The 144,179-nt window shown below is 43.9% G+C and overlaps 1 protein-coding gene across 23 annotated transcripts; it reads right to left on the reverse strand.

The window, feature by feature from the left end:
- Positions 1–2,113: 2,113 nt before the first annotated feature.
- Positions 2,114–102,268, reverse strand: BCL11A (BCL11 transcription factor A). Of its 23 annotated transcripts, none has more exons than XM_012477242.3 (5): positions 101,756–102,268; positions 94,528–94,857; positions 17,916–18,017; positions 10,950–12,692; positions 2,114–2,956 (listed from the first exon to the last, which is right to left on the reverse strand). In XM_012477242.3, the coding sequence occupies exons 1-5, from the start codon at positions 101,808–101,810 to the stop codon at positions 2,865–2,867; spliced, it is 2,322 nt and encodes a 773-aa protein (XP_012332665.1). In that variant the 5' UTR covers positions 101,811–102,268; the 3' UTR covers positions 2,114–2,864. The 23 variants fall into 23 exon arrangements, with proteins under 23 accessions (XP_012332665.1, XP_012332660.1, XP_012332659.1 ...); XM_012477237.3 differs by having other exon boundaries at positions 10,798–12,692; XM_012477236.3 differs by having other exon boundaries at positions 10,670–12,692.
- Between the last annotated feature and the right edge of the window lie 41,911 nt (positions 102,269–144,179).

Below are 144,179 nucleotides of genomic sequence, written 5' to 3' on the forward strand. Positions count from 1 at the left end.
TAGCTGGGCATGGTGGTGCATACCTGTAATCCCAGCTACTCAGGAGGCTGAGGCAGGAGAATCGCTTGAACCCAGAAGGCGGAGGTTGCAGTGAGCCGAGATCAAACCACCGCACTCCAGCCAGGGCAACAGAGTGAGACTCCATCTCAAATAATACTGATAATAATCTGTGGTCTGAACAGAGCACAGAAGGCTTGGGAGAGTGAAAACAATGCCCTGTATTTGGTCTCCGCCATGTGAGTGGCTGGGTCTCTGTCCTCTAGTCTGTGCTCAGTGCATGTCCAGCAAGCGATTTATCTCTCTGCAATCTGAAGTTTCACTCTGCAGAGAGGGCACAATGAGGACCCCAGGCAGATTCGCGAGCCCCTTCCCTGCTTCCACCATTCGTGGATAACCATGACCTTGACTCATCACACAGAAAGATGTCTTCCCAAATTATCAATCCTGTGTGGGGTTTCAAAAGTCTAGCCCTAATACAATGCCATTTCTAAATAAATTCCATAAATAAATTTTTATTGTCCTTCAACTTAAAAAGCCATGGAAAAAGACTATCTTTTTGTTTTGTTTGTTTTGGTGTGGGGGGGTTCTCCTCCAAAGTGGGGAGGAAAAAAATGTATCCTTTATCCACTTCCATTATCCTCGTTCCCCCCTAAAAATTCCACTTTTAGAGATGTCCACTTATTTACAAACTGACTCTGAGAAGAAATAAGAAGTGGGGCAAAAACACAGACCAGAAATGAAAGTGTAGTGGCTACGAAGTGCAGTTACAAAGGCTGAAGTTTTCTCAAGACCCAGGATTGTTCTTTTTCAATTCTGGTCCCCCTTTGGAAGTGGTGTCACTCTAGGCATCAGCAAGGAGCTTAGCACATTGAGGGAGGATGCCGTTACAGGATCCCTGATGGTCTTATGTTTTAGCAACACATAGGCAGAGTATGGGGCAGGAAGAGGGTTTCTTTATGAAATAACTTCTTGTCTGGAAGTCCCATCCTCACCTAGGTGAGAGGAAGTCACAAAAACCAGGCCACTTGTGCAATCAGGGTTATTCGTCATGGAAAAGCCACAGGGAAAAGGTGATGGCAAGGAGGTTGCAACCTCCCTTTCTTGGTGCACACAGCTGTTGGTAGGAAGAGGCAATTCTGCAATGCCTTTATCGAAGGCCATCCTGGATCTGTGTGTGTAAGCCACACGTGTGTGTCTGTGAACATTTATGGCTTATGTGCTAACACAGGAACAGATACCCCCTTTGATCAGTTAAACAGAGTTTGGTGGAATTAGCTCTGGACTAGAAACTAGAAAACCTGGTTTCTCTGCTTTCTCTCTTACTGATGTGGCCTCTGGCAAGCCCTTAACCTTGGTAAGCCTCAGTCCCCAATTCCATAAAGTGGAAGTCATGAGATCTGTCCTGGAGAGCAGGTGAAGTGAGGCACAAGACAACACTGTAGAAAGTAGAAGGTAGTTCACTACTGTAGAGTCATTATTTATTATGAATAAGCAGGAAAGAATCCAGATGCCAATTATTTGGCTGTCTTTTCACTAAGCTAGGTAATCTAGCCAGAGGGTGAGTGGGTAAGATTTTCCCCACTTAGGTTCACTGCCTGTATGTGAATCTACAGCACACAGGTGTCTGAGCTTTATTATTGACAAATCTATCTTAATAGGCGGTATTGTTTCTAATTCTCTTCCAGATCTCCAAGCAGTCAAAAATAGCAAACTGAGAAATGTTCTGTGCAAATTAACTGGGCCAGAAAGAATTTTTACCACCTGTTTGTAGAAGTAACTTGTTTGTGGCACTAAGTTCTAAGGAATGGAGCATTACTATGATGTGAACCTCGTTCCTCCGATAATCTCCCCCCTATAAATTCTGCCCCAAATTTCCTGATGTAAGTAGTAAAGAAGTTTTATGTTTGTTTGTTTGTCTGCATTAAGATATATTTCCTGAAGGGTTAGGAACCTAAAATTAGAATATTTAATAAGCAACTACTGACATTTATCACCTTCTTTAGGATTTACCACTCACCCAGTGACGTTATCTTTCCTAAGCTAAATTAAAAGACAAATTCAAATCCTGCATGGTAGCCACCAAAAGCATATATTTGAAAAACAGGATTCGGAATGCCATATTATGCATTATTTAATGGTATGCAAATTATAAGTCAGACAGTTAGGAAAACCACACTTCAGCATTAATAAACAGCAACACTACTACTACATTAATTATGATATTGCTATGATCTATTCCCAAGTTTTGCATTTTGATTCTCCTTGAAAATTTATGCCATCTGATAAGCAGTAACCTATTTCCCCTCCTACGTCTCCTGCCCATTCCTCAAATCTGTTCCTCCTACCCACCCAATGGGTGTCTGTAGGAAACGGGTACAGAAATACAAAGTCCTAAGCAGGCGCGTTGTCTTATAAGCATCAAAAATTAAAGAACAAACAAACACTACCTAAAGCTCCAACATTTATTGTGTCAATGTTAAGCACACTTTTTAAAAGACAACATAGAATGTATAGAAACAAGGGGTTGGGGACTCATGCGCATTTCCACAATACGGGTAATTAGGTTGGCTGGTTTCAGAAGGGCCAGGGCATCACTCACGACAGCGATGGTCCTCGGGCCCTCTCTATGGGACTGATTCACTGTTCCAAGGTGGGTCTGTTTTTTTGTTTTTACGTTTTATTAAAAAATATAAATAAAATGGCACTGCAGGCCCAGGCTGGAAGGACTCTGCAGGACTCTGTCTTCGCACAACGGCTTCTTGGAGGCTACTGTCAGAAAACATCACAAACTAGCAGGATGACAGACCACGCTGACGTCGGCCGGGCAGACGCGTCCACCCCACCCCTGGGGGCTTCAAATTTTCTCAGAATTTAAGGGCTCTCGAGCTTCCATCCGAAAACTGCCACACATCTTGAGCTCTCTGGGTACTACGCCGAATGGGGGTGTGTGAAGAACCTAGAAAGAGGTTGGAGACAGAGGAGGGGAAAAAAAAGTACAGGTGTGACTTGGCCCAATGATTTTCTGTTCTCTAACTAGCTTTTAAAAATTAGAACTTAAACCAACCACAGGTCGAGCCACTGGCATCTTAAGCACGATTTCAAACTCAGTCTCCCCTCCCCAAGTATCTCTGACCTCTGAGTGGCCTTCCCATGCCTCCCTCCTTTCCATAACCCCTAGGAGGACCCAGGTCCGCCCACCCCTGCCCAATTGTATGATCGTCCTAATAAACTTGGGACACACCTGGAAGGAAACACCTGCCCTTATGACTGGGAAAACTTAGTAAGAAACAGTCCTTTGGTTGAGGAGCGGGAGAGGGAGGAGGGACAGGGGACACCTTCTCAAAATAATAATAAAATTATAAAGAAACAAAAAATCAAAACTGATGTAAAAGCAGCACAACAAAAACATGAAATGTCATCAAGTTCAACGTCAAAGCAGCCAATGATTTACGAGAGGCGAACAAATCTCTGAAGAGAAAACCAGAACCCAAAATAGTTGCTCTCAAATTGCACCAAAAACTGCCTGTAGTTTCTTTCAAACATGCAGTTTTCTTTTCTTTTTTGGAAGGGGGAAGGCAATGGTGAAGGGAAGAAGGGAGTGGTTATTTTCCTCCGGGGTTCCTCCCTTGCTGTGGACATTGACTTGAAGCAGCAGAACTGGGAGTCCGGATGTGCCGAGGAAGAGGGCTACCACTGTGGCATTCCAGGCCTCGTTGCCATGGCGACCCGAAGCAGGGGCCTGGGGCCTCCTCTCCCCTGACTTGGCGCCGCAGGAGGCCCGGGGTCTGGAGCTCAGCTGCTCTCACGCATCCCACCCCTGAGCAGAGCAGCAGAGACCTGGGCTGAGGGGCATGCTGTGTCCAGGTGGGTTCTGGGGAATCCCATTCCCAGTCCAGCGCTAAGTCACTGTCGTCGAGGCCCCTTTAGCTGATACCCCAATCAAACCCCTTCGTCCAACCTGCTACCAATAATTAAAGCCCTAATAGGCAAAGTATATTATGGGCATGAACTACGTTCACAGCTATTTAAAAGCACAGTCCCCTAAGGGTTTAGGGGCTCCCACTTTAAAGGATACTTGGGGAAATGGCTAATTTACCTTTTCTACAATCCCTATGCAAGATCTGATATACGTGCTCCCTTGAAATAGTTTTTGCCACTTTACAGAAAGGAAAAACAGTATTTGGATCAACCATTGAGCTGTGTTCAGCCAAGTTTAGGTTCTTAAGTACAATGACCCGTGTGAACTGGATTGGCCTCCTTTCCCACTTGGAAGGGAGGAATTAATGGTATCCCATGACTGTAGATGACGCTGGGAAATAGAGAGAGAGAGAGAGAAACAGTCCCATCCCCCTAAAGGCTGAGTCACTGGCCATGTGCTATATGTAGTAAATGAAACAGCGGGCTAATGAGATAACAAGATGCCAGCAAGCAAAAGTGTGGACCTGACTATGTCCACAGTTTATAGCTATAGCAGCCCTAGAATAAATACACATCATCCCAATTCCCTCTATGTGTTCTGATGTCCATTTCTCTAAAAATGGGTTCATTTATTCTCAACTGGGAGAGATGTAGGGCTTTAGGAGACAGCTAGGAAAATCTGCTAGATGGCTCATAACTTTTATAAGTTAGCGGTCTTTTAAGAAACATTTATCCAAGCAGATTGAGCGAACTCTGCCAATCCCATCCTCATACCGGCAAAGTCCCCACAAGTTTTTTTTTCACAGGAAGTTGTCTGAAAAAAGAGAATGGGATGGGTACATTCCTGAACACACCAGGCCCAGGGACAATGGAGTCACAGAATCGTAATGAGGAACACACAGTTACAACACAGTCATAAGAAATCGTGTTCGTGTGTGTACGGAGGGGGAAAAGAGGCTTAAAACGAGAAAACACTGTATTTCCTCCCTCAGTCTCTGTGAGTAAAATGCTACAAGCAGAAGAGGATGGGGCCTGAGGCTTCTCAATTCCTTTTCAGGAAGGCCCGAAATAATCCCAGTACCTTTCAGCAAACTGTTAGTGTCTGTGAATAAACCACCTCATTTCCTTACTTCTCCAATTGGAATTATATCTAAGCCACCTCCTGCCACTTCCTTTCAAATTCTCACTCCCAGCATTATGAATATATACAATACATACTTATTGCATATACAAAAATGGTATTCAAATAAACAGATCTATATCCACAGAATGCCCTGGGAAAAACTCAACTACTTCACACTTCCTGCTATGGCCGGTGCAAATGAAGAGCTGTGTTCACCTCACTTCTTAGCAACCTTTGTAATGTGTTGGTTCCAGCCCTTTTGTAGGTCCTAAACAGAGAGAGGATAGCAAATGGGTTCAAGAAGGAGGGAGTATAGGCACTGGAAGAGCTTCTGGTTTAAAATCTGTGAGAAACAGAATTTGCTGTATGCCTGTTTATTAACTTGTTCTCAAATGAAGATTAAAAAGAACATTTTAAGTATCAGGAGTTCAGGTATGTAGAGAACATTTCATCAGCATGTCAAGCCTGTTAGAAAAACTTACTTGAGGATTTTGAGAGACATTAAGGTTCTTAGTAGTTCCTCATTTAAAAAAACAGATCACAAATTCATCTTACTGCTGGAAATTTTCATTATTTTATATTAAGATTTTAAATTTTAGAGTTCTGGATATGAAATATCATTTATAAGTGATATTCACGTTGGCTAGGTTTTCATGCTTCTATTGTTCATCAGCTTCAGAAATAATATTTTATCAGAAGGCTTCAATAAGTCAGGAGACTAAGTAACCTGAAGAACCTGTCTCCCAATAAATTTATTTAACTTTGGGACCATGTAAATCAAACATAATCTGTGATTTATCACCAGATGTTTGCACTCCTCCCCAGTCTCCATTTGATTTAAGAAATTTGAACAGACAGTATTCACCATTAATTCTGTCTGTCAGGATGCAAAACCTAATTACACTAAGAGCATCATATACTGAGAAATTAAAATGAATACTGTATTTAAAATCTACACAGCTGCACTCATAGCTCCTAATAAAAGAGTAATAGGGACACACAGAGGTTTTATGGACATTTAATATGGTGGAGCCAAAGTCACCACATCTAAAGCCAGTATGGCACTGGGGAAATATTTCTGTCTTGAGCAGCATTTTGGACTCAGTTTTGGAGAAACCAAATCCAAAACACATACAGTATATCTTTTCTAAGTTCAGTGACAAACATCAAGTTCTCAAGGTACCACACCCCCACCCTGCCCCAGCTCCTATGTCATGTTCTCCAACATTCTCTCTCAGTGGATTCCTCTAGCCCCACTCTCTCCTTCCCACCCAAACTGGCTTTTCAGAAGACATAGACTATCTATCTACTTTAGAAAGATGAAAGTATTCTTGCCTAAGATAAAAGGCATGACATGAAAAGTCCACCTCACAGGCACTAGGGAATAAGAACTGAGCAACAAAAAATGCTACCACAAGAAGACAACAGAACAGCTTTTGTTTTGTTTTTTTACAAAAATAAGAACACTGTCGTATTCATTCATCTACACTGGGTACAGGGAGACGTTATCACAGAGGTATGTTTTAGTAAAGCAAATAGATGCTGCAACATGCAGTATTTGTAAAACTGACAACACAGATTTCTAAGGAATGTTTTTTTAAATAGACCTAACTGGCTGGTCAAAAGGTAACGGAAGGGTATTCCCGCCCTTATTTGCAGTCAGCCAGGAAGACCCTATCAAAACACCTGAAGTAATCTGTAGCATCTAGGGTCCCTGGGATCTCAGAACCACAAGGCAAACCACTATACATCTCAGGAAATCAGTGGCTGATTCCAAAGATTTCACTATGTCTGGCTTGTCTGGCTGAACCCCTAGTGGCGCTTTTTTCTCTTTCTTTCTCCCTCTCTCTCTCTCTTTTTCTCCCTCTTTTTTTATTTTTATTTTTGTAAACTGATGCCTTTGCTTCCAGATTTTTAGATTTGAAAAGTGGGGTTATTTTGTTACAAGGAAAGAGTCTTACATGGAAACTAAACAGCTGATTTTTTTTAAAAAATCATTTTTACATTATAGTATAAGGCAAGGATGGGAGAATAGAAAAGAACTTTTAGACAACAAGAACAGCAAAAAATCCAAAGGAAATAAAAGTTTAAGATGCTATTACCAGCAAGTTTTTTCACTTATATTTGAATGGATTTCTGCTAAGAGATGGAGTAAGTTTTTAACATCAGACTGAAAACACTTTCCATATCTTGAAAATTATTCTAGAACTGCAAAGCCCTAAAACTATTTCCATGGGTTGAGATATGTCTATTTCAATATAGTAAGTACTTTATGTTCCTTTAGGGTATAATACACGCATCAGAATGCCCATAGAAATAATCCTGAAAAAGACTGACTGGCCTTCTCTTAAAACCTGTTATTTTCTTGAAAGTAATTTACAGAGTGTGTCAAATGAGGACACAAGAAGCTTACAATGTGTACTTTAATTTTTTTTTATTTTTTTCAATAAAGGGACAAAATGGGTGTATGAACAGGTTAATGCAGACAACTGCCAAAAAAACACAGACAGTGGTTTTTCCAATAGAACTTAACAAAGACCAGAAACAAATACAATAAAAAGCCAGGTTGTAATGACCTTTGGTCATCTAAATAAAAAAATAAAAATAAAAACAAAGAAAAATAAAAGATCAAATTAAGTGCCTCTGTTTTGAACAGGGCACATAAGCAATAATAAATAGTGACTCCCATAGTAAAAGATAAAATTTCAAGTTACGACAAACAGCTTTCATTACAGGAATAGAAAAGGCCAATAACAAAATATTCTGCATTGCCATTTACAAAAAAGTATTGACTAAAGCGGGCTTTCTCTTTAATATGCTTTGCATATGAAATTCTTTCCAATCTAAATATAAAGCACCATTTAGTTTTTGGCAATGAAAAAAACTGCAAAACATTGGTTTTTTTTTTTCCTTTTTTTTTCTTTCTTTCTTTTACTGCATATGAAGGTAAGATGCTGGAATGTAGGGTGATAGAAGGAAAGGGACAAAAAGCACACTACATAACAAACCAACGTTATTAGCTTGCAGTACTGCATACAGTATGGCAGCAGGAAAAAGGAACAAAAAAGGATATGTACAACCCCTATGACAGCCATCCATGTGACATTCTAGCAGGCTCCCCCAAACCGCCATTATATGGCTTCTCATCTGTAATGTCACACTTTTTTGTTTCTCTCTTTTTTTTTTTTTGAAGCATACAAATAATTTGCACTATATTATCCTGCCAAATTAAAAAAATATACTGTGGCAGCCTGTCTTTTTTTTTTCCACTACCAAAAAAGGTACATTGATACCTTTTAAGAGAACAAGCAACAGTTAAAAATACAAGCTTCAATATAAATACTATAGTGCCTAACACTAGATGAACATTTAATTCAAATACCATTCTAGAAATACAGAAAAAAGACCATAAATGTATTTTAGCATAGGAATCAACATGAAGTGTGCATTTTCCTATATTTAAGTACTATATAATCTTAAACCTTTCCCCAATGTATGTTTTTTTTTTACAACCTGAAGAGCGGTGTATATCCAAGGCATAGAATTTCCACTACCATTTTTAAATGGATAACAAGTCTTGTAACACCACCAAGACAATGGAACCCTAAAATGCAGTTCCCCCCTAAACATAATGAAGTGTTTTTTTAAAAAAATTTTTTCTTAACATTTATATTTAAAAAAGTTTTGTACAAAAAAATCCTTGCACTGTAGAAGCGAAAGCAATCATTCATTTCTATGTTAAGTGTATTCTGTTTCCATTCACAGCGCTTGCAATGTTGCGTCCAAGTAAGTAAGCTCAATAGTCAAGTAAATGGCTGGCAAAGTTTTTTTTTTTTAGTTTTTAAAAAATGCTCATCAATGAGATTGTGTTCAATTTTTTTTTCAGCATTCTTGCAACTTTTCCCTTAAGTATAGACCTGTAAACTGGGAAAATTGTACAGTGCACTTAATTGTCCTATCTGAGCAGGTTTATTTTATACTCAACCTCTGTATCTCTGATTAGAGAAAAGATACAGATATCACAGGCAGAGTCAAGTGCTATTTGAACACCAACTGGGGCAGATGCTAGCTTAATAAAAAATAAAAAAATAAAAAAATAAAATAAAAACAATGAATCCTCTTCCATGTTAACACAAATAGCACACAGTGTATGGAAAAGAAATGAAGTACAACTTTTAGGGAGCACAGACATATATACTGCTACTCTTAAAATTCTTTCTCTTCTTTCTTTAAGAATGTCACATTTAAACGCAAGTCTTAAGAATTCATAGTTAATCATCATTGTATCAATATTAGCTTATATACCTGTTCTAGTTTTAAATGGCAAATAGTACCACATTGTGCTAATAAATCGTATTTTTTTCTTCTGTTCCCCTCTGTCAAATCTTTTTGTCAGCCTCTTCCTTTCAATATGGTATACAAGGTCTTAAAGTTTCTCATTTGATTGTCCACTTGACAACCAAGTAAATCTGGATCTATTTCTTTTGGTGCCAGAATTTTAAAAAAAGACATTATTAAAGCAAATATCTTCACAAAATGAACCCTTACTAATGTATTTAATTGTGTTCCAGGGCTTTTGCGCATTACACATTCAATTTTAATCATTGTTTAAAAAAAATACAACTTTGGGCAAAACAGCCCATTTCTTTTAAGCTCTCACCAGGAGCAAAGTAGCTTTTATACTGGTATAATCAGTTTTGTTTATAAAATTAAACTAAAGGAAAAATGATGATTAACTAGGACATAATGGGTCATATTTTTAGGTAGCCATTGTTGTGAGAAATACAATATAGAATTATATGCTAGTTCCTAAGGTTTATTACCTCACCCAATGCTGAATTAAGCTACAAGTTTATAACAAGTAGAAAGAACCATCAATGTGGTTTTAATAGATCCAAGGCACTCATATTTTAAAACCAAATGATAGAATAAACTTGTTTTTTTGTTGTTGTTAATTTGTCAATTCAAGGCCTTTTTTTTCCTCTCCAATTGATACATTTAACCCTTTAGAGACAGATATTTAGCTCATAGAGTTTTTTTGTTCAATGCTATCTATTCTGTCTATAAAGGGTTAATCCAAAGACTGTTTTTCCTCCTCACGTTATAAAATAAAACTGTACATGATATGTTTTACAGAATGTATGCAGCATGGTCTTTTTCTCTCTCTCTCTCTTTTTCTCTCAGAACGGAACTGGAAACAGCAACATGTTTGCTCAGCAACGAATTAGGGACAATTTAAAATAGCCATAACATACCATACATGCTGTCTAAGTTTAAAAAAAAACATACACAACATGTAAATTATTGCACAAGAGAAAGGCTCAAAGTTTGCGTAAAATGCAATAGTATTGCCCCATACAGATCATGCATTCAAACGGTGAGAACATAAAGGAAAAAAAAAAAAAGGAAAAAGAAAAAAGAAAAAGAAAAAGAAAAAAAACAGGTGTGCTGGTGACAAGCACTCTCATATTCTTAGCTTCGTTACTTCTGTTTGTTTGTTTGTTTGTTTGTTTAAATCACATGGGACTAGAAAAAAATCCTACAGGGAGTGGGGCTGGAGGGCGATGGGGAAGGGGAGTGGTGAAAAAGGGGGTGTCAGGTGGGAGTGAGGGAGGGGTATTAATATACCTCTATTCAGTTTTTATATCATTATTCAACACTCGATCACTGTGCCATTTTTTCATGTGTTTCTCCAGGGTACTGTACACGCTAAAAGGCATCTTACAAATTTCACATTTGTAAACGTCCTTCCCCACCTGGCCATGCGTTTTCATGTGCCTGGTGAGCTTGCTACTCTGGGCACAGGCATAGTTGCACAGCTCGCATTTATAAGGCCTTTCGCCCGTGTGGCTTCTCCTGTGGACAGTGAGATTGCTACAGTTCTTGAAGACTTTCCCACAGTACTCACAAGTGTCGCTGCGTCTGCCCTCTTTTGAGCTGGGCCTGCCCGGGCCCGGACCACTAATATGGGGCGTGCTCCCTCCACTTCCCGTGCCGCTGCGCCCCGAGATCCCTCCGTCCAGCTCCCCGGGCGGCGTGGAGAAGCGCAAGCTCCCGTTCTCCGAGGAGTGCTCCGACGAGGAGGCAAAAGGCGATTGTCTGGAGTCTCCGAAGCTAAGGAAGGGATCTTTGAGCTGCCTGGAGGCCGCGTAGCCGGCGAGCCACTGCGAATACACGTTTTCCGTGTTGGGCATCGCGGCCGGGGGCAGGTCGAACTCCTTCTCGAGCTTGATGCGCTTAGAGAAGGGGCTCAGCGAGCTGGGGCTGCCCAGCAGCAGCTTTTTGGACAGGCCCCCCGAGGCCGACTCGCCCGGGGAGCAGCCGCGGCCGTTAACAGTGCCATCGTCTATGCGGTCCGACTCACCGGCCACCGAGTCTTCGTCGCAAGTGTCCCTGTGGCCCTCGGCCTCGGCCAGGTGGCCGCGCTTATGCTTCTCGCCCAGGACCTGGTGGAAGGCCTCGCTGAAGTGCTGCATGGAGCTGAGCACCATGCCCTGCATGACGTCGGGCAGGGCGCGGCTCTCGTCGCCCACGCCCACCACCGCGCCCCGCGAGCTGTTCTCGTGGTGGCGCGCCGCCTCCAGGCTCAGCCCGAAGCCGTAGTCCACCCTCTCGCTCTCCGTCAGCTCCTCCTCCTCCTCTTCCTCCTCTTCTTCCTCTTCCTCGTCGTCCTCCTCTTCCTCCTCGTCCCCGTTCTCTGGGATCAGGTTGGGGTCGTTCTCGCTCTTGAACTTGGCCACCACGGACTTGAGCGCGCTGCTGGCGCTGCCCACCAGGTCGCTGGTGCCGGGTTCCGGGGAGCTGGCGGTGGAGAGACCGTCGTCGGACTTGACCGTCATGGGGGATGACTTGTGCATGTGCGTCTTCATGTGGCGCTTCAGCTTGCTGGCCTGGGTGCACGCGTGGTCGCACAGGTTGCACTTGTAGGGCTTCTCGCCCGTGTGGCTGCGCCGGTGCACCACCAGGTTGCTCTGAAATTTGAACGTCTTGCCGCAGAACTCGCATGACTTGGACTTGACCGGGGGCTGGGAGGGAGGAGGGGCGGATTGCAGAGGAGGGAGGGGGGGCGTCGCCAGGAAGGGCGGCTTGCTACCTGGCTGGAATGGTTGCAGTAACCTTTGCATAGGGCTGGGCCGGCCTGGGGACAGCGGTGGGCTAGACGTGTTCCCTGCCAGCTCTCTAAGTCTCCTAGAGAAATCCATGGCGGGAGGCTCCATAGCCATTGGATTCAACCGCAGCACCCTGTCAAAGGCACTCGGGTGATGGGTGGCCAGGGCCATCTCTTCCGCCCCCAGGCGCTCTATGCGGTGGGGGTCCAAGTGATGTCTCGGTGGTGGACTAAACAGGGGGGGAGTGGGTGGAAAGCGCCCTTCTGCCAGGCCGGAAGCCTCTCTCGATACTGATCCTGGTATTCTTAGCAGGTTAAAGGGGTTATTGTCTGCAATATGAATCCCATGGAGAGGTGGCTGGGAAGGACATTCTGCACCTAGTCCTGAAGGGATACCAACCCGCGGGGTCAGGGGACTTCCGTGTTCGCTTTCTAAGTAGATTCTTAATCCATGAGTGTTCTGTGCGTGTTGCAAGAGAAACCATGCACTGGTGAATGGCTGTTTGCAAGTTGTACATGTGTAGCTGCTGGGCTCATCTTTACCTGCAAAATAATACAACACCAACATCAATGTTTAATCACTGAGGCGGGTATCAGCAATTGCTTATTTATGTTCCACCTCCAGCCTTCCCTGCCCCCACCCCTCAACCCCAAGGCCTAAGCCCTCACTGGCCTACCCCTGTACCTAAATTGTGCCTGGCACGACTGAGCGTGGGTACCCAGTAAATATTGGCCCAACCAATCTCCCTGCCATTAAACTCAGTTCTAGGAATTTTATATCCAGTCCCCAAAGCAGAAAAATCCTGGCCAGTTCTGGCTTGAGGATGAAGGTCCCTACATTCTAGGCACCTCAACAAGTATCTTCTAAACTTTCCAGTCCCATCAGCCATAGTTTGGGGCAAGTCGTCTCATCTCCATGTGCCTCTATTTCCTTCTCATTAAGTGAGAAACTTGGACAAGGTAACCCAAGGCAACTTTTTGGCTTCCCAAATCCTAGCTTTCTATTCCCCTCTGGGTGGCAGGAGAACTTTCTAAATAGGCAAACGTTTCAGAGAGACATCAAAAAAAGGGGAGGTCAACTCACTACAATGCTCTATGACCCTAGAGATGCTTTCAGTCTTAGCCTGAAACACACTAATTGTTGATATTGTTAAAATGAGAGGGTACTCATAAAATACTTCCATGGAAAAAAGACTAGCAACATTTTCACATCCCAGCCTGTGGGAGGGTCAATGGATCCCAATTTTGGTTCCACAACACCCTATGGGGCCGCCCATTCTTATATCAAAGAATGTTGCAAAAATCAGCAAAGAACTCCATTCAGATTTAACAGGCTGCATCCAATCTTTAGGATTTGTCCCCCAGTCAGACAAATGCAAGTCTAGAAAAGTTAGGAGGAGTGGCTGGTGCCGGCTTAAGTAGACAGCATCCTAGTTTAAGGAACAGTTAAAGCAGCCAGCACCATGACAGGCAGCAGGCTGAGAAATGCTACACTATCCTCCTCCTCATTATTTTGAGAGGCTAACAACGTGAACCAAATTATACAACATCCTGCGCCCTCGGCTGAGACTCAGCTCCAGTTGAGAAAGAAACAGAAAGATACAGTTCAGCTAGTCAACTCTGGCCAGTAGCCAAGCCGTCTGGAGAGGGGCCCTGCTTAAGTCACATTATTTCTCTTGCTGAAAAGAACCCAAGAGTGGTAAATGCCACTTTGGCAAAGAAGGGCCAGCTTGACTTCACGAAATCTTTCATTTGGGGAGATGGCTAAATTAAATATATATATATATATACACACACACACACGTATATATATGGAATAACTAACCAACAGTTTACTAGTCAACTGCAACTTTAAAAAGGGCAGAAGTAATGGTAGCCAAAGGACAAGGATGAGAAAAACAAAAAACTTCCCAGAGATTCTGAAAAAGGGCTTAAAATATAACTGAAAAATAACAAACTTTTCTCCTTCTTTCAAAAGAAGGGCTGCAAGAGTTCCTTAAGGCCACAGCTAGTATCTGTCAGTAACTTTTTAAACAGGGAAAAAAAAAAATCTACCAGAGAGGTTAAGAGTGGGAATGAGGAATTAATCAATTATATGATGCCTCCATTTAGCAAGTCAGAAAGAAAAGCCGGCAGGGTCTTCTCAGGAGCCCCCAAACACTCGTATTCCAAAACAAGCCAGCCTCACTCAAGCACTTGTCTAAATAATGGACTCCTGCCCTGACCTTGTAATTTACTTTACAATGCATTTATAATCCCACTCAATATATCCCACTCCTGGGTAAATCTCTTTAGCAAGATTAGATGGTAAGATACCAAAATTAGGTTTCAAACATTTGTCTAATGTGGAGGTGGGGAAAAAGGCAGAAAGATTTTGAAAGAAAACGCTGACATTAGTATCACATTATCTGCCTATTTTGATTTGCCTCCTCTCTTCAAAGGGAAATAAAGAGCTTCATTGAGAGCATTTTCATAAATGTTTTGTTGTTGTTGAACAATGACTCAGGTCCCAAATAGGCTGGAAAAAAACTATCTGGTTCCAACTACATGACCCTCTGTGGCTTCTCCCTGTCCTCCCTAGGTCTCTGGGTGATTAACATACCCGATTAGCCTGACGGTCTGAGTTGGTTAAGTAAAAAGATTTGTCTGATAATGCAAATCCTTAACATGTTCATTACTCCAAATGCCTTAAAATCATATTTTACCTTATAAAAAATCTATTGAAATCCAGGACCGGATTCATAATTAGTGGTGCTGGTTTCACATGCGCCGTGAATGTAGCCATTGATAAATGCCGAAATCTGTGGCATACAGCACTACATCAAGGATCTCATTTGTATCCTTTCAAACAGGCTTAAATGAGAAAAGTCCATTTTATTTTGCTGCCCTGAGCTTCCTAAATTTTTTTTTCAGAGCCAGTTATACGATCATGCTACAGTATGTTAACACTGTGATGTTATCCTCCCCTCTCTCTCATGCATCAGGTCAGAGAAAATGGCATTTTATCTTATAATGAGCATACAACATACAGTTTTCACTATTGCATTTTAGTATTCCCATCAACTAGATATTCTAGATCATGAGGGCAGCCAGTGTAATCATAATGTCAATGAGAAGGGCTGTTACGATTGAGACTAAAGATTACATGGAGAGAGCTGCTTTGAAACTGGTAATTATTACCAGACCACTAATAGCAAATGATGCATCACAATTTCTCCATATAATCTGTATTTCACTCGGCTCATGCCGGTGTACCATATTATATTACAGTGCTCACAGTTTCTAAATTCCTAAACCACAGTCATCAATAAATGTGTTACTTGCCATAATTTGTGAAATTACTTTGTTCATAACATCTTTGATGATTTAGAAACACCAGAATTGATTTCCTGCGTGGCAAAATTAGGGCTACATTGATTTATTGATGTGTAAAATATAATAATATTCTTCATTTACTCTGATGAAAATCAACTTCTCAATTTGAGAGCCTCATTGGGCATTCACGGGGATTGTTTTGATTTAGAGCAATAAACTGACACCTGGCCCCTAAGAATAGAAACTTGAAGCATCAAAAGGGTTAAAATCAGCTATTAGCCCACCTACTGGCTTTTATTTTATTTTATTTCATTTTACTTTATGGGAAGGAATGATCCCCGTTTCTAGTGTGTCACCAATGTGAAAAAGTCTTGTGAACTCAGCTTCAAGATTCAGAAGAACAAGGAGATCTGAGCCCAGAGCCCTGGCTCTATTATTCACTAGCTTGTAACTCTGGGGTAGTCATTTGATTTCTCTGAGCCTTAGAATTCCTATCTGTAAAATGAGCATAAAAACAGTACCTGTAAAGAATTGTTGGGAGGTTCAAATGACAGATGTGTATAAAAGCCCTCTGTAAACTATCAGGTCTGACATGAATGTGAGTTTTCATTGCTACCAGGGGTGATTAACTACTGAGGGCAATGACTAACCACATTACACACCCGGAAGGGCTTCCAGAGGAAGGTCCGAGTCCAGGCCTTAATCCAGGCCAAAAGGAGGCTCTAGTTAAAGAGCAGGAGTGACTGGCGCATAGCCAAGTGCCCACAGGAAAGTGGTATGAACTCTGGAAGCCAGGGGCAGCAGGTTAATGCCGCCAAGTGGAGTGAGCATCAGGTTTGTTCTAGAGCTTTCTGGACCCCCACAACCCATTTCCACATACCTTGTTCTGGTCACTCCTAAACTGATCCTGCTGGCAGGGGCACCAGCAAACTATGTGCCCTCCCTTTGTGGGAAGGTAGGAGAGGGCAGGGGTTCCCTATCAAGCTCCGACTTTCCTACCAGTCAAATCAAACTCCCTGCCCTCAGGAAAACCAGGCTGAAGATAGAGAACTATGTTTCTCTGGCCAGCAGCGCTTCGCCTCTCAACTCCACCCTTCTCTAACTGCCCAACTCCCTTCTTCCTCTTCCCTCCAAAAATGTCTGTTCCCACAGCCCCATGCAGGCCCCAGATGCCCCCAGCAACAGGAGAGCTCTCCCCACCCAGCCAGCATGCAGGGACTTGAAACCTTGAGTCCAACCCCTTAAACTCTCTGCAATCTGTGACCTAACCCAGGCTTAGGCCCAGCTATGGGGGATGGGTAGATGAGGTGCTTTTAACCCCTGAACCACCCAGCCTTCCAGACCTGAGGGCTTATGAAATTCACACAATAACTCTTTGTTACCTAGGACTACCTAGGAGGTAACAAAAATAAACAACTGGCTTTGAATTTGGTCTTAGGGTGCATGCCCTGCTCTTCAGATACCATGCACAAAATGGGTAAGTGTAGTTTCCTCCCATCGAAAAAACAGTCCCCCTTAGAGCCTTCACTCTGGCATCTTGCTCTTTGTTATTCTCTTTCCATGACTCTTTCCCTTTTTTTTTATTTCCACGGCAGGTTAGTTTTCATTTACTTTCAAATAAAAATTAGATGTCACACTGCTTTTCTTCTTGAACCTGCTTTTTTGTGTTTAGAGTGGAATCACTGCCCACCCCACAGCCTTTTAGCCATGCACGATTCATACCATGTATTTCTACACAGAGAAGCAAACTGTATTATTTTCTAAAACAGTATCTTTCAGAAATATTTGTATAAATGAACAAACTTAAGTTTCATAAAACAGTCCCTACTATAAAAGCTCGCTTGAACAAGTAAATGGTGCTGGTGGTGGTGGTGGTGGTGGTGGTGGTGATGGTGATAGGAGAACTTCCACATTTTAACTACAATGATGTGCATTTTTCTCTGAAACTAGGAGAAAAACAAGTCAAAATTATGTGTATACATGTATATATAAAATATTCTATGTTCAAACACGTATGTAAATGCATAAAGAATATGCATTAGAATAACTCTGGAATAACCCTAAACTGTCTTCTTTTGATTCTGGCCTTGGCTAAAGATGTGTGCCATGGACTACACCCGAAGTCCTAAATGAGGCCACGGGAGTGAATGTCCAATAATAAATGGGCTCTGAAGGCACAGGCATATTCAATCACTAGCCATGGAGCCAGACCTGGGGAGAAGACAGGGATGAGCTCCTATCAGCTCCTGGCCTCCAGTGAGGAAAGAAAAAGAGGAGGGAAGAAGTCCCAGGTGGAGTGGGGCAGTGGGTGCCAAGTGAGTAATGGAATAATACATCTGCCAATCTATTTTGGAAGTAACTCCCTTCAGTACTTAAAAAGTAAGGGCAATTTCCAGAAACTCTCATCTCTATACACATGGACATTTGTAGAAGAAATAAGGCTCAACTTACAAATACCCTGCGGGGCATATTCTGCACTCATCCCGGGCGTGGGGATTAGAGCTCCATGTGCAGAACGAGGGGAGGAGAGGCCCCTCCAGTGCAGAAGTTTATCTGTGAAAGAAACCCAAAATCAAGCACTGCAGCTATAAACAACGTGCATCGTAAACCACAGGATATCACATTTCAATTCCATTAAAATAGATTAACATCATTACAACAGCCTTGCAGATAGTTAACAGGCCCAAGGCCTAAAACAAAAGAACAGTGGTGAGTTATTTCCCACAGTTTCTGTTTTGTTTTCAATTTTGGTCTTTTTGACAAAAGGGAAGGGGTTTGTTTGAGGAATGGGGAGAGGTGGTCTTTGGTTCATTTGCATATATGTTGTTGTTTGATTATTGTCTTGTGGAAAGAGATGTGTAGACAGCAAGGGGAAAACTGGTAATATTATGGGTAGCCTGGAAACATGGGGGGATTTTATCTGCAAGGCTGGTTTACATGCATACATTAACTTTACTTTATAGACAAACCCAAGCGAAAAACAAAATGCTGATAGGAAATGAGTAGATTTGTGAACCATTTTTTATGGGACAGAGTCCCACTCTGGTTTCTCTGTTCCTCTGCTCCCCTCCTCCCATGCTATATTTATGATAGGGCCTTCAGTGATAGGGGAACCTTGGGGATTCTGGACTGGGCTGGACCATACTCTAGAACCCTGTCAACGGGAGACCCTATGTAGACATGGCTTCTCACAATACAAAGCAATAGAAGATAAAGATTAGACTTCTGGGATCCAAATAACTTTGGCCATTAAATGACAAGGAAAGAACCAGCATTCCAATAATAGCAGCACCCAGAAACCCTGGCCCACCTTCACCATTTTACTGCACTTTGTTGCCTCTGGTGAAGACAAGTGACTTCTCATACTAATGAATCTAACAGTCAATGAAGCATTTCTAGCACTGAGATTTTTGAGAAGAAAATTTAATTTGTGAACCTGGGGATTTTATGGTTTCTGTAGTAAGTGCCTAGCTTTTCCAAGTCCACCTCTAGCTAACTAACCACTTAGATGTCCATCTTGAGACAGACTGGAGGAGATGGTGCAGAAGACGCTCTGTGTGTTCTAGAGGTTTGGAGTTTGTGGTGATTGGGGAGGGTGGGAGAGAAGAAAAACAGACTTTGATGGTGAATAAACAGTATGTTTTCCATTAGCTTAATATTAAGAGCACTTAGAAGTGTTGCTGTTATACTCTAGGATAGCAAGTCTCAAGTGTAAAATACATCCTGTTCTCCTTATTTAAAGAACACTGCCAAGTACAGCCAGAGCAGTTGGGACAAGATTTGCTTTTGCAAAGAGGCTGGTAGGTAACAATGGTGTGCTGCTGAGAAGGCTCTTACACGGACAGCATAGGTCTGCTGTCACCAGGCCTGCAGAGGAGGCCCTGGTGGAAGCACCACCTAGCCTGAGACCATCTACAGATGGTCTCATCCTCTCTGACCCAAAACAAAATAAACACCACAAAGTGAACCAACAAAAGCCGGAAGACCAGACTTAACGAACAAGTATGTCTACATTTGACTGTTTATGTCAAGTGAATTGAATGTGGCGTAAAACTACTACAAATTTAGTCATGGTAGTTTTCAATGAGAAATCTGAGAATCCATTTTTGCACTTGTTTTTGCCTCAGCTGTTCAATAAGTTTGCTGCCAAAACAGACATCCTTTTCTCAGGAAACCCACGCAACCCAGGTATCTCTGTGATCCCAGCATAAAAGCAACAGGTACTTGGATCCTTGTATAGGGAGTGTCTAATTTCAAATTCTCTGCCACTTACTCTGGGAAGAGACCCTGAAGTGCTTCAGCAGGCCTCCAGCAAGAAATGGGAGAACTGCTAACCTAATCCATGATTAGCCCCTCGCATGAATCTCCAGTTGCCAAACTTATCTACAAACTCATTAGCCCTAAACAAGCTGACGGCAGGACCAGATCGCTACAGTCTCAGGCCACGTGGCCAAGTAAGGACTCATCTGAGTATCTGGCAGCAGGGTTTGCTTTTGTTTTTGTTTTCTAAATTGTAAAAAACCTTAGCTATCATCAAGTCTATCCCTTCATTTTACAGATGGGGAAACTGAGGCTTTAAGAAATTAAATGACTTGCCCATGGCTACACTGATGGTTCACCACAATGTGAAGGTTAGAATTTGTCTCGTGACTCCTGATCGAGTGGTCTCTTCCCCTCTGCTGTTCCTGCCATGGTCTTCAATGACCAACAGGAAGGTCCCGTTTCTACTGATCCATTAGGCCGTACCTAACAGTCTTGGGGGAGGGTCCAGCCCGGCAGTGTTACAAGGGGCTTTCGAAAGGTGCCAATGAACTGACTCAGTCTCACAATTGGAAAAGAAGGTGCGGGCCTCCTGGCCTCACCTTTGCTGTGTTCACCCTCTACCTCTGCTTCCCCTGCAGAATTAGCCAGCTGAAACCATTTCTATCAGCCTAACAAGCTGTTTACTTCAGAAAAAAAGCACACTGTCTTTGTGAGACTCAGCCTTGCATTTATCTTCCTCCAGGAAGAGGGTCAAAGCAAAGCCAATTGGGGACCCCAGCTGATTCTGATGCTTCTTCCACTAAACACATCCATAATGTACTCCTTGGTAAGTAAAATCGACATTCCCACGTGAACTGGAAATGCTAAATTGTTAATAGCCTCCCTAGGGCTTAACTTCTTGCTATGATGCCTTCAATTATTTCATCACGGCTTAGGCAAAGTAAAGTATCACAATTAATGCTTCTGAGCATCAAACTGGAGGAGCAGCTCTGCCTTCCCAGGCCAAGGCAGGGAAAAAGAGCTGCCCTTGGTTGAGGATCTCTTCTCTGCCCACACTCACTTTCATTCTCCCCAGCCAGAGATGGGCTCTGGTTGCTGGCTAGGAAGTGAGTGATCTAGTTATGTCCTCTTTATTTCTTTGTTGGTGCTCTTAGGCAAGTGATTCTCACAGTGTGGACACAGCCCCACCCCCACATCAGCATCACCTGGGAGTTTGTTGGAAATGCAAATTCTTGATCACCACCTCAGACTTACTGAATCAGAAATTGAGGGCGGGACAGGGAAGCAGCAGTCTACGTTGAATAAATTATCCAGGTGATTCTGATGCACACTCAAGTTGAATCAGCACTGCTGTCTTACGGTAAGGGAAGGTGTGAATGCTGGAAGCTTTGAGATTCCCTGGGCAGAGACCCATGAGCCATGAGGCTGTTCTCCCTCCTGTCCAGGACCCAACTCCTTCAGGACTGGAACAGTCAAAAACAAATTAAGCTTAGGGGATCCCTCAGGGTCCCTCCATTAGAAAATCTAGGCTCCACCCACTGTCTGTCATTGATAAGGACTGGGAACAGGTCCAGGCTCTCCATCAGGTCGAAGGCCTTCTTAGCATAAGACAACACCCAAACCAGCTTATGCCAGACAGACTGTATCCTCACAGCTTCCATAAAAGCTGACATGTTGGAGAACGCAGCTGTGGCAACTGCACGGACAGGGTAGGAAATGGACTCGTTTCCCTTTCTGATCTCTCAAATGGGACACATTTCTCTTTTCTGACTCAATCTTTTTTCAAATGCCTTACACTTTTCTGGTGGAAGGTGTTTCAACCTGTTCTATTTCATAAAAGTCTCTCTAGATCCAGCATTTCCACTTGGGGCCTCAGAAATGCCTTACACATTATTAGGTTGCAAAGTTTCCTTATGGCTGAATAAAAAAATAATGACTCTTATTTTTCACTTCTCATTAAAAAATCTGCAACAAACTGGGAATGGTTTTGATTTAATGTTATACATTTGGTCACTTTATATTTCTGTATATATTGGGTACCAACTTTTGACACAGAGCTCTAAGCCCAGTGGGATGTCCCTGGAATTTAAGGTCATTAAATCAAGTTTTTTGGTTTCCTCAAGAACATCTCAAAGATTCCTTGACTGTTAACATGCTATTTGTTTCTGAAACTAATCACTAGGTGTGTAATACAGCCACATTACTGTCTACTAATCAACAGGTAATAGTGCAGATTTCCAAATGTGCCAAAACAGCTAAGCAAAAAGCATCATTCCAACACATTTAATGACTGCTTTGGGAGCCCAACTTTTATCAGGTACTAAAACCACAGGACTCTCCACAGCAGTACATAGATGTGTGTTATTCACTAAAATGTATGTGTGTGTGTGTGTGTGTGCGTGTGTGTGTGTGCATGCGTGTGTGTATGTGCGTGTGTGTATGTGTGTGTGTGTGTGTGCGTGTGTGTGTATGTGTGTGGGTGTGTGTATATTTCCTAAACATATGTTTTTAGATACTTTCCCTGTGGTTTTTTTTTTTTCAATGAGACAGGCCCAAAACAGTAGAGCTGTCCCACATGGAATGGGCTATCTCATGATGCTGTGACCTCCATTTCTTTCACCCTGGGTCTTCAAAAAGAGAATGGATGACACCATGATGAGGATGGGTATCTATGTTGGTGACAAGCCACAATATAGGACTCCCTACAGTCCTTTCCAGTTCTGTAATCCTCAAGTCCCTCAGCCCCTCCAGGTAACCACCTTCTAGACTACACTTAAAATGCATCGTGAACATCTATAAAGTATGCTGGAGAAACCAATTCCAGTTCTGAATCCAATTACTAGGTTCAAGCCACACAAATAACAACAGTGCAGCTAGTCTGAGCTAGAGGGTTCTTTACCTAACTGCAAAGTAAATGTCCTTTCTATTCAGCCACATCTAGCTCTTGACCCTACGTTTACCATAGATACCAGTTCTTCTCACTTAGATTCTCTGACTTATCAGAGTATTATAGAGCAAACATTAGCTATGCCTGTGTCTTGAGTTGTGTCAATCTGTACTGAAAATGTGCCAGTTTTATCATCACTCACAGACTTCTTAATTAACCTTCTGATATTGTCAAAATCGCATTCTCTTTTGTTCTAGAAATGAGCATTTACATGGCATTTTTTCCTTCGTTGCTTTTTTACTGGCTAAGATTTTACCAAATCCTGATGCTCTTTAAAACATGAATTCTGCAAAAACAAAAGAAAGCAATAATCATAGACATTACAATATTGAATTTCTTCCTTGAAACTCGCTCATGGTCCTTAGACTCCTTAATACTTCACCAGTGACTTTGATTACATCAATCACTCATTTTGAAACTCTTGTCTGATCAATGCTATCCTCTCAAGCCTTGATTATTCAAACAACAGGTTACTAACTTCACCTTTTAAGAGTAGTCATCCTAGGCTTTTTCTCAATAAAGGGAGGAAGTAAAAATGACATTTTGCATGCCCCTTTATCTATAAAAATGCCAGCCACCAATCTGTCAGGCCTAAACAAAATTTTTCTGCAAGCTGTGTCTTTAACATAAGCAAAGCATATAATTCCAAAAAAAAAAAAGAAAAAAAATCTTGCTTTTCTGAAGAATAACTAAGCCGAAGACATTGTGTTCCATCTTTGTGTTGAAATGCAGATTTCCCACTAAAAGGCAAATCCTTCATTTCAAAAGGTTGAATAGGATGGTACTTAAAAAAAGAATTCCAGCTGGTTAAATTTAGGGTGTTAAAAAAAGTTCACTCCAATAATATTCTTTGGCTCTGGGCCCAAAGTATTTTCACTTGATCGTGAATTAGATAAATTTTTATTACACTTTAAGCTTTTGCCTTAGAATGGTGGAACTTATCTAGGAGACTGAGAGGGCAACGGCATAAAAAGACAAGTTGTCTTAAGACAATTTTTTTTTTTGTTTATTTAATCACATACCTCACTATGCAAAATGTGAGTTCCCCAGGATAAATTCCATTCATTCATTCTCTCATGCATTCATTCAACAAATATTTACTGAGTGCCTACAATGCCCAAAGCAATGGGCTAGCCTCTGTGGGCAGTACAAAGAAAACACAGACACAGATTTCTCCCACAGCAGGCTTCATTTAGTAGAAAAGGTAAAGCCTGCACAGAAATTGCTCTACCCCAATGTGGAAAGTGTGTCATGAGAGAGGTACAGATGAGCTGCTATGGAAATTCAAAGGAAGAGAAATTACTTCCATTTGGAAGGGAGGGAGAGAGGCTTTGGGAAAGAGGAAAACTTATAACTTAAACCCAGAGAGCCAAGAAGAAAGACTTCCTAGATAAAAAGAAAAAGCAGGTAAAGATGCTCAGAGAGAAGCAAAGCCCAAGGTGGGTACAGAGTCAATGGGACCCAGTAGGTGGTTACATTCACATCAAAATATTGCACACTGATTCATCCACCTGACGGCAGAGGATACAACCATCTAAATAAATTAAATCCTCTGAAGACTTCTGTGACATCTTCAGTTTTCACAAGTGCATATTTTCCAATTTCACATTTTCTAATAATAAAGGGCACAGCCATGTGGACTCTTCTGACACTCCATGAAGGTTCATCAGTTCTGTTTCCCCCTCACCCCGCCCCCCACCTCAATTGTTTCTTCCCCCAGTGCGTGGTGGGTGGCCAGCTAAGGCAAAATTTACTGTTTTAGTCCTCTGAGTCAGACAAACAAGTGTTGATAGCCATGTTCTTCCTTGCAATACTGCCTCCCTGGCTTAAATAATCTATTTCATATGTCTCATTGCCAGTTTAAGATGGGCTTGTACTTGCTGACACATTTTCAACAAATGACTGCAAAAAATGTTGAGATTTTCCTACACTGCTTTGTCTCTTCAATCATCAACTTGACCTTCCCTCCAAATTTCCCCTCTTTCTTCTCTTCAAAGCCATAGGGAGGATAGGGTACCTTACTCCTGCTCTGAGTCCCCAGTTGAGGATCTTGTTTGTGTGTAGTGGAGGCAAAGGGAGGGGTGTAGCCTTGCCTCTATCTGAAGTATTTATCAGGTTATTTAGGAGCTGCTACTTTTAGAGATCCCTTGTCCTATGTATTCCCACTGCCACCACTCCCAGGATTCTTTTCTTCCTTTAGGAAGCAGGGACTTGTTCCTCTGGAGAGCCTGCTGGAGGGAAGTCAGCAGGAACCTAAGTTCTGCAGCCCCAACTCTGCCACTCACCAGCTGTTTCGTGACTTTGAATAAATGCTTTCTTCTTTCTGGCCCTAAGTGTTTCCAACTTTGAAAAGAGAAGACTGAATTAGATGGGTGGCTTCTCTCTCCTGCCTCCCATGCCAGTCCAGGTCTCCTTCAGACCAGCCAAGAGACCTACTTACTATAGGCCGTGCTAGAAGCTGGCCAGGATAGACCTGTACCTCTTATGACCTTGACAGGGATTAGGAGGGCCCTACAGGAGAGTTCAGGGCTGGGCTCGGTCCCCAGGCTAATCTTTAGGCTCAGAGAGTGAGCCTGATGGCGGATTTCAACCTCCTGGGACACAGTCTTGCAAAGTTCACCTGTCTGAACTTCAAGAAGGAAACCTAGGTGCGTCCTCAGCCAATGAGACTGAAGGTCAGAGAACCAGGAAGAAACTTCTCCAAAGCCAGGCTAAATGTCAAGGGAAAAGGTCTCAGTGGCTGATGCCAAGGCCAGTAGCAAAGCTTGGCCTCATGCCAGAGCCTGGCACCCACTGCTCATGAAAGCACACACAGGACTCTAAGAAAAGGGAGTCCTCTCCCCAGCCACCACAAACCAGGACAGCAAAGCCCAGCACCCTGTGGTCCTTGCACTCCCCCCGCACCCTGTCAGCATGGAGGGTTCTTGGAAAGCCATGTGTAAAATGAATTTCTGTGCAATAAATCACATTTGCTAACCAACATAATTTCAGAGATGTTTCGTCACCCTTCCAGGCTCATTGAAAATTGGCAGGGCTTCTAACATTTTACCTTTTAAGTGTGTCTTCCTTCCCCCCAACCCCCAATATCCTCTCTGTCAAGTAGTTAATGATCTGTAAACAAACACTTTAAATTCAGTGGGGGAGCTCACTATTTAAAGAAACCCTGTGGTGAAACCTTTTGAAAAGTTAACAATCTTTCTGTAATGTGAAAAATCACTCTCTAATTTATCAGTTTCCATTAATGAGATTTTTGTATGTATTGGGCCTTCTGAAAGTGGGGCTCAACTGAAATTGAAGCCTTTGTAGTTCGAAGGGATGATAAAAGATGCTGCCCTGAACATATTTCTGTCACCCGAATTGTCCAGCTTCACATAAATGTATCACAAACACCCCGATGCCTCCTTACCCAACTCAAGAAATGAGAGAATGAATGGAAAATCATCATTTAGACACCTGGAAAGCCTTGCAAACCACACTTGCATTTCTCCTGGGTTAAGTATTAGATACCTGAGGAAGGTGAAATACCCATTTTCAACTGAGCATTTGGGAAGAGGCATGGGGCTGTGAAGATGGATGCGATGAGAATGACGTTTGATTCTGATAACACCTGCCAGGGCAGAGAAGGGCTTGTCTATCAAGGCCAGCAGAACACACAACTCCCAAATTACTCTGAAGAGGCCACCCCTAGCCTTTTTATCTGCATCAACTCACAACAAATGTACTTTATGTTTCTATAGTATCATTTTGATCAGTCTTCAGAAAATACTAGAATAAGTATTTATTCTTATAGGGGCCCCAGGAAGGCTCTGTCAGGCCTTCCCCAAGCCCAGCAAGGCCAGAGGAGGACAAGGCCTCCAAGTCCAAGTCTAGCCCTTCTTAAGGAAGCATGCCTGCCCTGGCCTGTATGAAAAGTGTTTTGGTTTTTTTTTCTTGAGGTGGAGTCTCGCTTTGTCGCCCAGGCTGGAGTGCAATGGCATGATCTCGGCTCACTGCAACCTCTGCCTCCCGGGTTCAAGCAATTCTCTGCCTCAGCCTCCTGAGTAGCTGGCATTACAGGCTCCCGCCAACACGCCTGGCTAATTTTTGTATATATAGTAGAGACGGGATTTCACCATCTTGGCCAGCCTGGTCTTGAACTCCTGACCTTGGGATCCACCCACCTCAGCCTCCCAAAGTGCTGGGATTACAAGTGTGAGCCACCACGGCTGGCTGGAAAGCTTTTTTTTAAATTGAGGCAGGATCTTACTCTGTTGCCCAGGCTGGAGTGCAGTCGTGCCTCCCTGGTTTAAGCAATTCTCCTGCCTCAGCCTCCTAAGTAGCTGGGACTACAGGCACCCACCACCATGCCCGGCCTCACCTCCCAGTGATCTCGGAAGCATCCCGCTGTGAGCAGTGGGGACAGGACTGGGCTTCAGAACCCTGCACACTTTCTGAGGAACCCCCTCCCGCCGCTCACCTCAGGGCCACAGCAGAAACGTGACATCTGGAACCTGGTCTTACAGGCCCTTTCAGGCAATCTCCTCACTTGCCTTTCCGGCACTATGGAGTGAGTGGCGTGTGGACCTGAGGGGAAGCGTGGAAGGCACTTCGCAGGCCTAATACCCTGTGACAGTCTTGGCCAAGAGATTCTGAGAAGCAGAACTGGCCATTCTCCAGAATGAAAACCTATTATGTCCTATGGTTAACACAGAGCTGCTCAGAAATTATGAGAACTAATTTAAGGCTTCAAAGCTCTATTAAAAAAAAATGGTCTAACAGGTCAGGCTCTAACATTTCTTCAGGAACAAAACTAGGCTGCCCTCTCGCCTGAGGTGAGGCTGAATGAAGGAGAGCTCTGGTGCTGCGAGGCCAGGCCTCCTCCCATGACAGCAAGTCCTTCTTTCAGAAACAGGCCTCTGCCCCGGGCACACGGCACCCGTGTTTCCTCAGCCTCTCGGCGCCTTCCCGCCTCCCAGGTGCACAGCAGCCCCGCTCCAGCCTCAGTCCTCAGCACTCAGGCAGAGTCCCGCACAACAAAACACAGGCCTTGGCTTCGTCGCTGTTTTTTTTTTGTGTTTTTTTCTTTTTTCCTCCCTGGCTTTTTACCCAATCTCCTAATCCTTCATTTACACCACTGACCAATCAGGAAAGAGTTCCCTGAACAAATCGGAGATGCCCACAGGTACAACCTGCCATCATTGGAGAAGCCCCAGTCCAGCCACGGGGTGGGACGCTGCTGTCTGTTCTTGGGTCTACGAGTTCTGCTGATTTAATAGGAGCAACACCCAACGTTCCCAGACACCTCCAGGTTCCTCCAACCAACGGTGCACCATCCTTAACTCCTTTCTACCCACTGGGCAGGTCCACCTGAGGACTCAGCCTATGGACACCTGGGCTCTGTGGGTGCAGGGGCCACACACTACGGGGGGGGGGGGGGGCGGCAGGGCGGGGGTCATTTTTTGTTTTGAGTCTAAGACTGCCTGGAAAATGAGGTCTCTCAGGTCTGGCATTTCCATGAAATCCCAACCATGAGGCTGACCAGAGGCCACCAATGTCAAGATCTCTCAGGTCTACGAGGAACACAAAAGAATAACACTCCCTTCACAAGCCCCTCAGGCTGAAATCCTTTTGCTTCCAGGGCCTCAACCTTCGACTGCTGAGTAGAAAGCCCCCTCTGTCACCAGCCCACAGATCGCCGCCGCCATAGTGCTCAAACCCTGTCAGGCGGTGGAGAGTGTGGACGGCAGGCTGACGCGGTTTCAAAGAGGCCGACCAGGCAAGAACCGTCCTGTACTCCTGCCCCGGCTCTAACGCAATAAAACGTCTTTTATCAATGTAATTCAAGGCAAAGAGTCAAGGGTCTGTCACCATTTTAAAGAGGCTTATTACATGGCCACAAAAATTTGCCTCAGGCTCAAACCTGGCATGTAAGGTATCAGCGTGGGACAGCTTCTTTTGATTTGATTTTATTTTCTTACAAAATCTGAAAATGAAACGCTTCTGTCCCTCCCTTCCACCAACCGTTTTTTGATTTATGGGGAGGAGGAAAGAAATCTGAAGTTGACAGGTTGGGACAACTCCACTCCGCTTTCTCACTCAAAAGCTGCTTTTGTTAAATCATACTTTGCATTTATGGCCTGCGGCTCTTGGCTGACTCTGGCGGCTTATCCAAAGTGGAGCAAGCTGTGGACTTCCCAGGAGGAGGCCTCACTGAGATGACTGGCCCCTTCTGCACCAAGGACAGGGCGGCCCTGAAGGCCAGGGGGCTGGGGACATGTAGGCACTGGCTAGATAATGCAAAGGCCTGCAAAGGGTATGTCTTTCTTCTGACCCCGGCTTTCCACTCCATTTCCCCTGGATCCAGGTCTCCCTGTAATCAGCATGCATCTACCACTGGTTCTCCAACTAAAATTCAAGGTGTCTGAGAACCAAGATTCAATGGTCTACCTCTGACTGCCTGGCACCATGCTGGGCAAAGAAGAGCCCCTCAATAAATACTCAGAAAGCAAGCACTGTGCGGTGAACTTTTCTTCCTGTGGGAGAGCTATTCTAAACGACCTGGCTGCAGGGACCAGGCCATGGAGCCAGCAGTGACCAGGGGAAACCTTCCCTGGTAAATGATTCACTAACCAAGGAGCCTCTGGGTCAGCCTTGACCCAGGAGAGGGTTACAGTCCCTTGGAAGTGGCTGCTGGTCCATCACTTTACTGTACTATTTTGGCAATCTGTAATAGTGTATTTATTCAATGGTTGTCATGGACAATCAGGTTAATAATTCACTTTCCAAATGCTACGTAATTACACAGTTAGAAGAGCTACAATGGATGTCAAATTTCCTTAAGTCTTCTGATGAATTGGTCTCAATTACTAGTCCGGGTCCCTTTGTCCTTCGTCTCTCAATTTTTTTAGCAATCCTCCACATTTTCATCTATTCTTATCCCCTATCTGCACCTCCGTCTCTCTGTCCCAAGAGAAAGAATGGTGTGAAGTACATCCGCTGGAATAATCCCTATTTTTGAACCTGAACCCATAGTTCTAAATAGTTTTTGCTCCGCTAAAAGGGCTTAAAAATAAGGCTAGGAAGCTAGCCCTGGGAGGTGCATTACAGGATGGCTGGAAGCCCCCAGCTGCCTCCCTGCCTCAGATGCAGGAGAACACCTGCAGCCGCCCACACCTTGTCACCCAAGTTGCACTAGATCCTGGTATAGCCCAGTGGCAGCCACAGCCCAGGGAAGAAAGAAGGCAAAGCCCAGCTGTGCTCAGGAGACTGGGGCTTCCCAGCCCAAAGACTGGGAAGGGCCCTGGAATGGGATATCCCCTCCCCTCCCAGCGCCCCATTCCCAAACCTAGCCAGCCACCTCTGCTTAAGACAGGCTGGAAGGTGAGAAGAGAGAAACAAGTACACCTTGAAAATAAAACTGAAGCAGGGATCCTAGGAAAAGTAAAAACATTCAGAACCCAGGGCCTTCTCTCTGTCTCCCAGGAGCTAAACCAGGCCCTTCACACCTCTGCTCTGTGGCTTTAACACACTACACCCCACCCACCACAAGCACATACACATGCTCTCAAGAGTCAGAGGGTCACCCAGGGCTGGAACTGAGGCCACCCATGCCACAACCTGGAAGGTGAAGGAGGACAGGAGTCAAGGACGACAGTGCTGTCCACAGCTGGCCCCTGGCTAAGAGCAAGTGCAGCAGAAACAGTGTTTCTTCTCCATTTCCATAGCTTGTGAGTTTTTGTCTTTTTTGTGCTTGTTTGTTTGTTTTTGTGCTCTACCCTCTGCATCTTTCCTTCTTCCCACATGCTCCAGCACATACAACTCAAGGCTCCAGTGTATTCGAGGTGTTTTTTGTTTTGGTTTCAGGTTTTTACCCCACAATTGAGATTAATTTTCTAACAGACCCCCAGTACATTTTATATGATGGTGGGAGAGCCTTTTGACGATCACAGAGTCCTGGAATGAGCTCAACATGCTCTCTGGGAAGTGAATTGGGAAAAGTCTCAACACACAGACAGCCCCACGGAAAATTCTCCAGCTCAGGAAACCACCTAGATACAGAGGCCTTCTCCAGAACCTGAGGTCTGTTCTAGTCCCGGTGTCAAAAGAAGGGGGTTGGACTGATGTTTCCCAGCAGAGGGCTTGGTTGTCACTTTCAGACCTAACATCCAATTCATCAAAGGCACTCCTGACTCCCAGGAAGAGAGGCAGACCTGTTAAGGGGTCAGGTGGAAGGGGTAGTTTTGATACACTTAGGACATTTTGGACCATTCTATCTTGAGAGTTTAGTTTGGTTGGAGTTTAGTTTTTGGGTTGTTTGTTCAGGTTGTGGTTTCTTTTCCTCCATTAAAAAAAAAAAATTGGAGCTGTATTTCTGTTTCCTGTTCATGGAGCGGACAGAAGGAGGGTGTGCAGTGGAGGAGGTGTGTGGGGGGGAGGCTGATACATGGAGCAGAGCCGAGAATATCCGGAACTGGAGAAAAGTGAGAAATGGAGCTTTTTTCTTGGCTTCCAAACAGTTGTAATTTCCACTGCCACTGCTTAGTTCCTGGGCACCAGGCATAGAGAGTGGGAAAGGGGCATGTGACAACTTTGCCACAAATCAGGATTTGGCATTTAAATCCACAGGAAGCAAGAAGAATAGAGGGACTGCTTATTTATAGATTTGCAGATGAATGAGATAACCAAAATGCACTTCTCGTGTATGTGAAGGAGCAATTCCATTTTCAGACTTGGAAAGTTCTCCATAATTAAGTATCGCCCGACCCCGAAAGCACACTGCATCCCAAGGTTAAGATCAGCTTCCTGAAAACAGGGCAGAAGGCTGCTGCTTCGGTGGTAGCTCAAGAATTCTATTTTGAAGGACAGGTTAGTACCACACTACATTTAACTGGATTCAGTTCATGTGATTATACAGTGCCTTGCTTTCTGGAATATGTAATCATCTCTTTCTGATGACATTTTAAATATCCAACTAGACAAATAATTGCAGCAATAATTGATAGCAGAGTCAAGCTGGAAGATCATTGATTGGCAGAGTCCCCACTGAAACAAATCTTTCTTTCAAACATTACAGAAATGATGATGCTTAAGTCTAACTTTTGCTGATAAATGCTCAAAATCTGATTTACTGATAAAGGCACCGCAAGAAAACCTGCATTTCAGCCTGTGATTACTTTGCGAGATGTTTGTGAAGAATCAGGCGGTATGATTTACATTATTTCCCATGAATAATTGCAAGGGTAGTGTAGGTAGTTGGAAGAGAATCAACACAGGCGAGAGAAGTGTTGCTCCTTAATGCTACACTTCCTGAACAATGCTGGCCGACAATCAGGGTTTACAGCCCTTTTCCCCTCTAATACATATCCCACGGTAGAGAAATGGTCTTGACAAGGGGAACAGCAGGAAAAAAAGACACACAAATAATCAGCTCCACTCAGGCCTTGGAAACCTGGTTTAAATCGATGCCTCAAACTGGTATTCAAATTCCCCTGCCCAGTGCAAAGAGTCCTGGCCAAGGTCAGGAGCCTTGGGACCAGGCGAGTCCCAAATGATCTCAGGCAAGTCCCCAAGTATAGCTGCAGTCCCTTCAGCCCTGGTCTATTTCTCTGTCCAAGGCAGAACCCAAATCAACTGCTGTCTCTGTCACATGTTCAACTGTAATATTTAAGTTAGGGCACTGTGTTCAACCATTCAGACCCTGTGGAATGCTGCAATTGTCAGAAATCACTCAAGAGAGGATGCTCATCTCCAGGAAACATCAAATGAATGAGCTGGCATATTAGCAGACGTGAATTACAGTAAGGAAAATCTAAAACAGAAGATGTATCTGGATGCTTCAGCCGCCAACAAAGGAAGAATTCAGGGACTGGGTCTGAGCACTTGCCCAAAACACTAGAAGAAGGGTTTCTTTTTATTTTTCTTGACTATTTTTGTTCCTCTGATTGTTCTTTCTTTCTTCCTTTCCTCCTTTTTTTTAATTTCCTTCTTTTTCTTTCTTGGTTGCTTTTCTTTTCTCCCTTTGAAACTGAACCATTATAAATGAGTTGGTCTCGTAGCTTCTGTTAAAAATCAGAAGCTTGTTAGATGTAATGATTATCTGCATTGTGACACTTACCGCGTATGAGGGGTCTTGTCGAACAGCTTTACTCTAATTTAGAGCTCCTCTGTTAATTAGAAAGCCCTCAGATTTTCTGCAAATGCAGGTCACTATCGACAGCTCATGCTTTTGATGCTTTGTCTGTGACAGTTGTCGGGCTGCCCTTCCAGGAGCTGGCAGGGTTGTCCAGACTCTGACAGTGTCAGAAAATGCAGTCACCACAGCCGCTTCACAGGAAGTTACACGCAAGGTCCACACACAGTTTCCCTGCCGCCCAGAAGCCTGATGAAATCTGCACTCACATTCAGCTGAAAATAGCTCGAATTCCAACCCTCTCTCCCCCTGCCTCCTCTCTTCCCCTTTTCCTCCTTTCTACTTCCCACCCCTCTTTTTCCAACCTGTTTCCAGCATCTTCTTTCTCACCTTTCCTCTCTTTAGTCCCCAACAACTGGGGTCCTTCTGCTGTGAAAAATAGCCACATTCACCAGAAAGGGAAGTAGGTTTTACAGATAAACCAGGTTGCATTTCACTGAAACAGCAGTGATTGTGGAACAGAAACTCTCCCCTCCCTGCCTTTTAAATAATATTTCCTATTTTTCTGCACAGGTCAGCAGTCGCACCTGGTGAGGCTGAGGTCAAGGCCGTACTTCCAGCATAGCTCACGTGTTTTGTCTTAAGAGAAGGGGGACTTTGGAGGGGGGCGAAAAAAGAAGGTGAAAGAGAGGAAAAGTTAACAACTCAAGCAAAAATGCATATGGGCTGAGGTTTCCTGCCCTTATCACCATTCCAGCGTAAACCTCAAAATTATAGGAATTCTTGCTTAGGAATACCTCATTATGGAATATATGTGCTGGGGATCTGGGGATGGGGGAGAAAGGGTGTGTGTTCATGACCATGTGTGTAAACTTGTGTGCTCCAAATTTTATCAAGTTCAAGCCAAAAAATCCTCTGTGGCACTTGTTTAGGACTTGGCAAAAAAAAAAAAAAAAAAAGAGAGAACAGTATTTAAATCAAAATAGGAAATATAAAAACGATTTGTACACCCTCACCACCACCACCAAGGCATAGCCCTGGAAGAAAAAGGCATTCCTTGCAGCCACAGTTTCCCAAGTTGACCTTTTACCCAGCCAATGCCCAATTCCCTAAACAGGCCTCCTTCCTTGAGGTCCTTGCAAACAAATGCAGCAGTCCAGAGAGTAATACAAGTCTGGTCTGGGAGTTACTGACTTATGAAATGCAATGGGATGAGGTGGGGTGAGAGGCCATAGCCCAGACTGAATGGCACAGTGACCAGGCAGGGTGGAGCAAGGCCACCCCAGCAAGAATGCCAAGTACAGCAGCAGCTGCTGCAGTGGGCTACTAGCCCCAGCAGGGCCCATGCCTCCATGGCCATGCTGCTGTCATCTTGGTTCTTGGCTAGCAGACGCCAGCCCCAGGAAGGTCCTCCATGCCTTTAAGCTAACTGCAAAAACAGAATGGTGTAAGCCAGGGCAGACCCCCTACTCTTTTAGATCCTGCCTATAAGGGAAAAATAAACCTAGACCTGGAAAATAATGTGTAAAGTGGCAAAAGCCAATCAACTCATTTAAAAAGAAAAACCCTCCATCTAACGTCACGAAGCTGCTGAATATTAGGTTCCTGGGAAGCTGTCCCAGCAACCTAGATATGAGAAACAACGCTTGCTATTCTGGGGTGAGAAGTGAAGTTGCCTTTCACTCGGGACTGTCAAACACAGTCTATAAATACCAGCAACGCCCCTTGTGAACTACAGGCTGAGCTCAACCCAGAGAAGGCAAGTGTTTCCCAAAGGTCACACAGCAATTCCAGGTCCCCCAGAAGTGGCACTTCACCAGATGGATCCCTTCACCAGATATCTCTTGGAAATACACATTGCTGCAACTGATTCTCATTTTCAACATGAAGGCTGAGGAATGAGATTGCACATTTTAGTTTCCTTCCTCAACTTTCTTTCTCCAACCTTCTGCTCTGGTTCTCCTCTCCCCCACCACACATACAAAAAAATCTTTTTAGTATGTTTAGGGATCTATTTCCATATCTACGCCAAGTCTCCAAGCCCCTTGTTCTATCAGCAGGTCAAGAGTAGAGAACTGTGACAAGCTGTTCTCCATTCTGAAATGGATTTGACTGAACAGCTGCTGAAAGGCAAGACATCCTAGGGAGACTGGTACTGGGGATCTTAGGGTCCTTGTTCTGTGGGTGGACCATGGCTCCTTTCCAAAGAATGACTTGTGATTTGTTCTCTCTCCTACACATCAAAGTGAGACACCAATCACAGCTCTACTGGCCCACCTTGCCCCACCTCCAATTTGGCAACTTTACCTCCTTCTCAAACAATGAGAGAGAATGGGTAGACAAATTCTAAGAGTTCACTTTCTGCACATATGTGTAGTTAAGTACTGAAGTAAGAAATTCAAGAAAACTATACTTAGGCATACACACACACACACACAATTTTGAGAGATAATTTCTAAAGACCTACCAATCTAAGATATTGAGAGAAAATGACTACATCAGACCCAGAAAAGCCTTGAAATTGTCCCTGTCCACAGACCACAGCCCTGTGCTGGACATGAGATCCTCCAGCTTTGAGATAAATAATGCAAAGAAATGAGCAGCATGATGGATTAGCTGGCAGATTATTATCAGACATGTGAACATGCCAACCCAACTTCACGATTGGGCCCGAAACTTCTCTCAGGAAGACCTTGATAGCATTAGATGGCTGGCAGAGTTATCATGGTGTGACAGAGAAGCAGCCCACAGTCCGGGAATGACCACATCCCTTCTTCCCAGGAGACATTCCCACCTAACACCCTGGGAAGGCTACCACCAGTCACTCTGTCTCTCAAACCTGGCCGTGGCTCGGCCCACGCCCATTCATGTATTCGCCTTTCCCCTGCTAACAGAAACGGAATCAGAACAAATTAATATTTAATTTTAAGGTTACTATTCTATCAGAATTAAAGACTCAGGAGATTCAATGCAAAAGCAAATGCCCCTCCTTTAAGTCTAACGTTGCCATTCAGATATTTTGGAGGGCTAGGCACAGTGAGTTTCCCTGTCTCCAACCTGTGATTTGCCACAAGGCAGGAGGGGGAAGGATAGCGTGACACCCCTAAGTGTGTGAAGTTCTAACCTTTTGCCCAAGTAATGATCTACTTAATATAATATTTTGTCTTTAATCAATGAAAGAGTAAGATAATTTGATATCCTATAAAACTCCCTAACCTATATTTTGCAAGTCGATTAGCCGAGCTCTTTGTGCTAATGTCAGCAGAGCCCATGTTACAGCTCCAGTCAGGCTTTCGGGTGTCTGCACCCCACAACGCCACACACTGAAAGTGGAAGAAGAAAATTCACCAGGGGAAGTGGTGTAGTGGGCAGGTTACTTTTTCATCATCTGTATGGAAAGTGGGAAATCATCTTCTCAAATGGAGATTATCTTCCCTTGGGATCCTTCTGGAGAGCTATAAATAATAGAACATACTAATCAATATTAGATATTTTAAAATGAATACAGATTCAGATTAAGGGAAAACTAAATGATGCCTTTATACAAATCCAGAACAAAACAAAACAAAAAGGCATGAAAAAGAAGGCTTAGCGGATCCCCCTTAAGTTAGCCCTATTCTCTGGCAACCAAACCGGCCTTTAATGAGGGTGTTCAAGGTAACCATCTCCCACTCCCTTATGAGCAGCAGAATGTAAAAAGCAAGAGGTTTAATTTTAATGCAGTGATTTTCCCATCAACCATTCTATCTAAGGAAGCTGCAGAAAGGTGAAGACTGGAAATTTATGAACCTTTTATGGGAAATCTGGATACGAATTTGGTCTAAATATATGAAGAGGAACATGGACAGCTGGCACAAACACAAAATCCAAGTATTCCAACTCCAGCTCCCTGATCACATCTCCCACTAAAGGTTTACTGACTTGGTTTTCCCAGCTCTAGAATGGAGCCCCCATCCAAAGCTGGGGAAGCAGTATATGAACAATTAGATATTAAAAGCTTATAGACCCCTCTCTGTGCTATTACTTTTGATCTGGGTTTCAAAAAACACAGTAACACTTATAATGTATTCTCATTATGTAGAAACATTTAAATTATCCTGGAAGAGTTTGTCTCATGGGCTGTTCAAAGAATGTTTCTTCCTTTCCTTCTAGGAACATGAGGAGTGAATTTATTTCATCGAAGCCTGTAAAAGATACCTGAGTCATGATTTTAACTGAACAATTTCTCCAAGAATTCAAACTGTGAGAGGGGGAAGAAGACCGTCTCTTTGGTGGAGTGGGAGACACCATTGTGTCCTCCCTGGTTCCTCTCCTCTGTCCTTGGCAATCCAGTTACAATCTGACAGCATTTAAAGATGACAGTACTTGAGATAATAGGACAACGCCGTAACAGGATTACAGCAAATGTGAAAGAAAGGACACACGTAGGTACTGTCATTTAGGTAATGTCATTTGTGATCAGTTTTTGTTTCATTTTTTGCTGACACAGAAGTCAGTACTACTTATACAATTCACTGGAAACCCTGTTATGGATATAAATAGTTTACTTCCCACAATGAAAGAAAATATGTATTGTACTGCAGGGGAATTAGGTAAAACTGTCTAGTTTTGATTAACATGACAATAATAACAAAAAAATTCAAATCAATATCAATAACCAAAGATCCAAAATCAGCCTAAAGTCACTGCTACCCAAAACAATTTTTTTATTAAGACGGAGTTTTGCTCTTGTTGACCAGGCTGGAGTGCAATGGCATGATCTCGGCTCACCGCAACCTCTACCTCCCAGGTTCAAACAATTCTCCTGCGTCAGCCTCCTGAGTAGCTGGGATTACAGGCATGCACCACCATGCCTGGCTCATTTTTGTATTTTTAGTAGAGATAGGGTTTTGCCATGTTGGCCAGGTTGGTCTCAAACTCCTGACCTAAGGTGATCCACTCACCTCGGCCTCCCAAAGTGCTGGGATTACAGGCCTGGCACTGGCCATATCCAAAACAACTTTATCTTCAGTGAAAAAAATTGCTGAGTGTCCTAAATAATAGGTGGTCAAGAGGTTTCTAAAGGGTATCTTAGACCCCAATGAAACTGTTGCTTTAGAGTTTGAGGAAAATAAAGTGGAAATACCTAACTAAATTGACAGTGTGGAAGCCAGTCAACACTAACCTACCTGCCAATGGGGTCCTTGTTAGTCACTTACACTATTCCTCATTCCATCACTTTGATGTCATTTTGCCCACAACGTATCCAAATTCATACAATAGAAGGGTTTGGAACCCAGTGCTACTCTACTTACTAACTAATTTCTGCCACTGGAAGTTTGTCCCAAAAGCCACCAAGTCTCCTAGAAGCCCTTATTTCTTGACAGTGAACACACAGCTGCCCTGCCTGCCATTAAAATAGCTGCCTCATCGTCCAGGATGACAAAGAGCCACACTGTATGCCAAGTGACCAGCCACAAACAGAAGCTTGTTTGACCAGCACCTGTCTCAAAAGAAAACTCTGGCTAGAAAAGGAAGCACCTGAAGGAGACTGAAAAGAAGGTCTGACATGTGAAATTCTAACAGAGGCTCTAACTAGCGTCTCTCTCTGCTTTCCTTGTTCCCCAGCTCATCTCCTGAGACCCCAGGCCCTTCTTCTTTCCAATTGCCTATTTACTACCACTTTTATCAGCCACCATCTTACCTCATCCAAAAAAGTGTATTCAAATTCAGGCTAGCATAATAACCTCAAAGCAGGAGGACACTATAAAAGGGAGGTCACAGGATATGAATTTTGATGCCTGTCTTGTTTTGTCACATACCATCTCAATGATAAATGCTATCAGGAAACACCATCCATGTCCTGAGCATCCCAACGTGGACGGACTGGAGGAGAGGGACAAGGGACCAATACAGACCCTGATGGGCCCTTGGTTCTGAACTTCATTCCTGCCCACTCCCCATCTGCTGTGGGGGCAAAGGCAAAAGGAAGGCTTTCCAGGATTTCAGCAGTCCTCTATATAAGTAACAGACCCATGTGCTAAGTTCCTATGTTGTCTGGTTCCATTCTGCCTGTGAAATGAAACCCGATAGTCAACCAGTTCCATCCTCTAGAACATATAAGTCAACAGAGGCAAATTCAGCATGAAGGGTATTACAGAGAATTTCAACTCATCCACTCACTTTGCAGAGTCCTCAGTTAACATCCCCTAGCATGCTGCCTTTGTCTTCTGCTCAGAGCATTTCAACAGCCCCCTGTGATCCATAGGATGTGGTCCAACTCCTTATGCCATAATTCCAGAGCTCCACAATCCAACTCCAGATTTCTATTTCAGTCTTAGTTCCCTCTTCCCATCAATGAAAATATTCACCCAAGTAAAGATCTCTTCCGTTCTCATTTCCTTCCTGGCTTTTCTTCTTGTTCTCTTACCTCCTGGAATCCTGCTCATACATCAAGGCCTCACTGAAGGTCCACCTAGTCACCTTAGCAAGAAGAATCAATCTCATCCTTCTCCAATCTCATAGAGCACTCATCCCATGCACCACCCCGACTCGTATCTAGGCCTTACATTGCTGGCCAACCGTCTATGCCTCTAATTAATCCCATGTCTTCCAAACGTCCTCCACTTTCCATGTACAAGGAATTCTTCTGCCTCAGATTCCCAAGTAGCTGGGACTACAGGCGCACCCCACCACACCCAGCTAATTTTTGTATTTTTAGTAGAGATGGGGTTTCACTATATTGGCCAGGCTGGTGTCAAACTCCTGACCTCGTGATCTGCCCCACTCAGCCTCCCAAACTGCTGAGATTACAGGCGTGAGCCACTGCACCCAGCCTCCCAACGTGCTTCTTAAGTACAGGGACTCTTTCTCCTGCTTGCTTCTATTATATTTGGAAGTACCAGCACAGCATGTGACATGATATTCGTATATCCTAGGAATTCAGCAAATAGCATATAAATGACTGATTTACCTTCCTAAAAGGGAAGTTATTTTTCCAAATATCATTTCTGTTCAAAATGGTAATTTTAACCTTCTTAGCACCCACAAACAGTTCCCTTCTGATATCTACTTGAACTTTCAGATAAAAAAAAGCAAGTTGCAGTAACATGTTATGCTACACAAAGATTAGCATGAATATCCACCCTCTTTAAACAGCCACCCCACACCCTGGAGAAGAGCAAATGTGAAGTTCACATGCCAACCAGACTGTGTGCCAGGTGGGTCAAGTCTGACAGAGTTACCAAAAAATAACAACATCTTCTATATGTGAAACCCAACTATGTGGTTGTGCAACTCCATAGCTGACTTTCAACCGTGGTCATCTGCAAACAAGTTAGTCTCAGCCACCTGCACATCCTGAATGCAAAAAGCTAAGTTCTAAAAGCACATTCTTAATGCTCTTTTAAATGCAGCACTACTAAAAAGGACCTCATTTTGATGCCAGAGGGCAGCAAACATGGACATTCTTGGTCCCCTTCAGCTATTAAGTATGGTAAAGGGGAGTCCTAATTATCATTTGAAGTGCTTCCCACGGTTCTCCAGGCTGGGCTGACTGTCCACATCATCAAAATACCCTGGGCATCCTCACTCCGCGTCGAGAGCCAAGACCTGTGGCCAGGTAGGACCCAACACTACAGAGGCACAGACTCTTTCCATGTTAAGAACCTTGGCACCCAGACAGGTTCAGAAAAGGCAGTCCACACAATTCTGCCAAACAAATGAATGCAGTTCAGACATTGCATTTATGCTAACTACCTTGGAAATTGAGAGAGAATCTGGAGAGAAAGATGGATGTAAGAAAAACAAAAACTCTCACTTTACAGGAATTCACTAGTTACACAGTTAGCATCTCCGCTTAAGGAGAAGATAGGCTGATGAATAAGACTGAGTTAGTAGCAGGCATGGTGGCTCTTGCCTGTAATCCCAGCACTTTGGGAGGTCAAGGCTGGAGGATCACTGGAGCCCAGGAGTTCAAGATCAGCCTGGGTAACATGGTGAAACCCCATCTCTCCAAAAAAAAATTTTTAAATTTGCCAGGCACAGTGGCATGCACCATTAGTCCCAGCTACTCGGGAGGCTGGGGCGAGAGGATGGCTTGAGCCTAGGAGAGCAAGGCTGCAGTGAGCTATGAACATGCCACTACACTCCAGCCTAAGCAACACAGCAAGACTCTGTCTCAAAAACAAACAAACAAACAAAAAACAAATAATTGGGCTAATGTTTGGAATAAATTTATTTCTGGGGGAGAAAAGGTTTAATTGGGTGCTCCCTCCCCTTTTTACTTTTTGAAGCCTGCTAGAATTCTAGGAAAATAGATTTCCTCCCCTTACTCTCTCCTTCCTCACACACTCACTCACCAGTGCTCATGCGCTTCTCTGACTCACATGCTCTGCTCATGGTGAACAACCCTACCTCAGTGGGCCTCTCTCTCTCTCTCTGTCTCTCTCTCTCCCCATCATTACCAATTTCTCTAAAATTTCAGAATCCAAAGGGCATTCTCATTTCCTTGAAAGGTACTTTGGTGCTACCCTGAAAGATGGCTAGAGTCTTGAGAAGACCCAAACAGTTAAAGGTGACAGACAGACTTGGTCCCACTCAAGTTGGTGGGTGTTTCGTTTTGTTTTGCTTTAGCTTTATTAAGGTATAATTTACATACAACAAAAGTAATTCATTTTAAGTGTACAGTTAGATTAAATTTGATACTTGTATACAGCTGTGTGACCTCCACCAGAATCAAGATACAGAACACGTCCACCAGTCCAGAAAGCCCCCCGTGCCTGTTTGCTGTCGATCCCCTCCCCTAACCCTCTGACCTCATCCTTATAATCACTGAACCCTCACCTGCCACTATCATTTTGAGAATTCCAAAATTTCATGTAAATGGACTCAGACAGGATGTCGCCTTTTGTGTTTAATTTCTTTCACGGAGCAGAATGATTCTGGGATTCATCCATGGTGTTGGGTGTGTTACTATTTCATGCTTCTACTATTGAGCTGTATTCCACCATACAGCCGTTTATCCATTCACCTGTTGGTTGCCATGTGGGCTGTGACCACTTTTTGACCATTATGAACAGTACTACAATGGACACTGTGTAGGTGTGTTTATAGGACCATATGTCTACATTTCTCTTAGGTAAATATCTAAGGCATTTCGAGAACACAGAAAAGGTTTTGAGTTTGAGAGTCCAGGGAGCCCTCATTTTGTCATCCTCCAGGCTACCCCCTCCTACCCCATTCCCCGGAGAGTTCAACTCCAAAGCCTATATCCCCACCATCTGTTTGGCTCAGCTACCAAATGTCATCCTATTCCAAACAGAAACCTCTCCACTACCCTAAGGAAACAATGGGAAGAGACCCCAAAACATTCTTAAAATGGGCATTCATTTGAACTCAGTCCAAATGAATTGGGTCAGAGATAACCATTAAATACGCTGTTCAGAGTCGTAAGTGCCCCACTAGCCCAGAGACGGGCTTAGTTGACCTCCTCCATGAGCAGCATAGAGTCCAGGAGATGACTTCTACCTTGCCAAAGGCCTTGGGAAGAAAGATAACATCAAGATCTCACACAACACTCCAGGGAGGCAGCTGCTGTCCAGTGCTGTGGACAGCAAAGCATCAGTGCAGGAAATTGAGATTCCCCCTGCCTCCCCTTCCCCCATCCTCATCAGCTGAGCCAGGGCAGGGCTAGGGGACCAGAGGTGAACAGGAAGCAGAAGGACCCCTGGGAGAGCCAGAGCCTCCAGTGGGACCAGAGCTGAGTGGCCCAAGGCAGTGGCAGAAGCTGATTAAAGGAGGACACGCGAAGTGGAGGGGAAGTAGACAAAAGACAGGACAGCCATCTTAGACAACAATGCAAGGGGGAGAAGCTGAAGAAAACCAAACAGAGATCGCTACTGACAATAAACAGAGAGGGAAAGTGAAGCCCATGGGTGAGGCACACCTACATTACTTAAGACACCTGAGCACATTCTTACGCCTGGGGCAATAAATACATCCTTGAGCTGTACTAGCTGAGCTACAGTGAGAGAGAACGATGCTGACAGGCCAGATGGGAGAGTGGGAAGACGTGGGCTGGGTGCTGGGAGTTTGGCTTCTCATCTGTGCATGGCCTCTAAACTGGCCGGTCACCATGGCCTGGTCACCTCCCCACTCTGGACCTGGGTTGCCCCTCTGTAAACAAGGAGGTTGGACTAAATTATCTCTAATACCCTAATGTCTTATAAATCTTGTGCAATTTTTGCCAAGATGGGAGTATGGGGAGAGAAGAGTGGAAACAGCCCAGAGCTCAGTGAGATGAGATATCAAAGGGGAGGAGAAGTGTTCATTTCATCTTCCTAATCTCCAATTGGCAAAGCCAGGCTGGGGGCAATATGGACTGGTTCTGTGATGACAAATAACTCCTAGTTCATTCCTAATGACTCATCACCAAATGTTCTTTCTTCGGCTAGAATTTAAAAAATGGACTCATCCGTAAAATAGGAATAATAATAGTATCTACTTCATAGGGTTGGTATGAAAATAAAATGACTGCATATTTGTAAAGTTCCTAGAGCAGAGTAAGTGCTCTGAGCTTGAGAACTAAAACGCATGCCTCCTGGGATTTATTAGTTACACCTCAGCAGAAACAAGGTTATCAGGCCCTTTCCCAAGTTCCTAGATTGGGTCAGAAGAGAAGGGAAGAGGGAGAGGAAAAAGGAAGAGAATATGATGCGGAGGGAGGCAAGTCAGTCAGGAATATAGACTGTAACTCAGTAGCTGGTACCTGATAGGTGTCTATATGTGATGGATGGGTGGACAGACTGACACATGACAAATGGACAGTGGTGAGGAGGGGAGAGTGCAGACAGGGGACCTTCACCTCCTTTACAATTTTGGGAGTCCACATGGCATGGCATACAAATCCATTTATTCCCATTGAGAAATAACATCCAGTTCTCCACCAGCAAGAGAGCCTTCCGAAAGAGGCCCCTCTGGGTAAACGGCCACTGATGGAGAGGTCTGCCAGTCCTCTTCCACCCCACCCATGCCCCCACCCTAATCAGAGGCCAAACCCTTCCTGGTGCCTGTGATAAAAGCAACTGTTAGCTTGCACTAGACTAGCTTCAAAGTTGTATTGACCCTGGTGTGTTATGTCTAAGAGTGGATGCCCAGTCTCTTTTCTGGCCAATGTTATTACCTGTATGGACTTTGCACTGGAATCAGCTATCTGCTCTTACTTATGCACACCTGGGGCGTAGAGCCAGCCCTGTACCTCTTTTCAGCCGTCTCACTTCAGATAATTCCCAAGTCCTGTCTAGCTGCCTTCCTTATCACAGGGATAGCACCCAAGGTCCATCAGGGCCTCAGAGCAGAACCCCCTACAAATAAGTCTGGTTTGGCCATGGAAGACAGTCAGGCTGTTTTCAGGGTGGCCATGGAAGACAGTCAGGCTGTTTTCGGGGTGGGGTGCAGACATTCTCTGTCTGTTGTGATGCTTACACATAATGTCACCATAGATACATGCATGTGTTGTGATCCCTGTGGTTTGAGAGTTTGGAGCTTCTCTAAAAGTCAAAATGTTCCAATGGGCCCTCAATCTGCACATACACATAAAAGGGACCTGGCAAACCCCAATTCTCTTCCTGCTCAGAGACAAGCAATTTGATACCCCTTCCCCAAATCCAAACCTCTTGCCACCATGGGAGCCTGGGGCAGAGAAGGCACAGTGAAGTCAAACTGTAATTCCAGTCTCTAAATGGTACTGTCATTTTTCTGAGAGTCTCTAAATTACAAGAGCATTTTCATTTTTCTTAGCATATTTTTTTAAAACACCTAAGAAATATACTGCAGATCTGGAAAAGAGAACAAAAAGAAGAAAAGGGGTCCAGAGGTCACCCTCCTATGTGAAAAGTCAATTGATGATGAAGGTTTTTAGGATAACAAGAGGGGAGATGATGGAAAGCAATGCACATGTGAAGGAAATGGATTAGGGAAACAGGGACTTGTTCATGAAAACCGAGAAAACCAGAACCAGGGAAGTCCAGGAAGTCAGAGAAACAAATCATGACTTAAAAAATGGAAGTCCAACACACACCTACAAGGCAAGAATGCCTTGTCCCACAAGGCAACAAGGGCTGCCACAGATGGGGGACAGGGTGGGAGCAGACCATCCCAGTGGTGTTGCTGAGGGGCAAGGGGCTAGCCCTGTGAGGCAAGTGTCCAGGGCAGAACTGGAGCTTTGTGAAACTGTTTCCCAGGCAGAGACAGAGCACTAGGCTGGTGCTGCCAGTCTGACAATAGGTCTGCCATTGTCCTCTGGTCAGCTCTGGACACACGGTAAAAGTGAGTTCAGAGCAGCCTGGAGCAGGAGACAGGGAAGAGAGGAGGATAACACCCATCTTCCACTTTGCTGCAGGTTTGAGACAAGGATTTGAGCCAGTTACGCATTCTGGAAGGGCCTGGTGAGTAAATCTCTCCTGTCTTGTACAACCCTCTCTCCTTACCGACTTTCTCTCCCAGCAGCCATCAGTGGCCTGGGTGATTTCTGGACTGCAAACCCTGACCACACAGACTTACACGCCAGGATGGTCAACAGGTCGGCTTTCCCCTTCTGGGTTCCATTATGATCACTCTTGCTGTCTTGCTCTTGCGCTCTCTCTCTCTCTCTCATTCTGCTCCCAAGAGGAGTCTTAGGTTGACCCTTTCCTCAAATCTCCCTCATTGGATACAATAGTCACAGGCCTGAAAAGCAGCATGCAAACTGAATTTTTGTAAAGCGGAACCCATTTTCCCAACTACAGTTGTAAGAGAGGAGTGAGCACAACTTAGCACTTAATTTCTGTCTTCACAATTACTTCACGATAAATCTGGATTCCAAAGGGACTGTTAGTTCTCACATGGAAGGAAGCAAGCTCTCTACTCCTCCCCCAGTGCTGAGTGGACAGGGAGTACGCCACAGACACCTGTTGGCCAGCCAATTCTAATTCCCTATAGCTAGCACCCCCTAAGCTACAGCTAGAGCTATTTCCTTGCAGCCTTCCTTTTCTCTAGCAAAGTCCTTCCATGCAGTAGTTAATGACCTGCAAACACTTAATGAGCTAGAGAAACATTCCATCAAAAGAAATACCACATGCATCCTTTTGTAAAGTGCGGGAAAAAATCTTTTGTAAAATGAAGCATTGCTTTTAACTGCTCTGTTTGATCAAGTCAGATTTTTCAGAATATGCATAACTAGTATTCAAGCACATAAAAACTGCCTTCAAGTCAATCAATCCCTAGAAACTAGTCCTCAGGTTTGCAGACCAAGGATATATGAGAGTGCTTTGAAGTCTGGACTCAAACCCCAGCTCCTGAATTGAATTAGAATGCTACAGGTGGCCAGATTCCTGGCCCCTAACATCAGGAATCAGTGAGAAACTCCATCAGCGCTCACCAGACACTATGTATCTCAGTGCCATCTCCTATCATGGTGGTGATAATGACCATTATGATGATAATAATCACCATAGCTTCCACTGGATGGCACTTCGCACCTTCCAGAGCAATTTAACACCGTTTACTTTTTTTGGAAGGCCTTCAGGACCAACCTCCTACTCTTCCCTTTCTCTGAACCATCACCTTACTATCAGCACATATTTCCCCCAAAGGACCCAGTGGCCTCTTTTGTCTCATTTCTGGCTTTGCTGATGATCCAGTAGAGGAATGATCAAAAGGATCCTGCACATTGTCCTCAATGAACCAAGCTTCCTCTTCAGGATGGAAGTGACACAGGTGATAGAAGGGCGAGTCTGGACCCACCATTTCATTGACTGAGGACTACCCCATAAAGTCAGGGTGTTGCAGAGATTGCTGTGCACAAGATCCAAGAGGCCCGTGGAGGTGGGGAGATGGGGGACCCACCCAGCAGTCCTTCGAGAGCAGGGGTCTTGTCTTTGGGAAAGGACATCACTCTGAGCAGGGCTGGGAGAAGGGAGTGTGGAGGGGAGAACTGGGCCAGGCTCCAAGCAGGAAGGGCCTCTATGTAGATGGGTGTGTGGCTCCGCAAGGGGACCCAGCAGCCCTGGGCACAGAGGTGGTGAGTGGAGATAGTGCCCAGAGTGATAACCAGGCAGGGCCTGGCAGAAGAGGCCCTGGACACTGAAGGCTGGGCACAGCCTCCAGGACCGCTCACAGGACATGCCTCAGTGTGTGCCGACAGCTCCTCCCCACCGCGACCCCTATCAGTGCCGACCAAGTGCACAAGATGCACACCCCAGCTGGGCTGGACAGAGGGGTCCCACAAGGTCACAGGGTGTGCCCCAAGGAGGTGGGGAGTTCACAGCGTCCAAGCATTGCATCATCCTGGTACCAGGAAGGCAATGGGCTGCCCCATACCCACTTCCCTTCCTAGAATTGGCCTGGGACATTCATCATCTAGCCACCTCTGGCACCTGCATTTGTTTTTCAAATTTTAATAGCAGATAGGTTTAGTGTGCTGAGCAGAGCTGAGCAGAGGTGATCTGACCCCTCCAACTACTTACTTAAGATCAGTCAAGAGAAGGAAGCAGGCAGACAGGTGACATGGGGAGAAGCCAGTGAGGTCATCTGTAAGTCCAAGGTCGTCCAAACCCACCCCATTGTCAGCCAGACTGCTAATTCTCTGAGGAGCTGGAGACTGTGTTGCCTAGAAAAGCCTCTTTGATTGACATACTAATATGTATGTGCCTTATACATACATTTGAATCACCTGTAAATCTTGATGAAACTCAGATGACTGTCCAACTCATCCAGCAACTACATTTCTCTAATAGAACAGGAAGCAGGTGGGGCAGGGGGTGAGAGGCAGGGCCAGTGTTTCTTCCCCATTTTCCCTTCCACTGACTGTCCCCACACAGGCATCCAAAGGGAAGAATGCTACAGCTACCATCCATTTCTCACTGCCTTTTCTAGGAGATGGCCCTACAATGTGTTCCCCAGTATTCAGGTTTCTGGGCTGCTGCTATCACCTCTGGTCTTGGGGCCCAAGCCAAAGAGCTGGAGAACAGTGTCAGGCCACAGAGCCTAGGGCCGGGTAAGCATGACAGCTGTGTGCGGGGTGAATGAACAGCACCCTTCTGCCACCCCCACAGCGTCGCGGGGGTGTGACGCCCCTTCCCCAGCCATACCCTTCTGGGCCACAGTGCTGGAGGCTGAAGTCAAAGCCCATCGTGCCTTATTCCTTCAAGAGCAATACTCCTGGGAAAGGCTGCACATTCTGTAACTCCTCTGAGTGATATTTCCTCCCAGGGGCAGGAAACGAAATTAGCCCCATTTTATAGATAAGGAGGCTGAGGCCTGATGGACTTGATCAACTTGTCCGGGGCCACCCAGCCAGCAGGTGAAAAGACTCAGCCCAAGCTCCTTCAATGTCCCACATTCTCAAGACAGTGTTTGCCACAGGCCAAGGCTAGCAAAGAGACCCCTCCAACCCCTCACACCTCCCCACTGGTCCCATGCAGGTGTCAGTGAGGCCCAGGAAACATGAGGCCCCAGGACCAAAGGGGTGGACAGCACTGAAGGAAACTGCTCAGCCTCGAGTGCAGAGGCTGTTGTGAAACAGCTCTGGGCAGCGCCTGGGCCACAGCATGTGGAAGGAGCCACGTTCCTAAGCTGCCTGGTACTCTGCCATCTCTCTCTTCTTCTCTTCCTCCTAACCCACAAGCACCAGACCTCAAGCCCCAGATGCAGCTCTAGCAGCTGATAGACCTCAAGCACCGACCTGGCTCTCCCAGGCAGGCCAGCCCAGGCGAGCCCCTCCAGCCAGGCACCCACCCCACCACCAGGCTGTTTACTCTTAGCTGGTATTTGTCTTCCATCTGCTCTCCTGTAGCTCCCTCCCTCCTCTCCTCCTTTCAGTCCTCTGCCCGGGCCTGCCTAAGGCTGCCTGCCAGTGAGAATGCATGTCAGGGCTATGCCCTGGGCACTGAAGGCTGGGGTGCCCAGAGGCCTGCGGCTGCACCCTGGATGGAAAACCAGCAGCCTGCAAAGGTGTGAGAGCAGCACAGGAGTTGTGTGTGAGAGGGGCGTCTTGAGAGTGAAACTTACCACGTGTAGCCCAGGCAGAGAGGGGACAGTGGGGTGGGGGGATACTGGGGAGGAGAGGGCAGGTAGGGGGACAGGTCAGGTGAGGTTCTAGAGACCAGTTCCCCCAGGATGCCTGCCTCTGCGCCCCTGTCCCCATGAACCACACCTCTGTGGGCTGAGAGATGTGCCTTCAGAGCAGGGCAGGGAGCAGCTGGGGGCCTGGCCAGAGCAACCATCCTGGCAGGAAGGTACACTAGAGCAGGCAGCCTACCCAAGAGCCAGGGAAGGAAGGAGAGCCCCTGACAAAAAGTCGGGGAAGAATGGAAGGGACTACGTGTATTGAAGGGATAAATCAGACACCCTACATTTTCCAACCCCTCAGGACAGGATTCAGAGCCAGGCTTGGGGCTGCTACATAGAGACAACACCCACCAGCAGTTAAGGTGTAAAGTCAGGCAGTAAGGTTGACAGGCCATAGGCATCAAACTGGGAGCTCAGAGTCGGGGCACATGGCTTCAAGCCTTGGTGGTCGATAAGACGAACACTCAGGTTCCCAAGTTAGATGAGCTGGAATCTTCATCTACCACTGCTTCCTGGCTGTGTACCTCACAGCAGCTCTTTAACCTCTCCAAGCCTCCGTTTCTTCACTGGTAAAATAAGCATGAGGACACTGTATGGCCAGCCTCCTAGAGTTGCTGATGGAACTGGTTCAAAGAAATGTCCGTGGACCAAGCCTAGCTGGGTGGGCTGGCAAGCATTTCCGGGTCGCTGCATTCTCCTCTGTAAATTGGGAAAACCCTGAACTGCTCAGCCGACCTCATGGTTGACTCAACTCAGGAACAGAGGTCTCCACAGGAGCCCTGCCCACATGAGACATCTTTGGCACATCTTCTGAAACAAGACCTGTTTCTGGAAAGTTGTTGGTAAATATCCAGTTTTGCACTTATATTACTGTTTCAGAAAAGCTACCTTCATTCTGCTTTGAGTCAATGGCAGCCAATTTCATTCATTTGGTCCATACCTGTAGTGCTTCTTGCCAGAAGAACACAATGGAATGAGCCTCACTCCCTGCCCTCAAGGAGCACACAGTCTAGTGGCTCTGTCTTTAAGATTTATAAGAGCAGAGGTAAGTGTCACAGGAAGCCATAGTCCTTTGGGGAAATGAAGAACACTCATGTAATATGATTAATCACTTCCAAATAGTCTACCTGGTTTAAAAGTTCTCTTTCAGGTGCTTCCCTGAGTGGCAAGAGGGAAAGGCCTTTCACAAATACTTATACTGCTTTTTTCTTTTCTTTTCTTTTCTTAAGATAGAGTTTCCCTCTTGTTGCCCAGGCTGGAGTGCAATGGTGCGATCTCGGTTCACTGCAACCTCCCTCTTCCAGGTTCAAGCGATTCTCCTGCCTCAGCCTCCCAAGTAGCTGGGATTATAGGTATGTGTCACCACATCCAGCTAATTTTGTATTTATTTTTAGTAAAGACGGGTCATGTTGGTCAGGCTGGTCTCGAACTTCCGACCTCAGGTAATCCGCTTGCCTCGGCCTCCCAAAGTGCCAGGATTACAGGCGTGAACCACCACACCCGGGCTTATACTGCTCTCTTAATTACAGTGATGTGCTCATCTCACATAACAATTTAAGAGGGGAGAACAGGAAGATGAATTCTGAGAAGTTATATCAGACCCTCTGCCTCTCTACATTCCAGAACGGTCTTTTATTCTAATTATTTTACTAGTGAATTATGGAATATAGTAGTATTATGTTTCTTTCTACGCAACTTGTGTTGCAGTAGGTGAAATCTCAGGCTGACAGAGCTTCAGGGAGGAAAGGCCAGACTAAAAATATCCCTTACTCCACAGAGAAGCTGTACCAGCAGAAGTCCTGGAAAACTGACAGCTTTGCATGTTGTAACAATGCAACTCAAGACTATCAGAAGGATATACATATTTGTATAGATACTTATCAAAGCAACAATCAGAGATCAGGTCCCACCAAATGAGCTTACAGTTTATTGTCCTGCTTTGTAAAAGTTGGTGAAACAAAACGATGCACAGCAGATTTGCTGAGCTCCAAAGTCAGGGAGTAGGTAAACTGCGAACATGTCAGCTCCCTCCTGGCTCTCCTCTACAGTCTGTGAGCAAATGGAAAAATAAACCATTGGAAAAAGTCTCAGCCTAATAAAACTGCACAGACAGAATAATTTCTTCATTGGATTCAGAACTAGCACGGGGGGTTCTTGCTAGCACAGATTTGAGCTCTGCCATCACACACTTTGTACATACAATATCTGGATCTCAGATATCGCTCCTGAAGGAAGATCTGGCTTCCTTCTCTTATCTTCCTTCTACATCAAAAAGCAGTGTTCACACCCAATCCCATGCTTTCTTCTATTAAAATATGAATTTAAGAAATACCAGTGAAAGGGGGTTTTTAAAACCAGAAACTCTTTGTGTTGTAATGTTCTTGATATGTTAATAAAACTGTTTTCAATCACCATCAGAAGAAAATAAATTTACCTCTGATCATGGTAGCACAGTAGAGCAGAAAGAGCACTCAAGTGGTGATCAAAAGAAATAAATTCTAGTCCTGTCACTAAGAAACTATGTGACCAGGAGAGGCACTTAATCTCTAAGAGAGTCAAGCTTTGAGTGGGTAAAATGAACTGGGGAAGGGGTGAACCAGTGAGAAAGAACACTGATCTGTCTGGGGCTCCCAGAAGACACAGCCAAACTTCTTGCTTGCTCTTGTCCAAACACCTCCTCGTCTTTGAAGGCCTGGACTGTCTAGGGGGATGGCTACTGGCTTGGAGCAAAACCAATGTGTCTGTCATCTTAATACACATGGAATGTGATGAAATGAAGGTGTCTGCGTGGAAGGGACAGACCCAGATCCACTCTGCATTTGGCAGTGGGAGCAAGGGAGGAGGCCACCTCCAAATCTGGTCACTCCTAGTCCCAAGAGGGAGAAGCCACATCACCCCCGATCATGTTAGCCCCATTCTGCAGCCTCAGCAGGCTATGAGCAGGTGGAAAGTCAGACTGGGGTCCAACCAGAAGACCCAAGACAGGAAAGGCAGGCAGCTGCAAAAGAGCCTCACTTCTCCAGGGATTGTGACTGTTTATTAAAAAACTCTCACCCATGCCACCCACCGCAGCCCAGACAGGCATTCTGGAAGCCAGACTTCTCCCTGGAAGACAGCAGGCTATTGCTTCCTCTGAGCCCTGCAACAATTTTTTCTGGACCCTCTCCTCCATCTGTCCCCAGGATAGAGCATAACCCTCCCTCCTGTCCATCAGACTGCCCAAATCTGGGGAAAGAATTTGTGGCGCTCCGGTCTGAGTGCAGACCAAGCTCTCAATACCAGTGGCTGTTTCAGGCTTACAAAGCCTTGGTGGTTTCCACATCCAGCAGTTCCTACCCAGGACTGAAAAGCCCTCAGCAAACACCCAGATGGCCTTTGTTCACCCTCCTGGAAACCTATAGCTGCCAGGGAAATGTAACATTTTGTGAGGACTAATTTAACCCACCTAGAAGATCAGGGAGCCAAGATGCAACCCTAAAGCCCTTTGCAAGGGATGATATTCTGGACCTTTTTTCAGAGCTTGGTTATTTTATAAAATTTTTATGTTAACGGTAATTCACATTCATCTAAATCTCCTGAAAATTGAGTATCGGCTACTTTGTTGATTCTAGAAAAAAGGAAAGAAAGGCAGGGAGGGAATGAGGGAGCGGGAAGGGAATGAAAGACACTGAGTGTTAAGGCTCAACCCAGTCAAAACCCCACCTGCTAGAAGCCTTCGGGCCTGCGGGAAGCCTACATGGCTTTGAGTGGCACATTCTGAGCATTCTGAAGAGCACATTCAGCCTACACTGCCCCCATACCACAGAGCCCTGGCCTCCTTTTTGACTCACACTTGCCTGGCAGGACTCCCCACACCAAACAGAGATGCTCAGTCGAGCACAAGAAGGCAGGGCCCGGGGCTCACACTGCACAGTGGTTTCCGAAGCAATTCCAGAACTGCTGCAAACTGGCATGCACGCCGGAGCAATGATGGAGATGCAGTACCTTCTGGGTCTGCCTGGGTCCACCCTTCCCTTTCTTAGTCACTGTGGGGTTTCACCCAGTCCAGCCACCCACTGCTAAGGCAGAGAAGCCCACCCATCCAAATGTTAGGATATGACACACTTGCACCTTTCACCTGGCCAGGCTGCTCTCCCAAAGAAGGAATAACAAAACAAAACAGCCAACCTCTGACTACTTGTGGCTTGTAAATGTATACCAATGTTCTTCTTGAAGTGGGAGCTGAGCATTGGGACGCCCAGGAAACATAAAGTCCCAGGCAAAAAATAAATAGAAGAATGAGTCTGCTAAAACAGCCAACTCCATCTCTTGTCTCCCTCAAGCCCTCCTAGTCAGAACCTTCTCTCAGCGTTTCAGCAGGTACTGTTTACCTGAAAATACAGCTGATGTATTTACTGAGAAGCTTCTTCAAGCTTTCTGCTGGTGCTTAGGGACTATAGCAATCAAGTCTTGAAATTATATAGAGAGACAGAATATCAGGTACATTTCTGTCCCCGAAAATGCTTAAAAGATCAAATTGATTCCTATTACATGCCTTCCCTACCAGTGAGCACCCACCACCAGCTTCCTTGCTCCAAACCATTAAAGCAGAGTTTCCCCAAAAAACCAGCCTTCTGCAAGCCGTGCCTTTCCTCCCCGGTGTCCAGGCTGTGGGGCATGGAGAGGAACCAGAGGCGTAAGGAGTTCTGGATCAGAATCCCTAGTCTACCCCTGCACTGCGTGAGACCAGACATGCCATTTAACCTCTCTAACCTTCAACTACCCCTTCTCCTGCCTCTTAACAGGGTTACGCATGAGGTGAGGCTCGATTTGACAATGCTTCTCAAAAGGCTTACTCCAGAAAAAACGTGATTTTATCTCTATTCTCATTATTAACCGCACAATGGACATTTGAAAGGGATGGGCCCAATTTTTCATAAGCCAAAAAAGCTAGAGGATTGGAGAGAAGAGAAGGGACCGATACTCAGAAATGGCTTCAAGAGTGTCCTTTGGCACCCCATTCTTCCAGATTGTTCCAAATGCCTGTTGCAGTAATAACAGCCCCAAAAGAACACACCGCTTTGTCAGGACTTGTAGGTGAAATGTGTTGGAGCAGCTGTCAGCTTGGGGAAAATCACTCATCAGGTAGTCAGCCGAGTGGGGCTGCCTTCAGCTGGACAAACACTGAATCCGCTCGGGGAACAAGCGAGTGCTTTCCTGTCCTCCCCTTCGGGGCCAAACCAGCCCTCTTTTACCTTCTTGTCCAACCCAGTGGGCCTCTTTCCCTCAAATGAGCCCCTCCTTCTCTTCCCTCTAGCTCCCTAAGCTCTCATTCAGGGCACAGACAGCTCTCCAGGCTGCCAGAGCAAGAGAGTTAGGAAATAACGACCCCTCCGCATCCATCCCCACCTTCTGGAGGCAGGGGACACAGCCGGCCATTCTGTGATGAGAATGGGTAACTCCTCTAGCTGGGTCTATCATTTTAGAAGAAGCCATTCATGGCTGATTCTTAAATGGAAAGGGCCTATTACAGAGATCTCCAGAGCAACTCTACCTGAGGGAGAGGAAAACACCCCCCAAAACAATGGTGGGCAGAAAAATTTGCATCCCGTAAATACCCAGAAGCAATAGCAGCCTCACCTGGCTGATCTGCCAGACACTGTGGAGGTGGCATGGTGGCATTTGGTAAATAACCCAAATAGGGCTTTGCAGGGTATGTGATACCACACTAGGCTTTGCAGCCCAGGTGAAACCAGATGGTTCAAGAAGACAGTGAATCACTCATAGGCAAGGGATGTTGTTAGTATACCTAAAAATCCCCTTTCCCAGCCATCCTTTGACACCCACCACAGAAATCACAGACAGGTGGGACAGAACACCTGGGCCCAAAATAGCTTGTCCTATTAGCCAAATGCCAGCGCACCCACTTTGTCTGAGGGCATGGCAGGGAGGCGGCTGGCCATCGGCTAGGGCTCTGGCCTCCTCATTTAATTATCTCTGCATCAGAGGAAGAGTCACCTTCACAGGCCAGCTGTGGTCTGACGTGCCACATCTAACGCCAGGAGGCCCTGCCAGCAGCCTCCATTCTGGTCTGTCAAATTCCTGGAGACCTTGAGACAGTGTTCCTCAGATCCGGGACAGAGCTGGCTCAGGGCACCACCAGGGTCAACCCAAGGACACCAGTCCTCAGACCCTCCAAGATGACAAAGACCTCACTAGACAGTATCTCATTTTTCCAGCCTCAGTGAGTCAGTCCAAGCTGGCATACTGAGTCCCAGGAAAGCCCTGGCTATAACAACCCAGCACCCAGGCTCTTTTGTGCATGGCTGCTTAGAGGGCTAATGATAAAGGCAGCTCACTAAGGAAACGACTGTGCCCAGCAGTCTCCTAAATTGTGAAGGCAGCATTTACCACTGATGAAAGCCCCCCACATGTGTCCTTCTAAACACCTGATATATATCCATTTTTCTGTCAGCAACCTCAAATAATGTCTACAATGCTGAGATTTATACATGGGTGCTTATAAGTGTGATTTCATTATAGCCTCTGCAAAACTACCTTTCCGCCTAAATATTCAATTAATGTAATTAAATTGCTACCTGATGGCATTATCTAATTTAACTTGGGATCCAAACTATTGAAAAGCATGTGCCTTTTAACACCCTGACTGGTAAGGCATGTGATGAACAGAGCTATAAACATGTTGGCGTAACTGAGCTGTTTAAAAATAAATTAGCAAACTATAAAAATAAACAGTAACATACATATGTACTCAATTACGAACTAACTCTAATTTTTCTTCTGAAATACTGTCTTTGACCTTAGTCATAAACAAGCACTATTAAAAAAACATAATATCCCAACAGACAGAGGGCCAAGGATTAAATGCTCTTCCAGCTCAGCAGAATGCAAAACCAGACAAGGAAGGAAGGAAGGAAAGAGTGAGGGAGGGAGGGAAGGAAGGAAGGAAAGGAGGGAGGGAGGAAGGGAGGGAGGAAATGATGGAGGCAGGGAATGGAGGGAGGGAGGGAGGGAAGGAGGGAGGGAGGGAGGGAGGGAAGGGTGGAAGGGAGGGAAGGGAGGAAGGGGAAGCCCTTGCCTTTCTTAAAAAGTTAGAAAACTGTGTCCAAAACCTACAAAGACTGCTGTGCCCTTGTTGACTTGAAGCTGCTTCCGTTCAAGCCAGAAAAGTTAAAACCTGGTGAAGTGCTTTTACATTTTCAGATGTTTTGGAGTCTCTCAAGAAATGAGGGCAGGCAAGGGGAAGAACTATTTCTGCATGCAGCTGTTTCAACAGCTCACTGTCTGCATAACAGAGCCTCTTACACGGGCAGCTCCCCACCTGAACGGAGCTCACTGTCCTTAGTCGGCTACTGCCTCTAAGTCCCCAGCTTTTCTAAGACATATGGCAGAAATGTGGAAATTGTCTTCCAAATAGCACAAGACAGAAAGCGGGTGGGGTCGGGGGCGACGGGTGCGGGAAGAAGGGAAGAGGTAAAATCAAGCTGTTGAAACTGTATACGGGACACGTTTTCACACTAATCCAATGCTCCTGTAACAAAGGACAGCATACTATGGGATAATTACTATGGATTATTATTACAGTTTCTAAAGCAAAAGAACAAAAAAAATTCACAAAAGACATATTACACACGCAGATTTCTAAAGCTTTAAAATCATATGGTCTTCGGTGTTGGTTCCTATGGGGTTATGGATAATGCCCTAACTGAGCACGACAGATGCAAACACAAAAAAGAAATCACAATAAACCTGAAAGTCTCTCATGTCATGGTGCTCACTGCCCTTTCTTTCACAAACAAAAGTAGTTGAGCAACAGCTAAGTAGTTATTCATCTCAAAGAACCAACCTAAAATGCTGACAGTCCCAGCATTGTCTACCCCCACCCCCAAATAACAACAACAAATTACACAAATAAAAGCTAGGAGGAAGCTCAAACCCATCCACACTTGGTTCAGAACGCAGGTAAGGCCTGGTGTGAAAGAGGGACAGAGAAGCTTTTTGGGTATGCAGAATGACACCCCAGGCCACACTCCCTGCAGGGGCCACAGGAGCCGGGTCCCGGGTCTGACTTTTACACAAACGGGGTTGCCAGTTGCTGCGAGACAAATATCCCTAGCACATTACCTGGTTGGCAAAGGAATGCAGCCGGGAGGTTCTGGAATAGCACAGTGTGGAACCGCACTGGACTTTTCCTGTCCTCAGGAGGACTTTGCTTTCATCCGGAATGTAAAGCATTTGATTGGCAGGAGAAGGACAAAACTTACCTCAGGTACTACGGCAAACTGGCCAAAAAGAAGCGTTGCTGGGAGAATGGAGATGGCAGGAAACAGCCTCAGCTTGGCCCAGGAAGAAGCTGGTGCTCAGCTTCGGGGGCCATGGAAATAGCTGGAGGCCTGTGTGTTTCTCTGAGGGTCTCCTTGGCGACAGGGCTGGACCTTTGCACTGGCAGCCTGGACTCTTCTCTGAGCTCCCCCTTGGGTCACCTATGATTCCAGAAGAGTCTGTTCTACATGTGGCAAAGCCTAGAGAGGACAGAGAGGAACCTAAGGCCTACCTTGAAGATGTTAAACTTATTCTGTAACCACTGCTATTTAAGGTGTCAAATTTTGAGTCCTGAGGACCAAGGAGCTCTCCGATGACCATGAACCTGTCACTGGTTCTTCTTGATCGCTAAAGCCTGGAAGATCTCCTCCAAAGAAAAGTAGCTCAGACAGAAACACTGACTTGTTTCTCATCAGACTCCAAAATCACAGGCTTCTGGTCTAAAGATTCAAGCTGAGAAACAAGAAAGCAATTTGTTTGATTCAGGCCCTTGCAAATTACCCCCCAATAATTTACTTTGGTCTCAGCTTTGGCTGGCTTGGATGTAATGAGGATTCCAAGAATTTTTTTACTTTTCCATTAGAGGGCTCTGCACTCTCCTTTCAAGGAAAAAGGCTCTATCTGCCAGCCCACTTCTTTCCAGGAATGGGGAAAGGGAGGAGGAGAACCTGTGGAAAGGACAACGGATTTCCAGAAGAAATTCCAAGCCAGGGCTGACCGTGGACCTGAGCACAGCGGAGCCACAGGGATGTCTTCAGAAAAGGATTCTGTGGAAGCACAAGATGCATGGCAGTGAGAGTCCTGAGAAGTCCAGGAAAAGATGCAGCTTACAGACCCATTCCCAGATGTCATGGATTAACAGCAGCCCTCACGGTCTACCTGAGACTCGAGAAAACAAACTAAGGGAAAGAAATGCAAGAAACAAAGCACATCTTTCTGGATCAAAAGATCAAGTTGTCTTTGGTGGCTAAAGAACAGCAGAGAAGGAAAAAGAACAAAAAGATTAGGAGGAGGAGAAAAACACCTGGCCTTCCCTAAAGAACTACAGTTAGAGTTTGACTTAAATCATCTCAGCTATAGGCAATCAACTGGGGCTCGCGTAACAGCCACAACAGGGGGCTACTCTCTTTCCCCTCCAATCTTCCTGAACAGGACAGTAGTCTAGCACCCACTGAAGACCTGAAGTGGAGAAGGAGCCCCAGACATGCCCATCCTCTGAGCACCTCCACAGCCCTTCCGGCCTATCCCAATAAACAGCAATTCTATTCTCCCAGTCCCCGACCCACATATTTTGGGGTCCATCGTGACTCCTCTCTTCTTTTCATATCCCCCCATCCCATCTGTCAGCAAATCCTGCTACTTTTACCTTCTAAATATGTCCGGAATCCAGCCCCCTCTGACGTCCCCACCACCCTGATCCATGCCACCATAACTTGCCTGGAATTTGCCTTCTGACTGCTTCTGCCTCACTTTCCCATGCTCAAGTCTCAAAACGCAGCCAAAGCGACTCTCTGGAAATCAAGTCATATGACATCACTCCTCCAGTGGCTTCCATCTCCCTTGGAGTCAGAGCCAAAAATCTCTGCTCTGCATCCTTCAAGGAGCCAGCTGGTCCCTCCCCTCCTCCTGTACTCTTTCCACTCTGACCTCAGAGCCTCTTGCTCCTCCTGCAGCAGCCAGGCGTATTACACACAAGGTTTCTGCATTTGCCATTCACTCTGCCTGGAACCATCTTCTCGAAATTCTCTCATGGCCAACTTCCCCACTTCCTTGGAGGCTTTGCTTCTCAGGGGGCCTTCCCTAACCGTCCTATTTAAAAGCATGCCCACCACGCACTCCTTACCCCTCTTCCCACCTTTCTTTCGTGCAAGGCAGTTTGATCTTCTTTTGCCATGCTATGTAATTCACATATTTATTGGGGCATCTTCTGTCTCTCCCGAGATAGAAAGGGGGCACCACAAGAGCAGGGAGTTTTAAGGCTTTGACCGAGGCTCTACACCCAACACCAAGAACCCTTCTCAGCATGTGGCAGGTGTTCAAAATATTTGTTGAAAAATGAATGAGTGAACCTTCACAATTCCAAACTGCCAGGAGGCCACTCAACGGCATATCTATAAAACTGTCAGGCAGCCCAACCTGGGGGCAGGCACTTTGGCTTTGGAGCTTAGGTTTGAGCCAAATTCCATTTTCCCCACAGGCCCTGAAGCCCAGAGGGAAGAGCTTTTGCATGATAATATAAATGGAGGGGTTGAGCTGGTTTGGGGGAACCCTTGACAGGAGCCAGTAAAAACCAAATGGGAGTCTTTTTCCTAAGGCTTAGGTGGAGCCTCTAGAAAGAGAGGGGGCTCAGAGCCTGAGGAAGACCCAACCACCAGCAGCTCCTCAGCACTCTTCCCACTGGGGCTGTGCAGCCAACTGCGTTTCCAGGCACACCGAGATGCCCATACTCATACCCAATGCAGGGGCACTGGCCGGGCACAAATCCCAGCTGCGGCATTACTCTCCCTCCATTCTTGCTTTCAGATCCTCCCTCCTCCTGGCAAGGGCATTGGGAGGGCGGGAGAGAAGGAGGCCATGGTAAAGGGATTAATCCCTTCTACCTGAGAGCCCAGGATGTAGCCAGAAAAGCTAAAATACCCTTTCCCACCCTGGCATACATTTTGACAGGTGAATAAGTACTCCCCAGTAGGCAATAACAAGGAGAAGTCTGAATTAAAAGAACTTGCCAATTTGGGAAGTAATGCCATTCTATGTGACTCCACTCTATTCTGTTACCAATAAAACACTTAAAGATGCTATTCATGCAGACATAAAGTGCTAATGGCCACTTGTTAACATGGTTCATAATGCTAATATTTCCCTCTGATTTCTGACAGTTCTTTTTTTTCTTTCTTCTTTTTTGGGGCTATTTTAAGTTAACAGAGTGCTAATCTGATTCAAAACTGAAGACTCAAAGAACTACACGCTACATAACTGCACTATTAATGACAACCATTGCTTTACATGTTGCACCATTTCATGAAAACAATCATCACTCAGTCAACGTATTTTCCAAGCCACAGAAAAGCTGAAATAAGTTGAAAATGTAGTCAGCAAAGAAGCAGCTAGCAATGTAAGACACTAAGGGGCAGGGCAGGGGGGTCATTAACTCTTCTCCAAGCTTTAAGCACTCTGTTTCTAGGAAGGCAGGGGTTGGGGGAAGCTTTTTTCTTTCAAATAAATCAGTAAAATGATGAGGTGCTTCCTCTGCTATGCCCAGTGGCCCAGGCATACTTACTAAAGTATCCTCCCAGCAACGTAGGTGTTCAAAGGCAAAAGAAAGGGAACCAGCTCATGGCGTGGTACTTACTGGGCCAAAGATATGGTAACGCTCCCCAGGAAATACAAGCAGTCACAGTCACTCCAAAATGAATGTGTGTGTAGCCACACAGGTTAGCAACTTAATTCAAACAACTTGGAAGGCTAAGGAACACCGGAGCTGGGGAGCTGCAGAGGAACCCCTGCGCTCACCATCCCTAGAGAGCTGTCAGAGAGAAAGCCTACTTCCCTCAATCATTTTAAAGGAAGCCACCTAAAGCTCCACCTGTCACTGTGGAGCTGCTCCCGGTGGCTGCCTGATATGCTGATGTGGAACTTGGAATCATTCATTTGGGTTTGTGGCTGAGCTGGGCTAGGTAACTGGGTAGACTGGGCAAGTCAATTCACCTCCCTTGGCCTGTATCCTTGAGCGTTCCTGGCTGCACGTCTTGCTCTCAGGTGTAAAGGATCTGCCCCCTTCTCCCTGTCCCTATGCTGCACACACTCGCCTCCCAAATAAGAAAACTCCCACAGAGGATGCTTGCCTTCCTGGCTCCCCTCCCAGCCCAGCACCTATCACAATGCTCTGCAGAGAGTACATGCTCAACAAGCCCAATGCTAAATTGTGATAAGTGAGAGTAGACGGTATCTGCCTTTCCTCTCAGCTTTTAATTCTTTGGCCTAAAGAAAACCAAGGCCCCCAGCAACTTCATTTTGCATATCTAATTGGTGATAGTTTCAATAATATAATTATCAAAGCATCCCTATGTCACTTGAAGTTGGTTCACAGTCTGGCAATGATTAAGATGCTTATTCTCTTTTAGTGTCTCAACTATGAATCACCTCCGATGACGGGTAGGAGAACAAGCAGGTTTTACTACAATACACACCCAAAGTAAATGAATAAGCCCAACCACTTTGCCCACCCACATGGCATCAATTTGGAGGAGACACCGAGAAAGAAGTTTTACCTCTTAGACGTCTCAGAGATTCGTATTTTCTCAAAAATGAACACAAAGAGCAACAGCTGACAAGTCACACTGGACTATACCACCACCTCCGGTTACCCCCGAGAAGGGCAGAGAAAGGACCCCAGAACAGTCACCATCTGAGGAGATGTTCAGGGATCAAGAGGCCTCACCACCCCACCAAAATCCACGGATGGTTGAGCCTGTGAGGGGTAGGGGTAGTAAATTACTTTCTCTTTCTCATCTTTGAATGGCTCTTTCCTAGAGTCAGGATGACTCTCATTAGCTTCCAGGTACATTCCCATCACGGTCCCCTGCTCTGCAGCTGACCAAGATGCTAAATGTGGGACAAGGAGGGAACAAGGAACTTAGTTCCAAGAGTGGCGCTAGAAGGAGTCCCTGCTCCCTCAGGGGCCATCACTGCCAGGTGCTTCAGGAGATGCTGCCTCCACGCCCTGCTTGAGGCTGTCCACAGCAGAAACCAGCACCCAGATGCCCTCAAGCCAGCCACCCCATGGGAGTCCCTTCACCAGGTGTGGGTGCTGGGTCAGCCTCTAGCCAGAACTTCTGCTGCTTCTCTCTTTTTGGAGCAAATTTTCATGCCCTGTCTGGATCTTCCCAGTCCTGTCCCCTCTCCCCTGAATCTTCCCACCCTTCCAAGGGTGTGCTGTCTAATCCATCTCCTCACTCACACCCATAACAGCACAGATTCATCCCTGATCAGGACTAAAAAAAGAAAAAGCGCCGAGCACAGTGGCTCACACCTGTAATCCTAGCACTTTAGGAAGCTGAGGTGGATGGATCACAAGGTCAGGAGTTTGAGACCAGCCCAAGCAACGTGGTAAAACTCCGTCTCTACTAAAAATAAAAAATTAACCAGGTGTGGTGGCATGCACCTGTAATCCCAGCTACTTAGGAGTCTGAGGCAGGAGAATCACTTGAACCTGGGAGGCAGAGGTGGCAGTGAGCTGATATTGTGCCACTGTACTCCAGCCTGGATGACAGAGTAAGACTCCGTCTCAAAAAATAATAATAAAATAAAGAAAAAAGAAAAAGAAACAGCCTCCCATCATACCACTCTCTGGGAAATTAGAACTGAGTCCTAGCTCTAGCACTAGGCACATCTGGGTCAGCACCTACAAAGGGTCCTACGCAGTGAACACCTTGTGGTCTGAAGGGCAGCCGCTCTCTCTTCTCAACAAGCCAGAGATTCGCTGCCTTCCAGACAGGTACCTCCACGGAAGAGAAGCTGTTCCCTGGTTTGTGGTGAGCAAAATTTCCTGGACTCAGTCAAGAGACCTGGATTCTAGTCCCACGACTTTGAATCCTCTAGGTCCACGGTCCTACATCCCTAGAGAAGGAGAACAGGCTCAAGGGAAGACAAATGCAGGCAGCCTGACATGTGCTGAGGCAGCACACAGGGACTCGGGCCGCACCAGCCATCTCCTTGCGGACTTTCCTGAGAGCACCTGCAGCACTCCAAGGACTCTCTGAGAGGCTTCCAGGCTTGGCCACCTCCAGCCGTGCAGTGGAAACCGATAGCAAAGGAAGGCCAGAAGGGCCACAGCTAAACCAGAAGGCCGCAGCTGAACCAGAAGCCTATGGACCACCCTGGCCACTGGTGGGATCCCAGTGCTGAGCCGCGAGCCCTGCCGGGCAACCCATTTCTGGGCAGCCCCAAGACTTGGAGAACAAGCCATCTAAAAATAGAATTAAATGGTCAGGTGCAGTGGCTCACCCCTGTAATCCCAGCATTTTGGGAGGTCGAGGCATGTGGATTACCTGAGGTCAGGAGTTTGAGACCAGCCTGGCCAATGTGGTGAAACCCCATCTCTACTTAAAAAAAAAAAAAAATACAAAAATCAGCCAGGTGTGGTGACAGCCACCTGTAATCCCAGCTACTTGGGAGGCTGAGGCAGGAGAATCACTTGAACCTGAGAGGCAGAGGTTGCAGTGAGACAAGATTATGCCACTGCACTCCAGCCTGGGCAACAGAGTGAGATGCCATCTCAAAAAAAAAAAGAGAATAAGAATTAAATGGGGTGGGGGAGTTTCTTAGGAAAAAAATTAGAGTTGTGCAAACAAATCTAGTTGGTCTGTCTTTACAGCAAACTGAAAGGGTAAGGCATCATAATAGGCTGTGAATTCCACTGATAAGAGAGGATTTCCCTACTCAAATATCAAAGGTCTTGCATACACATACACCAAAACAGAAAAAAAAGAAAAGAGAGATGGGGGAGGAAATCACCTTTTAAACTCATCCAAGAGCCAGTCAGAGCCACCCAAAGGAAAGCAGGCCCCAGTCCCTTCTGAGCTCGGCCGTCCTCCCTCCAGTAAGACCAGCTCTAGCCTGTTTCCAGGATGCCACTCTCAGCTTCCCACACCTCCAGGGGACCCCTAACTTTAGGGGTCCTAAGGATCCTCCCCAACGTGCTTTTCCTCCAACACTGCTTCCAGGTAAACGAGACAGAAGCTGCAAGTGGAGTTCACTGCTTGGCCATCGGGTGAAGGCCACAAAGACACCACCCACTATCCCAACCCCAACCCTTTCGCTTTTTCACTTTCTCCACAGGGAAGAAGGAGGAAATAAACTTGTCCAGCCTCACAACTTCCCTGGACAGGGAGCCAGGGATCCATTCATTCAAATCCCAGCCTTTCTCTGCTCAATCAAGCAGCCTAAGCAAAGTATAGATTAAATACCACATACGAACCAGCATTATGTGAGGCACCAAGAAAGCACAAAAAATAAAACATGATTTCTGCCCTCCAAAAGGTTATAATTTGAGGAGGAGAAAATATAACCACAAGCCAATGTGAATACCACTGGTACCCTTTTAACTAATCCCTGAGTGACACCTGCTCCAAAGAAAGCCAAGTTGTTGACAGAGTCAGGCCTTCCCAGTTACCTAGAAAAATGGCGTGGAGAGATCTGGCCCACTGGAAGGAGATACGGAAACAAGCACTCCACAAATGTCTATGGGATCAGCTACCTCTCCCAGGCAGGGAGAAAGTGGTGGTGGCTGGTGGACAGAGATGTAAGCAGACTGACACAAACACAGAGGCTTCCGAACCACTCTTGATCACCCAACTTTCCAGCTTCCCCATTTCTGCCCCTAACTTGAGTTCCCCCAGGCCACTCAGCCCACTGTGAGGTCATACTGTGGGGATTACCGAGTCACGGCCAGGCTGGGCAGAACGGGAAATGAACAAGTCAATTCAAGAAAGATCCAATCAGGGATATTCTCTGGGCACCGCTGGGCTGATACCCACAGAGGGGTCCTGGGATACAAATACCCTGGAGTCTGAAGGGCGGTGGTCCCTCTTCTCACCACTTCAATTATGTCTTCATTGAACTAGGGTACAAAAAAGGGAAGCAGGGATTGAAAATCTAGCCTTGTGGCCATAAGCCTGTGATGACTCATGCCACCTTTGTGTGCTTTGAGATGCTTTCCCATGTCTGTAATACTTTTCATATCATCCTACACACTCACTGTCACCTCTCCTCACCCCAGCACACAGAAAAGATGTGCTTATTATGTGCACTTAGGTTTTGTTGTACTATTAAACACAATGACCCACTCCTATTATTATAACACAGGTTTTGCTGGAAACTCAAAAAAGACTTGGCTCTGCTGGCTCACAGGGAATCTGGGCTCTGCTCCTCCAAAACCTTTATTCTCCAGATGTCAGTGTAAAGTTATGAACAGCTCTCCCCCTGAGCTAACTTACCGAGCAGTAAGTGAGGCAAGAAAGGCCACTCACTATATTTCTCAGCCTCCATGAAGTTGTCACTGGGAGAGGAGCCAAGAGGGAGGGGGCACCTTCGGAGACAAAGTCGTAACTCATTGTCATCCGGGGAAGGGGAGAGGAAGTCAGGGAACTTGTGTCAGGAGTGGAGAGCTAAGCTCAATATGGACAAGGGCCGAGAGGGGCACCCGGGATGGGAGAAATGTGGCATCAGGACAACCGGGAGTGAAAGTTTAACTGCCCTCAAAGATGGCTGACAAAGATCTAACATTCCTAGTGGACACCAAGCTGAGCATGAGTCATCAATGAAGCACTGGTTTTTTATAAAGCAAGCAGGATATAAGAGTGCAGACATCAGAGTCAAGAATGTGAAAAATACTAAGATTTCTTGCCATTGGACACTGCAGCAATCAGACTAATGTTTGAGTAAAAAAGCTGGGAAACTAGCAGATTCTAAAGAGAGACACAAAAACAATAAATGGGTTACAGGATAACAGATCCATGAGTTCAGATTCAGAAAAGTGATATCTAGGAAGAAGCAGTGGCAGAGAATGGAGGGAAGAATCTAAAATACGAGACATTTCAGCCCAAAGCTAGTGATGAGATACTTTGTCTTCTCTGGAATGAAGAGGAAATGGGTTTAAACTGAAGCATAAGGGATCGAAGGTAGACAAAAGGAAGGATTTCCTGCTATTGAGAGGTGTCTTTAAAAATAGAACCAGGGTGGTGAGGAAGAGGTTGGGCTGGTCAGTTCTAGAGGCCCATCTGCCCCCTGAGAGGGTACATGTTCCTCTACCACCCCAACTCCATCTACTCCATTATGTCCAATGATCTGGATAAAAAATCCAAGCTATTCCCTGGGCACACCATGTAAACCTCACAAGTGCCACACTTTGGGAGCCCTAGTAGGAAAGGTGGTAGGAAGACCGGCCCCAAAACAGGGCAGAGAAAACAGGGAAAGGAACAAGGCAAGATGAAAGGTCAAAGGAACATCAAAGGAACATGAGCATTCACGACAACAGCACAGGTGGTTGGGTGGTGGTTTTGCTGCTTGGGTTCTACCACGGGCTCCCCAGGTTAGCACTGCCACAGAGCACCAGTTTCTTCATCAACAAAGTTCCAGTTAAGAAAAGCATTCCAGCCGTCACTCATAAAAGTGTGGGTGCAACTTCCTCTGCAAGGCACATGTGGGCCACCTCTGGCTCCTGCTGGCCATGGAGAGGTCATGTGCAATTAATACAGTCAGCCAGGAATGAAAGTAGGAAACCCCAGACTCTGGGCCAAGTCCACCACTACCTAGCAAGTAGCCTCTGGCACTCACTCCCCTCTTAGCCTCAACCTTTCTCATCTGTAAAATGGCAGGGTAAATGATAGGACTTCACAAGTCTATGTCTACATAGGAGATGCTCAATAAGTATTCATTTGCTTTTCCACACTCTTTGAGCGTGGAAACTATGCTCAGAGAGCTGTACTTTCTTCTGTGATTCCTCACATACTCTTCTTGACTAGAGGAACAAGAACCTTACTCTAAAAGACAATTTTAGGGGAAGAGAGAAAATTTTTAAAAGACTAAAATAATTACTGAAGGCCAGGGGCAGTTGTTCATGCCTATAATCCTAGCACTTTGGAAGGCCACAGCAGGAGGACTGCTTAAGGCTAGGGGTTCAAGACCAGCCTGGGCAACATAGCAAGACCCTATCTCAAAAAAAAAAAGCTTAAAAAATAAAATAAAATAATGACTGAGAATTAGCTGTCTTTTTAAAGAAAATATAAAATTTTGCCCAGTTTTTTCTCTAACAAGCCTAGGCCTAAAATCATCTTGTCTCATTCCCTCCGTCAACATCTGCTCAACTCCCATAATCCATGAAACATCATAGATAAAGGAAGCACGGGATTAGACCTACAGTTCCATACTAGTGTGTTACAGCCTGTCATGAAGCAGACCCAGAGAATTTGGCTACTACTTAGTACTAACATTTCATTTACTTTAAAAATGTCTGTGTTAGAGCAGACTCAGAATTATGCCTGTAAGATGACATTCCAACCCACCTGCACTTAAGTATGAATAAAGAGTGAACAGAAGGGACCAGGTAAGAATGGCATATGGGAGGGCATCACACATGTGAATGTTAGTTTCCCACATGCAAAAGCATGGGGGGACAAGGCAGGAAGCATTGCTCTAGATCTGAGAATCACCACACACCAGAGAGTTCATGAGAGGTGACACACAAACCCAGCAGAGAAGGTTGAGAAAGTTAGAGTTTTAAGAGCCTCCTCATCATTACAGAGGTTGCTTAAAAGCCCATCCAGAATCAGTAGGATGAGATGCCATAAGGTATTCCTGGGGATAGGAGGTAGATTTTAAGGACTCATCAATTATGATTCAAGTTCCAGTCAAGCTGGATGAACCCCATCCACATGCTGCTGCTCGATGGGCAGAGATCAAGAGGCAGTCGTTCACAGCCATATTTCCTGGGGCTGCTTGTTACTGACATTCTGTCATTCAAGTTGGGTCCTGAAGCCACAGTACGCACCAAATCTGCTCCCTAGAATCCACAGCAAAAGGAGAGTTCATTCTTTAAAAGAATAATGGCACACATCTCTCAACTCTTGAGAGAAAATGAAGAGAAGTGGGATTTTTCAATCCTGATACCAGCAGGAAACAGGGAGTCTCTGGCACGTAATACCAAACCAAGAAGCTTCTTTTCTCCCAAGTACACCAAGAACCCCTTTTAAATACAGGTGCTATTAAAAAAAGAAGTAGGTGTGAAAGTGGGGCAAGAAACGGAACCTGAGGACTATGTATTCTCTGTCTATGGGTATCAACACCTTTAAGGCATTTTGCGGTCTTTTTGATTCTATAACCTCCATATTGAGAGACATAAAACACAGAACATTACACCTGTCAGGTGCTGGGCCCTGAACTATCTCCAGGCAGCTGAAAGTCAGTACATCAGCCTTTTAACGACGTGAAAGTTAAAGATTAAAAACATGTTGGAACTCTTACTTTATGCAGTGCCAAAAATGTGTCTATAATCTGTAAGGAGAGATGGGTGTGGAGCATCGTAGGAAAAAGGTGACTGCACTCATGCTGCAGAGAGAAAATAAGGTCCTCGCTTGCTTGCCTGCCTGCCTTTCTTCTTTCCTTACAAGGGAAATCGCTCCTGAAATATGACATGCTTTGCAACAGCAATAAGTCGACCACTGGAAAGAGTGAGGCTAGAACCACTGGAATCTTGTAGATTTCTGAGGCCAATTCTGTTCTGACACATGCAGTTGGGAGTCACTGGTTTAGGAATTCACAGGGATATGGGGCTGTGCTTATTCAGAAAGGGCTCCAGGTCACATCCTGTATTCTCTTGATTTACTCCAATCACCATAAAAACCTAGTGAAAACAAAGAGATTGTTTTCATAGGGCACTGCCATTTGCCAATCCATAACTTAGGAATTCATGGCTATGCTTGGACAACTCTCTCTAGACTTGGAGTGTTAAAAGTTTGCACCTAGTTACTCTCCCCTCTCTCTGGCAGGAGAATCATGTCACTGGCAAGCAATTATTGTACCCTCTTCAAATAACTCAGCCTAACTTTTCATATTGTACCCTCTTCAAATAACTCAGCCTAAATTTTCATATGCACGAATGTGTATACGATGTAGGGTTATGGCTCCTTTTTCCAAAAATTGAAAAATTCAGAAAGCCAAAGATAATAGAATATACCTTGAGTGGCACATCCTTTGGGTAGAAATAAAAAAAATTACAAAATTATTTATGCGAGAGCATTAAAATTTTCCTCAAAAGTTCCCAGGCAAATGGGTGCCTCTTTAATTTTCACCCTCACAATATACTCTTCTGCAGGTTTTGTTTATTTTGAGGAAACATTTCACTTTTTTTTTCAAGACATGAGGTGTGAATGATGCAAAACAGTATTTGGATATGTAAACTGAATTATTTGCATAATGCATTACTAATCAGTGAGTATAAATTCTGGAGTCTGAGGAACTGAAATCAAGTGCCACCAAATTTTTTAAAATCTAGATTGTAAAAGTAAAGAGCATCATCCTTCAGTGAAATAACGTACACATTTGCATTCCGTTTCTAAGAAGGAGAAATCATCCTCACAGAGTTTTCTGAGGAAAATTAAGTAAGTGGCCTTTGATGTACACTGCTTTGCTCTGACTCAACATTATGAGGCGTAAGGTCCTAAATTCATAGGCACAACCACAGAGGCACCACAGAGCGTGAAGATATTTGCATCAAAAAGAGCAGACAGTCTCCCGCCCCTACCCCAAGATGGTAGCCTGCGGGACCTACAGGAATCTGAAGGGGCAGCCAGACATTTTGCCTATACCACCCATCAAAACAGCCACCAACTGAACCAAAAGCCACACATGCCCTTCTCCAGTGGGTTCCCACCAGTGTTTTCATGCAAGCTTAGCCCCTTCTTTGCAGAAAAAAGACATTGATGTGCCAACAGCAGTAGAAAGAAGAAAAAATTATTCCAGCTCTATACACAACCTTTGTCAATCCAACATGATAAAACCAAGTCTGGGAAACCATTTGTCTAAACAAACACTTTTTGGAAAAGGATGAAATGGAGAGAAAAGGAAAAGGAAGTATAGCCTAATGGTCAGTACACACACACAGACACACACACACACCCCCTTGAGAATGCCAGATTACATTTCTACAACAGCTGCCTTCCATTGTCTACTGCCAGTGAAGTCAAACCAGCCTAAAATTTAATTTAAACTGCTGTAAACCCAAGTGTCAGGCACTTAGATGGCAGTTAAAAGCGCCACTCTCAGATAACTGAGTGACACTTGCTAATAATAGCCTCTGCGTGAAGCGAGCGGGAGCGGACATTTTGTAAAACCAGAGGAACCTGGGCCTGGGCCTGGGTCTGGGAACGGTATGGTTAGGCCGGTGTCAGCTTCCAGGCAGCAGACACGGCAGAGACCAGGCCCACCATGGCTCCCGTGTGACGGGCTGTGCGAAGCCCACCAGTGACCTAGCTTTCAAGTCATACAGCGACAGTCCTGGCTTTTGCTAAGCAGGAGAACAAAATGCCCCTTTTCAGCCCTGCAATCGCCGCTCTGCTCCCTTTCATCTTCCATCTTGTGCCTCAGTCCTCCCTTAAAGAGAAGACTGCTTAACCCTCGACGCATTCTTTGTCCCCTTCTTTCTGAGAATGTGGTCAGTCTCCTCTCAGGCAAACCATCTTTCTCTAATAGCCAGGGCTCAAGTGGCCAAAGGAAGGTCCCAGAGCCTTGTCTCATCAATACTACCAGCCAAGTGGGCACATCTCAGCCGCTTCTTCCTGACCCCCACCACAATGAACAGAGGCACCTGTGCTGAAACTCAAGCAAACGCCACATCTGACACTTCCTCATGCACTGAAAAAGTCAAGTGATCTCTGTTCTTCCAGGAGAATGGGAGACAAGGCACACCGCAGACCCTGAGATGACCCCTTCACAATGCACTTCCCACACACAAGACTTGAGCTCACAGGGACCTTCTTGCCCACAGGACACTTGTCCCCTAGCTACCTCTGAGCCAAACCCTTGGTGAAGAAACAATACCCACCGCAAGGCCATTTTGCTCTCTACCAGTCAGGCAATACCTTCATTTTCTGGAAAAATCTCAAATACTTACAAAAGTAGAGAGAATGTTATCAATCCGTCCCCAAGTACACATCTTCCAGCTCCCGGCACCACAATGCACAGTCCCTCTTGTCTTCCCTAATCCTATCGCCTCCCTGGCCCCTTTCGTTATTTAAATTGATCCCAGACATCATCATCAGTAAACACCTCTGTATGTGTTTTTTAAAGGTAAAAACGCTTTCCTTCTCTTAAGTACAACCAAGAAACTATTATCACACCTAAAAATAATAAAGTAATAAATAAAGTCCCACATTGTCAAATAGGGAAGTTACTTTAAACTCAGAAATACTTCTTTCCTTCTGGGTCATATTTTGGAGGATCCCTTCCAGTGAGGTTCAAGACTGCAGCTGCCAAGAAAAACGTCAGAGAATCACACTCTCTAAAAAGGGCCTTGTGTAAAGCCAACTTGCAAGTCAGCACAAGCTCTTGGCCCTTGCAGTCCTTTGCCCTATTCAGGGCTGAATGCGCCCTCCGAGAGTCTCTGTGACAGTCTCCCTCCCACATTGACTGCCCCACGGGCCCTGAGTCTCCCTCACTCCCCACCATCTGGCCCATCACATGAAATAAGCAGGTGCACTCCCAGTGTTCAGAACTGGAATTTATTTGTCTTGGAAGAAAGTGTTCTCCTGGATGGTTCTGCACAGAATTCATTCACAGAGCATGTCTTGGATATACAGCTGACTAGATATGTCAGTTATGTTCCAAATGGGTTTTCACAGGTCAAGGTTCTGCAGGCAAGAGCAAATACTATTTTTAGACAGGATAAGGTCACAGTGCTTTTAGAGACAGTGAGGTCTACAATAAAACCTATTGATCAGCCTCTGGAACTAGTGCTCCAGAGAGACACAGAGATTGAAACAAAAATTGCCTGGCCGTTTTCTCTGTAGACTCTGTGGGTAAAAGCTTGTTGGACTTAATATCTTTCAGGATATAAAATAAGAAGTAACTGTGCACAGATTACTAAAGTCCATTTAACCAGATGCAGAGCAGGTCACAGAAAATACACTCATGGCAGAACTGTAAAGAAGGGAGATTTCAAGGCAACACGTGTTGCAACCTAGAGAAAGAATAAACACCAGCCTTCTCAACTCACGGGAGGCAAAAAGGACACCCTGCCATCCAGGATTCCTGCTTGGGACTGTTGTTTCTAAATTTGCAACTATGATTCTCAATCCAGGGCTATGTGAACAACGGACTCCCAGATAAATAATACAAAGATAATTTGCTTAAGTCAGAATTTTGTGAAAAGTGGTATCTACATGGACAGCTTTCAAAAACTTCTATATTGATTTGATGGAATCATGGCAAATTCTAAAGACCTTCCTACTCTCTCTCCCTTTCTGCACATACACATGCATACAACTATATATATAGAGAGAGAGTCATATGTGTATATACATATGTATATATGTAGTATGTACACATGTATGTGTGTATTATAGATGCATATGTACATATGCTTTATCTTATGATGACAGTGTTGATGTGTTTGGGATTTTTTTTTCCAAAAAGAGATAATAAGTCTTTTATAGGTGTACCACACAAGACTCCAGTAAGCAAAATCATTCATTGCCAGGCAAAACTTGAGAAATAAATTTAGAAACCATACGAGCACACAGGAACACAAGTAAATGAATCACCAAGGCACAGAAACTCACTGCAGAGTTATTTAACTAGCCCAAAGGTTCATGAATTGACCAAGGTTTTAGCAGTAAACTCTAAATAATTTATTTAAGCCAAATAGGAGCTTTAAGCACAGACATTAGTGTAATGGACTATCCCATCTTAAACTTCAGCCAGAGATCTAAAACTTTGAAGTCAATTATGTCCTCATAAATACCTCTCTATTATCGGGGGTACTTTATTGTTTTAGAGACTCGGAACTACAGCAACTAGTGTGTAAACTGGAGGGTATCTTCATTTATCATCCGCTCCCATCTCGCAGCCCAGCTCACAAACAAAATATGCCATGGTAAATATAATCCATATATCACATTGTGACACAGCTGACCCCATTAGTGAGCCAAGACTGTCCTAGCGACAGCTTCCTATCATACATTAACAATACAACGGCTGATACATTTGCACAATACAATAAGGGGTCGGGGGAGAAGAGAGAACATCAGCTATGAAATCCTAAACTTCATGTCTGAATACATAATTTTGTCACCTATCTCTGGCATGAATGTTACTATGCTTTTATTTCAGGTAATAAGGGATGGGGAAAGTAGGGCCTCTGGGGGGCCATTCATTCGGCCTGTTATTTGCTTTCTGGTTGGGTTAGGGCTAAACTTCATATTCCTCGTTTTGTTTTGTTTTGTTTTTTCTTTTTTCTTGTTTTTTAAGATTTTATATTTTTACCAGAGATAGAAGAGCATGTAAAATCTGAAACAGCTGATTACCAGTGCCCTTATAGAGCATGCCTATTAAAAATCCCCAAAACATTATAAATTAAAGAGGCAGTAATTTAAATAAATTACTTTTTTATTGAAGCTATAGATCTCAAGAGTACCTGTGTCCTACAAGGAACACATATTTCACAACTTATTCATTTGCCCCTTACCCTGAGCACATGGGATAATAAAAGAAAGTTTTAGATCATCATTATCCAAAGGATAACTTTGAATGCCCTTTTTCAGCCTGCTTCTGAAAACATCATTTCATATCTAATTCAATGCCACATATAAATGGTATTTGCTGGACAGGGTGGAAAACAGAAACATCCGTGCTAAAAGCCAATGGTAAACACCAAGTTTAAAAAATGGATTGCAAAGATCACATGTCCCAGAACAGGCCATATGCTTTTACCTACATGATGAATAAAAAAAGAACATTTTCCCTCAATTTATGCTGCCTTCAACACTAACAGAGGGAGAGTTCTTCTAAACATGTTGCATCGGATGCCTTTAACAAGCAAAAATTCCTAACTCCAGGGACTCAGCATATGTAGGCTATGTCCATACAGAGAAACCAGCTTTTGGGAGGAGGAAGGAGGAAAATATCACTGAATTCAGTCAGTTAATTGAATTTAAAATACCTGGTTGTTTGAATTCAACTATTTCTTTTTCAAAAACGTTCTTCTATTTTGATGTAGTTACATTTGCCCAAAAAAGCAAACTTGGAGAAAATACACATTACATTCTTTGGAGTTTATCAAAAAAACAGCTTGCAACAATTAAACGATGGAGAAATCTTGTCAGGCTGGAAACTTCTGTGAATTATCACCATTCCATTATACTGCACTTGAATTTTGCTTCCAGCAATTTGAAAGATGCCGTTAAGCTTTCTGCTGGGGAATCATGACTCCAAGACTTAATCTCCACCATAGCTTCCATCTTTGAGACAAATCAAGAAAATATTCTGCTGTCTTTGCAGGTGAGCCCCATTCAGCAACTAGATTCCAAAAAATAGCAGGGAGGAAATCAGTCAGTGGTGTTCATACTATGCTAGAACATCATGAGACCCACTCGGTCCAAACTAGATTATCTATTTTACCTACTTTACAAGACAAGGAATCAAATGAGGTGAAGGGAGCCCAAAATCTCACAGCATGACACAATAAGGATCAGAACCCAGGTGTCCTGGTTTTCAGATCAGCATCTCTCTGTTAACACTAAAAGTCAGTTTGGTTCTAGAAAAATCCATAATGCCCAAAAGACCTTAAATGCCCTCCCTTCAAACCAGTCTTGGTAATTTTTCCATTGCTTTCAGAGAAGGGTAACTGTCTAGTTGGAAGGCCTTTACTAATTTTTATGTTATCTTCTTCCTTCATTCATGTTTGGGAATCAAAAATAGTTTATCATAATGCTCTCAATTGGAAAGTCTTCATACTACAGACAGATACTGTTATTTTCTGGTAGAGGATGCCAGCAGGACTGGGAAAAAGAACACAGTTTTTTTCTAACCACAGTAGGTTTTTTCTTTAACAATGATTTCACTTTCTAGATATAAAACAGGCATGGTTTCTCTCACCCTGAACTTCTGCAAAATCTAGATTTGATCAAATTCAGAAACTGGTGATTTGATCAAATTCAGAATCCCATATTTTGAGATGATGTGTTCTAGCAGAAAGCTATTGGTTAGCTATATTTTGCTCTTTCTTCCCTAAAAGATTTTTAAATAGTTTTCATTTTTAAAAGGATTTCAAACTTCAGATTGTGACGATGCCAAAGTCTCTATACATCTAATCAATCAATAAATAAGACAAACAAAGAAGCATATGTTTATCCTTTACCATTTGGGAAGTGTACATTAATTACTGCAGATTGTCTCCTATGCGTCTCCCCCCACCCACTTCACGTCGCAGACAGCAGTGCTCAAAAGGGTCCACAAAATAAAAACGTATGGGGTAATTAAATGGATATTTATAATTAGAACTTAATAATTTGCATCAGGGACAAATGAGTTCTGATTTTAATCTGCAGCGCATTTAGATTAGCCCAAAGATAGTGTAATTTGACGGTTTATAGGCCTCCTCTCGGATTATGAAACAATACCAAGCCTTCAAGTGCAGTGTGTCTGTGTCAGGAGTGTGTTAAAGAAGAAGATGCAATGAAAATGTTTGACAACGTGAAAGCAGCCATAAATTACATGACAACTGTGTAAAAGTCATGATGAAACAAATAAAGGGCTGACCTATAATGCGTCTGATTCATTGTGACACACAACTCCCTGCACTAATCTCTGCCCAGCCAACGCATTCTTAAGCAGGGAACTACTTAGCACCAAGAACGCTGTAAATTATCACTAGTCAACAGCATTGATTTTTAGTCGACATTTCAATCAGGTTGAAGTAGAAATACTACCCAGCTCATCCAACAGCCTCTTAACCAGTCCGCTGCCCCTCTGAGGTCTCCTCGGTTATGGCTTTGTTAAATTTCCATTGCTCTCACCATTCAATATTTATTGTAGCTTTGCCACATCCAGGCACTTGGCCTGAAGGGTCACCAGCCTGCCTCTTGGGACATTAAATTTGGGCTTACCTAACGAAGGCAGAAACAGAAAAAGAAACAAAAGGCCATCATCAGAGATGTGGCCTGATTTTCACTGATTTTCAAGGGAAAGGAAGGAAAACTAGGGGGTGCAAGCAAGGGAAATAGGGAGAGTTCTAAAGCCATGCTATACCTTTTATCATGTCAGCTTTATCACTTCAGTCTAGAAGAATCAGCAAATAAAACTAAGAGCTTCTCTTCCAGGGTGGCAAGGGAGAACCACTACACTCTTGACTCAGGGGTATGTAGAGACAATGAAGAGGGCCAAGAGAAGGGCTGAGGGAGGCACTTGCATGAACCCCATCCAGGGTGTCCATGCCCCTGAACAGAGTGCAAAGTAAAAGTCAAGCTTTGGAGCTCTTGACCCACATGGATTCTCAGCACCCACCTCCATCCCACCTCAAACTCAGAAGACAATCTTGATATGAGTGACAGCTTCTTTGTGATGTATCTGAACAGCCTCGGTTTGAGCAGAAGGACTTACCAGGTGAGCAGAGCTCCCATCCAACACTCGCCAGTGCCGAGGCCAACTCTTCCACTCCTCCATGGGGCCTCCACACGCAGCAGGCGCTTCCCAACTACCACATGATTCTGAAATTGTATAAACGGAGGTCTATGGTGGCCCAGCCAATTTAAAATGATGGAGAATACAGGAATACAGTGACATTTAGTTTTAGAATACACTGTGTAATCCATCTGCAACGAACCTCAGGTCTTGCTTCAGCAAATATTAATAGTGTCAGAGCAGCCTGTGGAGTGACTGGGAGAGGCCACCACGCTGCTGAAAACTTGCCTCCAGGGAAGCCACATGCGGATCATACGGAGTTGTTGACTGCAGTTTCCATTCAAAACTTCCCCCAAGTTTCCAGCATGCCTTCCAGATTTGCCTTACCACAGCGCTCATTCAGCCGGAAATGAAAACGTCCTCGAAGCAGATTATGACCCCCCAGTACCCACCGCCCCCAGAAGCACCCCTGCCACACACATTCACTCACACTCAGTCTCTCCCTCCCAGTATCATTCTGATCCTCCCCACCCTTTGAAGGTACGATATAAGACGTGAATGCCACAGAGACAACACACAGAACTGCTGAAGGCCCAGCCTCACCAATCCTTAAAAGTCCTAGCTTGGTTTCTTGTTCGGCCCACAGCAGTCTCCTAACCAAGCCACACACAAACAGTAAAACTTCCACCCCCTTTTGCTGAGGACCCTCACTCGATTTCAGGCTCACGCTGGGCAGATGGAGAAATGACTACTTGCAAAGCAGGATTCTTTACATTGCAACTTTTCCCAACAGCTCCGCACTCCTTCAATATGCCCAGAACTGGAGGCAAACATTCTTCTCTTTCCCAGAAGATTGAAAAACTTGACCACGGAACCCATGGGAGGGACAACTGTCCAGCACCAGAGCTTCCTGCCCAGTTGGTGTCTGGCGCCGCTGAAGAAAGCTGCACACGTACTGAGGAGGTAGCAGAAGGCGGTGGCCGCAGGCCAAAGGGTGGAACAACTGCGGACCCTCAGGGAAGTCATTTAACCCTGGATGAACCCCAATTTCCTCCTCTACCAAATGAGGCTAATGGGAGTATTTCCTTTCCGGGGCTGCTGTGGGATGGAATATCAATGTGTCAGGCACATGGTAATGACAACCGCCATTCTGGAGGTGCAGCCCCTGGAGCACGTAATGTCTGCGCTTTCCCTCATTTACTTCTCACACGGACCCTGTAAGGTAAGGGAACTTGAGTTGTCTCCATTTCACAGAGAGGTGAAATGATTTCCCCAGACTCTCCCAACCAGTTAGCAGTGACGTAGAAATCTGAACCTAGAGTAACTGTGTCACACACCCAGGCACAAGCCTCCCATGAGGCAGCACACATCTGTGGGGAGAGGGGACTCCAACCCACTCAGGGAGCTCCCATCAGAAACATAATGAGACCCTGAGCTTTACAGAGCCCCACTTGCCCTGCTCTTCTCTCATCCCAACCCGCTCACCCCATATAGGGGAACTACATTGAGACCCCAGGAGCACCCAGTTCCAAGTCATAGAGTCATAACCATAATAGTAACCAGCTTTTGAGACATGTTTTACCATGTGCTCAGCACTGAGCCCAGCACCCCCACGTGTTCTCACAGGATGCTCAAACACCCTATGAGGCGAGCCCCGTGATTCCCCGCACTTTACAGATTGAGGAAACAGAGGCTGAGGGAAAGAAATCTGCCCAAGGTCACACAACTAGAAATGGTATTAATTCTTTACCCTCAGCCTAAACCATTTTGTTTCATGTAATCAAAGGGAAAAGGAAGAGAAAGGAGATAAATCATATTTTAGGGGCATATTTCCCCTCTGTCAGTCCCTCTTCCCTTTCTTACCAGCTCAGGTTACAAAGACGCATAGGGGGAACAGCAGACTGCCCCTAGGGGCTTGGCTGAGTTTGGGGTGGTGTCTATGGGATAAACCCAGAGACCCCCAAAATTTCCCAGTTTTTATTTGCTACGAGAAAAGGAGAAGGAAATCCCGCCTCCCTTATGAGGCCTCAGCCTGGAGAAGTAAATGTGATTTTATCACATTTTATACAGATGTGCACAATGGTGCCTTTTGAAGTCTATGATGGGAAAAATATTTTTTATTGTGTGAATCTCATTTCAGATAGGTCCCCAAACCACTAGGAAGCCCTGGTGTTCCGTAGGTGGAATTCTATGAACCCAACTTTAGCCCCGGCAGCAACTCTGGTGGGAACTAGAACATGCCTCCTGCCAGTCAGTAACAGGAAAATTCAATTACTTTGCCACTTATGGCAGGAGGGCAAAGACTGCACATTAAAAGAGCTAAAAATGTCAGGAAGTTATTGGGATGATAACTCTTGCTTGCCAACACTCATATATGAATGCGTAATGTCACAATAAACTAAAAAACACAGGAAGAGGCCAAGAAGATAAGAAAATAGAGAACAAAACAAGCCCAAACACATGGGTTTGCCATGGGTCCTACCCAGGAAACGCTGCGCCTCTAACGAGAGCACCTTTTCCCCACCCCTGGCTTTTCCTGAGCCTTTCTTGCATAGGATCGTTCTCAGCCACCAACAGCTTAATTCACAGGCCCCTTCCAACAAGTTAAACTTCAGCCATTTAAAAAAAAAGTGAGTTTCCGCTGATTACCTACCTGCACACGCAGGCACGCCAGCCACGCCCCACCCCACTGCACCATGAGCTCCCACACCTGGTCGCCTGAACACAACTAAGCCCTTCCCATCTGGCCCTCAGGTTACTGGCGTTATCACAACTCTTTTTTTCCCAATGGCAAGCCAGGAAAGATGATAGAAACGGTGTGTGTAGCCAAAAGACTGGCCTCAACTGGTTCAGAGGGGGGAAAAACTGAGCTGTGCGTCTCTTCATTTTTTTATTTTTTATTTTTTTGCCTTTAGCCAAAAGACCAGGGAGCATTTGATGTACAGTCAGCAGGTATTTAAAAAAGAAAGAAAGAAAGAAGAAAGAAAAAAAAAAAAAAACACTGAAAAGGCTTGGCTGCACTGGGGCCCTGACACGCTCTCATCTAAAGCCTGGCCCTCGGCCAAGTTCATCTGTTAATGGACAACCACAACCAGGGCCTGCACCTCCCCCACCTCCCTCTACCCCTCCCGAGTCTTCTCTGTTCTCCTACCTCTTTCGAGCTCCTAAAAACTAGACATCGATTATGTCTGCGCTTTTCCCTTTCTATTCAAGATAAACAAAGTGCTTCAAGTTCAGGGCGCACCCTGGGACCCCTGACAAAACAATCTATCATTCTGTCTGCTAAACCAGTCTGGCTACACCACGGCCAGGGAGAGTAACACTCCCAATGTACAATTTTCCCTTTGTGCTCCTTCCTTCTTGCCACTAACCTCTTTTCTTTACCACCTTCTCCGGAGCAGATGGACTTGACCACTTTGCTTAAGCCCCTCCTGGCAACCTCAGAAATTAGAGGAAAAAAAAAAAGAGCTCCTGGTTACCCCTCCTCCAGCCCAGGTTTTCCTCCTCCCCCTGTGTTGCCCCCACAGTCCTGCACACACAGTCACAAATCCTGTTGGACCTACACAATCTTTTAGACCCTCTCACCACGGACACTAACCCAGAAAATAAATTAAATACCAGGATTGCCCCCTCCGTTGCTCCCTGCAATAATATTTTAAGTGAGTTTTGTTTTAAATCATATCCATTAATTTACCCTGACTTGCAATTAAATGCAAGCACACTTTTTACAACCAGTACGGAATGTATTAATTATAACTACAAATGGTCAAATGAGAGCACAGTCCCTCCTAAAAATATTAATAAAATACATAATAAATAATATTAATGAAACGAAAATAGATTCATAAGCCTTGGCCAGGGCTTTTATTATTTCATGCAAGGGGAAAGTCCAGCCAACAAACTTGCTCCATACACTTTGGCAGGACTCAGACCAACCACTACCATTAAACTCAAAAGCGTGTTTTGGCAGTGCCCTGGCAATGGGGGGCCCTGTGCAGACACCACCAGGAGATGTTGACCCCAGTGCCCAAGGCAGGGTCCATAAGGTCTTACTCAGCCTTCCCATGTGGTAGGAAAAGTTACCCACAGGCTGCTTCCCTCTGCCTAAGCTCCCACCCTCCCCCCACACCACCCCCCACCGCCCCGCAGCTGCTCTGTCAGTGTCCACCCTGCCCGTCAAAGGACAAATGAAATCCCCCAGACCCAGTGGGAAATGAGCCCAGCTAAATGAAGGACTCAGGACTAGGGCACCATGAGCATCTGAGTTAAGGCACCGAATCCTGCACCAGCGTTGGAAGCTGCCTTTGTTCCTGCCCCACCGCTGGGCCCCTGCTAACCTGTCTCCACCACACTCAGCCTCACGCCTCACCCCAGCACTCCCTGCCCCCGCCCCTCCCCCCAAATCCAACACACCCACTGCACAATCGAATCTAATTAAGATCAGGAAGAAATTTGCATTTTCTTTTCACTGTACCCCCAGTAATCACAGAAGTTCTTCAAATTTTGAGAATTTTGTTCCTCTGCTAATTATTTCCCTCATTTTGCATTTCAAGGCACAAAGACAGTCTCTCTCACTGGTGGTCTATTAATAGTTTGAAGTTTTGAGCATCAGAAGGTGGTTCCCTCCCCCCTTTTAAAACTATTCTGTCATTTCCAGTTTTGTAAAACGGTTTTTTTGTTTTTGTTTTTGTTTTTTTTGGTGGTGGTGGTGTTAATGTTTCTTCAGAGAGACAGCTTCTGGGCCATTCTGTGTATTATGAGTTCGTCTCCCCCTTACAATAGTTACTCTGCCTGGTTTACTGATTTACAGGACCTTGGTATGTGAATGGCGAAAAAGAAAAAAAAAGAAAGAAAGAAAGAAAGAAAGAAAATTCCTTGGCATAAGTATATGTTTGCTGATCAAATTTCAGATCATGTGTTGTTCATTATTATGACTTTACTTGAAAAACAGTTTGCCACAGTGAGATGGATTCACTTTATATGCTTTCTACCCCTCCACTCCCTTTAAGTACTTTGAAAAACAGTACAATGTTTTTAAAGGTACATTTAAAGCATGAACTGGTTTGGATTAAAACAATGTTCCACCGTCTGCAAATTCCCTGAAAATACATTTTCGAAAGACTTATGCAAAGCCACATGATTTTGAAGGAGCTAATGAGATTGTCCCACCAACAAAATTTAATGGTGACTTAAGAAATTCTAATACTTTTCATTTACTTCCTGTAGAATTATTTGTGTACTTGACATTTATACAGTTTCTCCATTATATAACAATCTACCCTGGGTACAGTAGATTATGCCAATCTATTAGAATGAAATTTGTACTCCATATAAGCAGAAGTTTCCAGTCGCTTTTGACTTACCATTATGTTTCAATGTAAAGTGTTATTATAGCAGAGTATAAAGCACAGCTACTCCATGCTCACGTTTTTAACTCTAATACTGTAATCTTTCTTGCTGCTTCTAGGGCTGTGTCAGTGTTTACATTCCTGGAAGTTAAATAAACCGACATGGCAAAACTCCTGGATAGACTGAATAATAAGGCTTGTGATGACTAAATTGTTTACTTTTTACCTTGTTAGGATCCCTTTCTTGTAAAGTTTGGTGGAGAGAGAGAGGAGAGAAAGAGAGAAGGAATGAAGGGGGTGATGCAAGATAGAAGGAGAGAGATTTATACACTGGCTTCCATATGTCACAAAGACCTTCCTATCCACAGCCAACACGACTGAAGCAGCATGCATAAGTTAGTCTTGCTTGTTTTGTTTTCTTAAATACCAGGTCAGCTGAATACCCCTTTCTCCACTGCCCACTCAGCCCCATATAAAGTATGAAATTTTCTTTTTTTTTGCCCATTTTCAAATAGCAAATTATCCATTAGATTTCATCATATCTTAGTAAAGCAATTACATCAAGAAAATGATAGTGCGTGTGGAATCAATTATGCATGCAGTTGGCCGGAGACCAAAGGCTGTGAAGTCGGAGAGGGCAGAATCGCTCGACACACACAAATAAAAAGCCCCTGGATCTCACAGATGGACCCCATCAGTTCATCTTACTGCCTAAAAAGTTCATGCACTTAATAATTTATTTGTGTTCTGGATACTGTTTCCCAGCTGAATATTAACAACTTTAAACTGAAGCATGCTTTTAGCATGGTATGGATGGAAGTCACAGTAGGGCAGTGCTAGGTCCCTCAGAGGTTAAAATTATAGTTATGTTTCTTACACACTGTTCATTTTCCATCACAATTTATTTTCTTTCATTAAACATTCCTTTTAATCAGAATATCAGTTTCAGTGTTCTGATTCTGCTTGTTAACCAGTGATAAACTCATAAACCAAAGATGAACATCAATAATACAGCACAGGCTATTCAACAGCAAACGCAAACACCAAAATCACAGGCTCTTAAAAATCAGAAACCGTTAGCACCTTGTTTTTGCCTGTACCAAGGGCGCTTGTGTATCTGGAAGGAGACACAGGGAGCCCAGGGAGCACTGGGACCAGGATATACTTTGGTGATGAAGAGAGGACACATTGGAGCTCAGAGCAGCAGCTGAACGGGAAAACTTACTTGATCTAAAAGATCAAAGAGTCAGCCAAACCCAGGCCCAAGTCCTTTACGTGCCAGCCATCTATCTAAAGAAGAAACCCAAAGCATTGTCAGAAAGGTTTGTAGTTCTGTAGCCTTCCCTCTTCCAAAGGAGGAACCTGATGTCTTAATACACTAGAATAGCCAAGGCTTCCTGCCATCAAACTGCTAACAATAAAACTGCCCTACAACATTCGTGGGGAACGGAGACAGGCAATACATATTTCTCTACGTATCTGGAAGTGCCTCAATCATATACTTAAATTTTACAGTCTTCTCCCCAAATGAGAACGATCTCTAGCCAACACGTTCACAAACTGTACTTAACGTTAAAAGAAAACGGATAAAATATATGTAATTACTCAAGGTTAGACTTCTAATTCCTCAATTCACTAAAGGAAACTTGGCAAGAGGATGCATCATTTTGCTCCTTTCTACTGGGGCATCTGAGGAGGAGAGCCACTGAGGCAGCTAATACACAAAACATGATCAAAAGTGATTAACAACAGCTTCATATGCAAATTGCATTAATGAAGGAGTGCAAAGTCATCATGTAAATTAAATATGTCAAATCTCTTGGTGAACTTTCAATCTTGAGAAGAAAAAACACGGCTTTAATTTTTTTACATCATCAATTTTGCAAGATTGAAAATCTAAGAATCTTGGTGCTATAAACAATTTTCACCTTTTTTTTCTCCTTCAGCAGGCTGACAGGCCAGCCTGATGTGCACCGAATGTACATGTTAATAGGCCAATCAAAAATGCAAAACAATTCGCAATTACTGGAAGGACCTAATGGTCATTAGAATTTACAACTAGGTAATGAACTGAAGTCTGCCCACACCATGCATATTCATAAAGCAATTTAGCCTTTGAAGATTAAAGAAGTGCTTAAAATTCAAATGAGCTTTAGCAAATTATCAGTAAGATTCATCCAAAAAGCAAAGGGTTTTTCTTCCTATGATTTCCTCATTTTTTTAATGCAAAATTGTTATATCTTCCAGACTGAGCTTAAACTAAACATAGAGCTTCTAGTCAAGCCAAAGGGGCTAAGAGACAAACAGAGGCTGCAAACATCGTCACGGACTTTGTTCATAAAACTAAGCCCTTAAGAGCCAAACCTATCTCTAAACATGGTAATTTATCAAAAACAGCCCAGAGTCGCTCATAGGCAATACTGCACAGTCCTCCAACAGAACAGATTAACTCAAGTCCCTCCACCCTCCCAAAAAGCCTTTTCCCCCTCAAGTTGTCTCTCCTGTGTAAACATCCACTGTGGTATAAAAACAGCTTTTTCATCGGCTTGGAGTGGCATTAATTTTAGAAGTTTCTGCTTCCAAAGGGAAACCAGCAAGAAAGGAGAGGCACAGGAGGGAGAGGAGCAAGGTCTGGTTTACTTCTGAGGAGTGCAAATCCTGTGGCTTGAGATATGCCTTTCTGATTTCCCCCATCCAGCACTGGCCGCATTTAATCCACGGTGAGCATTTAATCCATGGTAAACGGGTCATGCAGACATCAGCTGACGTTCAGAAAGTTGTGGTGTCCACCCACCACCACCACCCCACCCCAGTTATTACAGAGTATCGTGGGAACCTGGATTTTCAGGCTTTCCAATTACCAGTCTGGAGAAGAATCCTTTCCTTGAATGCTAACTCACACCTTGCTAACCTCCTGACATTTCAAAAATTCTAGTGACAGAATTCCCAATGAACCCCTCTTCTTCCTCCCAACCCCAACCTCCCCAACCCAGGTGAAAGCAAGAAAGTATATGTAAAGTCCTATCTCAGCTGGTGTGCAAGTCAGACTGAGAATAACAGCTTCGAAAGGCCACGTGTCCGAGCTTACCGCTCCACTGCTAGACCCAAAAGCTCTCTGCTGTGGGGATTTCGTTTGAACTGCTATCGAAGAATATTCCAACACTCTCCGCACCTTCTCCCCCTCTATCCCCCGGCCTCAGACTTTCTCCTAGAGTTGATCTTACCAGAAATGTGGATATTATCAAGAAAATGGGAAAGAGAAGGGAGAAACCTCAGGTACTACCCACGATTTCTTAACTCTCTTATCCATGGGCCCTGCTCAGAAATGTACCACATTTTAACATCTATTAGAAAAGATAGGATGCAGAGCTGCCTGGAACCCACATCCACAACCATCTGTATGAGCCACAGGTCCACAGTCCTGACCAATTCCGTTTGACACTAATGTTACTCTACATGAGTAGAGTTCAATGAGGGTTGATATGGGATGTGACAGGGTAAATCAGAATTAGATTAAAAACAAAAGTTTAGAAACCAATGCTACACTGCAGAGCAAATGGGACTTGAAGGCCAAATTTCCCCTAACTGCCTTCAAGTGATTTTCCCTATTAGAGCGTTTGCCTGCCACCCCCCTGCTGGCAACACCGCAGTCACATCAGAAAGTAAAGTGGAATGCATATAGGAAGGCTTGAGATATCCCTCTTTAAATACAATACCTATATACTTAATATATAGCAATTAACTTCTGGTCAGGAGTGTGCAGGCAGCAGGCTGCCCCAAGCAGATAGGAGGGGAGGGGGGCCCAGAGCTGGGACAAGCACAAAAGACAGGTCCAACAACAATGCCTGCTGTCAGCAGCTGAATTATTTTTATACAGGAATTTTTATCTCTATTGTACAAACAAGTACGTGTCTGTGCTGACTTGTTAAGCAATCCACTTGTATGTAGAATAAGAATTTTTTTTCTTTCTCGCTACCAGTCACACAGCTCCAAGATCAGAAGAAATACATAGTCTTTGAAGCTGCTCAAATGTTTTAGTTAAAAGGACAGCAGTTGTTTTCAAAGATCCAAGAGTATCTTTATCAGAATTAAATTTTTCCTTATTGATTTTTTCCCCTTAACATAACAAAAACATAACATGAGAAGGTTACGATTTATTATTAAAATTTTTTTCAGCCTTTAAATCATTCTTCAGTAGCCAATGTTCACTTTTAAATGTAAAGGAATAATTTTTTTAATAAATCTTAGGGTGCGATGGAGTAGGAGAGAGAAACTCACAAGATTTAAGGTTTAACGTTGGTTAAGGCATTGTTTTAACTGGGAACTGAATGGGTCCAGGGCAGGGGGTTAAAATGGGGAGTAAACGGTTCACTGAGGGGTTCCCCTACATGTAAATAAATCATAAAATCATGGTATACCTTGAGTTGGTGAAGGACAATACTTGAGGTTTGGTTTTCTTAGTTTTTTGAGGTTTGTTTTTGTTTGGGGAGTGGGCGGGGGGTGACTAAATATTAAATCTCTATATTCAAAACATACAGGATCAGACTTGGCTTACAGTGCTTTGTGCTCCAACGTAAGAATCCAAGCTATACCTTAATTCCCTAAAAATTAACAGATGTGATTTTCCTCGCAGCTTTTTTATGCATCATTTCATATTAAGAAAATGAACAACTGATGAATATAAATTTAAATGCCCTGATGCTTAGCAAAAAGATTCCTTGTGTTTTTTAGAAAGTTCAAAAAGAAAATAGAAAGGGGAGGTAGGTACACAACAGCACTGGTGTTTTTTTGAAGGCACCCTTGCAGGTTTCACAATAATTCCATTCTTTATTTTAATGGGAGTTTTTAATCAGTGGATTTGCCTCTATCTAAAACTAAAATCAAATTGTAGGTGTAATTGTTCATCAGCAACGCTAACAACAGTGAGAACACAAACAAAAACTCATTGTGAGTGACCAAAGGTCCCCAGGTATCCCCTTCATCAACATACCTGCTCCAGGTTCCCACTGGGAATTCCCTGGCGGAGACCGATTCAGTTCTGAATAACATGCTGCCAGCCCTATCTGGAAAAGGGTGTGCAAGTCACCTTCTCGCCTCTTTTACAGGAAGTTTAAACCTGATCATCTCACCTTTAGGTAGATATAATTTGTTGTTTAGCACTCTGAGAACTTGGTATTTTATCTATCTAAAGAGATCAAAAAGGGAAAAAATAGGGCAGAAGAGGGAGCGAGCTGAGGCCCAGCCTAGCTCTGGTGCACACGTCAATCGTACACTGTGCGTTGCCTTAAAGAAGCAACCTGTGCAGGTAAATCTTCCAGCAGCATTGCATCAGATCCACTCACATCAGTCTCCAGGGTGAACTAAGAGATGACACTCCAGTTCCCTGCCTGCAAACTTCTAATTCGCCAGTTCTTGGCAGCTTATTTTTTCAAGTGTTTTGTTTCAGGAAACATGTATTTTTCTTTATACGTTTTGTGGATCTACCACAACTGCTTCTGACAGCTGTTGATTCTGTTAAACGAACACATTATAAAAATCTTCTTTAAAACCTCAAGCAATATGGACTCAAAATATAATGGTGAAATATTTTAATGGAATTCCTGTTGAAAGTTGTTTTTAAAAAAAAGTACAAATGAAGGTACAGAAGTCCTTTAAATCAGCACTAGATTTAAACTAAGTGTGTGGTGTGTGTGTGTGTGTGTGTGTGTTTAATGGGGAAAGAGGGGTGTTGCAAATCACCACAAATATTTACACTGTACTCCCTTTGTTCAAATCACATACTTTTAACAGGAAAAGCTGGAACTGTGGCTATTTAAAATTTTAAATATTCAAACGCCTGTAATTAACCGTATGAAACTAATTATGTTGCATTTCTCCATACCAGCACATGCAAAAAAATTCTGTTGGTGAATTGGGAGGTGGCAGAGTTGGGGAGACAACTTCAAGAGAAGAAAAGGATGATGTTTTCATTTTGCTACAGATCAAAGGAGAACAAGAATGGAAACTGTGGCATATCCAGCATTTTCCCATTGCCGTCTTTCACACTGGGCTATCTAAGTTTATACAATTCCCCAGACTAGCTGCATATTAAGCTTGCTGTGTACAGCTTTATTATGGTGCGGTGGTGGAAGAAGCATTAATATTCCAGCTCCGCATCTGACAGGGCATTTACATGCGCCCATCTGAGCGGCACCTGAGAGCTCCTCCAAGGTGCAGTAACTGTGTGCCTATTGTAAAGGCAAATGAAGCTCACCTATTCCCTGCTGGGATCAGAAGTGACCTCACCACCCCCCATGCCTCAAATCCTTCCCTTGCCAACCTAACTCAATGCCATTGCAGAATGACGAATGAGCTCAGAAATAGACCCCAAGTTACTAACCCTGCTAAGAACAGCAAAAGCCTTTGCTGAAATGTTTTAAAAATGCATAGGGAGTGCAGCTGGCCAGTAAAAAGCAGGGAGACAAATTCCAGTGAACCCAATATGGAATACGTTACATTCTAAAACTGATTAGAAATACAGCCTGATGTTTACTGGCTTCAAATTGAGTTTGGCATCAAGCATACTGGCTTTAATAATGCTGGCACTTTTTAAATTATTATTATTTTAAATCTGCCTTTGGTCTCTAGGAGCACATGTAGAGAGCTAAAGAATTCTTATTTGTCAGGTTACATTTCCTGGAAATTAAGTTTGTGACAGAAAATGACTCCAGTAGCAATAATATGGTTTGTGCTCAAATTAATTAGGTCATGTTGTAAAAACTACGTGGCAAATTACAAAGGTAAATTTACTGATATTGGCCAGTGCTCTATACCCTGGTCGTAAAGGGGAGAAACTGTTTAAGGATGCTCATTTACCTGGGTGGGAGAAAAGAGCCAAAGAGGGAAGGAGACAATGGTCAATTTCCTATTTATATTACAAATAAAAATAGTAGTCATTATCCATTCAATTATATAGTCTGAACATATTTTATGAACTTTATTAATGTCATCCAAATTGACACATAACATCAAAACCTGCTTGATTTGAAATAATGTTAAAAGTGGGCTCTAAGTTAGAACCTTTTTTTTAATCCTTGAAATAACACTGCTGACATAGCCATGACCCAAATGAAATCTGAACAAGCAGAAAGGTACTAAAGATCCTTGGTGATTAAATCTCATGCTAAAAAAGTGGCAAGGTGCCAGGCTGGGTCCAGCTTGATGCTAAGTGCTTTATATTGCACAAAGCTGGTACTACTGTATGTAAAAACAGACTTTGGGCTTGGGGTAAATTTTGTCAAATGATTTCTTTGTGCAATAAAGGGGTGTGAACGGACCAACCAAAGTAGATTAAATTAACATCCAGTGACGCAATCTCGGTGCATCTCCCTAGCTGTGCTTTCTACTTCAGTTAAATTTAATATTTCCCCCCAAAGGAAAGTCAAACTTTCTTCCTTTCTTACTGGCCAGCATGCAAAGCCACCATTCACCTATTCTCCTTTATTAAACACTTTCATCGAGAAATCACAAAAATCTAAAAAACATTTCCCTAGGATTTGCATGTTTGTTAGGTACTCCAATTTAGAACTCCCACATTAGCCAAACTACATGGAGGCTGCAGTGTGAAATTAATGATTTTCCAGGACTCTAAAAGGTGCCATTAATATGCATCCAACTCGCCTCTTGCCTGAGCTGAAGGTTGCCTGTCCTGACCCTGTCTGCACGTTTCTACACCCAGTTGCATTTTCCAGCCCATATGCAGCTCCACAATTAAATGCCACATTCACTAAGAGAAAGGTGTGCATAACATATTTCAGATCCTTGATAGTAAAGGCACAACTTGCAACACAACAAGGAATGGGGTGATTTAAGAAATTACAGCACTGGTGTTTTTTTTTTTTAAGCTTTTACAGAATAAACATAGAGAATGGGAGGGAAACTTTGTCCCCCTCTGCTCCTGTTCTTGGAGTGAATACATATTTGTGTTTCCAATAAAAGGCCATTTTTACATTAACTGTCTGTAACAGCAGGAGACAGAAAAACTAACACAATCTCCACATCATACACAGGATGATCTTCATATCACGTGGACCTATTCTCAAAACTATTATTTATAAAAGATGACTAGGAAAATGCACAATGCATCTTTTCTGTGTCACCACAAGGGTAATGTCTAAAGAAGTTTGGGATCTTTGGGATCTTGTACATTTTAGATTTTTGTTTTTTCCTTTTGGCTTTCCTTAGTAAATTTAGCAGCCATGCGGGCCACTGTGTTTAATTAAGCTTTCAAAAGTCCTGACAATGCCAACAATTGTAGGACACTTCTGCGGCTCAATCATGCAATCACTGTGACAGTTCTATTTACAATTTGTCTTAGAAAGAGTTTCTCTGACATTGTACTTTGACAAAACATCCAAGCTGCCAGTTCACAACCTTTCTCTGTCTTATTTACAAATACAGCTTGTATATAGGACTCCCAGTTTCATGAACATGGATCTTTGGAGAGTGGCCTCGCACACATAGACTCCCTATGAATATCCTAGGTCTTTATTAGGAAACAATATTCTCTACTCGCTGGATTCTGAAGGTAAATAAAATGTTCACCAGTATATTGTGTTTTGGTAGTGGTGTTTTTTTTTTGTTTTAACTGCCATGCTGAAAAATTCACTTCAGAGGTCAGTCATTTTTATTCAGAATTGAATAAATAAAGAAAAAAGAAAAATAAGTAGTCATAATAGCATACTATAATTTATAGTCTCATTCATAATTACACCATAAGGTACACAAGTACATCCTCCAGTTCACTCTGAGCTAGGAGAGAATCAGAATGGACACAAAAAAAGGTGAGTTGATTTTCTAAATTCTGAAAAGTATATTATATTTGATTTACTTTTAAGTGGCATGCTAATATATTTCCGTTTTGAATTGGTAAATCCTCCTTCTTTAGAGTATCTGTCTGATATATCATTATCTAAATACCAGCTACACTGTCCAGGCAAATAATTTTAAATACCCTGATATAAATGTCTATTTTCATGATTCTAAAGAGAAAAATGTTATATATCAACAGCAGCAGACTTTACTACATTTTATAAGACTTGTCATATTTTTTCTCTCTTCTCTCAAAAAGCTAACTTTATGACAGCCCAAACCTAATTTAAAGATTCCTATGTGCAATAAGCCAAAACCTCAAATCTGACATGATAGGATAATGTTTGGGTCTTTTCTATAATGGAACAGCAGTTTCACATTCAGTAATCTTCGATGAATATTTCCCCTATCATAAAATATGAGACTAAAACAAAACAAAACAAAACCCCTACTGAAAGCTCTGACTGCAAGTCAAAGGCTGCTGATATCTGAGGGTGGATATTTGACACACATATTGATGAACTGGGCCCACACAACACAAACTGTTAATTCCCAGCTAAATTAATACTATTTCAATGATCTCAATGGATCACAATCACACAATATTTTTAATATTTAAATAAAATGAAAAAAGCGACCTGATCAACATCTATGTGTACAGCTCATATGTGTATGTGGATGAGGTAGGGGAGTACATACTCATCTATTCACCAGGTAAAAAGAATCCTCTCTAAAAAATATTCAGCTTGGGCCAGGTGCAGTGGCTCACCCCTGTAATCCCAGCACTTTGGGAGGCCGAGGCAGGTGGATCACCTGGGGTCAGGAGTTCGAGACCAGCTTGGCCAACATGGTGAAACCCTGTCTCTACTAAAAATACAAAAAACTAGTTGGGTATGGTGGGGCATGCCTGTAATCCCAGCTACTTGGGAGGCTGAGGCAGGAGAATCGCTTTAATCCGGAAGGCAGAGGTTACATGAGCCGAGATTGCACCACTGCACTCCAGCCTGGGCAACAAGAGCAAAATTCCGTCTCAAAACAAAAAAAAAAAAAAACCACTCAGCTTAGAAAGGCCTGAGTACAGTTAAAATGCATACCATTTTACTCAAGATTTAAAGAACTCTGCCTTATTCTCCTATCTGAAAGCCTGAATTCTAAGCTTTATTTATCTTAGGAAGAAGATCTGTCACTGTTTTATTCTTGCTTCCTGTCTATAAAATGGTACAGGCTCACAGTGAACTCAAATCCAACTTACATCACTTTAATAAAGCCTTTCCTACCCAGCATGCTTAAATGACTACCTTTTATGTGGTTGCCAAACATATTCTTCTAGAGATTCATCAATATATCTCTTTCCTTAATACAAAGCATTGCTTCTCCTTTCTTTTTGTGACACAATTCAAATATCTACTGAATGATTACTGTTATTGTTTCCTTCCTCATCATAAAAAGAAAAGCAGACTTGGAATTGTGGAGACGTGCTTTAGAGAAATGGGCTGGGGGTACACACACAGCCGTCTTCCAGAACTTCGCTTCAGGGGCACCTGAGGGCCAGAGCATCGGAATTTTTGTGAAATGGTAGAATGTTAATTTCACTATAGGAAACTCTCAATTCATTACTGTGAATTATGAGAAGTCGTGATTCTAGTTGCTGACATCTCACTTTGAGATGTGACCACACTATTTATGTTCAGCCAATTCCAAGGTGGAAACAGGTGATTAAACACAGTGAAAGAAATCAAGACTTTGTAATTATTCATGCATGAAATGTTTACCTCACCTAGGTCACAGCACTTGTTGTGCACCCATTGAATAATCTTAGACATCTTAGAGAGCTTTTCATCCCAGTTAAATGATTGGTTATTAGCTCTATAAAACATATTTTAAATTTGCTTTTGGTTTTGGCTTCTCTAGGCTCTGCTATTGTACTCGTTCTTTTAAAAAACAATAACAGAACCTTCAGACAACCAGGGAGTTCAAGCAAATATCTTTTATTTCCCTACATAGATTCACAACTATAGCAGTAAAAGCCTTAACTATACATAAGTCTTCTCCCCAGCTTTTAGATTCTTCTCTAAATACAAAGGCACAGAATTTTTGAGCTGGTTAATCTGAGACTGAATAACCTATTTGGGACCTCAGTAAGAAGTGTGGTTTTAATTCTTGCTTGACAGACACTGTGTTTTGTCTTTTAAACGAGCAGCTCGATATGTAAATACGATGTTACATCACGCAAGTGTTACTCCATATTTGGTGATTTAGCAAGGCTTTGGATCTCCGAAGACGACAAATCCCCTTCCGCCTGCTCTTGCTTCATTAATCATGCCTTACACTTCTGTTCATTTTCCTTCCAGTCACAAGACAACACATGGAAATGGTCATTCCCATAGCCTACTGGGGGGAAGGGGAGATAAAATCTTAACCTACATGTCACATAAGGTAAATGTGGTGGATTCAAGAAATACACTCTGCAAATGCAGCTTCCCTGGCAGCAGATTTCTCCTTTCACTAAAGGAAAAGTATCTGAGTGCTATTACAGAAAGCATTTTAAAAAGAAAGAAAATGCCACATTTGGTTTTAATGATCAAATTCTAGAGGGGGAGAGGAGAAATGATATGACATTTAATCCCCTCTGGACCACTGACCTATTATGGTTCAACTTTGTGGTCAAACTAGGTCCAAGAGATAAGTTCCAGTGAATCAATTGATGATATGCACTACCTTTCCTAAAACTGAACAAACCTCTTGCCTTTCGGGAGCTGGGTTGGGGGCTGATGGAAGAAAGTGATCCACTAACAGGCATGGCACGTCAGTCATCACAGAATCTGCATTGACTTTGTCTAACGTACTCAATCAAAAAATGTTTTGAGGGTCACTATATAGTGTTTCTGTTTATTACTTAGAGTAGGGAATTTAAGTCCCACTGCTAGCCTTTAATGCCTTTTCCCTTGAGCTGCCGAGAAAGCCACACACCTAGCTATCTCCCTGCTAAAATTAACCGAAGGAGGGAGGGCTGTTGAATACGTGTGTGTGTTTTTCCAAGAAAATTTTTACATTGTGTTATAGCAGAAACAGTGGAGTCTGGACTGGACATTTGTAAGGGTGACATGTGGCTGTGTAAACCACAAACAAAATCAAGATACATCTGTCAAAACCACATCAGAGACAAGAGAGAGCACAGAGAAGCATTTATCATTTAGCTGAGGAGGCAGGCTGCAGGGAGCAGCCGTTCCTGTCAAACCAACCTTTTGAAATTTCCAACATGCCCTTAAACTTTTCGAGTAAGCATGTCTGTGCGCTTCAGCAACTGCCCTCTCTACTCTGGCCTGGCCAGTCGAAAATGGCATCTTAAAGTCAAGGTCACGGTGTCATCCCACCACGGGGCTGTGTTTAATTACAGCCCCATCCGGGCTGACAGCCAATATGGATCCAAGGCTAGCCCTGAAGCTCAGTTAATTCTTTCCACCTCCTCCAACTACTCTGCCAGCCCACCCTACTTCAGGGATGCCTTGAGAACGAGCTGAACCCCTAAGGAGGCCTAACCAGATGTTCTGAGTCAAACAAGTCATTGGCTGAACTGTAAATGCCTATATGACCACTTTGCCTCTGACACGTCACCAAGGCTGGAAATGGACAATGGAAGCTGGACTAGATGTAGTAAAGCCCAATACTTCAAAATGAGAAAGTGGGGACAGGGAAGAAAAGAAATCCAAAATCAACGGACCCAGAGAGAGAGTGTCTGGTGTGTGTACCTATTCTGCCTACATCTGATTTGGTGAGGTGGAAAATATTTATTTTTCCGTGTTCTGGACGTAAGCAATAGAAATTATTGTTTTAACATTACAGGGCTGTCATGGACAGTCACATGGAGAAATAGAGAAAGCACTTCACCACTCCTTACTGCTTGGCTACAGCACCTCTGAAAATGAAAAGAAAACATGCAAACAGCTTTTCTCCTTGCTTCTCATTTACCTGCTATGTGTTCCTGTTTGGGGCAAATTCCTCTAGATGACGTTGATAAACAATCGTCATCCTCTGGCGTGACCTGGATGCCAACCTCCACGGGATTGGATGCTTTTTTCATCTCGATTGGTGAAGGGGAAGGTGGCTTATCCACAGCTTTTTCTAAGCAGAGGCTGCCATTGCATTGTTTCCGTTTGTGCTCGATAAAAATAAGAATGTCCCCCAATGGGAAGTTCATCTGGCACTGCCCACAGGTGAGGAGGTCATGATCCCCTTCTGGAGCTCCCAACGGGCCGTGGTCTGGTTCATCATCTGTAAGAATGGCTTCAAGAGGTTCGGCTGTGATTGGAGAAACAAAAGCAAAATTATTAGAGAGCCAGAGAGGAGAGAAAAGGGGGAAAGCAAATCTCAAACCTATGCCATCCCACCACACCATGTAAAGTGTTTCTAGGTTTCTCTATGTAATACCCAGAAAATGTGAGCATACAAAATGTAAAAGGATGTCAAGGTTATCAACAAGAGAGCAAATTTATCAACAGGCAAATCACCATGTATGTAAAGAAAACAGTCTTACTTGCATAACTCCAGAGAACACACACACACATTTACACATGCACACACACAGCAACAAATGTGTCTGGTTTGTAAGTTTAGAAAGAATGCTACTTAAATAGTTAACACAGGGAACATAAAGAAAGCTTAAATAACAACTACAAGAAAAACTGGTTAAAAAAAAACATGGATAGAAACCAAATTTTTTTCTTTTTTCCTATACACTAAGTTGTCCATTGTGCTAAAGAATGAAAGAAGAGGTGAATAAACACACACACCCTTTGTGTGTGAATGTATATACTCCTAAGTATGTAGACATGGCTTCATAAATTAGAAAGCTACTATGTCACACGAAAAATGTGCCACATTTACACTGCCGTAATACAAAAATGACTGCATGTACCTAGGAAAAGGATCTAAATAATAATCATGTCGCAGCATAATTCACACTGCCAAAAACCTTTCTGCTCTCACTCTCAGCAGTGCCACAAAATCAAAGAAATACCAAATTCACTGGCAATACTTCTCAGACACATTAGCTAAATGGGATACTTTTGAGTACTTAAGAAAATAAGCCAATTAGTCATTTTTTTTTATTCTGAGAAAAGGAATGCCTAAAATATTCTAAACATGTTTGCACTTGGTGCCATCCATGACTAAAAATCAGAATGGTCAAGCAAACACCACATTTTAGAGCAAGGCTGAGAAGTCCTTTCTTTAGACTTGAAATACTTCACCTAATGTTTTCAAAGTTGACTAATTTTCTGAATGAGCTCCAAAATGCTTCATTATGAGACTATTTCTGCACACATAACCAGCGGATGGTATAACAAGGTAGCTATGTCTTTCTTTCCTGTTTGCTTTCTTTTTAACTTTGCACCAAAATACTCCAGCATCTACTTTACCAGCTTCTATCATTTTTTAACCTTCCGAAGGGGAAAAGAGAGTTGGTAAGTCTCTGCTTGTGAAACCTTATGCTTGCTCTATCAAAAAAACACAAAAATATCACAAAATAAAAAACACATCCAGGATGCTGCCAGTTAATAAAACTGAAGCAGAAAATGTACAAGTCTTAAACAGTTAATCAGTCTGACCTTCTTTAGCAAGCTGCCAATTTCACATTTAATGAACTTAAAGCCACAGAGAATCAAAAAATAGATTTTAATTTGAGTGTAGAATATTGGAACAGATTTTGATAAAGTGCAAAAATCCAGTGAACTCAGGTTAAATTTATTTCAACCCTACCCAGGCTGAATATTGAGGGGGAAGATCTGGAGTAACTCCCAGATGTGCTAGGTGAAATAATATTGAGAGAGCCCTGCCTAGCTGCACCTGTGCTCAAGTAGGACATCTCATAATTTCTAGCCTCTGGTACTCCTCCTAATTTAACATAAGGTCACCACAGGAATATGAAGGTTATATTCCTACTAATAAAGACAATAAAGTAAGCACTTATGTTTCTTTTCCCAACATACTGGCCAAAAGATAAATACAGAAAACATATGCATACTTTTCAAATAAAATAAGACAAACGGAAGTGCTTCTGCATTGTGCCTTTATGTCATTTTTCTCTTACATTTGCTTTCATTTTGGCCAAGTGAGGAATAGGGAACTCATTCTCCAAATATTCCTGTTGTCTGAATTAAGGATTTTAAGTACACATCGATAAATATGGCTTTTTTTGTTTAGCATTAGCTACAAGTTCTGAGGTTTACAGACTGAAGGAAGACTCAAGAAAATATTTTATTTTATCAAAGTTAGTAGCACATGGAACCTTTGAAAAAAAATTTTTTTTTAATTCCACCGTTAAGATTCATTTTTTTTAATTCCCAAGGCCTGACACATTTCTAAAAGTGGGAATATTATTTAGGTGCAAAGGGAAATATTCTCCTAGGTATCAAATAGTTAAAGGTAATGTGGTTCAAAACAGACTTGGTTAAAGTCTTCTAAATGTAGTGACTGAACTGATTTACAATCAAAACCGGGAAATGAAGTGGTAATTCAGAGGTTGCTGATTACACCTCCACATTTCACCTAATTAATTTTATAGGAGGCAAAGTTCTTGAAAATAACAAGATGATCAAATGTACAGATATAAAACCTGTAACCTCAACATTTTCTATGCTCTTAACGTAAATTATTGCTAATTAACAAGAATTATATCCTAATGTATGAAATACATTTAACATCGGATTCCTTGCAAAACATTTGGCTAGTCATGTTCAGAGAAATATCAAAATGTGTTTTTATTATTGCTGCTATATTATTAAAAATCAGACAAAGTGGGACACAAAGAAAATATGAAAATACAATTCTCATGGTGTAATCTACTGATTTGCATTGACATCTTTTCTCAGTGGCAATCAACATTTCCTTTCTGGGCATCTGATAATTTCTCTGCATTTTAATGCAAATTCCCTTTCCCTAAAAACCTTCCTAACCTCAGCCATTTACCCCCTCCCTCAATTCAACTCCATCCTCCTTCGCCCCAACAATACCAACGTTTCTAAGCTCCGGCCTAAACTCCGGCTACAAAGCAGGGAGTCCTCGATTGAAGTGGAAGGGAGTGGGCAAATAATCATAATAATTAGCCGCGAATTCTCTCTACGAGGGGAGGAAGAAATAGAAAATAAAATGCTTCTACGTTCAAACAGCAAGACAGCCTGCAACGTCTAAATGTCTCAGTGGCAGACTGAGATCTCTTTCTTCTCTGTGTAGTTGCGAAAGAATAAATTTAAGGAAAAAATAATCCTTATAAGAAAAGTCGGTAAGGAGCGAGGGAAACGAGAGCTGCTGGGGAGCGAAGGGGGAGGGGAAAAGGGAGATGTGTCTTCAAGTTTGCTTTCCAAGTCCTTCCCCTTGATTGTTTTAACCGGGTAAAGAAGCAAACGGAGGCTGAAATTCAGAGAGGAAAAGCAAAGAAACAAAAGCAAAGCCAGGGGCTACGGGCCCGGGGCAGGGGGCCTGGCAGGGGTGGACCTTGCAGAAAGTGAAGTTGGGCGCCGGGACTCAGGCACAAAGCGAGCAGCGTGCAGGCTGCAGGCTCCCGCCGCGCTTGCTACGAACACGTGCAGCAGCGGCCGCGGGGACTTGGGGCCCGGGGGCCCGAGGCGGAGGGCAGCCAGGGGCCCTGACTGCTGCCTCCATGCCCGTCCAGCTCGGCCGCGGGGTGACGGTTCCCTGGGCCCGCCAGTTGGTGAAAAGGGAAGTGAGGTTTGGAAAACCCGGCTGGTTAACCTGATGCAGTCTCAGTATCTCCACGCACACCCCAAGCGCGGGTCCTGAAATTCATTCGGTGTCCACAAGCTTACACATTTTACTTCGGGGTATCTCTGCAAATGCGTTTCACCCGCAATTCTGGGCACTGGGTGTGCGCGCGGCGGCGGCTGCGGTTATTCATTATTAATGACGCTGTTTGCCCGCATCATTATGATGATAACTATTACTATTGTTGTGATTCCGAGCTCCGAGGCGAGAGCCACGGGAGGCGGGGAGGGGGGGTGTCGGGCTGCAGAGCCGCCGAGCAAGCCAGCCGAGGCCACCGAGGTCTGTGCTTTGCGTGGGGGTGAGGGGGTGGAAGAAGTGAGCCCAGAGACCAAGTGCAAACTTGCCAAATCCCCCACTTCGGCCATGCCCCGAAGCCCTAGAGCGCGCACTCCCCGTTCCTCCCTACCAAAAATGCCCGCCCCGAAAGAAAGCGAAAACTGCACCCCGCTCCCAGCCCGGCGCGCGCTGGTCTCAGCTCGCGCACGGGGGTGTCGGCCGCGCGCCCGGTCGCTTCTCCGCCGCCCCGGCCAGAAGCATTTTAAAAGTCAAAATGAAGAACAAAGACATACGGGGTGATGGGGGAGAGAAAGGGAATTCTGCCTAACCGTTCCTTCCCCCCACCCCCACCCTCAGGCTCGTTCCTCCCCGGACGAGAATCGCCTGGCAGGAGGTGGGGGAGGCTCTGGTACAGGTTCAAGTTCGCTGAGCTTTCTTGATCTTGTTCTGCCTCCTAGCGACAGAATGGCTCATTCAGCCCACATAGCAGAGGCGGGGGGTGGGGGGGTGGTCCTGAGGACCGGATGGCTCCTGCCCCCTCTGCGCACCCAGATAATGAGGAGAGAAAGAAGTGGCCCCCTCACCCCCTTCTAAACTGGCCCTTTAACCCATTGCCAGCACCGGGACAGGAGGAGAGGGGACTAACCCTCCCAGCCTTGAGTGTCCCAAGATGGACCCGAGAGGGAGAGGGGTACGAGGCAGCAGCCTGGACTGCGCGCCCCAGTCCGTCCTTTGAGCCCCCACTGCATCCTTCCGAAGAAGGGCCTGGTTTTCCCGAGTCCTGCGAACACTGCCCTTCCTTCCCGCCGATACCTGGCCGGGCTGTAACTTCACACCGCCGCGCGCCGCGTCTGATCAGCATCCGGCGCGGCCGGGGGAGTGGGGGGCGGGGGAGAGAGGCGAGGGAGGGATGCGCGGGGGTGGGAAGAGGGAGGGCCCCGCAACGTGCCGGGGCGGGGGAGCTTCCGAAGTGTGTGACAAGTTCCAGGGCCCAGTGAAAAATTCAATTCCCTGGGCGCACCCACCACCACCACCCCTTTAGAAAACACAAAACCAAGTATAGTTGGTCCTTTAAAACTGCATCCAAAATTTAAGAATCATAAATTGGGTAGCGGGGGGGATGTGGGCCCTCTCACGCCTTTCTTTCCCTTGCTGCCAAACTTTCCTAACTGCCCACCGCCCGCCTTTCCAGGCGCAGTCAGCCAGCGGGAGACAGCCAGCACCACCACCTCTTATATAAACTCACAAGCACCTCAGACCCAGCCAGGCCCTGGGAAGAGGGCAAGACCCAAAGATTGAAGTGCTCGGGGTCCCAGGATCCAGCACCCTCAAAATGCATACTCAAACACACTTCTCCCCTGCCCTCCCCCGGCACCCCCACCACCTGGCCTTGCCGTGCTCGGGCGCAGGGGGACTAGTGGTCAGATTGGGCGGGAGGTGGGGGGGGCAGGGAAAGCACGTGGTGACCTCCCGGCTGTCCGAAGCTGTGGACAAGAGACATCTGAGAGAGTACCCAGGGCAGAGGGGAGGGGAACCGCAGAACGCGCTTTTACAGTTGCTTTGCAAAATAAAAATCCTTTGCAAAGCCGAGTTTCACGCAGCCGATTTCGCAGTCTGGAAGGTCGAGAAGAGGTCTGGGCATTGTGCTGAGGGCGGACTGGGATCGCGGGCCAGGCTGGCGCGGAGTCACTGCGCGGCCTGCCGCCGTGCCTGGCGGGTGGGCGGCGGGCGGCGGGTGGGCGATCCGGGGCTGGGCTGGGGCGCGCCGAGGTCGGGCAAGGCCCGGGCGAGGCCAGGCCGCCACCGCCGCCTGCTCCGGGGCTGCCGCGCCGCGCTCGGTCCTCTGTCTGTTTGTTGGCAGGAGGCTCCCGCACACGCGGTGCTTGTAAACATTCAGACACGAGATTTTTCCCAATCAAAATCCACTTCCACTTTTTTTGAAAATCTTCCAAAAAATAGTAAGAGGAGGGAGTTCCTCTCTCCCTCTCCGTGCCGCCGGCGCCCTAAGTTTGCAACTGAAGGGGTTTTGGGGAACGGGGTGATTGTAAATTTTTTTATAGATTAGAGATTGTGAGATTTTTGCGGGGGGGGTAGTGGGGGAGTCAAAGAGAAGACCGTCACAGAGAAATGTTGGCAGAGCGTTTGGCCTCGGTTTGGGGGCAAGAAATTGTACATTCTCTTGCCTTGTTTTGTTTATTTTATTTTTATGTATGTATTTATTTATGTACCAGTCTTCTCCTTGCTGCCTCTGAGGTTGGGTCGGGAGGGGCGGGCAGTGGCAACCCAGGCGGCAGCAGTCCGGGCTCCCTCCTTCCCTCTCCCGCGTGCCCCCGGCCGCCTCCTCCCAGGGCCCTGGCTCCTGCCCTTCGGCGGCGGCGGCGGCGCGGGAGGGCAAGCGCGAGGAGCCGGCACAAAAGGCAGCGGGACAAACACCCACCTCGGGCCGGAACAAAAGGCGGCAGTGCCGGCCGCGTCTCCCGTCCTTCCCGGTCCCACGGCTCTCCCCGCCGCCACGACCCCTCTCCCGACTCGGCGGACTCGGGAGCGCCGGGGGCCCCTTTCCACAGTCCCACTTTCTCACTATTGTGGGGATGACTACTTTCCTCCCGCTGCACACTTGACCGTGAGCGCGCCGGTGTCCAAAGGCCAGTCTCACCTCTTTTCTCCCCGGGAATCGTTTTTCAGACTTGCACTCATTCACTCCCTCCCCCCATTTTCTTACGGAGAGTGGGAAGCAACCTCCCTTTCCCCACCAGCTCCCACCCCCAGGTTTGCCATTGAGTAGTTCGCATCCTTAGCATTGTTCATTATTTTGCAAAACTAGGGGGGAAATCATTGCATTCCTTTTCGGAAAGAGAAATAAAGCGGCGGAAAAGAGGAAAGAGGAGGAGTCAAATTTTTGTAAAATTAAATAAAATTAAAAGGTGCGTGCTGTCACAAAAGTGCATACATGGCAATGGTTCGAGATGGGATGAGGTTTTTTTTCTCCCTTTAATCTCTTTTACCTCGACTCTTGGAGGTTTTTCTCGTGAAAAATTTAAAAATGTATGCACACACCCCTCTCTCCCCCTCGTTTTTGCTTCTAGTCCTGCGCGCTCTCGTGATTATTAATAATTATTATTACTATTATTGGGTTACTTACGCGAGAATTCCCGTTTGCTTAAGTGCTGGGGTTTGCCTTGCTTGCGGCGAGACATGGTGGGCTGCGGGGCGGGCGGGCGGCGGCGGCGGCGGCGGCGGCGGCGGGCGGACGACGGCTCGGTTCACATCGGGAGAGCCGGGTTAGAAAGAAGGAGACTCCAGAGAAAATATCTTCATCAGTGCCTTTTGACATCCAAAATAAATTAGAAATAATACAAAGATGGCGCAGGGAAGATGAATTGTGGGAGAGCCGTCATGGCTTTTTTTTTTAAGCAAAAAAAAAAAAAAAAAAAAAAAGGAGAGAGAGAGAGAGAAGAGAGATAGAGGGAGAGAGAGAGAGAGAGAGATGAAAAAAATGGCAAAAGCCCCCCTGAGCTGCAAGTTCAAGTGCGGACGTGACGTCCCTGCGAACTTGAACGTCAGGAGTCTGGATGGACAGAGACACACAAAACATGGGCAGGGCGAGCAGGAGAGAAGGGGAGGAGGGAAGGGGAAGCTCACACCAATGGACACACATCAGGGGCTGGACATGAAAAAGAGACCAGGACAAGCCAATGGCCAGTGCGGGGCGGGGGAGGTGCGGGGCGGGGGGCTCCGCGGACGCCAGACGCGGCCCCCGGGGGAGGGGCAGGCGAAGGGGAGGGGGCGCTGGGGCCGCGGGCTCACCAGTGGCCGCAGCGAGCGCCGCCGCGGTGGCGTGGCCGGGAGAGAAGAAAGGGGTGGCAGGGGTGGGAGGAAAGGGTGGGGGGGAGCAAGACGTGCGCCCTGCTCCCCCCCACACACGCGGACCCTAAAATGAAAGATTATTCTAAAAAAAAAAAGAGTGAGAGAGAGTACACGGGGAAGCTGCAGCCCTGGGCTGGGGAAGCGCGGGCGGAGGGAAGCCAGGTAGAGTTGCTCCCGGACACCCTCCTCCGTACGCACACCCACTTCCCCTCCCCGCCGCCGCCGCCGCGCTCGCTCCCCGCGTGCAGACGCCAGGGGCCGAAGTGAAAGCCCCGAGCCCGCGGCTGCGCTCGGGAAACTTTGCCCGAGGAGAGGACAGCAAAGAAAAATCACCCGAAGTTGAGAGCTGAGCCTCCAAGTTACAGCTCCGCAGCGGGCGAGGGGAGGCGGGAGGGAGCGCACGGCAACGCGGAATCCAGCCCAAGTTTGGAGGGTTGCGGGTCCGGAAGGGCAGCGCCCGGGTCTCTAGGAGCCCGGGCGGCCTGGAAAGAGGGGACAGGGGAGAGGGAGGCGGCGCAGGCCGGGGCCCAAAGGCGCCCCCAAGGCAGAGTCAGGGACCAGGGATCTGAGCGCCCCTACAAGCGACTGGGTCTGAATGCAACTGAAAGCGCCGAGTCCCCGGCTCCTAAGGGTCGCAGAAAGAGAGCCCGAGGAATAAAGAACGAGGAGCCAGAGTCTGGCCCCCGGAGGGGCACGCCGGGGGCCTGGGCGAGAGAGGCGCTGAGGCGTCCACCTCTCTGAGCGGCCGAGGACAAAGCGCGGGCAGTCCCGGGAGACCCAGTCCCTGGGAACGTGCTCCTGGCGCCGCGGGAGGTCCCCGAGCCCGGTCCCTGGGAGGGACACACCCCCTCCCACTCCAGAGCAACTGCAAAAGCACAGAGGGATGGAAAGAAAATGTTTCTTACGGGCAGAGCACTACTGTTCCTGTGCTGTTACCCAGGGAAAGAGAAAATGGGGAATGGAGAGAGAGCGACCGGCTCGCAGGAGCAGCGGGGAGGCCACAGTGGTGAGATGACCGCCCCGGGTCAGCGCCGCGCTCCCCAGGCGCCGCCGGCCAAGGCGCACACCCGGGAGCCAGCAGCCCCCTCTCGCCTTTCTGTAGAGGTTCCCTGGAAATTAGGGAAGACCTGTTGGAAAAAAATCCCTGTCTCTTTAATGCACACACGCACACACACGCGCGTGCTGCCGCTGTCAAAAAGCGGGCTTCACTCTGGCGTGGGATACTTTCAGTTTTACGTAAAATGTACAGCAACAGCACCCCCTGCGATTGGAAAGTTTATTCAGAAACGTGCCTGTAAAGTCCCCCGGCGCCTCCCGCCTCCCAGCCTCCCTGCCTGCCAGCACCACTCTGCAGCCGCCGCCGCCGCCGGGCTGATCGCGGTCCGATTCCAAATCGGGAAGGGGCTTGGGGGGAAGAGGAGAATGGACTCAGGTCCAAGGGAGGTGCGGAGGGTGCAGGGTGGAGACGGGTCGCCACGGCCCGCGAGACCCTGAGGTGCAGGTGGATGTGTGTGAGTGTGTCTGTAGAGCGAGGAGCCCTCCTTCCCTCTCCTCGGAGCGGTTCCACAACCCCCGTCTTCTCATCCCCCTCTTCAGTCTGTGGGGTGTCGTTTCCGTAAACTCACCCATCCGGCGGGGGGCTTTATTGTTTTCAGCGAGGGCCCCGGGCTTGCACGCGCTCACCCATCTCTCAGCCCTGCGGGCCAGCGCATGTTTATTCCTGGGTCGTCTTAGTAAAGTTTCAAGTCTACTGTATTAGAAAATGACTGGCTTGCCTAGCTCGGCGGAGCTTCGGACCCCTCTAAGGAAGAAACGGAGGTTTTGATGCTCAACACTGAGAGAGATGTGGGCTGGACTGGGATTGTGTCAGTGTAGTTTGTTGTTTGTTGTTGTTTCCCTCCAGTTTAAGGGTGGGAGGAGACCTCAAATTCTGTTTAAGAAGCGGGAATATTCACTAGCAGTTAAGCTCGGTAGCTTGTGTGTGACACCATTTCCCCTTTTCACTGAGTTCTTCAGAGCAGGTCAGCATGTCCATTCCACCACAGTCTGTTTTTTGTCTTGTTAAACCAGCCTTGGAGTCTCCAAAAGAATGTCTTCGCGGGGGGTAGCGGGGGAGGAAGAAGTGGGGGACGGTTGGAGGGCAGGTGAAGAGAGGGAAGAAGAAACTGCAATTGGGAGGCCTTTGAAAAATAAGTAAATAAAAGAAAAGCCCCTTCAGGTAACAATGGTGAGCCAGATTCTTTCAGAACCAGGCTTTTCAGATTTGAATATTGTTCCCACCCATCCATAAAAGTCCATCTATGGAGAAGATACATAAATGAGCGAGTGAGTGTTGTGGAAATATATATATGTATGATTTATATATAATGGTGTGTATAAAGCTTTTCGGGGTTGGCTGTAGTGTAAAAAGTAATGACTTTATTACCTCTGAAAGGTTCTGTGGTTCACATTTAACAGTCTTCTGAATTACAATTCATTACACAATTGTGTGCGCTCTAACGACGGCACCCTATCAGGGCCGCTATCTGTGGTTATTTCCAATAAATAACTGGCAACATTTTATTGATTTTCCTTTTTAAAAAAAAAATCATAGGAAATTAAGCACTTAGTTACAAGTAGGTCTGCTATGTTATTACACTTGTTTCAGATTCCAGGGGGGTTCCTTCCGAAACCACATCTTAAAACATACATTAAAAAGCCAGTTTTGCAGCTGCTTTCCCTGGGTGCCATTGGAGAGGTAAGCAGCGACCTTTCCTCCATTAACATATATTTAATTTCACCATCATAATATGCCCAGGGTGAAATGGGAACTGCCCTCCGCTCCCGCCCCTCCCCCAGTCAAATTTCACCCAGTCCAGAAAACCAGGGCCGTGTGTCGGCATTTGATCCCTCCTAGTTGTCGACCCCCTCCCCGTCCCTGGTGCTCTCCCCTACAGCGACGCCCCCTCCCTCAGCAATGCTAGATGCTCGCTAAAACGCCCGAAAGTGGGGGAGGGGAGGGTTCGTATGTGTTTAAAGAAAGAAAAATGTGTCGTTTTAAGAGATTTTAAAATATCACATAAGTATTGATTAATGATGCAGGTGGTTTTGTAGAGGGGGTGAAAGGTCACTTTAAACGTGCACACTTGGATACACAATAAGTATATTTACCTTTCCAGAAGTGGCTTTTAGAAAGTAATAAATTATGACAACGTTAAAATTATTTTCTGGCCGTTCAGTTAACTTCGTTTGGGGCTGTAGAGCGGTTGCTGCTCCCATTGAAAGGGTAATTGCGTTCTGTGGGCTCTTTCCCAAACCTTTGGTGACGACATTGCGTGTAAACTCCAGGCCAGCAGACGACCCCTCCCCTTTCCTCCTCCCCCTTTTTATCTTGCCCGCGGAGGAGACGCCCCAGGACTTCCTGCGGTATATATTCTGCCTCTGATCTCCGTACTTAATAGCCTAGTCCTAGTTTATGCTTTATAATGTGTTGACAAGTTTTCTAACAGACTTTCTGAAATAATGCACATATATTCACGTCGGTTAGAAACCCACCGTATTTTTAGAGTCGAGTAGATCTATACCCTAATGCAGTGAGAGAGTGTAAATCATAACAGGATTTCATAGTCCTTTCAGTAGTTTTCGGTATGAAGTATGAGCCGCGTGGCCTCCAGACGTAACCTTTTAGAAAAAAAGACAGTGCTTTTATTTTATGGTGTAAAGTGCTTTTAGCTCCAGGGCTCTGAACGTGAATGTGGTCAACAAACAGCTCGAAAAGGGAGACTTAATACAGTCCCAGCCCTCCGACGGAGGATCGCCTGGCGCAAGGGACTCGGGCTGAGTTGGAAGATGAAGGGTTAAAAGGTCTGTCTGGATGGAAACTACAAGATTAAAATAAAATATTCACTGTCTGCCTTTAGGGGGAAACACCTTCATAGACTTAAAGATAAATAAGTGAATGACTGAATGAAATTAGAAATACCACCAGTCCCTCCTTGATTTTTACTTTAACCTTTTTTCTTTTTATTTATTATTATTTTTTTATTTTTTGTTTTGTTTTTCCTAATCGGCAGATCACAAAATAGAGAACAGGCAGTCAGCCTCATAAAAATAAAACTTAGGTTTGGATTCTATGCTTAGCATAGGTTTTGCATTTTGGGTTCTCAAGGATGGGAGTGCTAGGCTGTTGTTAAGACAGAGGAAAAATAAATTTTAAAATGTTGGGGATGGCCGGGTGCGTTGGCTCACACCTGTAATCCCAGCACTTCGGGACACGGAGCCAGGAGGATCACTTGAGGTCAGGAGTTCGAGACCAGCCTGGCCAACACTGTAAAACCCCATCTCTACAAAAAATACAAAAATTTGCTGGGCATGGTGGATCATGCCTGTAGTCCTAGCTACTTGGGAGGCTGAGGCACAAGAATCGCTTGAACCCCGGTGGGGCAGAGGTTGCAGTCAGTGAAGATCATGTCACTGCACTCCAGTGTGGGTGAGAGACTGAGAACCTGTCTCAAAAAATAATATAAAAAAAAATAGTGGGAAGTTGCTTGAGGAAGAGGGTGAGCTTTTTCCTCCTCTACTCCCAGTGTGACCCAGAGGCTGAGAGGTCCCTGAAGAACAGTATCTATACCTTCTACAAAGGCACAGATGTCCCCCAAGGAGGCTCCTGGGAGAACCATTAGGCTGGCATCTTTCTCTCCAGGCTCCCTAGGCCTTTAGGTGGCTGGCTGACTGTGCTTCAAATACCTGAAAGAACCCATCCAAAGAAAAAGAAAAAGGAAAAGGAAAAGGAAGGGAAGGAAAAGGAAAAGGAAGGGAAGGAAAGGGAAGAGGAGGGGAAGGGAAGGGAAGGGAGGGGAGGGGAGGGGAGGGGAGGGGCTGACTCTACTCCAAGTCTATACTTACCTCTAGATGAGACTACTGTGTGCTAAGTCAATAATGTATGGGGAAGAAGGAGCATAGGCTTACCAGATAAGTAAGGGGCCCCTTGGAAGAGACAAAGAATTCTAGTTAGAAGGCTACTGAATGAAACACTCAGTTTAGCTTCCTAACATTGACATCAAAGACACATAGGTGCCAGGCAATGCTGCCAGTCCAATGAATGTACTGCAGTAGAAAGTTCCTAATGCAATACTCAGCACACAGTAGATGCTCAATTAATGGTCTTTGATAATTAATAAATTTGATAAATAATAAATTAATAAATCCTATCACCACATATATGAAACCAACATAACTGTCCAAATTCTGTTCATTTTCCCCACAAACCAATAAGTCTTTGATCAGGCAACCCTATTCCAAGAGTGTATTTAAACATGAAAGTGATTCCCATCAAGGATGGTGAGCTCAGAAAAGATTATCTCAAATATCAGAGCAGCTGAACAAGTGACAATACAAGATATTTCCATCATCTCCAGCAGTGTACATTATCAAATATCTTCCAAATAAGCCAGTATCAAGAACCTGGTAGCAAACGATTTCTTTTTTTAACATTGCTTTTTGGATACGTACAAATCTGCTTTCTCAAATGAGACCACTTTTAAAGGGAAAAAAACCGCAATCAAAACAACCAAAAATAAAAGGTATTTCAAACTTTATTCTCTATGTCTCTCCACCCCATGCATCTTTTACTTTTAGCAAGGGAATAATTTTTTAATATATGTTTTTCAAACCCAATCTTAAAAACAACCTTCACCTATATGCCTCTCTCTCTCTCTCTTTTGTAAATAAAAAGAAAAGCAACATACACACACACACACACACACACACACACATCTGGTCTGACATTTTGTACAGCCAGTTTCAGCCCAATGTGATTTAAAACAATGTGAGTTAAAAACCTCTTAAAATTTGGGTTTATAATGGAAACGCTGACAGACTCTTAATTATAGCAGCCCTGCCAGACACAGCTATAATGAAATAGTTGTGCTTTCATTACTATAGAGGCACTATAGTTAAGGGTCTGTCAGTGTTTCTATTATAAACCCCAAGTTTAAGAGGTTTATAACTTGGGCTATTTAAATGGCACTGGGTGGAATTCAAGTTATCAGTCCAGATGTGAAGTTGTTTTATAAAAGGCAGAATAACTCAGCTGAGGAAGCTTTTGGATCTCTCTCTCTCTCTCTCTCTCTCTCTCTGTGTGTGTGTGTGTGTGTTTCTCTCTCTCTCCTTCTCTCTCCTCCAGAACATTGCAGAATGTTTTTAGTAGTTTCAGATGGTCTTATTGCCAACTTCTAGCTATGACTTCACTGTCTAAAAGGAAATTTTATAGGCAGTTAGTCCTTTATTTGGACAAGTACTCTTTGCAATTTTATAAGTTTTTATTATTTTATCCTGGAGTATGTATGTGTGGGTGTGTGTGTTCCTACATATATATAGGCACACACACAGAAAGAAACAACTTAAAAATCAAGACTATAGGCCAAGGAATGTTGCGACCTCATATATATACACAGAGGAATGCATTCTATGCTACATTCTGCTTTTTAAAAAAAGTATGAATTCATCTTTATCTTGTCTATCAACTGTGTGGTAAAAAATAAAAGAGTTAGTATTTGCATCTTATTTCATAAAAGGTATCGCTTTCCTGGTATCACTTGGTTTGTTTGGAAAATAATAGCATGGTGCAATCATCCCTGAGCTACCCAAGGACTGTACACAAACACTATGTATTCCTTTGCTTGACTTTGATTGTTGACAAATTGATGAAGAATTTACTTTGAATTATCCGGTGGACCAGAGTTTTGAAATATGTATTATTAGCCTGGTATATCACCACCATAATATGAAACTAATGTTTACGAGTGATGATGTGGCTGATGCTGATTCTGTGCATGAGGAAAACAGGGATGGTGGTGGTAATGATGATCATGGCGGCGATAGAGGTGGTGGTGGTGGAGAAGGTAGTGCTGATGGGGTGGGGAGTGGCAGTTTCTCTAATTAATATGTCCACCAGAGGGCAGTAGAAACAGGATATAGAGCGGGTAAGGTTAGAAGCTCTAACACGTTGTTTGTCCACCTCTTGGTGCTTTAGAAAAGCCACTCCGTAAAGATCAGGTGGCAGACAAGTTAAAGTGAAGTTTTTAAATGCACGCAGCTCATGGCCCCTCCACCAAGATGTAGCCTTGTCTGGGTATTGTTGGCAGCCCCTAAGGTCACTGACTTTTCCCACCAAGAGCTGTGCAGCAACTACATCTGCATTCAGAAATCTTTTTACTTTCAGAAGAGCCGTTCCTTTCCTCTTTTCTCTCTGACTAGGAGCAGACAACCAAATTAGGCCACCGATGACCACAGACTTTGATCACTCTCACTTCACAATAGCTCAAGTTGGTCTCCTCTGGAATTCAATGGGTGACAAAAGGGAAGCAGTCATCAAAACATGTCACCAGGCTCAAGTTCCTTCTCTACCAGTGTCTCATAAACCCCACAATTGCCTAACCCCATAACCACTCCAGCTGCATCCCAGTCATTCCCAGAGAGCACTGCACAGCCCAGAATATTCTGGTCCCTTCTCTAGAAATTAAGACTTTGTATGTGTGCGTGTAATAGTCAATAGTCTTTTTTTGTTTGTTTTTTTCTTGTCAAATTCAGCAAAGGGAACTTTTCTGGTAGAAAATACCTATCCCTCTCTCATCTTTCTGTGGGAGCTTGGTAGAGAATAAACAAATCTCTCTATTCTCCCATTCCCAGTTGCATACAATTTGCCTGTTTTCTCTTTCTCTTAAAAAAAAAAAAATCTTTGCACAAGGTCAGTTATCTAAACCTCCAGATTCCTATAAAATGAAGAATCTGGTCCTGAGATTGTTATTCTTTCCTTCTTTATGGAGCACAGCACTGTGCAAACATAGATGTGGTCCCTGCTTTTGGATGGCTGTTTGTTTGTTTGTTTGTTTAAAGGCACTAAGACACATATACACAGGCACAAGTATGTCATATAAAGTTCACCAGTCATATATGCCAAAGCCATACAAATGCACACCATTATCCTATTTTGTATAGCCCTAGCTTCATATTACTAATTTGAATGGTTCTAAATGTATAGCAAGGATCTGTGTGAGGCAACACAGCTCTGGTCACTCTGACACCAGATTTGTACTTTCTGGAGAAAAAAATTTGACTTCCCAGAAATGAGAATGGTAAATAATGATGTTTGGTCATAGATATCTGTGATCATCTATTGCTGTCACAGTTTTTATAATGTTTTCAAATGGCTTAACTAGTTACTTTTGAGAAATGAGCTTTCTGTGCCACCACTTGTTTTGTAGGCAATATTATGAACTATTGCTAGCATGTATTTATGAATGTGCCTTTTTTTTTTTTTTTTTTTTTTTTGAGACAGAGTCTTGCTCTGTCGCCCAGGCTGGAATGCAGTGGCGCAATCTTGGCTCACTGCAACTTCCACCTCTGGGTTCAAGCAATTCTCCCTGTCTCAGCCTCCCGGGTAGCTGGGATTACAGGTGCCCACTACCACGCCCGGCTAATTTTTGTATTTTTTAGTAGAGATGGGGTTTCACTATGTTGGCCAGGCTGGCCTCGAACACCTGACCTCAGGTGATCCACCCACCTAGGTCTCCCAAAGGGCTGGGATTACAGGCATGAGCCACTGCACCTGGTCCATTTTTTAAGTGACTTTTTTTGGTTTCCTAACACATAGTAGGCACTTAATACATTTGCTGAACCAAGGAATGAATTCTGCAAATATATTTTCAGTCACTGCTGCCAGTGAAAAAGATATGGGTATTTGCGTTTACTCACTGATAAGTACTCAACAACAGAAAATCTTATTACTCACTGATAAGTACTCAACAACAGAAAATCTTATTATTTCATTTTTTAAATAGTTAAGAAGTATGGGCCATTTGCACTGCTACTTAACCTACATATTATAAATTCCACACCCACTTGCATCAGGTGGAAACAATGTCTCTCTGTGTATATTTTATATAATATCTCTGTATATATATTTGCATAATATCTGCGTGTATATATGTGGGTATATGTGTATATATGTCATAAAAGCCACCACGTTACCCAAGTCTTGAGTTGTTAGAGCTTATAGGGCACAGACTCTGTCTTTTTCATCTTTCTCTTCCTCTGCACAGAGTAGAACCTTAGGAAAATGTCTGATACATGAATAAAGATTTACAAAGTAAACCACTTAGATTCCCAGGAACTTCAAAATCCTATCTACTATAGACAAAATGTCCTTTTTATTGTTCTCAATTCTCAGATTTTGAAATGCAGTAAAATATTCAAACAGCCAAATTTCAAGAGCATCATAACACAGAGTAACTCAGAGACTAATTCTGGAGGCTGATTCTCCAGACACTACGTTCTTTAAATATCAAGACCTGTCTAGCTGGTTCTCATGTGCAACAGGCAAAGCTCACAGAGCTTTATATGGGCAACCCCCTTCCCATACACCCCCAAACAGTGATTTTTGTGGCCTGGCTCAGGGAGCAAGGGAAATATCAGTATGTGCTCTTGAAATATGATGAAGAAAGAAATATGACCTTCTCCTTTCAAATTATTGAATCTTGAACTCAGAGTTTAATTAGTAGGAGAAAACACAAAATTAGTGGATTTTCAAAATAAACTCAGCTTCTGACTGCAAATATATTAGGTGGAAGCATATACATTATTTTATTAAGCACATAAAAGGGTTTTATTAAAGATTATAGGTCTTTTGCTTGTATTGATTTAAAGGTTCTAGAAAATTTTAAATATGCTCATTTTAAAACATATTTTCTAAGAAATCAACTCTCGTTAATGAGAACACACAGCTCTCCATTTTTACTTTTATTTTAGCATAAATAAATCAAACTGAGAAGCAGTCTCAAACCAAAAAGGAACTCCTTTTTTAAAAAATGATAAGACTTTAGCTTTAGTAATGTCTTCAGAATTCCAAGACGGATCGTTTCTTTCCACTGATCTTCACATTTAAGGGGTTGGATCTCTTTAAGTTAATGTGACAAAGAAAGACATTTAAATGCTGAGTCCAGGCTTGTGTTTTCAGCTATTTTACCCTCAGTAAGATTGACATGATATCTGATCTGTAGTAACAACCAAAATTAATACATTTATGTCAATGCTAAAAAGTTGTGCTTCAATACTTCTAATTTTTAAACATTCTAGAAGGAAGAAGATTGTCACTATGGAAGCTAAAAGGGACAAAGAGCTCCTGATTTCAGTTGGTATCTTTTATTAATTTTTTAAGGGTGAGAGATTTAACTAGGAGCTGGGAAATACATATTAATCCTGAAGTACATTTTTTTCAACATAATACCAAATGCCTAAACATTGTGCATAAACTTGCACTGAAATAATAAGATGATGGCAGTAATTATTTCAATGAAAATTTCCCCAGCCAGAGTAACAGGCAGAGAGATCACCTAACGTTACACTGAGAGGTAGAATACGGAACACGTAGTGCTGTGGTGACTAGAGAACCCTTCTGCTTGCAGCTTCAGCATTTATGTCTCCAGTATTATTGATAGCACATATTATTTTTACTACATGGTGTCTTTAATACATAAAATCTAATTGCAGGAAAAATTATTTTTATCCTCTTGATTTTGATAGGTATTTGCATAGAGAAAGTAAGATACAGAGAAGGCCGTGTCTTGTGGAATTCCACTACCATGAAGGACATGTGCCGATGATTGCTGATATCAGTTCTATAAGCACCCTACATCAGCCTTTTAAAAGGGAAGGAAATTAAGTACAATAGACTTGTGATAAAATAAGAAAGAGGTTCTGGTAAAGATACAGGGAGGAAGCAGGATGACTCAGAATTAGAGCTTCAGTCTCATCCTCCCTGAATGTTCCTGTGTCCAAGTATCGCCAGCTAAAGAGTGTATGAAATCTCTCACCGAACTAAAACCCCTGGTGAAATAGCACATTAACTGCACCTTGGTCCTGAGGTAGAGATAAGAGTAGATTTTTCTGGGTGTAATTTCAATTGTGATGCTGACTTTGGGTGGAATGGTTTTCAAGAGAGCAAGCAAAGTAACAAAAATCTGGCATCCAGAACCAAACAGCCCTGAGTATCTGGACCATGGACACTTTCCACAAAGAAGATCAGTCAAGAAGGGCTGAAAGAAAAGGTATATCAAAGGTATCCTTGGAACTCAGAGCCAATAAAAATGAAACTATTCTCTTCTGAGACCTAATTAACTTTTATATCCAAAGGTACATTGCACATTTGTTCTTTGCTTATGACGAGAACTAAAAAAATATATGTGCCATGGAACTAGGGTTTTAAATGATCTATTGGGTGGCTTTTCCTTGTCTGTAAGGAATTTTCTGTTCTTTAGAGGTAGGCTTTCAACGCATAAGTAAGTCTAGGCTAATTATTTTTTTTCCTCAAAACATTAAGTATTTTCCTATTCTGTTTCCAAGGAATCCGGGACTTAGTCCTGTAACTTCCAAAATATTCCTTTTAAATCCTGAAACAAAACCAGAACAAAAATATTCAGGAAACAAATCTCATGCTACCGGCTTGCAAGGATTAGTCTCCTATTAAAGTCACTGTTCCTATATGATCCTTTTTCATGTTTTAAAGGAGGATATATATTTTTCTGTTACCTTTCCTGACTGTAAAGCAATCACAGGAACCTGCAGGAGGCACTATAAATATGCAAATTTCTGAGAGATAACTGTTTTCAGTGGTATGCCTCCAAGTAGTAAGGGAAACAGGAACGCCAGAGCTTCCTACTTTCAAGTAATTCGTATGTTGGTGGTGCCCCCTGCTGCAATCACAGGTTGTCCAAGAAAGGGAGAAAAAAATTCAGAAGCATTTAGATCTGGTTAATATGTGAAATAAATGCCCACTTTCCCTGCTCCAGGAATAGCCATACCCAAGTTCGGAATTCCTCCTGTCAGCCACAATTCCACTTTAAACATTCCTCAGCCTAAAATCTGGAAGATATGCTTTTATCTCAAACCCTTTAAAGATGCATGTTACATGGAGATAGGTTTAAAACACACACACACACACACACACACACACACATCTCACCAAGATCCCAACCAGCATTTTCAAAGAATGAAATGTTTTATAGTTCTTAGAGGTTACCTAATGATAATAAATTCTGAATTAGAAGACTTTCCTGCCACCTACTACGACATTAGAACAGAAAGGGACAAGTTAGTGTTAACAGCGTATACAGCTATTACACAGCTTTAAATGTTTTTATTTATTAAAGGAAAATTTTGTGGGCCATTAGCTTATAGTGTAGACTGGACATTTTGATATTCAAAATAAAATGAAATAAAATAAATAAATGAAACAACCAAGTTAGGCACATTGGGAAACTGATGGCTGTAGCTCTCTAGTCACTCTATTACAGATTTTCATATTAAGATGGGTGGGCCGGGGTAGCTGACAGATCAGAATAACATGATACAATTCAGACCTGTGATGGTCTATTGAATACATAATATGCATTTTTAAATTGCCTGAATATATATTCACATGACAGAATCTACTGGGTTTAGGAGGAGTCCTTGCTCTTGATCAAATCATAAAAAAAGTTAAAACTTGTCTATCACATAAAATCAAATATACTTCTATTGAAATTGGGTTTTTTGTCTTCTTATTTAAATTCTAAAGTTGAAAAAGATAAAAGGAAATTAAACCTACCAAAAGAAACTCAGGTAGACATTAAAAACTCTAGATTCTGAGCCACCAAGGCAAGCCTTGATGAAAGACACTCAACTTTTTCCGTTAGACTCACCTTAATCTTCCCCAAGGCCCCAAGCTCCTTAATTTTGCTATTTTTTAACATCAGTTTTAGGAACGTAAGCTCTCTCCTAATGTACACATCTCACAGTGGCTATGTACTGAAGTTTCCATTTCAACTTAGCTCTGTACTTTGTTTCCATATTCAGATCTTTACAGCTACAGCAAAGTAGAGGACTGAGGAAATTACCTATGTAATTTTAGCAATGAGCCTGCCTTTATCTGCACCATTCAGGAATCTTGTATCCTGTGTGTTGAGCTCTGACCTGAGGGCCCATGAGGAAAGAAAGAGAGAGAAACTGGTGGATGCTATTTACCAGGCAGAACTAATTAGAAATAGATCCTGATATTAAAGGTACCAATCCTTTCCTTACCCAAAATTTAAACAAGCACCCATCACTCTATATGATGAGGCGAATTTTTAAACCCCTACTCTGGATTTTACTGCCACAGACGGTGAACTGTTAGAAAAAGAAAACCAGCATACACAAAACAGCAGTTGGGAATGGAAGCTCCTCTTTCCCAGAACCCCTGCCATATATGCTCTGTCGCTCACCTTCTAGACACTCCGTACAACCATTCAATCTATTGAATCAAGAGACTGTTTGATCTTATCTGCATCTGTGAGCTGACTGTCAACCTGCTTAGGCTGCATATTAAATCATCTATAGTAGCTGTATCAAGCTGGGATGATCTGTTAATTCTAAATTTATTAACCCTTGGAGTGCAGTCATCATGTTTAATCTAGTGTAGCCCGCATTTATTTTACAAGACTAAATCCTTCTTTAAGATATGGCTGTGCTGTAGGTTAAAAACAGCTAATGTGGGTTTCATTATGATAATTGGGGGGAGAGACTGTCTGAAAAATGCTGGTGTGGCTATCCTAACAGGTTATGGATGTCTGATCCCAGGCACTCTCCTAGGCTGAGGTTTGCCTGTGAAATGAAATTTTCTCCAGAAACAGTTCAGTCTCTGAAAACAATGCAAAAGGAAAAAGAGGAGGGGGAAGAAGAAAGGGAAGGAGTCCTCTAACAGATTTCCAGTGATCCAAAGCCAGAAAGACTGATTTCCAGCCAGTGTCAGCCCCTAATGTAATGCCTAAGGAATCAATTTCCAAAGGCACACACCTGGCAAAAAAAAAAACCTCAACAAATTCCTTGAGTAAGTCAAACTTCCGGATCAATAAGGATCACCTATTGCTGGAATGAATGATTTTTCACCTCCCCTCCCCCAAAGAAGAATTCTAAGCAATTCGAATTATAGGTAGTCCTGCTTAAAAAGGGGGGGGGGGTGGAATACTCATTTAATATGTTAATCTGTCTTCAGATTTAAAAAAAAAAAGATATCTATCTCTTCTACTTGCCCATTACTGATGTTATCAACATATTCATAGCTTTTCTTTCAGACACAAACTGCTAGGCATGCTCCCTTTTTTGGTAACCACGTGCCTGATATCTCTCTAATGTAGCCTAATAACAATTTTAGCATTCAGATGAAGCGATTTCATTCTGTGACTGCCTTTTCTATTAGATTTGATTTTGAGAAGCCCCAGTGGGTGCCTTCGAGGCAGAGATCTATCTGTGAGGCTGCTACCGACTCAATAGCAGCCTGGGCTAACCTTGACCTTTCCCGAGACCCCGCTCCATCTGGTGCCAGCCTGCTTTCCACCACCCCCCCTCCTTTTTTGCTTCATAGTCAACATTGATCAAGGCAGAACGGAGCGCCTCGTCTCCTGGAAGGGCTGGGCAGACTCAGGAGAACAGCACATTTCAGTATATGGAAATGATCAAGCCTCTTATGCAATCATAAATCTACATAGGAGTCTTGTGATTTGATATTTCATTCACCTCCAAAGATTTTTTTTCTCCCTCCCAACAGGGATTTATAAGCTCTGTAAGAGCTCCCGGACAACGGCTTTCCCCAACACCTGGAAATTATCAAGCTTCCTGCTTGCTGAATGATGCTAACAGCGCTAATGCTGCAAATTCATTTTTAACAACTGACTGGCTTTTATCTAGGATTTGTGTGTGTGTGTGTGCGTGTGTGCACACGTGCCTCTCTTTAAGAAAAATCTACCAAAGCAACGGATAGTATCAAAGATACCAAAATCAAATCTGACTTGAATATCCTACATCTCCACACCCATTCTCATTACGTATTTCTAGATAGATGGGTTTTTCTATCTCTGAATTCTGACCCCTTTTTTAACCATTAAGAGGGGGAAAATAAAGAGGGGAAAAGGAGAGTCAGAGAAAAGAGAGATAGAGGAGAGAGAAACAGAGAGAGGTAACGATGTAACACTTGAATGGAGCTTGAAATTCGCTTTTCCCTCCCTAGGCCACATTCCTCCCTTCCCAAAGACCCACACGAACGTCTTCTTCTCCAGATCACCCACTAGAGTACACAGATGCCTTCTCTGCCCCACACTGTCTTTCTTTCCTCCTCTTCGCTCTGTATCAGGGGCTGGGTGGTAAAGAGGCTGACTGAGGGGGAGTCACGTGGGCAGCCCGTGGGCAGCGGCGGCAGCAGCTCAAAAGAAATTGACTGACTGGCCGCTTGGGCGCATTTCAATATATGGAAATGACCAGAGGCTTCTGCAATAAATCAGCACTCAACACTTTGTCATTTTTCTAGTTCTGCTTCATTTTCCTATTTTCCTCTTCTCCTCATAGAAGCCTCATTTCTTGCATTTTGCCTTGCCGCGTCTCTTCCCACTTCCAACCTACACCCTCTCCGAATCTTACCCCATCCTCTCCATTCCTCCCCACCACCGCGCGCCCCCGACATACACACACACACACACACACACACACACACACACACACACACACACTCTTTCTGTTCTCTGGCTCCCCTGTAATTGGAAACATCCGGTCTACGACGATTTTTTCCTTTTCTTTCCTTTTCAAAAAAATTTCCGACAAAATCAGGCAGTATTTGTTGCCCTGCCTCGGATTATCTGCGACAAGAGGCGTCCAGGGTGAGCTCACGTAATCCCCAGAGGGGAAAGTCAAGCCCCTTATAATAAAGAAAAAAGAAAAAGACCACGGTCCTCATTCCCTACCGCAGCCCCCACTCCACCCTCGAGGAGTTCCCGTAGCAAACTTAAAAGACAATCAGAAGCAACTTGTGCTATGCAATGCCCTGGAGAGCGCTGGGTGGCTAGCCAGAAGAAAAGGGAAGGGTGTAGTGGGAATCTACGTGGGTTCGCAGGTTCCTGCTTTTCTTGTGCCGAGCCTCCGGTGCCCTCCACCTAACCCTGCCCCAATGCCTCGGGTCTTTTTTGAACTAACGCTGTGCGTCTCCGCAATCTGCAATTACTCTGGATGTTTCTCAGGAGCTCAACGCAGCCTGAATTTCGTGGCGCCTGCAAAAAAGCGAAATTAACAAAACCCCATCACCGCGCTGTTGTTTTTTTCTGAGGATTTTTTTGTTTTTCTTTTTCTTTTTTTCAGTTCGGTTCAGAAGCAAACGCTACCTAGCTTCCTCCACTCCCTCCCAGACCCTACTTAAGATCTCTAATCTTTCAACTTGGGTCTCTCTCTTGTCTACTGGGCAGCCTCTCTTTTTTTCTTTCTCTTGGATTTAGGAACAATAGGCATGTAAAGGGTCAGTGGGCATCACCCTATAAAGCTCAGAACCTAATTAATTTTATTAAAGGAAGATCTGTTTATGCAATATGACAGCCTGGGGGAATTAACCATTTGAGGACGCAAAGGCTGTTCAGACACCAGAGATTCCCTCCTCACATCATAAGCTTACACTTCCTGCCCCATTTGATCCTGGGCGGCACCGTGATCCGGGTCTGGTTTTTGTTTGCCCTTGTGAAGAGCTTGTCTAAATCCCGGGGTTCTGCACAATTGGAGGGACACCCGGAAAATCCATATATTCCCATTGCCAGACGACAGTTGAAGTGCTCACCCATTCATAGTTTGTTGTAGTGACAGCTCAAAAGCTCTCACTATTTGGAACTGGTTTGGGGGGGGGCGGGCAGTGTGAACCTCTGGTGCGTCCTAGAGTGGGTATTTGCTTGAAAATACTCTACTTAGAAATCACGTTCTATGAAATCCAATATGCCTTCTCAAGAGCAAAGGAAAATGTAACCATTTTTAAGTTATTATTTTTTATTTTTTCCTGCCACTCTGGTAATTTGAAATACATTTTTAATAACCTCCTGGAAAAAACCAATTTAATAGTTCAGACATATTGTTCTTTGACTTAATATCCCTGTGTATTCCTTAATTGCCAAAACAAAGTTTATTTCATTTACAAGGGCTAACTTTATATCTCCTAGGAATTCTAATGTCATAGTCTTATGTTGTTTTTTTTTTTTATATCATCACCTTGGATTGTGTTCAACATGGATCTAGAAACGTATAGCATATGTATAGAAATAGATATGATAAAATATTCAAGAGCTCTCTGAAGGAAAATGTGCTTGAAAATAACCCCCTCTTTTATGGAATTTGTTTTGATTTAGATCTATAGATAGTAAAAAGAATGAAAGAAACTGTGAATTACACTGAATCTAAGATGTTTATCACTTTAATATTACACTTCCTAGCTTCCATGTTACAGAGCTTAAGGAACAGTCCCCAAACTTTCAGATTGAAGCTCTGCCTTGTACGGTCTGAGGTTTGTCTGGAAAGACCTGCCAGCACATGCCAGCTAAAAATGAGTGTCAATTAATAATAATAAAAAAGCTCCCTTATTTCTACACTCATGTAATTTAACAGGTTTGGAGAGGAACACAGGACGACAACAGTTGTGAGAACATTCCAATATATGCAGTTCTAACAGCTTTCATTCTAAGACGCCAAACCTTCCGAAAATAGAATGGCTTCACATTTCTTTTTTATATTAAAAGTCCAATCTACACTTCACATAAAATGTTTTTTTATCACAAAAATATTTGTCTCTAACAAAATGCACTTTTTGTTCTACCAAAAAAGCAAACATCTTGAAACAGATTCTCCCAGCTTTTTACAGCTCCCTATGGCAATTTTCTGTACTATTTTCAACTTCCCCTCCCCCATATGAGACACTTTGAACACTGGAATAAAAATAATTACTATTGAAACACTGAACTAGAATGCCCTGTTTCCCAATATTGCTAACAAAATCTCTAATTCTCAGACTGCTCTCTGATGGAACTAGGAGAATTGGGGACCTTATACTGATATTTCTAAGTGCAGTTTGTTGTTTTAAAAACATATTGTACTGATTAATAAAAATGTGAAATAATTTGAGTTACAAATTTTGAACTACGAATCACCATCTGCTCAAATGGGGGAAAACCAAAAATTGCCGAATATATTTTCTCACCTCTTTTTTTTTCCATAATAACATAAACAACATTCCTGAATAATTTAAAAAAGAAAATGACTACACTTAATGCATTTTTATAGTTCAACAACTGCTTGGTGAGTCCACCTTCTCAAACGTGCAATTATTTTTTCCTAATTACTTACATATGTTCTATCAAAAGATTCAGGTTCTAGTGCTTTTCCTGCATATTGTGCAAATCTGCTTATCTTTGTCTACCAGGACTCTAAGTTTCTGAGTTGATATGATAAAGTAGACTGCACTGTGCAGTAACCCCAGTTTGGTCCTCGATGTCAACCATGTCAGAGACCTGTGAGGACATTCAAAGTATCCTCTGGGAGTGGGGAGAAAAGAAAAAAATCCCCATGAACCCAGACTTGGAGGGAAAAGCACAACTATCAGATAGATATATAGATACAAATAATTATGATAAACAATTATCTTATATTTTTGTAGGAAAGAAAGTAGGTAGGTGGATCTGCCATTGAGGGCTATTGAAAACAGCTACTGATGGTCTGGCACCCAGGACCCAGTGGAACTTACTATTCCCCCAGCAGAAGAAACAGCAGAATGCAGACCATCTAGGATGTACCAGGTTGTAAGCATTCAAGCAATGAAGATGATGAGCCAAGAGTACAGGGGGTGTAATAGAGGACCTGATGGAGAGGCAAATGTACTCTTTTTAAAACCATATCCCAGGCTTCCACATGACAGACAAAGCAAGTTGATTTTCAAGCATCCTAAAAATAAAGAAATCCAATTCTATTAATCACAGAATAATATGGTGTATTTTTCTTTCCTTTTTTTTTTTTTCCTTTATTAAGAGAAGAAAATTTTGTCCAGGGAGGAGGTAATGCCTTTTTGTTTCTTAATGGAGAGACATTGGCAACATGATCAAAAAGCCAAAACTTCATAGGTTGCATGTGCAATAATCAGCCTGTGCCAGGGGGAGGGAAGAGTGAGCCAAATGATGTCATGTTGTCGCACCTACCACCATCATTGTTCAGTTTCAGTTCAGGAAAAGTCAGGGTATAAATTCCCAGGGCCCTGGAATGATGAGGAAGTTGCTTCATCATGTTGGAGTGGGTTAGAAGAAAATGAAGAACTGGTCAAAAAATATCTCCAGATGACCTTGAACATCAGCTGCTCTCCTTCTGCTCAAAGTTTAATTCCTTGAACATGACAGCCACTACTTTTGTTTTGATTTGCTTTTCATTCATAAACTCGCTCTCTAAACATATAGAACATTGACTATTGTCTATAATGTAAAATAGGCAGTTCCCTTATTTAGAGTCAATTCAATATCAGGTGCTTTTGAGTTTCAAAAACCTTGTCAGATGTTGAGGGAACAGAAGACAAGTTAACGACAACAACAAAAGGTTCATGTCGCAGAGTGGATCAGAGTCCGGGGAGGGACTCACATAAAAGTCCAACTGGGGAACAGGCAATAGACAAGAGGTCAGTGAGGTGCCCCAAAGCAGGAGAATTTTCAGCTGCTGGGGAAGAATGAGTAGGGCTTTGCTACGTGGGAAGATGTGAGAAGAGCACTCAGAGTGGAAGTACTGGCCTCAACCAAGAGCAGGCGGCTGGAGCAAGCTTGGTGAGTTTGGGGGCTGCAAGTTGCCTGGTGTAGCTGAAGCACAGTGGAGTTACAGAAAGATGTCTGCAAATGAAGGTTGGGGCAAGTCTGGGAAGAACCTGGAATGTAGCAATTCACAGTCTTGACCTGAATCTGTAGGCAATGGAAAACCATTCGAGGTTTTTGAGTAGGGGTGGTGGGTGACATGCTCTTTGACAAAAATGAAAGCTGGAGGCAATTTAGAGAATGGCTTGAAGCAAGTTGTTCTCTGCCATTCAACCTATTTTTCTATTTGCCAATCTGCAGAGGAAGTGGCCCATGTGCAAATGAAGTGATTTGGACCTAACCAGGAATGAAATATTCACTGTCTTCTCCTTCATAATTGACGATGATGCTTCTGACAGTGATTTCTATTTACATATATACACAGGATGGCTGAATCTTCTCATAGAAAGTCTAGTCTTTGAATGCTTCTATATTTGGACTTTCTAAGAACCTAATTCATTCTTCCCTGTGGGGGCCCCAAAAGTTTTGACCTCTAACCCTTACCCCTTCCCTTGACCCAATTTGCCAAAAGGTAAGACTCAAACTCATGAAGGAAATTCCTCTTCTCTACCTCTAGGAAGAAACATTTGAAGGTATCTAAGCTTTCCAATGATACAATCATATCCATTCAGCATCCACTTTATGCACAACCCTTTGCTGAATCTTCTTGTAAAAAATGAACCCAAATATATATATTAAGAAAGCAGGGATGAATAATATATGCCATTATAAATTTTGAAACATTACCTAAAGTCAGATGATTGCAGAATAGCAATTGCTATCTGTTAACCAGTTGGATGGTGAGCTGGTTTTGAGCACAACATCCCTGGTGAAATAAAGCTAAGTTTTATAAATTAAAAATTCTTTAAAATTAGATTCTGTTTTTACAGGGCTGGAGAAACCAACTTACAGAACTTTAACTATGAAGTTTCGTGGCTTTTGTCTTACTTTTCTAGTTCTACCCAGTAGAAAATAACAGTATGAAAAATGGGACACCATGCTGCATTTCAAATAGCCTTCTGCTAATTAGAAAATTACCCTGTATCATCATAAGGGCTGCCAGCATTGTTTTAATATGGCTCTGCTAATATACTGAAGGCCCTAATTTAAAAATCTTGTATCTTGGCTGCTAAAATCACTGCAGGCTGAATCTTGTCATACAGGAGGAGATTTTGTTTTTCAGTCCTGGGCATGGAGCATAATTGGTGTCAATTTTAAATGCCTGGAATGTGTGCATGTGTTTAGAGGGGTGGGAGGGTAGAGAGACAAAACAATTGTCTTTCAATGCCTTCTTCTAGCACACCTTAGCTGTGATCCCAGATCAGAACCTAGTTCACTTGAGAATGAAGACTGCTTTGACATTTTAGTAAGGAAAATCTCAAGTAACTCAAAAATTTCTCCTACAGGATTTAGTTAAAATATATATTTATGTGAGATTTAAATGAAGTAATTTCTACTGTATGTTTACAATTGGTCATTAATTAAATGTTTTGTTGTTTAAATAAAATCTCAAGAATGAGCAATAAGTATAGATACAGTTATAGAAACACATATTCACATGCATATCAGCAAATTTTATGTAATACATAGAAATATACAGTATATCCATTTTGATATCAGAATTGAATACCTATGGTCTGACTTTAGAAAAATGCTAGGAATACCAGACTTAAATTCTTACTTCCATTCTGAATTATTCTTAATTATGACTTGGTAGTCATGATTATTCTTAATTATTTTTATATGCTTCCCTACTTCAAATATCAAACACTAAAAGCTTTCATTTGTCTTATATATCATGTATACCACAGTGTCAAGGCCAAATGCCTAAGAGTTATTGCACAAAAGAAAACCTTTCAGCCTGAACCTTGAAACATCAGGCTTCACTTTATCTGTTTAGGATATTGTTTTAATGTAAATTGGTATATGGATATTACTCAAGGGAAGAGATGTTCATAAATAGCTGTATTTCTGAGATTTAACTCAGAAAATTAGTTTTGGTCTTTTATTTTTATTTTTATCTTCTTTTGCTAGCTGTACTTTCAAAACTGGTTCCTCTTTTAGACAACTTCTAGTTCAACTAAAAAGTGATTATACCCTTGAGTTATTCTTATTTAAATTACAGACCCATAAGCATTGCTTTTCATCCTTCGCAAAAATTAAAAAGTATCAACTTAAAATGTAAAACCATCTCTATCTAAGAAACAAGTTTAATAGTTTACAGTATGTGGCAATTTGAGTGTGATCACTGCTTCCAAACTCTGTAAGCATTCATTAGCTTAGTTTCCTCCCGTTAGCTTGCAATAAAAATAATAATATTTGCCATTTAGTAGGAGCTTTTCACCCTCAAAGTGCTTTACAGGCATCAAGTAGTTTATTTATTAATAATCTATGTTTCTGCTTAATAAACTAGATTTCTGTTTACAATCAAAGGGAGAATTAGAAAGTGTTCCGCTTGCAATAAGTAAAAGAGTTGCTAACAGACTATCAAATTATGTATTTATTTTGTCCTGTCCATTATTTTAAAATAACTTTCTCTTAGCCAATTAAAAATTTCAAGGTCCTAGGCAATGAAATAAAGAAGTCTGTTTCATGTCTGTTTGCTTTTCTAATTGAAAGGAAGTAGATAATTTTCAAAGTTTTTACCCCCTCAATTTATTCATGCAAAAGGAAACTTGGTTTCATATACTATGGATTAGACACCAAGGAGATTTATTTATTTTCACTTATTTATTTTCATAGCAGAGGCCAGGTGCGGTGACTCATGCCTGTAATCCCAACACTTTGGGAGGCTAAGGTGGATGACCTCCTCACCTGAGGTCAGGAGTTCGAGACCAGCCTGGCCAACAGTGTGAAACCCTGTTTTTACTAAAAAATACAAAAAAAATTAGCCGGGTGTGGTGGTGGTCGCCTGTGTAATCCCAGCTACTCAGGAGGCTGAGGCAAGAGAATCACTTGAACCCGGAAGTGGGAGGTTGCAGTGAGCCTAGATTGCACCATTGCCCTCCATCTGGGCGACAGAGCGGGACTCTGTCTAAAAAAAAGAACATAGCAGATCTGTGCTGGAGATAGGGAAGCCTCCCCTAGGGTATTAGCTCAGAGGCCCTGGGTTCTACTCCAACCTTAGTGGGAACTGTAAACAAATATTTTAAAGACCTAAGTCCTCCAGGACGTTTGAATTTTGCTTCTTGGGCTCTGGCTTTAGAGCAGTGGTTGGGTGTGGGCGGGGTTAGCCTGGTCCTAAGATAGGTCACCTCTACAGAAGAAATCACACAAACTGGCCTGGGACAGGGGGACTGCTATGACACCTATAGACTCAGAAATAAGGACACTTCCTATAAAACCCCACACTGTTATTCAAATTGACCTTCTCCATCTCATAATATGCTGTGCCCTGAAAACTGATGTTTAGTTGAAACTACTTATGATTCTATTTTGACTTTACCATTCCAGAGTTCTCATGAGGAACATCTGAAATGTTGCAGGTTTCTGGAGATTTCTTTGAAGCAGCATAGAATAAAAGGAAAGTAGAAACTAGTTTATATAGAAGTTTGAAATGGCTCATTGTCCTGCAACTTAAATATGTAAATAGAGGAAACATCAGAAAACTTCAGCACATTAGGAAATGATTCCAGTCATGCCTGTGCTATCTTTTAAGGCTTACAGATAATTATGATAATAAGAATGTTACCAGGATGGGCACGGTGGCTCATGCCTGTAATCCCAGCACTTTGGGAGGCCAAGACAGGTGGGTCACATGAGGTCAGGAGTTCAATACCAGCCTGGCCAACATGGAACCCATCTCTACTAAAAATATAAAAATTACCCAAGTGTGGTGGCGCGCACCTGTGGTTCCTAGCTAAAAAGGAGGCTGAGGCATGAAAATCACTTGAACCCAGGAGGCAGAGGCTACAGTGAGCCGAGATTGCACCACTACATTCCAGCCTGCGTGACAGAGTGAGACTGTCTCCAAAAAAAAAAGAGAAAGAAAGAAAAAAAGAATATTACCTTATGTGTGTGTTGATACTTTATAATCTTTACTGCATTACACACGTATATTTTTTCAATTAAGCATACTTTCATCTCTTTTCACATTGATTTTGACTTGTTTGCTCTTTAATATTTTCTGTTGTTTTTCATCTAACTGGTAAGAATGGGGTAGGGTAAACATCACCCTAGCATGTTTGCACAATGCTGCCTTGTTATAATTAAGTGTATTTTTCAAAGGTCTCTAAACCAGTCATAAAAATTTGCTCAGAGCTAAGCTTGGAATGTTAAGGTCTGATCCTGCAAGCAAATTCTCTCAAACACCATAATAACCTGATTTTGGGCATTTAAAAATATGCACACATGAAACACAAACTCTCCAAGAGGATTTCTGTTTTACAGAATGATTCGGTGCCTCCCACTCTTATTTATGCGAAGAATGGATGTGTTCAAAGTTAATTTTGGTCTTTTTAATGGTTGAACAGAAGCCCTGGAGGCAGAAATAGGACTTGTGATTCACCTTCAGTTTAAAAGCGCTAATTTCTGCCTTCTGGGTGCCTTTATAACAACTTGTCCCCATCTTTGGCATCAAAAAGCAACTTTCGAGTGAGAGGGGAGAAAAGGATAGAGGGAACCAGCCCCCTCTCCCAGGATACAGGCCTCCCTTCTGACGCTGTCTGCGAAGGAGGCAGAGAGAAACAATTTGCAAAATATCCACAGGCGGGACAGAGGTGGAGATGCACCAGCATTTAACAGCTCCTTCTGAGAACACCCACTGAGGTCTGTCTCCTCCCACTGAGGACCTTAACTCACCTTTACCACCCCTGTAGAAACAGAACACTAAGTAGGTAAGAGGACCCACCTCTCTCTCTATAAAAAGCCATTTGCTGCCTCATCCCTTATCTCTTTCCAAAGGCAGCAGTCATAAAAAATAGAATTGCAAACTTGGGCAGGAATGGGAACAAAATTGTAATTCAATTGCTTTTTTTTTATGTTTTGTAAAATAATGGCAATAAATTAAATAATCAAAATATTTAGCTGTACAAACTGGCTTCTGCCACTTGTTCAGTTACTTCTTTTCATGAGGAAGGTTGCTTTACATACCAATAGGTGTTTTCAGAATTATCTCAATGTCTATTTAAACGTGCTGCACCATGAAGGTCTTCTGGATTTTTTCAGTTGAAATTAATATTTGCCAATAAAAGAACTGTCAGGTCTTTGAAGTACACATTCATTGATGTACCCAAAAGAACAGAACGTTTCTAGTTTTCATTTGTGTGGTGTCCCTCTGCCCGAGTCAGTCAGTTATCCGGGCCACAGCCGGACATCAAGCTCCAGATACGATGAAGAACCACCTCCTTGAACAAGGAACATAGAATGTTGAATTAGTTCATTTCAACAGCCCTGTATGCTCCTGGCAAAAACAAAGACACTGTGTGGGCTGGATTTTGCATTTACTCATAAAGTTTAAGGTGTTGGCTATAAGAACGACCGTCAAAAGGCGATTGCAGCATAACCCATGAGAATAAAGGGGGGAGACTCTGGAGGAAAAACTCAATCTCACACCTACTAAATTTTCATATCTATTTCAGGCATAAATGGATTCTAAAATTTTGTGGCTTAAAAAAAAAAGTCCCATGAACGCAGCAGAAACAGCAACGTTGAAACATTTCAGTGTGGAGATCTGGAAGCACAGATCGGATTTTGGAGCTGACCTGGGCATGTTTATGATCACAGTCCAAATCAAACATCACAGACTGGATTATCAGCCAGGACAGCACCCCTGAAGTTCCCTCTGTTCTGCCATGCGGCATCTTTGCCTGGACCTCGAGTTCTCTTCCCAGGCCTTCTCCTCTGCCTTTGCAGTCCTATGTCAGGAAGACCCATACAATAATTGAAAAAACTGAGATTTGGTCATACTTTTCAAGGATTACCAAGTCAATTACTGAGAGGGAGAAAAATAAAAAGGAAATAGTTGAGCGTCACATGCTAGGGCACAATCAATTCAAACAGCTCCCAGGGAGTTAAAATTCTCTCTATATGGTGAACAGTAACAGTATGTGCTTACATGTCGCTGGCAAGCCCACAGCAGTTTAAGGTAATATTTTGGTCAGCAGGTGTAGACCCCAAATGAACAGTGGTTTAAGACCTGGATTGCAAGAGGCAGGCATGTGCCGAAATTAGAAAAGCATTCTCAGGCTATTATTTAACATTCTACATATGTGAGATATAGAATGAAAGAATGAGAATTATCTTAAAATCCCTGCTAAAGCAGGGCCTGCTTTCTCAAGGCAATCTCAAGCTTTAGTAGTTCAGACAGATTCTCTAGCTGACAATTAATATTAATGGGTAGATTTCACAATGTGGCATTATCACACGGGAGATGGGTGGGCACACCATCTGGGTTTTGGCAGGTATTAGATGTAATCAAAGGGATTACTTGGCTCAGGGAGAAATAGAAAACCTCGGGTTTGTTTAGTCTCTTTCCTCTTTTGTTTGGACGCAGCTCTAGGTGTGCTCAACTATTTTCCCCCTTGTTCTTTATTTGTGGTGGGAAACATCTCCAGGGGTAAAGAAACAAAAGCAAAAAGAAATGGACAGACAGCCTGTGATGATAGCTTGGCTATGGAATCATGGCCCATTTTCCCTTCTCACATAAAATTCACCAAAAATGTATTGAATGCCTACCATGGACAAGGAGCCTTGCCAGGACACCTCGGCTGAAGGGCATTAAGATGTCAGCATTCACAGGTCTATTTCTGGATGCTTTAAAATAGGTAAAAGGGTATGTTGAATCTTCAAGGATAATACAAGATTTCTTGGTCTATCTTTGCCCCTTGCTCACCATGTACCTCAACACACACACACACACACACACACACACACACACACACACACTCTATTACCTGGAAGATCAAAAGGTAGCACTCACTTCAGATTTTAGAAAATAGTCACATAATTGGATTGCTTATTGGAAACGTCCAGTACACCAGACCAAGGAACCTATAGAAGGTGTACATGTTTTCAGTAAAAATGAATGGAAGCTGTTGATTGGTTTACCGTCTTGGAGGAGACAGGTGATGAGGCAGTCTTGAAGTACCAAAACCCTGATGATTGCTGTTGCAGGTAACTTGTGAATTCTATGTTCAACTTTTGCTCTAACGACGAGTGAGAAGTTGGCTTGCTACTCAAGACGTTCCGACCCATGAAAAAACACTTCTAATCCCCCAGTTTCCCTACCCAGGACTGTCTTGCATCCCACAGAGGAACACCACCCTAGCACACAATGATACTGCCATTGTTTCATGTTTGTCACATGCCCAGAGTAAACATCAATGACATAACCTCAGGCCGGACCATCAAGCCCACACAGAAACCGCCCTCCTCCATGCCTCCTCCTGAGCACACAGGACTGCAGGAGATCCCAAGTTTCATCGAAATTATTTCTGGTGGAATAATCTTGTCCCAAGAACCCATCGTGTGGGATGTACATACTTAGTCACTTAACAGATGTCAGTGATTAGCCCCAAACTTTCTGTAGAGAGAGAGAGTCCCATTCACAGGACTAGCAAGGCATTATAAGGACCTATTTCATCTTCACCTTCTTTCTCATGCTACATCACCCCACACGCAGGGCACCCCCCAATCATCTCCCCAAACAGACAAAATAAACTCAGCTGACACTACTTTTTCTTTCCCAGCATTCTAGCCACTTCCAGGACCTTTTCGACTGTAACAGGCACATGCTCCATGCTTTACGTGAATTTTATAAAATTTTACTGTCAACAACATAACTACATATTCAAGTGCTCAGATCAACTGGAGCCCTTAAAACTGCAGGGCCCACTACAAAACGCACTAGCCACATAAGCCTACCTCAATTCAAGTTTATTAAAATGACATACACTTTAAAACTCAGTTCTTCAGCCACACGTCAAGGGCTCCATGGTCACGTGTGGCTAGTGGCCACCATATTGGCCAGTGGGGACAGAACATTTGCATCATCCCGGTAAACTCTACTGGACCGCGGGACTAGAGAGTGCGAGGACAGGAGAGGAGAGAAGTTTTCCTGGACCCTTACAGAACCACGCTTAGAGCAGCCAGGCCCAGATGCTCATGAGTTTTCAGTCAATCTAAATGCTTGTCTCTTCTGCACCCGGGACACCCATATAGCCTTTCACCTGGGGAGTCAGTTTCGCAGTGCAGCAAAACCTCCACAGTACAGAATTCCAGGGCAGGTTCTTTACAGAGGTGTGGAAGGGGAGGAAAGCTTCCTGGGCAGGCCTTTGGGGTTGTCCCCACGCAGGCGCTTGCAGCCACCCCAGACCGCGGGGGGCCGCGCTTGTGGGTATGAGAGCCGGGACCGGAGTCGGGTGGATGCCCGGCAGGAGCCGCTGGTGCCCAGCATCCTCTCGCCTTGCCCTTTAGCACAAGGGCGAGCAGCGCAGGACAAAGACTCGGGCGGCAGCTGCCCGGTTCGGCGCGCAGGGGCGGCCTCGGCCACCCGGGGCGCCCGCCGCCCCCACCTCCCCGCGGGGGAGGCCCGGCGCCCGCCTTTGTCTGCGCCGCCGCCGTGGGCCAGGTATGCAGGAAGCGGGCGCCATCGTGTGGCCAGAGCTGGACACTGCGCACCCGGAGGCACGGCGCCGCGAACGGCCGAACGTGGCTCGAAGCTCCGCGGGGACGCTGGTGTCATCGCGGCCTGACTGCTTGTACTGTTGCGGTGCGTTCTCTTTTGTATACTAAGTGCTGTGTGGACACAGAACCACTTCTAATAAAGGCGCCAGCAGAAAAAGTAGAAAGAAGTGGACAGACTTGTCTATGTGTAATGAATAAAAATACCATGATCAAGAATATTTAGTGATGTAGTTGCTTGCATATGCGTGAAATATCTCTGGAACGTCACAAAACAAAGTGGTTACAGTACCTGTCCTGGTGACCCAGGAGGGTGGCTCATGACTCTTTTCACTTTGTACCGTGTGCACACATTACCTATTCAAAACCAAAGCATTCAACATCTTGAAGATATATTTAATAAAATATGTCGGCCGATGCCGTGGCTCACTCCTGCAATCCCAACACTTTGGGAGGCTTAGGCAGGCAGATCGCTTGAGGCCAGGAGTTCGAGACCATCCTGGCCAACATGGTGAAACCTGTCTTTACTAAAAAGACAAAAATTAGCTGGACATGGTGGCGCACGCTTTGAATCCCAGCTACTCGGGAGGCTGAGAAACGAGAATCACTTGAACTCGGGAGGTGGAGGTTGCAGTGAGCTGGGATTGAGCCACTGCACTCCAACCTGGGCAACAGAGTGAGACTCCAAAAAAAAAAAAAGTCTGTGGTATGTGTACCATGTGCAAATGTTTCAGGAGCCAAAGGTAAGTAAATGCCAGGCCCCTGCCTTCTGGGGACCCTGAGTGCATGAACAGCCTCCAAGTCACAGAAACAGAATTAAACCATGTTTCAAAGGATGCTTGGTCAGGTAGAGGGTTTTTTGTTTTGTTTTTTGTTTTTGGAGTGAATGACCAAGTTCAGCAGGTGAGGCTTTGCAGTCTTGGTGGGGACAGAAAATGTCTTCGTGATCCTGACTTAGTTGGCTGAACTCTTCTTACCATGGAGTAAATTCCTCTTACTACATTTGCCTCCGACAATGCTCACCCCAGAAAGATAGCAGAGCAGTAGCATTTACCCTCTGGCTTATTTTAGAAGTCATGGGTAGAGCTGAAGCTCTCAGAAGTGACGCTCTGTCCCCTTCCAACCCAATCTTCTCTCTTAAATACTCCACCCCATCCTCTAGCATAAGTCCAAAGCGTTCCAACAAATATAACCTACAGGCCATGTACCAAGTTAGAATTGGTTACATGTAATCTACTTTCAGTTGCCAGAGCCTTGATTCTGTGGCATATCTGAAGAGCTGGGCCTTGTTGTGGGTAGTCCCCCAGAGCATTTAAATCTGGCCAAGGAGCCAAGGTAAATGCACTGGACAAGTGGAGGTAGCTCCTCCAGGCAGGGAAGTACCATCATCCTTTTTGTTACCTCCCCCTAGTGCCTCCATCAGTGCCTGGTAGAGCACCTGGCACTGTATTAAACTGAACCCTAAACTTGTTATTTATTTACCCTGGAAGTGCTCTGCAGAGTCACAGAAAATGTTGAGGCAGGAGGCTCGGCACTCCTGAGGTTGGGCTGGAAGGACTGTGGGCAGCAGGGCTGCCTTAGGGGCTGAAAGAGTCTCTCCTGATCATAAAGACGACGAAATCTTCATGCCAAATGGAAACAGCTAGAGTCCTAAAAGCAGGGAAAACAAAGACCTGGGAAAGCCTCACTCAAGAGGAGAAAAATTCAACTTGGCTGGGAAGGCATGGCTTTGGCCTAAGAAGGGAATGCGTGTACTCATATGTGTGTGCACATGTGTGTGTGAACATGCACGTGTATGTGGCTGGGGCTGTGCAATGAGCATTTGGGAACCCTGGTTCATCCGCCTGCTTGGAGCAGAGAGTCTGATTTGGGGAGCAGGGGAAAGAGAGCTTATGGAGTCACAATCTCTGTCCTTTTTTTCTTTTTTTCTTTTTTTGCCATTTCCCAGACACAAAACTGGATGCTCAAGGATCAATTTATAAATAATAACGTCCAAAAATGCAAGACCTAACCCCAGTCCCTATCCTGGATCCCTCATGAGCCTCTGAGGCATGAACAGGAGGGGCCTGGCAGGGCAGCAAGAATATGACCATCATTTCCATAGCAGTGGGGAAGGCAGTAGAGATCTATCTCAGACTTGCATGAGGCATGAAGTGGGTTAACTGGTTTTCCTGTTTTCTCTGTGGAATCAGGGCAGATGCATCCCCCCAAGTCCTCTGCTCCTGCCAGGAGTTCTGTCTTGGGCCTGCCTTGATTGTCCAGGGTCCTGCTTCTGATGGGGTAGACAAAAGAAATCAGGAACAGTAAGGAGCCCACTTCTTCAGAAAATCTGCTCAGCCAACTGGAATGTACTTATAATCTAAACCACCCACTTGGGAAGGGAAACCAAGTCAACTTGCAGTGTCCATTTATTGAGTACCCCTTGGCGTCCTGTACCATGCTGGGCACTTTCAGGCTGGGTAGCATCTTCCATTTTATCTTCTTGGGATTTCTGTGACCTAATAAGGATGGCAATGAACCTAACTCTCTCTCTAACTCCAGAGAAGACAGCATGTCCACAGTACAATCTGTGTTTGGAGGGACAGTGTCCTTGACAGCTGCCTCTTCGTCAGGACTCAGGCCTTGGTAAGGGAGTAGATACCTCTTGCCTCAGCTGAGGCTTATTGGCCATGTCAGAAGCCAGAGGTATTCTCTAGGTTCTCAGCCACCCCCTACACCTGCTTCCCTTCTCTCCCCTCAAAAGAGAAGATTGATTCCTCATTGGCTCCTTGAGGAAGACTTTGGCCTCCATGTGCATGTGTGTGTGTGTCTGTGTGTCTGTGTCTTCCCAGTGGGGAAGCCCTTTGCACTCTCGATGGGGATCCATGAAGCTTCTCAGCCTTGCCTTGGGCTCCCCTTGGGCTCCTGGCTCGCGGGAGACAGAGGTTGGTGAGAATTAATTGTGAAGTGCATTGAGAGGCACAAATGAAAACCAGTCCCGCGGCGGAGAGATTATTACTGTTGGCAATTTGGGTTTTCTAAAATAGCTCTTAGGATATGACTGTGGCAGCCCAAACCCCAGAGGTGAGCTCAAGGCTGATAGATTTTCAGAGCAGCCCCATTTTGCTCCAGTCTCCGGCTTCTCCTCCCTCCAGGGTGAGGGTGAGCAAGGCAGAGAGGGTCGTGGGCTGGGGAGCACTGTCCCCTCCAAAGGCTGCTGATGGGAGGGCAGCTGAAGGCTGACCCGACGTTCTTGAGAGAAGGTCCCCAGACTTCCCGGCATAATTTCCTTCTCACTTCACTGTTCCCATCCCTGTCTGAAATGGCAGGTGACCTAAGAGGGAGCGGTGTGCAAATTGATTTGGAGGCGATCCATGGCTCGGGGCGCGGCCCCGGCTCGCTGCTGTGTCACTGATCCTCTCCAAATCGATTCACACACCATTCCTCCTCAGCACACCTGCCACGTCAGATGGAGAGGGACGCATGAAGTGAGAAGAAAATTACGTGTTCGTTAGGCCGCCGCCACCTCCGCCACTGCCGCCTCTCCTCGTCCCGGCTCCCCACCACGTTCCAGTCCACCACCGCTTGCCTCCCAAGTGTGGGGAGCCTTTTCCATGCACGTGGAGAAAGAACCCAGAGGGTGATGGAGCTGCAAACACTCTTGCACTGACACCACCACACCGATAGCCTCTAACTCAGGCAACTAAAAGTTGGCCCTCTCCCTAACACTGGCTCCCAGAGCTTCTTATTCATTTACTCTCTTTAAATTCCCTGGGGACCAACTTATAAACAGTCAACTTCCTGGTGGGCCTGGGGTCACTTGATATTTTAATTTCATTAATTTGAATTAATCCACCCATCCATCCCTCCACCCACCTGTCATTCAACGAGAATTCAGCTGTGCGGAACCCCCACTGGGTGTCCAGCAGCGACCAGTGCTTAGGCCTGCTCCTCAGCATCATGAGTTATGACCAGGACAGTCTACTTTGAAGAAGACAGAGTACGCTCACAGGAAAGGAAGCAGGGAATTAAATTCACAGAAAGTGTTCTTTAGCTATTTACGTCAAAACTTATTTACAGTGGTCAGTCCACTAATCACTCATTACTAGTCGGCTAGGAGCTGAGAATGTGGCACCAGAATGTGAATACACCGAGATGCTAAGCACAGTTTTTTCATAGTAAGACTTTCTCAATGAAGGAAGCAGTGCATTTTACGTTCTGGTGCAAACACCTGGACCGGCCCGTTGAGGCAGGCGCAGCTTATCTGTTAGTCACAGTAGGCACAGTGCCCAAGCCCCAGGGTACACTTAGGGATTGTGATGGCTGAATAATTCCCCCAGCCCCCACCAAAGACACCTACATTCCGATTTCCAGAAACTGTGGACACTACATAGCAAAAGGGACTTTGCAGATGTGACTAAATGAGGGAACTTAAGATTGGGAGGTCATCCTGGATTATCTGGATGGGCCCAAAATAAACACAAGGGTCATTTTAAGAGAGAGGCAAGGAGTCAGAGAAACAGATGTGGTGACAGAAGCAGAGTTCAGAGAGAGATGTGGAGATGTGAATCCTCTGGCTCTGAAGAATCCACAAGCAAAGCAATATGAGCATCTTCTAGAAGCTCAGAAAGGCAGAAGCATTCCCACTTTGTGCCTCCAGAAGGAACCAAACCTGCCAGCATGTTGATTTCAGCCCAGGGAGATGGATTTTGGACTTCCAGTCTCCAGAACTATAAGATCATGAATTTGTATTGTTTGAAGCTGCTAAATTTGTGGTAATTTGGTAAAGCAGTAATAGGAAACTAACACAGGGGTCAACAAAAAATGTTTTGTTTTCTTTTCAGAAGCAAAATAAATAAATTTTTAGGTCAAAGAAAATGTTCTACCATAAAATCCTAATATATTTCTCTTTACGCCAATGCAGTTGTAAAATAGAATTTTTGATTTTTTATGGTGGGTGGGGCCCACAGAGACAAGGTGTCAAAGGTCCACAGAGGTCCCCATGTAGCCATGCTTTCAGCAGCGGTGATCATAAGGAACCCTCTCCCCACAAAATTCTAGAAGGATAAGAAAGCACACGTCTGACGTGCAACTGAATAACCCATTTGACCACCAGTCTTGATGCAGTCATTCTTTAAATTTTTCAAAAACCAGCGTTTTTAAGCAGAATTTAAGTGTGCTAAATTCATTCGCCAAAGTACATCCAAGTGACTTATTTAGAATAAGGGAGGGTGAGTCTGCTCCCTTCCGTCTCTACAGTCTTCAGTTACACAGAAATGGCTTCCCTCAAGATGAGAGGTGTTTCCCACTTATAACTGAGGATGCCTTTTCTTTGAAAAGCTCCCTGGAAGATTTCTGGATGACTTGGAAGCTTAATAAACTGAAAGTTTTTAACAATCTTTAAATCCTGTTTTTTCTGCTCTTGAGCCACTGAAATCAAGATTCTTCCACAGGCAGAGAACCAAAGTGATTCCTCTCAGCAAACTCTTTGACTTACTGTCCAGGTTCTGACACATTCCTCTGCCAACAGCAAATAAGTGAGAATGTTTCCAATGAGCAGTGGCATCTCTTCTCATTTGTAAAAGGGAGTGTCAGACTGAAAATAGTGGCCAACTGTTTTAACCCAAAAAGCAGGAATTTCAGGCCAACTGCAGCCAAGTGGGCTATTCTTAGTTATGCATAGGAGACTGGGGGGTCTCTCTGTGGGTTGTGGGTAGATGGTTCAGGATTTGTGACTTTTAAGTTGCTCTTGAAAATGTTTAAAGATGAACAAGCTCCTGCGGATCCCATTCATCACAGACACTTCAATTCTATCGGACCTTCACGGCCCTTCTCAAACATCAACTGGTTTTTTAGGTTTCCCTCCAATAACTCAGGAGTCAATTCGGAATGATTCTTCCCACTCCTGATCACCCATGATCCCTTTGATCAGTATTGTATTTACACTCGGACGACATCCTAAGTGGCACTTGGATGTTACCTTTGCAGAGTCCTGACACGGTCTTCATCCACCTTGAGCTTTCACAAGTGTTTGAGGTGGGTGACTGCTTCTTCCTCCTTTTGTTTCTAGACTGCTATGACATACTCTTGCCTTGTTTTTCTCACACCTCACTTGACTTTTAAAATTCCTTACTGTTTTCTTGTTCTCTAACAAATCTCTAAATGTTGAAGTACTCCAGGGTGCTTTCTTTTGTTCTTTTCATCCTCTGTCCACCTGTTTCCCTAGATGATCTTGTACGGTTCCAATATTTTATGAACCATGGCTTTATCATAACTGCCCAAATGCTACCTCCAGCCTGAACCTCTTCCCTGAATTCTGGACTCATATTTCCAACCAATCACTCAACAGCGCCACGCGGATGTTGCAGTGGATTTGTAATGTGTCAGCTTGGCTAGACTAAACTACATTTTTTAGCATTCCCTATCTTATACGAATGCTTCTTGGCTTAAAATGGAGTTACATCCTGATAAACCCATTGCAAGTATCATAAATCAAAAATGCATTTACTATACCTAACCTATTGAACATCATAGCTTAGCCTAGCCTAACTTACACGTGCTCAGAATACTTACATTACCCTACTTACTTATTTATATATTTTCTAAAGACAAGGTCTTGCTCTTTCACCCATGCTGGAGTGCAGTGGCATGATCAAAGCTCGCTGCAGCCTTGAAGTCCTGGGTTCAAGCAGTCCTCCTCCAGCTTCAGTCTCCTGAATAGCTAGAACTACAGGCACCTGCTACCACACCTGGCTAATTTGTTTGTTTGTTTGTTTGTTTGTTTGTGTCTTGTAGAAATGAGGTCTGACTTTTTTTTTTTCCTGCCCAGGCTAGTCTCAAACTCCTGGCTTCAAGCAATCCTGTGGCCTCAGACTCTCAAAGCACTGGGATTATACACATGAGCCATCAGGCCCAGCCTATGTTAGCTTATAGCTGGCAAATCATCTAACACAAAGCCTATTTTATAATAAAGTGTTGAATGTCTCATGTAATTTGTTGAATACTAGGCTAAAAGTGAAAAACAGAATGGTTGTATGGGTACCCTAAGTATTATCAGCTGAATATGTATTGCTTTTGCACCATCATGAAGTCAAAAATCATAAGGATGTCTGTGTCCTGAATGTGCTGGAAAATTCTTTTAATAGAGTAAAATAAAACTAGCAAGTCAAACCATCAGAAGTCAGGGACCATCTGCATATTTTCAGTTAGGATGGTCTACAGAGGTGATTCCTGGGAGATTTTGGAAGGTGGAACAAAAGCAGCATGCATTTATAGCTCACAGTAATACTGCTGATCTGCTGAGTCACTTCACTGGTGTGAAGCAGCAGTTGGGCCTGCAACTTCACTACCTTCCCTGGGATCTTTCTTCAGCTTTTCTGAATCTTGAATCTGGTGTGTATGTTTAGCTCCAGGACGAAGGGCCCCAGCTTCTGCAGGATATATCTATCTAATGGATATATATATATATATATTCTAGTGGTTCAACCTCTCTCGTTGTTGAACTCTTGAACTCTGAGAGCTATTGATGTCTAAAAGGCATATCAGGCTGAGTGTGGTGGCTCACACCTGTAATCCCAGCACTTTGGGAGGCCAAGATGGGCAAATCACCTAAGGTCAGGAGTTCAAGACCAGCCTGGCCAACCTGGTGAAACCCCATCTCTACAAAAAATACAAAAATTAGCCAGGATTGGTAGTACATGCCTGCAGTTCTAGCTACTTGGGAGGCTGAGGTGAGACTATCTCTTGAGCCCTAGCACTCAAGGCTCCAGCCTGGGCAACAGAGTGAGATTCTGTCTCAAAAAAAAAAAAACCAAAACCTTCAATACCTTCCCATTGCAATCAAAATACAAATCCAGAATCCTCCAAGGTCCTATATATTTTGACCTCTCATGGTCCTTGGGCCTCATTTCTGTGCGCTGTCCCAGTTGTTCTCTATCTTTAGGTACATTCACTCTCAGACATGCCTGTTCATACCCTAGAGCCTTGACACCAGCTGTTCTTCCTGCTTGGAATGCCCTTTCCCCAGGATCTCACATGGCTCCCTCCTCACTATTTAGACCTCGACTCAAATGTCACCTCCACAGAGTTCCTCTCCACTCCCACTTGCTCAGTTCTCTGAGCAAGGTATCTACCACATTAACCTAGTTTGTCTTTTTCACAGGACCTCTCTGTACATGAAATTATCTTATTGATGTATTACTGTTCTGTATTTCTGGAGTGTCACCTCTGTGGAATGTAAGATCTTTGAAGGCTGGCAATACGTCTGGTTCATTGCTATTCTCCAGGAGCCAGAAACTGTTCTTTCAGGGAGTAGGAGCATAATAAGTACCTTTGACTATGTCTTATGTTGTTCCCTAACTAAGTGGTTCAATCTTCTAACCTCTCCCATGATAGTTTACACACCTTGGGAATCAAAACCATCTTCAGAATAGAGAGACATTACAACTGCCACCACCAAAAGACAAAGAATCATTAGAGACTATAACAAACAACTGTACACCAACAAATTTGAAAATCTACAAGGAATGGATGCATTCCTGGATACATACAACCTGCCAAGATTGAACATGAAGAAATAGAAAACCTCAACATACCAATAGCGAGTAACCAGACTGAAGCTTCCCATCAAAGAAAAGCCCAGCACCTGATGACTTCACTGCTGAATTCTACCAAACGTTTGAAGAACTAACACCAATTTTACTCAAACTCTTTAAAAATATTGAAGAGAAGGGAATATTTCCAAACTCATCCTGCAAGGCCAGCATTTCCCTCCTACCACAGCCAGGCAAGGACACAATGAATAAAGAAAATCACAGGCCACTATCACCAATGAACAAAGATGCAAAAACCCTCAGCAAAATACTAGCAAACCAGATTCAATATGTTGAAAAGATCATTTGGCCAGGAGTGGCGGCTCACGCCTGTAATCCCAGCAATTTGGGAGGCCAAGGCAGCTGGATCACAAGGTCAGGAGTTCGAGACCAGCCTGGCCAATATAGTGAAAGCCCCTCTCTACTAAAAAATACAAAAACCAGTCAGGTGTAGTGGCAGGCGCCTGTAGTCCCAGCTCCTTGGGAGGCTGAGGTAGGAGAATCACTTGAACCAGGGAGGTGGAGGGTACAGTGAGCCGAGATCACACCACCGCACTCCAGCCTGGGCGACAGAGTGAGACTCCATCTCAAATAATAATAGTAATAATTCACTATGATCAGGTGGTATTCATCCCAGGGATGCAAAGATGACTCAACATATACAAATTCACATATGTCACATCACATTAACAGAACCAAAAACAAAATTTGTATGATCATTTAAATAGATGCCAAAAAAGCTTTCAATAAAATTCAAATGTTAAAACCCTCAAAAAACTGGATATAGAAGGAACATATCTCAAAATAATAAAGGCCATATATGACAAAACCACAGCTAACATCATACTGAATGGGGAAAAATTGGAAGGCTTTCCTTTAAGATCTGGAACAAGAAAAGGATGTTATTCAACATAATACTAGAAGTCTTGGCCAGAGCAATTAAGCAAGATAAAAAAAGAAAGGGCATCCAAATTGGAAAGGAAGAAGTCAAATTAGGCTTGCTGACAGACAACACAATCTTATACTTAGAAATGTCTAAAGGCTCCACCAAAAAATTGTTAGAACTGATAAATGGATTCAGTAAAGTTGCAGGATACAAAATAAACATACAAAAGTCAGCAGCATTTATATATGCCAACAGCAAACAATTTGAAAAACAAATCAAGAAAGCAATTTCATTTACAATAGCTATGAAAAAATGAAATACCTAGGAATCAATTTGACTAAGGAAGAGAAAGCTCTATATAAGCAAAACTGTAAAACAGTGATGAAAGAAATTGAAGAGGACACAAAAAAAGGAAAGATATATTCCATGCTTATGGATTGAAAGAATTAATGCTGTTAAAATGACAATATTACCCAAAGAAATTTACAGATTCCATGTAATCCATATCAAAATACCAAATACATTCTTCACAGAAATAGAAAAAAAAATCCTAAAATGTACATGGAACTACAAAAGACCCCAAATAGCCAAAACAATCCTGAACAAAAAGAACAAAACTAGAGACATCACACTACCTGACTTTAAAATATATTACAAGTCTATATTAATCAAATCAGCATGGTATTGATAAAAAAAAAAAAAAGGCCAAAAAAGAAAAACAGACACATAGACCAATGGAACAGAATAGGGAACCAGATAAAAAGTCGTTCATTTATAGCCAACTGATTTTCAACAAAGGCACCAAGAACATACAACAAGGAAAGGACACCCTCTTCAATAAATGGTGCTGGTGCTGGGAAAACTCTATAACTACATGCAGAAGAACAAAAACTAGACCTCTGCCTCGCACCATAGGCAAAAATAAAATCAAGTAGATTAAAGACTTAAATTTAAGACCTGAAACTATGAAACTACTAGAAGGAAATATTGAGGAAATGCTCTAGGACATTGTTCTGAGCAAAGAGTTTTTGTGTAAGAGCTCAAAAGCATAGGTAACCAAAGCAAATATAGACAAGTGAGATTACATCAAGCTAAAAAACTTCTGTACAACAAAGGAAATAATCAACAAAGAGGCAACCCACAGAATAAGAGAAAATATTTACAAATTATCCATCTGACAAGGGATTAGTAACTAGAACATATAAAAAACTCAAATGACTCAATAGAAAAAGAAACCTTGAAATAATCTAATTAGAAAATGAGAAAAAGACTTGAGTAGATATTTCTCAAAATAATATATGCAAATGGCCAACAGATATATGAAAAAATGATCAGTATCACTCATGATCAGAGAAATGCAAATCAAAACCACAATGAGATATCATCCATCTCACCCCAGTTAAAATGGCTTTTGTCAAAAAGACAGGGCATAATGGATGCTGGCTAGCATATGGAGGAAGGGGAACCCTCATACACTGTTGGTGAGAATGCAAATTAGAACAGCCACAAAGGAAAACTGTATGAAGTTTCCTCAAAAAACTAAATATAGAACTACCATATGATTTAGCAATTTCACTACTGGGCGTATACCCAAGAGAAAGAAAATCAATATATCAAAGTGATATCTGCACTTCCATGTTTATTGCTACATTATTTATAATAGCTAAAATACGGAATCAACCTAAGTGCTCATCGGTGGATGAATGAATAAAGAAAATATGGTACATATGCACAACAGAATATTATTCAGTCGTCAAAAAGAATGAAATACTATCATTTACAGCAATATGGATGGAACTGAAGGTTATTATATTAAGTGAAACAAGCCAAGCACAAAAAGACAAATATCTCATGTTCTCACTCATATGTGAGAGCTGAAGACAGACAGATTGGTAGTTACCAGAGGTTAGGAATGGTCAGAGGGATGAGGGGCAGATGAAAAGAGGTTGATTAATGTGTCCAAATAAACATAGAAAAAAAAAACAAATAAAAAGTTTGATAAAAGAAATAAGACCACATGTTTTTGCAATAATCTATTGTATATCCCTAAATAGGTGAAACAGAATAACTCAAATGGCTCTAGCATAAAGAAAAAGCAAATATTTAATTACACTGATTTGATCTTTACAAATTATATGAATGTATTAAATTATCACATGTGCCCTGAAAATATGTACATCTATTATTTATCAATTATAAAAAATATGGAATGCACTCCATGGTGCCTAGCACAGGTTAGGAATATGGATGACAAGTTCTCAATAATATACATCTCAGACAGGAGTGGTGGCTGCAACAGAAATCACTGTTGGGAGCCCTCTGTACCCCAAGTCTCCATGTAGTTTTTCTTTTCTCTTGGCTTTTCTCTCTTTGCTTCTTTTTTTTTCCTCTGAGATGGATTCTTGCTCTGCCAGTGCAGCAGCGCAGTCTTGGCTCACTGCAACCTCCGTCTCCCGGGTTCAAACAATTCTCCTGCCTCAGCCTCCTGAGTAGCTGGGATTACAGGTGCCTGCCACCACACCGGCTAACTTTTGTATTTTTAGTAGAGATGGAGTTTCACTGTGTTGGCCAGGCTGGTCTCAAACTCCTGACCTCGTGATCCGCCCACCTTGACCCTCCAAAGTGCTGGGATTACAGGCAAAAGCCACTCCAGCCCTCTCTCTTTGCTTCTTAAGGAGTGATTAAGAACACTGGGCCAGACAGATAGTGCTTAGGGCTAAGCTGTGTTGCTAACTAGCTGTGGAACTCTGAGCCAGTAGTCTTTTGTGGACCTCAGTTTCTGAAACTCTAAAATGGACAGGGGCCATTCAGGTCATGGAAAGATAGGAAGAGGCCTAGTTTAAGTCATCAAGGAGTGGAGAAGACCAAAGGACTCCAGAGACTGCCAATGTGCCCAACTTCCTTTATATGATCTCTGACACACACTCAGCTTTCCTCCTCCCCTTCTGCCTTAGAGCGAACAGAGCCCTTTTGCCATTTCTTAGTTCAGTTATCTCCTCCAGCAAAATTCTACAAGCCCTGCTTCCTTTCTGATGCTCTCAGGAACTGCTGGAACCTTCAGTCAATGCCTACTCTCCTGAATGGTGCCAGGACCTGATGGCTGGGCCACCCTTTGGAGAACCTGCTCGTCTACTCCCCTGTAATGCCACTAGTGTTTAGGTTTATAAAAAGGCAACAGAGGGTGGAGAGTGAGCACTTGGGTGCTTTCCAAACAACTCAGTGCAAAAGCACCATTATGAAGAGGGAAGAGTTCTGACTGAAACTACTCAACTAATTGCTCAACTGCAAACTTCAGAATGTCACGGCAGAAATATTTTATCTTCTAACATTCAAGACAAGGCTATGAGATCATGATGGCTCAAAGTTCTTCAAAACTCTATTTGCAAATAAAGGCAGCAAGCTGGGCAGATGGCTGGGGAGGGGGTGAAGGGTGAGCTGTTACTCTATTTTGGGAAGACTGTGTTCACAAAGAACCAGGTCTCTGAGACACAGCTGTGGATCTGATGTCTCCTCATGCCTTTGACATCTGAGCAAGCGCTATTGGAACACAACCACACTGAAGATCCACTTCAAAAAGGCTTCGTGGTTTGGGGATGCTGTGCTTCCTTCCACAGCAACCACCTTCTGTCTGGATGAGAACATGGTGGCTTAAGGGATATCAGGACTCGCAAAGGTGTTTTGTCAGCACCTCCTGGAATCTATCCCTAGCCGACTGAGTAGAGATTTTTCTTTAAAGGTAAGTAAATAAGCATTAAGAGCAGCCAAATCATGATGCCTCAACCAAGCAGCTCATCATTTCTTTTCTGAAAACTGTCTCTTTGGACAGGTGGGCAGAGCCACACCATATCTTTTTGTGACGGAGAATCATTGAGTAATTCCAAAATAACAATTTCCTTAACTATGCTAACGAATTCATATTAATAATTCCATGAAGTGTGTCTATAGTAACAC

Source organism: Aotus nancymaae, unplaced genomic scaffold (genome assembly GCF_030222135.1).
Source record: "Aotus nancymaae isolate 86718 unplaced genomic scaffold, 86718_ANA_hifiasm-v0.15.2.pri h1tg000057l, whole genome shotgun sequence".
Classification (NCBI taxonomy): Eukaryota; Metazoa; Chordata; class Mammalia; order Primates; family Aotidae; genus Aotus; species Aotus nancymaae.

What these genes read in the sequence shown, in the direction of transcription:
- BCL11A (XM_012477236.3), bottom strand. Translation starts at nt 101,810, where the DNA reads ATGTCTCGCCGCAAGCAAGGCAAACCCCAGCACTTAAGCAAACGGGAA. An exon ending in AAGCAAACGGGAATTCTCGC is followed by an intron (nt 94,858 to 101,755) that starts GTAAGTAACCCA and finishes CTCCAATCACAG; the next exon opens with CCGAACCTCTTGAAGCCATT. An exon ending in ATATGCCCCGCAGGGTATTT is followed by an intron (nt 12,693 to 17,915) that starts GTAAGTTGAGCC and finishes ATTATTTTGCAG; the next exon opens with GTAAAGATGAGCCCAGCAGC.